A 144,179-nucleotide genomic window follows, 5' to 3' on the forward strand; every position below is an offset into this window, starting at 1 on the left:
TCATCTCAAATGCTCTTAAAATTTTTGCCATCACAGAAATCTGGCTTTCTTCCATTGTTGTCTCACTCTGCTCTCTCCTATGTGGCCTCACTTTCACCAATTCCGTCAAACCTGATGACCGCCCAAGTGGCAGGGTTGTCATCCACCTAACCCCCAAATGTAATGTCATGTAATTTCCCCTGAGCTCACCCTTTCATTCTCCTCCTTTGAAGTCCACTCTATCCTTCTCTTCTACCGCATCCATCTCTATGTCTCAGTCATATACCGACCCCATGGTGCCACTTTCCAATTTCTTGATAATTTTGCCCACCATCCTAGGTGACTTTAACATCCCCATCGACAACCACACAGACCCAGCACCCATCAAATTTCTTGCCCTTTCTTCCTTCTTTGGCCTCACACAATGGACTTCTTCTGTGCTCAGTCTAGGTCACTCCCTTGACCTTGTCTTATCCCATCAATGCGCTCTCTCTCACATCTACAACTCTCCATTCCCACTCTCTGACCACCATCTCTTCTCCAAAACTTTCCTCCTCTCTTGCACCACTCCCCATGCCCAAATCTACCCCATTTAGACGCAGTCTTGATGCTCTTATTCTATTTTCGCCTCTTCGCTTGAAACTCTTCTTCCCGCTATCCATCCTGGCCTGTCCCGACCAGGCGGCCTCCCTCTACAACCACTCCCCCACCTTTGCCGCTCTAAACGCGAACCTTGGCACTCCGAATGTACCCGGTTCCTTCAAAATTGCACACATACCGCCGAACGCCACTGTAGAAGAACTCTTTCCTTGGCAGACTTCCTTCAGTTCAAGTTCATCCTCTCACTCTACAGTTCCGCCCTCTCACTCACTAAACAGTCCTTTTTCAAGTCTCTCATCTCTTCATAGTCCTCCAATTCCCACCGCCTTTTTGCTACTTTCAACGCACTCCTTTTCCCCCTTCCCATCCTCCCTTACTGCCACTAACATTGTCCCCTTTTTCACTCCATAATCGAGACTATCAAGGCACAAAATCTCCTCCACCCATCACTTTTCTGCCACCCCCTACCACTCCACCCTCCTCTCCCTTTAGCTACCACCTCTCGTCGCCCTTCCTCCCCACTACAGGTGACAAAGTCCATTCTCTATTATCCTCTCTAACCTCAACCTGCCTCCCCCCCATCCCTATACCCATTGACCTCTTTCACTCCATTTCCCCAACTGCCTGCTCCCACATTGCTCATCTCTTCAATCTGTCCCTCTTCACTGGAATCTTCCCATCCTTGAGACGATCGCGTTTAACCAATTCTTAAGAAACTCAATCATGTCTCAACCTCTCTCAATATCTACTGCCTGATTTCTCTTCTTCTTTTGCTCCAAAATACTTGAGCAGCTTCTTTACAAACGTCTCAGCAGCTACCTCTCTAACAACTTCCTCCAATTTGGCTTACACTCCCTCCACAGAAACTGCTTTGACCAAAGTCACCAATGATCTTCTCTCTGAGAAAATGCAAAGACATCCAAGAGGAGATGGCGGAGATTGGCAAACTTAACATGGTCAAAACTGAACTTGCTGTCTTCCCTTCATCAAGAGTCTCCTCCCCTCCGAACCTCTCTATCACTGATGACAACACCACTATCTTCTCTTTTTCCCAACTCCGCTGCCTGGTTGTTATTCTGGACTCCACCCTCTCATTTGCCCCTCACATTCAATCTCTTGCCCAATCTGTCAAACCTTACACTGGCCCCCTTTTCCCTACAGAATTCTCTTCAAACTCCTCACCCTCATGTACAAGGCCCTCTCCAACTCCACTGCTCCCTACATCTCCATACATACTCCCTCCCGCCCCTCTCTGGTCGGCAAATGACCGTAGCCTTTCTTCCCCTCGGGTAGTCACATTTCACTCCCTTATCAAAAATTTCCACCTGTTTAGAAAAGCCTACCAGTCCTCCAGTTAACCATTTCACCATGTAGTAAACCTTTAAATGTTAAAAAGTAAATGTTATTAAGCACTGATTGACACGTTGTCCAAGCTTTTATATGTGTCATATTCAATGTTTTATTTCTTTAACCTATTAAATTCAATAAATTAATGGTAGCTGTGCATTAAAATATACAGAAATGTCATATTTAACTCTATAATTGTTAACTTCTTTCCACTTAGAGATTCAGGGGCTCATGTAACACTGGACACATTTGCACCCTGACTGCTAGTAGGGAAAGACGCATGCATGAAAAAGAGCATCTCAAGATGAGTCCAACTTTACTGTAGAGAAAGAGTATGAATAGCAGAGATTGTGTAGAAACAGTAATAGCAGTACATGGTAAAGTCACATTACCCTATTTGTATTTAATATAATGTCATAAAGACAAGAGAATACGGTATTGAAAGTGTTATTAATAAATGTGAAAGTCATATTTTTCATAGAAAATAGAATGAAGTACAACACAAGGAGAAATTGGAGAGTAGATCAGAGTTACTGCCTTGTTTTGGATTAACTTCAAACACTATGGCTCTCTTCTTAAAATTTCTACACACTCACACATAAATTGTTTATATACATTTGTTTATAACATTCGTTTGATCTTCCAGAACCATTGTGTTCATTCTGACCAAAATATAAATTTAAACAAAAAATAGCAAAGAAGACAAAATACAATGAATCCAATAATCCAGTTCACAGAGAAAATGTATATAATGAACATGTCCAGGTTGAACCTCCAGGCACGATTTTCATCTTCATAGTCAAGTCTGTGGCCCCCGTGCGGAAACTGCCTTCTTGCTACAGGATCAATGCGTCTTCTGAAACCTGTCACACAGTGAGATAAAGAATCACAAAAGGAGCATGAAAGGCATCATTACTAGAAAGCAAGTGTGTAACTACCATAGATACAGTAGGTGCAGCTGCTTTGGGTCCACAGCTGAGGGGGTCCCTCCTTCCCTGTCAAAGCCCCATGCATATATTTGTGTTTTTCACCAATGAGTAGTACATGAGGGCTCTTTTACCACAATGTGGTCACAAATGTCTAGTTACGCGCCTAACTAGAGAAATTACTAGAAAATATGGTCCATACCATAACAAGAGGACATATATTAATAACCGTACACCTAACAAGCATTAGCGCAGTTTCACATGATCACATTTAATGGATAAATTTCTACATGTTATATTTCAACTCAAAATAACATTTTAAACATTTAGCTTACTACTTGTCATTTGAATATGCCGATCCTTTTTATATTTATTGAGCATAACACTGAGGGTCTGACCAAAACCGATGACCTTTGCACTCCCTATACACACATACCAGTTGCACATTAGAAACATTTAAAAGCCATACAGCCATTCTCTGTCATAAAGTGTGAACTCTGGTGTGATAGTTACAGCTCACAGGGCTGTAAGAAAGCAAACCTTGACCGTGGTGATGAAATGTAATTTTACACATTGTATTATATTATTATTATATGACAGTACTATATAAGATAGGAGGTAATACATATTTTAATTTACTTAAATATAGGTAGTATTACCAGTGCTCAAGATGATGGTGGGGAATGTCCAGTCATCATAAAATAATATTTTTTTTTCTTTATTATTAATTAATTTTTTTCTTATTTTGACATGTCTATATTTTCCATCATCATTGCTCCTTGCATGATCACCATGGTCCATTGTACTTATATTTATTTATATTATGCCACACCGCTACTATCATTTAAATCTTATACTCTCTGAGATGGCATCAAACTTACACTTACTGCACCTGATACTCTTCCTTTTATTTGCAGTTACTTCTTTGGTCACAACAGCTGCACTCCATGTTGTCAATTTTCTGTGACTGTAAGCTGTGTTTTACAGTATTATTTTCTACCACTACACACATTGATTGCATGCTACAAGCAGAGGCGAACACAGGATTTAGAAGGGGGGGTTTCCGCCCCCCCTGGGAAAAAAATAAAAATAGAGCGAGTCTGAATTCTACAGCAGCCGCTGCGCTGTCAAGAAGCATCCGCGGCAGTGCTGTATTATACTACAATACAGCACTGCCGCGGACGCTTCTTTGACAGCGCCGTGGCTGCTGTGGAGTACCGTTGGTTCCCGGAGGGGAGGGGTTTCTGGGGAACCAGAAACCCCCCCTGCGTGCGCCACTGACAAGGTATTACTATTATTAATATATAAAGCACCAATGACTCCTGCAACTCTGTATGTAAATAGTAAATATGGTTCAGAGAACTAACACTCAAAACCATTTTACCAGTTACAAGGCAGAGAGATGTTTGTAAAAGCTCACATTCTAAAAAGAGACTGTGAAATATATGGTGTCCAAAACGGGGGTAGTTCGGGTTAACGATGCTGTAAACACAGACAGTATTTATAGCCACCTAAATAATCCAAATGTAAAGACAGTGACATGTTAAAAACAGTGACATGTTAAAAACAGTGACTTACGTTTACACAAACTCAGCCCAGTTCCGATGTGAGGAGACCCCGACAATTTAAAATAACGTCACTTTGAACTGCGACTTGAATATTTAAAGTGCCAACTGACCCAGCATAATGTAATGTAAGTACCCTAACCCTGGTACAGTAAAGTTCATACTTGCATTCCATGATCGTACACCGGGTCCGTTGCATTGCCGCTTTAAATATTCAAGTTGCGGTTCAAAGTGACGTCATTTTAAATTGTCTGGGTCTCCTCATATCGGAAATGGGCTTAGTCTGTGTAAACGTGACTTGGGGGTAAATGTATGAACATGCGGGTTCTTCAACACCCGCGTGTTCAGCGATTAAATTTCAAGCGGCGCTGCATTGTAAAGGGAAGTTTTCCTTTACAATGCAGCGCCGCTTGAAATTTAATCGCCGAACACGCGGGTGTTGAAGAACCCGCATGTTCATACATTTACCCCTTAGTGTTTTTAACATACCGCTGTCTTTACATTCCGATTAATTACGTAGCTGTAAACAAAGTCGGTGTTTACAGCACCGTTAAGGTGACTATCACCAAAAACGTAAGGTGGCACACAGATACAGATGTTGATTTAGTACTTTTTTGACCTATGTGGACTGTTACGATATACACTGGTAAGTGCATTTAGACATATGCATTAAAGATTACTTAAACATTTTACAGTTTATAGTGTATATATTATCGCACTTTTATTTTTCATTTATATTCTTCTAAATTCTGAAATTATTTTAAATAAAATTTAAATGTTTTGTCACAAATATTTGGATATAAATGAAATCCATTACAATTTTTCTATCGTAGCATCCTTGGTAAAATTGGTAGTTCCCATGATAGATACATTTTAAAGGATAATAATATAACCAACTATAGTCATCCAGAGCTACAGGCTTCCCCAGGGTCATACTTGGGGCTCACACTGTCCTTGCATTGTCTATGATTATGGACAAAGTTAGTAACTAAACAAATAAATTACAAGAAAAAGAAATTTAAAATAAAAATCAATATAAAACCATTTCCATGCTGCCACGTGAACTATGCTGCCCTGTGCTTAAGCTTAGCTTGTTTATATGTTAAAAACAAATCTGGGATTCACCGATACACAGTTTGGGGGTTTTCTGTATCTAGCAAACCCACCAACTGACACACAACACACATAAGAAGCAGGACATAGGCAGATATAAAAGGATTAATGGGAATATAAAACTCTGCCCAATATCAGGCAATTAAAGGGTGTGTGTGTCCAATGAGGTGAAAAATGTCTGGTCCTATTTGGGGAACACAGTTTTAGGCAGTGGTCGAAGTGGAAATTTAGAAGTGATGGTATGAAAAATGTAATGGTAATGTAAGTGAATGGAATTTGATAGTTTTAAAATGAAGACAGTATGAGAAGTGATGGTATGGCATACCACGGTATACACCACACTACGAACACCGGTTGTAGGTAATTTGGCTGGTAGGTAAGTATGCTTCTAAAAAGTTGGGACACTGCACTTTAGTTGTTGGAAATGTTAATATTGACTTAATAAGATCTTCACAACCAGTTTGTTCTAAAGTTCAACTTTGCTCCTAATAGAGTTTCCCCACTGGTTTTAGCATTAATAAGGCTGTTCTATAATGTATAGATCTTGGGTTTCTCATTTTTATAGTCTTACCTCCAAAAACTCTGAACAGCCTATTGCAGCTTGGTAGGGGCCACTTAGCACAATTTCCTCTCTGAAAACTTTGTTTTCTTCGAAGATATTCATTTGGAAAGAAAGCAACAGAAGATTTGTTGATATCTGTAATTAAACAGAGGGGGGAAAAAAAACAAAACACGGTAATGTATCCAAATAATACTGTTATATAATCTGCTTACAGACACGGTATACATTACATATTTGTATGACTTGACAAATAAGCACTACACAATATAATAGCATGTGTTCTATTTAAATCATGTGAAAGTTACTGTATTGTTTAAGTTAAACACACATGAAGTTCACAAAGACCAGTGTTAGATGCCAGCTTAAATATGAAATTAAACTTTTATACAATAATCTTGTACGGCACAATGCAATTTAGTACATTATTATGTTTAGCACACATCTTGTCCAATAATCTGTTGTATTGTAGGTAAAGTGGGAACACAGTATGTCTGGCACTTCTTATAACCGGCAGAGTGAGATTGCCGATTTGCCGGGTCCGCCCATTGTCGCCTTATTACCAGCAATCTCACTCTGGCCATTGTAAATGCCGCCACTCGCAATTTATATCTGCCGGCTATAAGAAGTGTCGGACATACTGTGTATGTAAAGTACGGTAAGTCTATATTTACTCAATGTCGCACTTATACTAATAGGCCTTTTTAGGTCGCTGTAACTATTGTCGGGATTACTGTCTCTGACAAAAACGTACCCCACCCAGTAGGGGTAATTATTTTGCATTACAGCTGAAAAAAACTCAGAAGAAACCAGAAATATTTGGCAAACGTTTGAATTAGGAGTTAAAATTATCAAGCAGTCAAAGAATCCACTACAAGCCTCTGGTTTTGCTGACTGCTCTAGACTGGGGGAACAGTACCCTGCAGCCAGGGTCTCTGTTAATGGTCATGTTTCGGACTCTTGACCTGGAGAGGGGCATATTGCTTGTGCCATTAGAGGGCATCCCAGGTTTATCAGCAGGCGATGATACCATAGATAAAATTGCCCTATATGCTGATGACATGTTTCTGTTCTAGGCTATTGTAGATCATTCATTCAATAATCTTCTTCGGTTTGTAAATTAAGTCAGACACTATTCACATCTCAAGATTAACTGGGGCAAGTCCAATATATTCCAACTTTGTTGGACAATTCCAGATAACTTGGCCTCTTGCCATTCCCTTCAATGGACTAAAAAAATTCAAATATCTTGGGTTCTGGATCAACACCGACTGCTCTAAGTACATTGCTTTTAACATAAATCCAGTAAAAGATAATCTTAAAAATAAGACGTGCACCTGGAAAAACTACTGCTTACTGTATCAGGGAGGGTCAACATCATTAAAATGCTCGTCCAACCGAAATTTGTTCATATGCATCAGCATGCACCAGTATATAGCCTCTCTGCTCTGGGTAGACATGAGTGCAAAGATTAAGATTTCTACCCTGTGCAGATCCTGGGCCACTCAGAGTCTTGTGCTCCCTAATTTTAAATTGTATTAGTCTCAGCTAACACATTTGGAGGAGTGGGTGGGAAACTTCCCTGATTGGACAGTGGTGAGATTTCTGAGCGAGCAGATGGAGTCCATCTTTTCTCCCTTGTAGTTTCTGCTTGCAGAATAAAAAAAACTATAAGAGCTCCTCCAATAATCAGCAGCTATTTGAAACAATGTGCACAAGCTCCTGGGCTGGACAAACATTGATCCAGATACTCCCTTTGGTCTAAATAGAGATTCCCAAAAAAATTAAATTCAAAGTTGTAGAATATGGTGCAAATTGAGCATTTCTTTGATTGGGCAAATTTATACTGCTGGTTACCTAAAATCGCTTGACCAACTGAAATCTGAATACCCAATGCTTTTATTTTTTGGGATACTTGCAGCTGCACCACTCTCTGGGGTCTCAATTTAGGAACAACCCGCCTAAGATTGGTGACGCCTTGCCCAAGACTTTCCTCCAGAAATTGGGTTCTCACAAACAGATCTCAGCCATTTATGCATTTCTTCATCCATTAGAGCAGTCAGATGACCATGCAGCTATGAGATGTAGGCAGGAGAATGATATGGGATGTTTCTCAGATGAGGAGTAGGACCATATGCTAGGCAAGACTAAAGATGCTAACTAGGTATGTCCATCTATATGTCCTGCATTGAGTGTACCTCACTCCACTCTGCTGAAACTCACCTGCCCTTTTGAAATAGCCAGAGTGCTCTAGGTGTGGTAACCCCATGGGTTCTTTCTACATGTGTTTTGGGTGTCCCCCTGAACTTAGTCTTGGGAAGTAATCTGCAAATCTGGGGTGGAGGTCCCCTGCTCGGTGCTAGAGTATACCGGTTTGGTTTGGTGCTAGAGGAGTTGCTGTCGATTTAAATATGTATTTAACCTAACTTCTCTGGTTAAAGTGGTTATAGGTAGATTATGGATATCAGATTGTCCCACACGCTTCTAGGACTGGGTGCTGTTGGTCAGTAATACTGCTTGTACGCTTCACATTCAAATATAAGGGAGCCCTTCAAAAATTTCATAAACTCTGGTCATATTGGTCCTATATTTTAGATTTGCAAAACATCATAAACATAATAGTGACAATTTGTTCCCACAAGTGTCCGGCCCTGCAATTACAGCAAAGCTTTTTACAAAGTACCCTACAGTTACATTATTTAGACACTTGATGGTGAGGGCATTGTGCTTTGGCTTAGTTTTGCTAGGTGGTCATCTGTGTTTGAAAGCTCTTAGTATATTATATCTGTTATGTCATGTTTATTATATACCTGGTACACTAGTAATAATTGTATTGTACTGTCTCACTGTTCCTGTCGCTGTGAAATTATGTAAAACCCTCTTCTTTTGTATGTTTTGTTTTAAAAAGATTTTTGTTGTAAGTTGTAATTGCAAATAGGAATCAACGGTGGTGATTTACTAACATGTTGCAAAACTGTATATAGGAATTTGCAGAAACCCATTGCTATCAGATGTGCTTTATTGTCTAACTTGCACTGGAGCATCTTTAGATGCCGATTCACACTAATGCACCCTCACAGCTCTCCCAATCTCCACTCTGAGACACATTTTTGCCTCTTGTTTTAGCTGTGCCCTCTTCCACTTAGAATGTTAATCTCTCTAATGAGCAGGAGGGTCCTCCATACCCTTTGTTTTCATGTCTGTATTTATTTTGTCTGCCTTGTATGTCCTGTTTCATGTATGTCCTGTTTCATGTATGTCCTGTTTCATGTATGTCCTGTTTCATGTATGTCCTGTTTCATGTATGTCCTGTTTCATGTATGTCCTGTTTTCCCTACTGTACGGTGCTGCGGAGCACTGTGGCACCTTAGAAATCTACGATAATAATAATAACAATAATAGTAATAAAAATAATAACTGGGGGCAACTAAAGTTAGTTGTGAACTGTCTGGGTTACTACACATTTCTAATTCTGTATGTGAGTTAGTACATCACCCCTTATGGGGCTTATTTAATAACATGCAGCAATGTGCTGAAACCCATAGTAACCAATTAAATCATACCTTGTCAGTGTAATACAAGCAAACATCTGATTGGTTGCACTGGGGATTAGCACTTGCGCACAGATGACCATGTTATTAAATAAGCCCCTCTATGTCCACAGGCTATGTGCATGGAGATTGGAGTGCAGGTCACATGCAACACTCTCCAGCTGTTGACAAAATTGTGCACCTTGCATGCAATGCCAAATTTAAAATCTATTCTGTTAACAGAACATGATGCCTACCCCTGCTATATGTAATAATTATGGTTACATTTTAGCAAGTACAATTCAACATGAATGTCATCAACTCAGATTACCTGACTGGAAATCTACTCTTTCAATGTTTGCTCTGCAAAGGGGACACAGAGTTCTTGTAGGATTGTCTCGTGCAAGTGTCCGTAGGCAAGGCTCACAAAATATGTGACGGCATGGATAACACATGTAGGGATTGAAATACACATCTAAGCATACAGCACATGTGTGGCTTTCCTTTTCTCTGATAAGCTCATCATCCTCTTCTGTGGTTATATTTGATTTATTGATCTGCAAAAAGAAAAAAAAAAAAAAAAAAAGTATACTGAAGTGATTTACTGCTTTCTGCACACAGTAATTTCACACGAGCATCTAATGACTCATAAACCCATACCAGCGTAGTGAGTCAATTTAACACCGAATTAACAGGCATTTCACAAAGTCATGTGAAAGCCAGTTATTATATCTTCCCAGTAGTGAAGGGAGTGAGTGGGAAGCAGGGGAAGAAAGGAGCCATGTATCACTGCGGCCAAATCTCAAACTGCCATTAGCAAGTGGAAAGAAGGCTTCCAAAGCTAGAGTAAGCAGATAATGAATAATTGGGCACAGACATCTGCATAGTAGAATGTCTACGGGAGTGCTAACATGATCATCTCTGCAAGCAGTATACAGTGATTGATGCTCCATGAGTCCTGGCACATTTGTTACACAGATAATGAGCTGAGTCTACTGTATTTCTAAAAGGGATCAATCATGAGTCTGCTCTGAAAGGCTCACTCCTCTATGCCCACTCCTTTCACTAAGACGAGTGTCAGTGCCAGTGTGAGATGAGATGATACAGCGCAGTTACAGGGATGGTGTGTCAAGTGAAATGATATGCAGCTCTTTTATAAAGTAAAGTATTGTATTCCATTCCCACTACATTACAGATACCTGGAGCTCCTCCCCAGAGTCATATTTAGGGGAAGGAGGGGGGGGGGGGGGTGTTAGGGGCTGGACACAGGGTATACATGGCCTCCCTTTCGTTTTCATATTCTTGACCCTACCAGAGGATTGTTATTTGTTTTTAATCTGATTGTTTTTAATCTGATTGTAGAAATAGCCTTTAATGTCTGTCTTATTAAAATCACTTTAACATTATTATTATTTGTTTTAGAAAAGCGACTTTTCACAGGGTAATAAATAGCCTAAATGAAGGCTATAAATTTAATTGGACTGTGCTGTAAAAATGGGCACACGGTAACAACAGGAATTCTAGTTCTCACAAATTCACAGTTACTACTTAAATCGACAAAAAAAGTTTTCATTTTTGAAGAGTCTGACAAAGGGTTATCAAACAGCTCCCTAAAGCTGGCCATACACAGTGCAGCAATCCAGGTGATGCAGCAAGCCCAGATCACAAGTATATGCAGTTGCCTTTACCGCTCTTTAATTCTTATGTGACCTCGCACACCTAATGATGGAGATCATCAGTCAAGGACTGGACTGGATTTTGATCTGTCAGTTTCAGGTCACATACGTTATAATGATCAGCAAGGACATTTTCATTCATATAAAAGATTTCCATGAAATTGATAAACAATTATGACTGAACAATGTATGGGAAGAACCCTGGTTTAATATCGTCTTAAATTAAATAAGTGCCAGCATACTCTGTGGTACTCAGGAATAAAAAGTTATAAGATTATAGAATAAAGAGGTACAGTAAATGCAGAAAAAACCCCATAGATTAGAGGCCCTGCTCACAGTAACTCTTCAAAGACAAAATGTTTTACTATAATAAATGTTGACACGTATGCATCAAGCAACATTGATGGAGTCAATGTTTTACACTACACATTACAAAATGCTGTCTATATTTCATATGCATTTGCTCTTGAAGAGTCAGGAAACATGTATCTCATGAGGTTTTATACGAATAAGTGTATGGATTAATTACATTTACCTGTGCCATAAAAAATGGCAGCAAAATAAACTACTAGCCCTAGGCCACAGAAATTCCTCAACACATGTTTGTAGGAAACATTACATCCATGCAAATCAATAAATCAAACATGTTGAGATTACCAAATCTTTGCCAAAGTTCCATTTCAGTGAGCCTGTATATGTATTTCTTGACTGGCCCTTAGTGGCTATGTTCCACACAAAATAAGCAATTACTGGTATTTGATTTGCAGATTTAGCATACACAGATATGTTTACACGGATGGGAACCTCTCACCTGGAGATTTTGTATAAAACTGGTCAACAGAGGCAAGGATTAAAACAAATTAACAGCCCTCATGTGGGCGTCGGAATTTTTTTGATGGGTATTGAATCGAAGGACAAAAAACCGGGAGAATGGGTCCACAACCAAGTTCAATACATGTGCTACCACATGCACACATACAGTGCTATTGTCACACAATAGTGTATACAAAATTGCTATTAAATTACATGGACAGTATCATTAATCCTCAAATAAACAAACATAAAAAGAGAAAAGGAAACGGGCTGTAAACTGTACTACAGGTGGTAATATACCTCTGATAAGCTATCCAGAATGCTTCCTACATCCACTCCAAGCTGTTGGCAGGAGTGTGGTCAGAGGGGCACGATGCTCCACGTTTGGTGGACTTGCCCACGCATAGTTCCCTTCTGGACCATGGTCTTTTCACTCATAAACTCCATCTCAGTAAAACAAGTGACTAAGGTCATTTCTTCTATCCCGCCCCCTACCTCTGATAAGAGCTCCTCTTCTAACAAAAACTTACCGACCATATACTAGCTAAATCCCTGGTAGCCAACCACTGGAAGAACCCTAATCCCCCTTCCATGCACGCTCTGCAAAACTATGTTTGGCATATCACAAGCATGAAAAGTATTATCTCCACAATACAACTCCAAAATATGACAAGATATGGGCTCCATGGTATCTTCCAGAGAGTCATAGCTGCCTATCCACTTCGGCTCAATGCCCTGTCCCAGGGACTTACACCATGGGCAGTCTCTGGATACTCCAGGCTGGGTACAGTGCACCTTGGGTAAGCGCCATGCTCCTGTTGAAGTTTGATTCCAATCGTAGAAGACGATTTACATAGACTTATTGCCTAATTTCCGGGAGTACCAATTTTTGCGCCACTTGTGTCTGCCCCCCTCTCTCCCCTTGTACCATCTATGACCTCACTTTCCCTTCCTGCATCTCCGCCTCTTTAAATCATAAAACAAAAATTTAAAATCTAAATCATAAAAATGAAAGGAAACACCCTGTGTATCAATATTTTATTGTTTACTTCTGTTGATTGTACTTTTCATGTTGTTTCATCTTTAAAGAGTTTAAAAAAAGGAGTAATAAATCAGGTCTGCAGTATCTACTATATAAAAGCCTAGTGGCGTGTGTCTGTGTGTGGAAAGAAAAAAAACAAGCTGCAGCGCCACCTGCTGGGCAGAGTTATACACTGACCCACTAAATTCTTAGTGTGTGTGGAAAAGAAAAAAACTCAGAAAGGGCTGCAATTTGGTATACTAAGATGTTTTCAATTTGTTAATTTAATTTGTTAATTGTTAAAAGTGTTTATAAAGATTTTAAAATATATATATATATATATATATATATATATATATATATATATATATATATATATATATATATATATATATATATATATATATATATTTCTTGAAGGAGAAGTGACAGTTGGGAGTGGATGGTGGTTGCCGGGGGTAAGAGTGGGGAGTGGTTGGTGGTTGCCGGGGGTGACAGAGCGAGAGGAGTGTGATACTCAGGACCGCTGAGAGAGATCCCTGTGTCTGGATAGACATCTGGATAGATGTGGCGATAAAGATGAAGGATGAGGTGATGGAGAAAAATGATGAGGTGGTGACATGTGGACAAAACCACGTTAAAAAAGGGCACTTGCGTCGGGAAGTAACGCTCTTCCCCTGAGGAGGCTTGGGCTATGGCCCAAATGCATGACAAGAACCTTTTTAACACCTTAAGTAGCTTGATTTGACTAGAATGCATGAGTATCATGCATGGGTTAACTTGTATCATATCTTTCTGTATATCATGTTGGGATATACTCCAGCCATGTTAGCTGTGGTTAATGAAATCCAGCACTACAAAACAAAAAGGACAGATACTGGGATTTATACCTAGTATGAGAATGAGACACTGATAATTATATTTGGAACCAGGTTCCTGGCACTAGTGACTAGCAATGCTACATATAGATGGATTCAACACTTGTCACAATAATTCCTCTTAAGCACCAGGCGCTGTTAATTACTGTGATTGGCCAATATTATACACTGCCAAAATCTGTGGGTGAGAAATTCTCACCTCTGTATATTTCCCATACCGTATCTTACAATAATGAGCTTTTTCGAAGGCTTGCAAAGGTTTAGCTACAGTTTTTAGTCACTTTGATTTCACCTGCTTCCAGGCAGGTTGTGATGAAACTCTATGTAGCTTTAAGATATCCTTTGTTCCCCACATTGACTCTATCTAAATCATGTTTCATACATTCAAAAAACATTTCCAGAATTCGCACATCTCACACAAGACACTGCAAAAACCTTAATACATGCACTCATCATCTCCCGCATTGACTATTACAATTTCCTCCTTACTGGTCTTCCCAAAAACAATCTATTTTGCACGCAGCGGCTAGATTGATTTTTCTTGCATATCGTTATTCCTCTGCTTAATCACTCTGTATGTCTCTACACTGGCTTTTACTAACCTACAAGGCCATCAACAAAGCTGCACCAACATACATCTTCTTTCTTGCCTCAAAATATCTCCCAACTCGGCAACTCCGTTCTGCACAAGATCTGCGTCTCTCATCCACCCTCATTACATACTCCCATTCCCGGTAACAGGACTTTTTTCGGGCTGCACCCAATCTATGGAATTCTCCCCCCCCGCACAATAAGTTTCTCCTCTGGTCTACAAACTTTCAAGCGTTCTCTGAAAACCCACCTCTTCAGAGAAGCTTATAATATTCCTCAACCACCTTCTTAACCTCACTACATTACCCTATTACCACCCGTTACACTATTTCACACAAGACAACTACCCCCTGACCAACATTGTTGTGTGACAAGATCATTTAGCTTATGAGTCACTTTTACCTTTCCAATCAGGCTGGACCGAAATGCAAAATGTAGACTTAACCTTATGTGCCAAACTCCCACTGTCCCATAGATTGTAAGCTTGCGAGCAGGGCCTTCTCACCTCTTTGTCTGTTTTACCCAGTTTGTTTATTAGCTTACTATGTTTATCCCCAATTGTAAAGCGCTACGGAATATGTTGGCGCTATATAAATAAATGATGATAAGATGTGCCTTAGCACCTATAACAATACATTTATATGTACACTACAGTTCTCAAAATTGCATGACTAGAGTACTGCATTGTGTATACTCAAAGCAGCCATTATATTCTTCACTCATTTTATTCCTCCACCCACAGTAACACGTTCTGTAAAAATAGAAATATGTATGCGATTTGATTTCAGTGCTTGAGATGTTGACACATCCCCTCTTCTTATGTAGTACTAAAGTGGGATTCCCTCGAACCACTACTGTTATTGCAAAATCACCTCCAGAGTTAGATATCTATAGAATACCGGAGAGCCTGAAACTTGCTGGAGTTGCCAGGAAACACTGAAACCACTATGGAGAGAAAGAGAACAGATAAGGTGTTACAAGGTTTGAGATACACTCTATCTCCGACATCCTGTTTGGCTGCTGGCCATCAACTAAAAGCAGACAAAGAAAATGCCAGCAGTAAATCCCAGAGCTATAACAAAGCAAAATAAAAATAATAGTCACATATTAGCTCTAAGATGTAGACCAAATTGGGACAAAGTTTTGAGACCCCTCCTCCAATCATTAGCCACTTGCTGCACAGATCACCAGCTTCTTTACAATTCCCACCAGCCACATTGTAGAGAACACAATCCACTTAGCATATATCTTCAGATGCATTACAATGATCCTTAGCTACATTTAATTAATACCCTTCAACCAGTGGCAAACCTACCATTGCTGCAGCAGGAGCGGTGCACCGGGGTCTGTGGAGATAATGGGGCCTGCTGCACAGGAAAGTAGACAGCTCGCTAGTTCTGCCTCTGCCTCCAACCACATTAAAAAAGCCACATAAAAAGACCTTGTACTGACCCACTGGGACCTCCATGTGATAAGCATGCCCATCAATGGGAACAATAAGGGGAAGATTCAATTGCTGCCGATGTGGGGTGCGGTAGTAATTTCTGCTCATTTTTCTGCGCACCTCAGTAGGGTTCTAGAAAAAATGAGCCATAACATTGGAGTGAAGTGTCTCTCCCTCTAAACTGTTTCTTCCTTAATTATAAACCATATGGCTATTATTTGTTCCAATAGAAGAAACCAAATGGTCAGTCTTACAAAAAAGGAATTAAAGTTAAAATAATAGATCTACTGCATGAGACCATAAATCACACAACTTTCTTTTACAATGGGATCAATATTTTACTTACTCTTCCCCAGAAGAAATACTGCATATGCAGTTGCAGCTATTAAAGAAATAAACTATTACTTAGAATGGAAGAAGCATCATTGCTGAAAAGTAGCTCATTAATGAGAGAAGTCAGTGCAGTCTTTAGGTGCAAAATCGAATTATCAGTCCAATGTACAACTTATGCTTAATCCTTGAAGTTAGTTTTTAGTTACTTAGCATTTCAACTAATTTCTCTGCCACTGTGCAAATTAAAAGGGAGTGTACATAACACTTTTTTTATAAAATGTATTTTTAAGGTTTGTTTGTCTAGATCGTATGCACTTAATGATATTCAGTTTTCATCTCCTGCTTATCCATGTTACCATATCAGTAACTGTTTTAAAATATAATAAGTAGTAGTAGGGGAAAATATTTGAAATAAAATAGTATAGATAATAGTATGTGATGATGATGGATGTGTATAAATACACACACACATATATATATATATATATATATATATATATATATATATATATATATATATATATATATATATATATATTTTAATTATAGGAATAAGTATATATGTTAATAAATAGTTTATATGTGTAAATGTATCAAATACAAACTTTTTTATGGATGATAAAATCGTAATTCCAGCAAACAATTAAATTCTAGGAGAGATGCAATTTAAAGGATCATTGATTATGCCATGAAAACCAGGGTGTACAATAGTTAGTTAGAAACAAAACTCAGAAACAAGTTAGAAACAAGTCACTGCTAAGTAAAAAAAACAAAAAAACTAAACAAAAAACCCCCCAAAACACACACACACACACACACAGTGGCAGGTTTGGACATACAATACTTTTAGTAAATCTGTATATTAATTGTACAATGTAGATTGTAGACTACTCATGTATAATCTTCTACTTCATTTCTATAATGCCACTATGTTATAGAGTGCGTTATAGAGAATACTGAATCATCAGTCCCTGCCCCATTGGACCTTACAGATTAAATGATATATCATACAAAGACAAAAACATTCGGGTCCATTTTGTCATAAGCCAATTAACCTACCAGTATGTTTTTACACTGAGGGAAAAAAACATACAAACTCCTGATAGTGCCCAAGTTGGAATCTAGCACATGGCCACAGTTATGTGAGAAGCAATGCTAACAACTCTATACCATAATTGATGTATGTATGGAATAGAGCTAAAAATAGAAAACTGTTGTTGTAAAAGTTCCCAATCTATTATAACATTTTACATGTGAAATCTCCACTGTAATCCTGTACTTGTACCTGGTTATACAAACAAGAAATGTTTAAAACATATCAACCCTGTATTGAATAGCACTTGGGCATCCCCTCCACCTTCTCTGTGGGGTTTGACGGTAATACGTGAAAGTTCATACATTAGTTTATGGTAGAGATGATCACTGACCCCGTTTTTTGGCTTTGGTTTTGGATTACCTTTGGGTTTTGGTTTTGCCAAAACCGCCCTTGCGTGTTTTGATTTTGTTTTGCTATTTTGTTTTACAAAATTCCATTTTTTGAGTTAAAATCACAATTTAGGTATTACTTTTGTACCTACATTATTATTATTAACCTCACTAACACTAATTTCCAGTCATTTCCATTCAATTTTTACCATCTCACAGGTCACAATATGCTTTTCATACACTTTCAGCCAAATACTGCAGCGAGCTAGCTGGATGTTAAGCAACAGAGCAACGACACAAATATACTGCAGTTTATATCACATCTAGAAAACATTTCCACACACCAGTGTCACAAACTCACAATAAAAAAGTAATACAAGATGGAATTGTCCTTGTGGCCTTCCACCCACCCATATGTTGGATCTTACAAAGGACATGCACACTTTAACAAACCAAGCACTTCAGCGACAAGGGCTGCCACTTTTGTGGCTGAAGTGCTTGGTTTGTTTGGGCCACCACTAAACTAGCTATCAATGCCCTAAAGGCAGGTTAGACCAACAGTGCTGTCAAATGAATTTTACACTGTCAAGATGTTGTCGTCATCATCTTCAGCATCATCCTCACCCTTATCAGTGTGTACATCATCATCATCACAGACTATTAATTCCTCTCTGCTGGAATCCGCCATTACAGAAGTGTCAGTACTTGGATGTATTTGCCGGTAAAGGCCTTCCTCATGGAAGATGTAGTTCATTTTAATGAACATCATCTTTTTCCACATTCTTAGGAAGGAACCTCCTACGTCGATCACTGACAAGGTTCCCGACTGTGCTGAAAACTCTGAGTACACACTGGAGGGTGGGCAGCTTCGGTATTGCAAAGCGAGTTTGTACATGGGTTCCCAAATTGCTTGTTTTTCCTCCCAGTATGGAAAGGGACTGACATTTCGATTTCCATGAACTCTTTAAAATAATCCTCCACCATCCTTTGCATGTTAATAGTACGATTGGATGGAGTTATGGCCGAGGTCACACTTTTATTTTGCTAAATTCTTTCAAACCAGACCAGGGGGTAAATGTATCATGATCCGGTTTTTTCAAGTCGCCTGAAATCGGCGAGTTTACAGCTAAAATTTAAAGCGGCGCTGGCTTGTAAAGGCAAACTTGTTGTAAAGTACTAGTGGTCTTCTTCTTGGGCTGCTTATGGGAGGAAGATTCACCCCCAGCAGCAGGACCAGCAGCAACAGGCCAAACGGTCACAAAATCTTCCCAGAAATACTGGTTAGGGGAGGAGCCATGTAGCCTAAGCGGCTTGGATGCAGGACTAACTCCGATCGCTAATGAGGATATTGATGAGAATGGTGTTGTCTATGTCAATTGCAGGGGCCGTGATCTAGATGAGAGCAGGGAGCTAGCCGATACTGGACTGCTTGTTGTTATTTTGTGGGAATAAGTTTCGGATTTTCCCAAAAGCTTCCCATGAACTCTCTTCAAATGGCGTAACATGGATGAGGTTCCTAAATGGTTTATGTCCCTACCTCGACTGACTGTGGATTTACAAACGCTACATATGGCTACACATCTGTTGTCAGGATTTGGGTAAAAATAATTCCAGACATAAGAGGTGGATTTTTTTTGTCTTCTACCGAGGCATGACAATGTGCTTCTTGCTATCACTGTCAACAACTGCTTCCACCGAATTACACAAACAACATCATCGTCATCGTCATCAACATCCTCATTAGCGCCGTAATCAGCTACAGAAATAAACCCCGCATCCTCTTGCAATTTCAAAATAGCATCCTCAATTTGGGTATCACCGGCTACACTTGGTCTGCTCATGCACACATCAGAACATATGCTGACAGGGGGCTTCTTTGTGAGTACTGTATCAAAATTTATTTAACATACATTTGCAAATGTGTGCAACTAAGACTTTTGCATTTTTATCTACAGTAGAAATAGCAGATCTGTTGCTGCCTATAGCAGTGTGCTGGGGGATCTCTGTGTTTGTTCCTTTTAGGATAACCCCACCCTTTTACGCACCTGCTATAGCCTATAAATTGATTGAGCAACTTCCATTTCTTTAACTGTATCAAAAAGGTCAAGACTCTCCTCAGGTATTTGTGTCACATCTGGATCAGAACCAATATTTTCTTGCAAGGCCTTGCTACTTTCTTACAGCTCTGCTTTTACACTTAGAAGTATTTGGGCACCACTATTGTAGTCACAATGACAAGGTCTTCCATCGTCATCACTGACCTTACAAGAAGAAGTACATTTGCAGAACTAGCACTCCTAAAGTAAGGTGAAGGCCTGCATCTTTCCTTGCCACTGCATGTGTAGAATGGCATGTTGGCATTTTTTTTTCTGCACTTTAAAGAAAACCTTTTACTCAAGGCCAAGTACAGAGGTAAAAAGGTGTTTTCTTACATTTTTGTTTCCTTGATTTACAAACACTATGCACTTTAAGAAAGGCTTTAGCAGATTATGTAGATGTAGAGGGATTATTATCATCATCATCATCATGACTGGTGCCAGCAGCTGCTTGGTGCTCCTGGTCTTCTGGGGACTGATGGGAATCCATAGCTCTGGCACAGTACAATTTGAGGGTAAAGAACAATAGTAGCCTATTAAATTTTTATAAAAAAAAATGCCACCTATCCGAATTGTGGACGAGCTCTGACATAGTACACTGTGAGTGGAGATTGTAAAGAACAATAACAGCCTATTAAACAAACCCCACTGACATCTCTCCTAATTGTGGGTGAGCTCTGGCACTGGCAATGTGACTTCACACTATCACTATACTAACCCTGCCTAACTACACTAGACCCTATTAAAGACGCTGCTATCCCTTCTCTGTTTCTCTGTGAAATGGCGATGGAGCTCCGTTTCGGGTGTTATTTAAAGAATCAAAATCTTGCGAGATCCGACAAGACAATTATGACGTTTTGCCTTGTTTCCATGCCCAAACGTGCGCGCCAGTTCCAAATCCCAGCAATTTCTGGAAGCCATTAACTGCTTGGGCATGCTGGTACTTGTAAAACCACTCTAATTGGCTACTTGCGTATAGACCAAATGAAGTTCATTGATACACTGCGATAATGAACAAGTTGGACAGATGAACTTAATTTCAGATAGATTAATTTCATTTCAAATACAGATGTGTTTGACACAAGTCTTTCTGCATAATTTTAATGGAAGCCTCACATCACCAGTCCATACAACTGTAGACTATGCTCTCTCTGCTCTCCAATGAATAGTCTGTAGCCTACTCATATTTTGACACTGCCCCTGTCCTCGATAATATAAACATGATCAGCACACTCGTTTCTTTTGGAGAGTCCTCCTGGTCTCCTGGGTGACCATGCCACCCGCCCGGGTCCCAATTCTTTCTTGGGAATGGGATAAAGCCATGATGAAGCTATTTTCAACATTGCGTGTCCAGGAGTGGGCAGGGATGATGCAAATCGTTTCATCACGCCCTCAGCACTTGCCCCTTAGACCTCTCCTCCTCTGATGGTCCAGAGGCTAGGCAATTATGGATCTGATTAGCAGCAGTCTTTTCTTTTCAAGCAGACTTAAAAAATGGCTGAGAACAGGGGTTGAAAATTGCTAACAAAAATGCTCAGACCCCTAATAAAACTCATCTTAAAAAAAGAAGACTTAGAACAAATGCTGAGTCAAGCAGTCAGACAACACTGCTTTCACATTGTAATGTACATTAACCATCAACAATGCATCCCCTACTCACAAAGTATGACATCAGACACATTCCAGAAGGCTGATAAAGGGAGCAGTCTAATCAATGTCTCATATTCCATTAAACTATTCAGTAAGAACCGTTTTTCTCTGCCAAGGAAAACAAAATGAATAATTAAAAGTGCTTTTAAGTGCCACAATCAATACCACTATTTTTAATGGAACTTAAGAAAATACTGTATAAAGAAATTACTTTTTCATCAGCAGTTGCAATGAAGATAAGTGTAAATTTGCTCAGGAAATTGCCAAACCTATGAAGCCAGGAGTGAATTAAATTAGATAGGTGGCATTAAATCATCATCACACGCCCCAGCAATTCCTCCATAGCTTCTATTTCTAAACACTGGCCACTGATAACATCAGGTATTTACCAGCAACTGCACTGTCATTTTCTGCAAAGGGCCCTTTTTCTTTAATGAACTCCAGCAGGCAGTCAGAGTTTATGAAGCAGCAGACAGCATTGGTTGTATATTATCTAGGAGAAAGCGCCTTGTATGCTCAGGAGATCAGCAAAGGAGAGTGAAATCTGAGAGGTCTTCTGAAAATTAACCTCAGCTTGCTGTCCCAAGAATTTATCCATAATTATTATAATTACACTTGCAATTTATTCCAAAAGGTTACAGAGATAGATAGGACATCGAAAGATATATATTTGAGAGCTATAAATAGAAGTATAGACAGATATGACATAGAAAGATAGATAGGTATCCGATCAATAGATAGATATCTATGAGAGAGCGCTAGATAGATAATTATATATTTATGAGATATATAAATATGAAAGCAGGATATAGACAACTATGAGCTAGATGAACAAACAGACAGACAAATAGACATCTACTAAATGTTTAATCATTAGCAAGATAGCTGAGGTGCTCGAAACTGCCACAAATTGTTTGGTGCAAAAATTGAAAAATCTGCAGGAATTTCTCAAATTTTAGTTCAATTCAAAAAAGTCAAACAGGTTTGACCATTTTTGAGCCTATTTGCACAGGGAAATTTGAACTTCAAACTGTAGTGCTTGCTGTTCGAACTAAAAAAAAAAAACAATTAACATTTTTTTATTACTTAAGATTATTATTTAAAGGAGTGTTTTCAAAAATTTTTTTAAAAATACTAATTTAAAGTGAATGGCGAATGCAAGTCTTAAACGCAATGGTCATCCTCGAATGGCAACCACAAAGTTAGAATTACAAATTCTAACTGGGGCCTGTTTAAGATTGTTTCCCAAACATGTACATATCCCAGTGAAAATTTATCGAATTTTGAACCAGTTCAAAATAGTTTGACATAGATGGATAAATAATTAGAAGAGATAGATGGATAAATAAATATATGAGATAATTACATATTCATTAACAATAAAGTTTATAATGAAATGTAATACACACGAGAGAATAGGGTCAGTGACAGTAATAATAATAATATTAAAAGTTGCATTTTCCATATAAAATGTAATTAAATACAAACACCCCCGCATCTGTTATTTAACACCTTCACAATTTTATGGGAATCTTTTTTTCTGCCCTAGCTCAAATGAAAATGACAAATATCTAATCCAAATAGATAGCCACAACTTGATATAATATAACCACTAATGAAGAATAAAGAATGAAGTACTGTCAGCTGGAGGGGAGAATGTGGACAATCAGAAAAACGCTAGATAGTGCTGCTTGTGTTATCAGCATGTATCTTTACACCAGGCTTCCAGTACCTGCCACCTACGAAGCATATCCAAGGATGCGTCCAAGTCTCCGACTAGGCTGTATCTCCAGGGGATGGGATAGATCAGACCTCCCAGTGGGTCAGTTCCGATTTGAGTAAAACTGTCCAGTCTATCAGGCCTTTTGTCACAACCCCAGGACAATTGGCAATGTATGCCGCTAACAGGTACTGCGCACATCTGAGTTTTGGTAACAGGGCCCTGTGTACCTTGACATGAGCAGATTTCTGGATTCAAATCTTGAAATGTTACATATGGAAAGATAGGACATGAAAAATGAGAAATATAACTAAGAAAGTACAAAGTACAGTTAGTTAGAAATATTCATAGAATTCATTTGTGATCTGTTTTGTCTGTTGAACCGATCCTAGTTCTAATACTTCTATATAGATACAACAATAAAATTAATAATAATAATACTACTATAAGGGCAGTCAATCTATCGGTGCTCATACCTTAAAGCTTCACTATCACTGGGTCAAACATATCTAATTATTGTTTTTGTTGTATTTTTTTTTTTAGTATTGTATTTTGTATTGTATTTTTTTTTATTGTATTTTTATTTTATTCTTTTCCACTCTTTACAGTTTTTCAATTTATTTCTATTTTGCCCTTTGTGACTTTAGTGCCCTTCTTTTCTCCTAGTCACATGTTTTTCTAACTGCTGGATATAAAATGTGTACATGATAAATTAATGCATAACAATAAAACATTTATATTAAAATGAGATGTTTCAGTGAACATAAAAATATTAAGAATGATTGCAGTTTTTGTAACGGATATATTTGTAATCAATAGAAAAAAAAAGCTTTATTCTTAAAAATGTTTTTGCTGGATTTTTCTAAACTAGAATACGATGTAGAGAATGAGATTTCAGATGTATTTTTTTTTTTTAGCTAAAGCATCTTGTAATATTTATGGAGTTTGAAGCATGAAGTCTGGTGCCCTCTGCTGTTACTAAATAAATATGCCACCTGGAATGATGTTGAGCTTTATACAACTGCTGTTACCATGAAATTACCAATAAATGAATAAATAAGTATAAAACTAGCCACCGATTTTCTGAAACTCCAGAGAACCTTAATTAATCAAGGTGAACAGGTTCCAATATTTGAGCTAGTGTGAACATGGTTGAGCATTAATGGTTACTTTGTATAATATTTTAAAGTTTTTCCATGTGAACGGCAAAATGTGAACTTGAGCACTATAATCTTTGTTATTTAAATGAAAAAAAAAAACAAAAAACAAAAAGGTTAAAAGTACCAGAAATGGTATTTATTGTAGGGCAAAAATCATACTACCAGCTAATAGAAGTCTTTACTTGTTAAGATAACAGGTTGCAAGAGAAGTTGCAAATAGTCTGTATAAGGTATTACTTGTCGAAGACTATAAATACTTTCACAACCAAACAGCATTTGTCGTAAAAGATAGATAAAAAAACCTTTACAAAGGCACTAAACCAAATCGTTACAGGAATCAGGAGCGGTCAAAAGGCGATCTGCACACCAAAAAGAGGACAAAAATTAACCACAAAATTTATAACCAGTGCTACGGGATCACTAAAACAACTTGACATAAATAACTTGGAGAGGATGAGCTATTGAAAATGAACAAAAGAACCACACTTAAAAAACAACTAAATATGAAATCTAATGGATATCTAAATGAGCAGTACAAAATATTTAAAATAAACTCACTTTAACGTATACATACGTTATATATTTATTACATGATCCTAAAAGAACCCCTTCATCAGATTATTACTATCCGTTATGTATAAATCACTGTCATAGTATGCAGCGCTGTACATTTAAGGGATCATGCCACAAACACATTACATATACTGACTGAAACAGAAGGTAAAGATAGCCCTAGCCAAATGAGCTTACAATCTAAGAGGTGTGGGGACGCATGATACATAAGGTTCGAAAAAACAATTGTAGCTGCTGGCGGGGAAAGTGCAAGTGGGTATTGTAAGCCGCCAATAAAAACGCAGCCACTGGCATTTCTGTGCAGTTACTGGTGGTGTGCTACAGTTTGAATTAGGAGAGACAGTAAAAGGTGGAGACATTAATGATGAACATTAGGAGTCATTGCAGAAATCTTAAAACAGTCACCTGCTGACAATCATAACTGCCTGTCACAGTTAATTTTAAATTAATTTTACTTAAACTTCTTTTTTCCGGTTCTAAAGAAGGCTGTCGGTTTTGTGTTGCATGGGAATTCTTGTGGAGTAGCTGTGTGTAGCCAGGTTTTTCTTAGGCGTCCTGCTCGCTGCTGGAGCAAGGAAGCAGTGTAGATCACCAAATGAGGAGGAGACATGACAACAACAACAACAACTGACAATCACTGGGCTTCCGGGGGAAGGAAGGGGTGATCTAACGTAGACACGTAACAGAAAGAAAACCAGCACAGAGATGCATATACACCTGTCAGGAGCTGTATCTTTTGAACCTACAAATAAACACTTATGTAGATGACCGTCTCCCAGCACAAGCTAGCCGCTTCTGGTTGGCAAATTCACTTCTGAAGCATATATTAGGATTTTGAGCGTAAATTATGCCTAACATGCATCCAACTCAGCATCAGGCCCACTGTGTACAGAAGCTGAACGGAGATAATATCCAGTATATCTTGTAAACAATCCTGTGCTTGGCGTGATGCCACTCAATGGCACCATCTTGTAATTTCCCACTGCCTTTCCAAATTTTTAACTATTTTATATTTGTGAGGATATCTGTGCATGCCCAGAAATTAACTGTTGGAGGATCAGTCAGGCAAACTAATAAGGGCTCTGATGTGGACGCATTTTGTGCCACGAACTTACATAGGAAAAGATGCATAGCAGATGCACCCCCAACACCAGGGACATGCTGGTGTTGGGGGTGCATCTGCTCCAATGGGCCGGTCCCGTAGTGGGCTACCTTGGGCTGGGTTTCCTTTAAAATGTTCCTGATAAGCTGCAGAGTAGAGTCTTGCATCTGGGGTAAAATTTGCCAGCCCTCCCTTGGAAAATACGCACAAAGAAAAAAAACGTATTTATGCAATGTGCAAATGTCCAGACATCTCTCAAGATGCACCCAGCTCTAAAACAGTATCATCTGCGACAGGTGAACAATGTGTATTTTTATGCCCCACAATAATGTACAGATATTGCTTTACTGTGTTTGTAGTAAATTATAATGTCACCCTGTTTGTACTAAACATAATAATTTCATGTAGTGTCATATACACAAGAAAGAATAGCATATGGACAGTTATTAATTAATGAGAAAAGCTAATTTTCAATATAAAATATAATTAAATACAAATTAAATTACATATAAACAAATGTTGTGTGCCCCTTTAAAAATAAAATTTAAATCGTGTTTCATGCAGTAATCCAAAAGGAAATGTTAATAAAGTAATGCAAATCAGCTAAAGGACTCAATGCGCAAGCAGCAGTAGCTAGAAAGTGCTAAAAGTCATCATCCTCATTTATTATTATTAAAATTTATTTAGAAAGTACCGCAAAGGTCAGCAGCACTGTACAATGATTGGATGTGGGGATGAGGTGGGTAGCAGCACCAGAGAAGTCTTGGATGTGGAGTGTGAAGAGAATCTGTGAGGAGGTGAAATGGTGGTCAATGTCAGAATGGAGAGGACAAAAGGGAATGTGGATTGAGATATGTTTGAAGATTTAGGGGGAAGAGGAATGGCTAAGGGCTTTTTAGGTGGGGGTGAACTGGATTCTGTAGGAAACAGGGAGCAGTTGTAATGACTTTCAGGGAAGGGAGGAGGAAACAGACCAGCGTCAGGAAAATAAGACGGGCAGCAGCATTGTTGACGAATTGCAGAGGGGAAAGAGAGTGAGGCCAGAGAGGGGAATGTTGTTATGGTCGAGACAAGAGATAACGAAAGAGTAGATGAGAGTTTTACTAGCATCTAAAGAGAGGAATGGACATCTTGGAGATGTTATGGTAGTATTGGTAGAGGCACTGAATGCCAAGAGTGAAAGAGAGAGAGGAATCGAGGATGACATCAGACAAGAGGAACAGAGGAGAGGGTAGTGTGGTCAACAGAGAGTAAGAGGGGGTAGTAATGAGTTCAGTTTTGGACATGTTGATTTTGAGAAAGCGCTGTGACATTCGAGAGGAGGAAGCGGATGGAAGAGGAGACGTCATGGGTGGTAAAGTACATTTGGGTATCATCGGCATATAGGAGGTATTGGAGGAACTGATAAGTTCACCAAGGGAGGAGGTATAAAGAGAAGAGAAGGTGGCCATAAACGAACCCTTGTGGGATATAGATGGATAGAGGGAGAGGAGTCAAGTGCAGAGAACGTGAATGAGCAGTTGGAAAGGCAGGAGGTAAACCAAGAGAGGACAGTATCACCGAGGTCAATGGAATAGAGGGTTTGGCTGTTAATCTTCGTACACAAAAGTTGTTAAACCAGTTCCAGATTAAAATCTACATATAAATTATATGAGCCAACTTCCTGTCGCACTGGATGCTCAACCCCATAGAAAGGTTTTAAAATCATTACACACAGGGCTGAGAGCCTTTTAACACACACCCACTGGAGCTGAACATGTGGCAAGCATAAATATGTTATTGAACTAGCAGTATCGAAAACTGGGGTAGGAGTAGTGGGGCGGCACAAAGTTAAACGCTAAGGTGCAACCAAGTAACTCATACTATGTCCGAGTGGTTCAAACACATTCATTTTTATAATGTCCATGGAGGATCTGACCCTATCGGCCAATAATCGGAACTCTGAGTTTACAGCCACTTGATTCAGTTGGCTGGAATTTAAAGAGACGACCAACTACTGCATAAGAGCATTATTCTCTCAGACACCACAGTTACAACTTTTACACCGAGATGGCACTAAGCAGAGTTATCTTGGAGTGCTTTCTTATTGCAAACTGTGTTTTTTTTTGGCACCTTAATTTACACCCAATTATCCCTCCTATTGCCCCTCTACCTCTTTCCCACCTCCCCCTTGTCTGTCCGCCACCCCCCGGTGTTGGTATATGTTTCTTCTGTACAAGAAAAAAAAAAGTATGTTGCTGAATTGCTTTGCTGGTTCTCTGGAACTGATATTGATGACTACTGTTAATTATTATGCAACTCACAAATAAATGAATGCGTATAAATATGTAATAGAAACTGGAAATTGAATGGAATGGAGTTTTGTGTGTCTGAGCAGCCTGGAAGGCCATTTATGTTAAAATATGGCTGAGATTATAGTTTGTTAAATGGAGCATCAATGGGATACATCTAGTTAGTAGTTGTATGTCTGTGTGCAGATTGCTATGATATGAAACTGAAGTAAGAGAGTTTGGTCAGTTTATGTTGGGGTATGGCTGAGATTACAGCATGTGTACTAATTATAATGTGAAACTGTAAGTCACCGAGTTCCTATAGCATTTGAATGGAATATGTAATTTGTGATTGTATATGTCACGATCTGCCTCTGGCTGCACTGCAGCTCCTGTCTGCTAAGAACTATGCTTCAACTTTGCCTTTATGTGAATCTGGCCTGCAGTACTTTCCTACCACCAGAGGTGCTGCTGTCTCACAACTGACCATTCCACCTCACTAGCAGCCGTTAACCTCCCTTCAATCAGCACCCACACTTGTTCACTGTCTTTATAAGACTGCCTCTCCCAGTAATCTGATAAAGTAAGAGGAAAGCATCAGCAGGCAAGACAACAATGAAATACCACAATCTCTCTGGAGTTCATGCTAGGAATCCTGACAGTATATGATGTGAATAAAAATTATAGGGATTTATCTTTGTGATTGTATCGTTGATAAGAAAATGGATGACAATGTGGCATGCGGTTTGTTAATAAACATGAGGCTATGGGCCGATCGGGGGGTTCAAAGGACATGGCAGCAAGATGGTGCCACCGCCAGGTGAACTGGTGTGGTATTGTTGCTCACCAGGGATTGGTGGTAAAGGAGATTATGAGAAGCCTTGGATGTGCAGCAGTTCAGGTCCGAGTAGGTTGTAGCACTACCTGGCGAAGCTCAGTGATCGGAAGGGCCCAGGAATGGAGGGTGGTCCAGGTGGCAACATTGAACGGTCTAACAGGAAAGCTGCATAAGAGACCAGTCACCAGGCCAAGCACAATGGGTGTTGGGAAGAAGGATAGCCTTCCACCCAGAGACTGAGATTTATGAGTATAGGGACTCAAGAGTCCAAGGCAACTAGGATGCTGATTCCTAGACCGCACTGGCAAGCGCTAGGAATAGCTATTCTATCTATGAATTATAATTATCATGGTGGTCAATATGCTCAAAGGTATGTGAGCTAGTGGTGGTCGAAGGGACAAGGGGATCCCAGGTGTTTTGAGATTTTGCATTGAAGAGCAGGAGCTTTGAGAAAGTGCATGTGTTCTGACTCCTGCCCTCCAGGTAATGGCACCTGCTCTTCAGCACATACAAGAGATAAGCTTTCCAAAATGTTACAATTACACATCTATCCACCTCTAAATAAGCACCAGAGAATATATAATTTACACTAGTAAGTATATAAAGAACCATGACCACGACCCCAAAATAAAACCCTTTTTAGATTTATCCAGAATGAAATATCAGTATGTATATTTTGTGCACCCCTTAGGATTAGAAACAATGCACATCTCAGGAATAATAGATTAATTCAAGAGTATTGAATACCTGAGTTTAAATTAGGAAGTAACCATCATGCCAAGGAAATAAGTAGAGCAGTAAAAGTCTGATTCAATGCAATTGCTAAAGAGAATCGAGTAATATGTATAATATCACAAAGTATATATCACGGGATCAAGTGAACAAACATTGGAGAGCAACCAGGTGAATAGGATACAGGGCTAAATAAATACCTCGCTTGATGCATTTCAACGCTCACAGTATTTTTCTCAGAAGCTTTTATATATCGGGGAGCCCACACATTATTTAAACATATATTCACCAATCAAAAGATTGCATAGATGTTATCCATTAGTAATCCAAATGTGATCCAAAATTAACAAAAACTCAACATCTGATAGCACCTAAACTAGTGTTTATAATTGTGTTTTTAGTCTATGCAGAGTCCCTGAGGTATTCGATCCTCTTCAATTACTACTATTTTGAGATAGAGAAATGGGGTGTCCAGACTCACAGAACCCTTATTCCTGGGACAGGCATTGTTCCTAATCCTAAGGGCTACACAAGACCCAATGCTTGCCCAGGATGGCACCATTGCGCAAGACCATGTGCAGTAAACGAGTTGTCTCAGATGAATGAAATCGTTCTACTTTGCTTCCAACAAGCAACAAGATCTGATGTACCAACAAAATGAGATCTATTTTTTAAGAAGTTAAACACTAGAATTGATGAAAATGACCTGTTGAGGATCGTTAGTTGACAAAACAATGCCAAACTAGAGAAGTGCGAGCAAAATTCTATTGGAAAGCCAATATACTGCTACCTTACTTGTATGCTATTACCATGAGCATGTAGGACACAAAGCTCAAAACATTATAGAAGGAGAAATCCGAGCAATGGAATTTTGCATCACTGGTACAAATAGATGCATTTCTGCTGTGATACACAGGTGTGTCAGATGCTGCAAGGTCAACATTAAGAGCAAAAGACGACTTATCTCATTGTAGCATGGAAGCTCTTTTCACATATGGAGGATTCTTTGGACCATGGATGGTCACTATATATTCGCTAAGAGGTGGGAAAACAAACAACAACAGGCGTGCTCTACTGTTCCCATGTATCATTTTGTTTTTTTAAGTCATCGAGTGCATAGACACTTAAGATTGATAAATGCTCTATGAAGTTTCTTCTCACACTACCTGCAAAACAACTGCATTCTTACTGCGGGACCAACTTTCTGGAAGCATCCAAAGAGTTAGTGATGAAGACAAGTGACACTTTTATGAAAAAGGAAACACATGAGTGTTCAACTCCCCTATCTCCTCACATATGGGTGAAGCCTAGTAACACATTATTGGAATTGCCCATCGCATTGTAGACTTTTTGCTATTAAATGCCTTAATTGATTCACCCACGAGGTGTTGACTACAGTCTTCTTTTGTGTGCGGCGGGAAAATGGCGGTGTGCCCTCTTTATATGGAAAGTGTAGTCACATGGGACATGCCACATTCCCTGGGGTTGTGCCAATTCCCCACACCCCCCCTTATGCATTGCCGCAATCATGGTGAATGGCACAGACCTCACAAAATTCCAGTCAGTTGGGAAAAAAAGGTCATGACTGTCTGAACAGTGGGACTGTCCCTTTAAATCAGGACAGTTTGTAAGCATGGAACTGTGTTATGGGTCCTTTTATCTCTGAGCTTTAGTGACAATTCGCTTTTGTACACCTACCCTGGTTAAAACAACAGCAATACTTAACAGGGTGCTTAGTTGATAAGGGTTCTCACTTTATTCTGTGTCCCAGGCAGAAAAACTAGACTGTAAACTCAACTGGGCACATTGACTGTGGCTATGTACAGCATTGTGAACAGCATTATTTAACATTATAAGCAATATATTCATAACTTAAAATACATTCAATGTTGTTACAATACCTATATAGTTATGAACTACAGCTTGTTCTGCATTTAATGGAGAATGCAAATGTTTCCATTGTCATTTTTACTTCACAAAATAGGTTTACGTCCATAAACAAAGTGATAAAGGAAAAATGTAGTATAAAGCACTTTGTTGATTTATTACATGCACAGTACACTAAAATATTAATTACATCATACATTTTTCTTTTTAAACACTAAAATAAAGCACTGATTGTAAGCAGTAATAAAACAGACAATGGAGAAGGTCATTTGTATTATCAGATGTTGTATGAATGATTTACCTGTTTCTGTCCATGCAACCACTTCTCTCTCTTCTTTTGTCTTCTTCTCAGGCTCTTCAATTTGTTTATTTCCCTCTTGTTTAACCGCTGGCTAATCGTAACTGATCTGGGGAGCACTGGCTGCATACTCTGAGTAGGAAGGTCCACTGGGGACATGATACATTCTTCTCTAGGTGTTGACGCTGCTGGAGTGATGGACAATGCAGTTAAATGTTGACTGTCGTTCTCTTCGAGTCCTGAAAGAGCAGGAGTTGTCCTGTTGTAAAATGGTTCACTGACTCTTGAACAGTTTTCTGCAGACACTGTAAAACTTGCTATTGATCTATGAATGTCAAATGCATGGCAATTGACATGGTTATTATTACTACTAACACTGTCTGAGTTAAAAAATGGAACTTCAGATTGTCTCTGTTTGACGTTAAGTGTCCCCTTTATGTTTTTATAGAATTCCGGCAGCAAATGCTCTTTGATGTCTAAGTCCAAACTATTTGATTTTCTGTGAAACATATTTCTACTATAGCTTTTCTTTTTCTCCTTTGATGCAGAATTATATTTCTTGACATTTAAGGTGAAGAGAGATTTGCTTCCACTCCGCTCACAGTTTTTGTCAAGTGCTGGCACTTCAAGACACAATGCGTCCACTAATGTTCCTCGGGCAGCGATAAGTCTGTCCATGGTTGAGAACGTTTGAGTCGAACTTTTGATGAGATGTTTTGCTATCCCATGTCTGGTTCCCTTGTCAAAATGTGTATGCAGTTTAGAAGTAGACAGAAATGGGCATTGTATTCTTACTACATCTACATCAATCTTGCTCTTGCACAGACGTATGACTGCAAGCCGGCCACAGGAACATTTTGTGCTGTCAACAAAGTTAAAGGCCCCGAGACGTGCTCTGCAATAGGGACAGTTCAGCTTACCAGTTGCCCAGTGCACCTGAGAGTAAGGAAGAGACAGGAAAACTCATTCTATACAATGACACAATACTACTACACTGATGTTTTGTTTGCCTACAAAAGAACCGCCTTTCCTGATTTGCTTTATGTGAGACATAAGCCTGTCAGCAAATAGCACACTTTTCAGCTTTGAATGACAAATACTTAGCAACATAGATGTCCCTAGAAAAACCATCACAATGTTAGTACCGGCTGTGTCCTGCAGCAGCATATGGGTAAACTATTTATAGCCCATACAATGTAACATGCAGAATACGTGATCAAGGACAAGATTATTTAATGGATGATGTCATTGCACTCTGAAAAATCTCTAGCTGTGAGTTAGGATATTATTCAGCTCCAAGGATTATATTCAGAGCTTGGAACATAAATCTGGATACATATGCAGCGATATCTGCATTTAAATTAGGCAATTGGATTAATAATGTTGGTTGTAACCAATAATAAGACATTCAAAAGTGACCAGCTCAATATCATGTGTGTATCTGGTAAATATGATCAGACAAGAACTATTGTGCTTGTGTGCGAGATCATCATTCGACCAAACTAACAAGCCACTTTCAGTCAGTGATCTGGTCATCAGCTCAACTAGCTGGATCTTGTCCAGTTTGTGTCTCATGCGGCTGGCCAAATTGGACAATAATTCTCCTGCATTTTCAGTGCAACAGGCAAAAAGTGCGTGTAGCAGCCTAAGCAATTTTAAACTTTCTGTGTCTCTGTCATAGGCAATGAATGATGCTCAGATACTGACCTCACCACATATCAACACCATCATCATTGTTTATTTGTAAATTCCGCAACGCTGGAAAGTCAGCATACAAAAATGTAATGGATACTAACAAACATAACAAAATGACAAAACATGGAAGTGCAAATACAAGTACAAGTTCCATATGTACAAGTTAAACAGAAAAACATAACCGGTACTTTTGAGGCTACATACAGACAGGTGGCATAGGGTGGCACATCCGCATGTGACACAGAGTACTAATACTGTCCTAGAAGCCAACAGTGACTTCAAAGCGACAAGTTCCACAAATAAGTCAAGCTGTGGCTCTAGAATGTTATATTGTCCGCAAACACTGGGAAAACACTACAGTATGAAAACAGTCTGGGATTTAAATCTAGAACAGCGAGCCTCTTGGATGAGAAAGGGTGGGTGGACTATACACTACCTTCTCGATCTCTCTTTTTATCCAGTCTGGGCTTGCTTCAGCTTCCAAGTGCCATATATTACAGGACCCTTGATCTGTGGATAAGTCAAAACCATCCTGCAAAACACAAGAGAAAAAGAAAAAAAAAAAGTGAAATAAAGCAACATTGAAAAGTACAAGCTCCTATCAAAACCGCAACATATAATTAAGTGCTTTAAAGATAAGCATGCCAGGCTGTCTAATCCCGAAAGTCTTTATTTTTCTTATTTTCTCTTTGTATTCTTATTGAAGTTCTGACTTTAAACCTAATTAAGAGATGGATTTGCAGTTCTTGAGATATGAAACAAAAGGGAATTCGAATCTGTGAGAGGTGGGCATAGCCTTGCTAATCTAGAGTATGATGAAAGGGCTCACTTGTCTGATTAAGTGGGCTTTATACCAAAAAAAAAAAAAAGCCCATAATTAATGTAATTTAATTTGACAATTTATTGGCATTTAAAAAAGAAACTCTATTGCTCTATTACATCCAATTAAGTTTGTCATTCAAATATCATTATGAGAAACAGTTAACTTATGTAGGCTGGTATTCTAAGTCAGTCCAGATGAATAATTTGAATAAATATGAATAGCATGTTGCTTACATTGTAAGAAGAAAAAAAAACACTCTAGCAGAGTCCTTTTCATACTGTTCTGTATCTAGTCTCTTGCGGTTCTCAGATCAGTGGCAGACAGTACGAGTGAGGCAGCAGCGTAGGCAGGAATTACCCATTTAACAGCAGACAATGCAAAGAATGTACAAGGTTTTGTCAGGTCAGGCATAACTAAGGGAAGCCTGACCCGCAGAAACATAGCTTATTTAACTCAGCAATACCACCGTAAGGAAAAATGTGTCCTTTTTACTGTCACTATTGTATTGCATACACAATCGTAACAGCATACACTAGAACAGAGCCTGTAACAAGGTTATTTTGATTGACAGCATATACTTGAATTATATCGCTGAAGGGAATCACAAGTGATTAGTATAGCTGCCGCACAATGTTGGGAACTTGGATTTGATTCTGATCCTAACACCTATGGGTGCTATCTATGTGGGTGGATGTTCTGTGTGTTTTTGTATGCTCTGCTTTCCTTCCAAAGACATGCTAGTAGGTTAACTGGCATCTGAATAAATTAGCCATAGTGTGTGTCTTAGTGTGGGGAAATAAGATTGCAAGATCCGCTTGGGTAGAAACGGGTTAGGCTGAATATTTACAACACTGTAGAAATCATTGAAGGTTTATACATAATGCACAACTCCCAAGTGTTCCGATTTCATCAGGACTGTCCTATCATCCTAAAAATGGTGGCATGTTGTCCCAGTTCCCAGGAAGTTGGGAGGTATGTTCCAATGGTTGTTGGTGTCTAGCACACACCCCTGAGGTAAAGGCACACCCCACATGGCATTGCCACACTTCCAATGAAGAATGGCTACTCCCTCCTAGAGATCAGTGTAGGGAGGTATGATAATGGATGATGATAATAATAATCCCAGATTACTTTGTACCACTACCACTGTAACTAACACATTTGCTAATCTTCCAAGCAGCAATGCCTAAGTAATTTGATTTGAATTAGTGGTATCTTGGTAATGGAGAGGTTGGGACATCCTGCAGCAGTAAAAAGGCTCTGAAATATGGTTACCAAACATCCTCATTTCCCGGTACCAGTACCCATTTTGGGGGGTTCTGACCTGGTAAGAAGCTGTATGGCAAAGTCCCAGTGACTCCAACTAACCCATGATGTGTTATAATAAACTAGTGCTTGAATTTCTTATATGTAGCAGTTGTAACATATTTAAATATTATTATTGTCCTGCATGTATGTATGACAACAGTATAGTGCTATTTATAATTTTCTGTCATTTATATATAATGAATAACTTGGTACAGATAAAAGTGACTCATTTTCCTTTGTGTGTTTTAAAGGGTCATGGCTTAAAGAGTTTGTTCTAAAAAAAATTGTGATATGTTCAGACTAATATAATTTTTGTGTCCAGATTTCTCCTTTAAAATCTAGTAACCTTATTTTAAGGCCACCTACGAAACCAGAAACACCTCTTCCCAATCTTCACCTTTTGTAGCTCATTTGAATATCTAATTCCCAAACACAAAATCTCATTGTTGCAGAGTAGTTTAAGTTTACCATGACTTACACTTAAAAATAACACCCTAATCTGTTGAGGTTCTCCCGTCAGAAGGAATACTATTTGGCAATCTCCGCCACTTTCATGCACTAAGGCATAAGCTTATCTGTTCCAACGGACAAAATCATGAAGTAATAAGTGCATGATGCTATCATTACTTTTGCTTTCTACGGGCACATTCATATTGTTTCTCCATTATGGTGTCTTTTTTTTTTTTTTTTTTATACAGCATGCTGTAATTTCCATCTGCTAATGTCTGCTTTTTATTCACTCTTACTCAAACATCAAACATGCATCTGCTTTTTTGATGCCTTTATGCGTCATAAATTGATAGTTATATAATGCAGTTACTCACATCCGAGTGTCATTTCCTCAGACACTTTCCGCAAACCATTAATGAACATGCACAACATGGATCAATCTTCAAAGAATGAAAAGGCTAGTGACCCAACACTTCCATACCTGATGCATACCTCATGTATGTACCCACAGTGAATGTGAGAGGGGTGATAGAGAAACAAGTTATTTGGCTAATGAAGTGATTACAGAAATCTCTTTATTCAGCTAATCATGTCAGTATAGACTCTTGAAGTGTAGCGAGTCTTATAGAAATCAGATCATATTTGTACAAAGTTGAAGCATTACAATCACTGTACAATTTATATAAAAAACTTTTAGTAACAGGCTGGTGAGCCGAAGATGGTGGACGCGCTGTAAGGCAGCTCTCACTGCAATCTCTCTGATCATTTTAATCTGGGGGTCTCCAATTAGTATATGCTCCATACCCCATCCCCTGAGGTTCTGCGGACACAGAAACTGCCATTCCTGGTGAGAATTGGAGCCCAGTGAAGCTAATACAGCCGAGGCCTGTTCTTCCATCCACAGCCTCGTGGGCCTGAGCGAGCCCATTGTTCGTGGCCATTATCTTCAACCACGGATGCAAGCTGCCCGTCTGCCTTACCAGGTCTCGACTACACTTGTGAGGGTGGGTCTCGTCTCGGCTCCCCGGCGGGTCTGGTGCAGAACACCCATCTGACTGTCACAACCACTACCGACAGCGGTCAAGCCCTGGCTGCTCTGCCTGTCTCCTTTCGTAGCCTCTACTGCTTCTACTGTCTGGAACCTAGACATATTGGGTGTTGTGTGGCAAGGGACTCGATTCCCAATCCCTGCACGGCCTCTCTCTGTCTGATTTCACTGGCGGACCAGAAGATGGAACCACAACCCAGCCAACGGGAACTCAAAAATTAAAATTGGAAATAGCTGCCCTTAGTTCTAGGACGGACACTCTTCAATACAGAACTGAAGATTTGTGCCGCGCTCAAGTATCTTTTGAACTGGAACTAGCCTTGCTTTGATTCTGAAATGGAGTCCATCAAGGAAAAACAAGAAGTTCAAGAGAATAGATCACGTCGAAATAACCTGAGGAATCGTCATGTCCCAGAAACAGTGACAAATTCCTCTCTGCCCGATTTCTTTACTGGCCTTTTTAAACATCTCTTCCCGAACCTCGCTGACACTGCTTTCATGTAGGATCGTGCACACAAATCGATTCTCACAAAGCCTAATACTGATCAGAGACCACGGGATGTCATAATCTGTCTCCATTATTACCAAACTAATGAAAAGCTACTAAAATGCTTCTAAAGCACGATTGATTTTTTCACAATATACAGCTGCAGCTGTTTTAAGAATTGGCGTCTTCCACCTTCCAAAAGCGCAGAGACCTTCAACCTGTGACTAGGATCCTTCATCAACATACTATAGATACCGTTGGGGATACCCCGTCCAAATACAAGTATTCACAGGTAACTCTGTTTGTCTTGCCAAATCCCTGCATCAGGGTCAGGGCATTATTTCCAAGCTTGACAACCTGCCGGAACACACCACCCCATCTTCCCACGATAGCTCTACTAATCCTCCACTTCCCGAGTGGTCCTCAGTAAACCGCTCTTCAGCACGGGACTCTATCAATCCAGGATGAAACATCACTATCTGTGTTAATAAGAGAAACCCCTCATTTTTTTTTTCCACTCCTATCAGGTTCTCTATTTTTGAGTGACCTTTGTCTATTTGCACCCTTCTCTTTTTTACAGATGATTTGGACATGTTATAGATGTTAGGTTTCTTTTTCACACATGTCACCAGCATATTACGCTATTGACAAGTCTCTTTATTTATGTTTACTGTCAACTCAGCCACTTAGTCAACAACTAAGCCGATTCTCTCTCTGTGCTCTGGTGCACACAAAAACAGGCCTATGTGCAATAAGCTTCCCCAGGAGAATACTATTCTGTTTGTTACTTTTTCGCCTTTCTGGGGGAAAGAGAAATATTTATTTATTTATTTTTACTTATATTCTCACACTGCTCATAGTGCAGAATGGACTGAATCTCTGTACTGGGACAGACCTTTCATTGCTCGCTTGCTATTGTTTGTGTTGTACTTGCTCAATGGTTATACTGTGACACTGCTTTCATTATTAAATGTCGTAACTTTTCTAGGTCATATTTATCACCCTCTCCTTCCTTCCTAGGTTGCCAACGACCCATTATGTGCCACCTATAAGTTGAAAGGGAATCCCCACCTGTACTTAATGTTTCCTTTCCAAAGTTCTTTTGTCATGGGTTTCAAGATTCATGCTGCTGCAAAGTATGCCATGACAAATCTTGAAAGATTTGTATTGTGTTTCCATTGAAGAATATCCCTTCAAAATTCCACTTGAGGTTTCCCTCCTTTTATGTAAATTAATGTAATCTGTAAATGACATCTCACAGTTTCTCATTTGAGAGCTCACTTGGTCTAAGAGCCCTCTTATTATTATCCTTTATTTATAGGGCACCACAACTGGTCTGCAAACTCGTACAGAGGGCAAACAACAAAATAGTACATGGTATTACAGGACAAAACAGTAAATATGCAATATAAATCCGAACACAGCTAAAAATAGCCTAAATGGGCAATGGGGTGCAAGGGGTATAATTCAGCACAAACTGAAACCTGATGCTTATGGTCATGGGCACAACTAACAGGATCAGAGCCACTGATAGAGGTGCAACGACAATGGAGAATTTGAGTCAGGAGCAGATAACCCAAGGAGAAGGTAATGAAAAGAGGCCACGAGGGAAGAGGGCTCTGCTCATGAGAGCTTACAATCTAAAGAGAAAGGGTCAGACTAAGGTTGACACATTGGGTCAGTTGAAGGGGATCTAGAATTCAGAAAGGTGGAGATGAAGTAAAAATGGGCGAGATGAAGAAAGAAAGACGGTGATGTGTACTATGTAAGGGAATGGTTAAATGGTGGTATGGTAGACTTTAATGAACAGGTGTGTTGTCGAGGAGCATTTAAAGCTTTGCAGGCAAGGGGATAGTTTGACAGAACAAGGGAGATCGTTCCAGTGATGAGGGACATCGTGGGAGAAATCTTTGATATAGGAGATAGACGTGGTTACCAGTGGGGAAGAGAAGCATTGGTTGACTTGAGAAGGTGGGAGGGAGTATGTATGGAGGCGAGGGTTGAGACGTAGGGAGCAGAGGAGTTGAAAAGGGCTGAGGATGTATGAGGATGAGTAGTTCAAAGAGGATTCTGTAGCAGAAAGGGAGCCAGTGCAAGGATTGGCAAAGAGGGGAGGCAGAGTGATAGAGGAAGATAAGACTTGCTGCAGCATTCAGAACAGATTGAAGAGGAAGCGATATGGAAGCAGGGAAGGACAGTAATTAGAAGGTTCAGTAGTTAAGGTGGGAAATGATCAGCGAGTGGATAAGAGTTATGATGTGGAGCTGGAAGTGACAGGATTGGGCAAGAGATTGGATGTGATGGTTGATAAAGAGGGAGGAGTCAAGAATGATGCTCTGAGTTGGGGAACAGAGGAGATAGTGGTGTTGGTGTCAACAGTGATGGAAAGGTGGGGGAGGGGAAGAGACTCTTGAGGAAGGGAAGACAATGAGTTCAGATTTGGCCATGCAAAGTTTGAGTAAACATAGGGACATCCAGGAGGGAAGAGTGGAGAGGCAACTGGACACCCGAGAGAGGAGGGCAGGGGAGAGATCAGGATATGAAAGGTAGGAGTTGGGTGTCATCGGCATACAGGTGATACTGGAGTCCAAAAGAACTGACGAGTTCACTCGGGGATGGGGTGTACATAGAAAAGACTAGAGGGCCAAGGACAGAACCCTGAGGGACTCCAAAAGGTGGGATGAATATGGGGGAGGAAGAACCAGAGGTAGAAACAGAGAAAAAGCAGTTGAGAGGTAGGAGGTCCACCACAAGAGGACAGAAAGGCCAATGGTGTGAAAACTGTAGAGGTAGTGGCTGAGATGGTTGCAGACAAGCCACTAAAGTATTTTTAGAGGCAAAGGGGAGGAGAGATGGGGTCAAGTTTGGGTTTCTTGAAGATGGTTGAGACAAGTGCATGTTTGAAAGATGAGAGATACATTTAAGAATTGAGCATGATGGGAGCAGGCAGCGGAGGAGAGGGGCCAAAGGAGGTTAGAGGGGATGGGATCCAGGGGGCAGGTTGAGTGGGGAGAGGATAATAGAAGAGAATGATTTCCTTGAATCCAAGCCAGGAACTCTTACTGAATCTTTAGAGAGTTACTACTGGTGACAGATCCTTAATTATACCATTGTCCCTCATTAGAGGCCCAGAGCCATCTACCAAAGTCTTGTTCTTCTTCTGTCCAGTGATTGTGTACCAGTAGTTACATGCCTGTAATCCTTTACAGGTGACCTGCCCACTAGATTGTTTATGGTAGCCATTCCAGGTTCATACGGCTTAAGCAACAATTAAAACTGGTCAGGGAGGAAACTATGGCTAGATAGACCTCAAGGCAGCAGAAATAGCATGCCCTTTTGTGGTGATTTGTTGCCCCTAAATCCTTTGTAGAAGTCAGGAATTACCCTGGGGCTCCTGCTGACATTTAAGCAAGGTTCTGTAGATCTCCCAGTCATTGGGTGTAGGATGACCTCTTTACTGCCCTGAACTTCACACTGTTGGCATGTGGTGGTGGTCGGGGAGCTCGTCTCTTAAGGTTCTACTCTGGGTGGTGTAATTGAGCAGGTGAGGTGACCAGCGCAATGACTGCCACTGGTCTATTTGGGTTATCTCCGCTGTCAACAATGACTGCGCTTGGATGTAGGCCTATAAAAGCCACACAGCTGCAGGTCAGGAGATCAGGGTCATCTTTTTTTTATATACTGCTGGATCCCAGAGGTTAGCACTCTTTTACGGGATGAGATCTTGGGGGCCTCTTATTAAATAAACTGGCCCAGGGTGACATTACTGGACTCTCAGATCACCGATTCAGTTTTCTTATATCGGAGCACACAAAAGCCACATCCGCCCTGTATATATGTATTTTATTAATATCAGTCTGTTATTGATAATTTAAGTGTCCTCAAAGAAATGGACAATCTGATGTCTGAAACAAGGGATTTTAAAACCATTTCTTGTTGGCTCTTCACCCCCCACCTTAGGAATTTAGTTTGTCAACAAAGACAGAAAATTTCCTTGGAAAAGCTCTGTGACATTTGGGAGATCAATCTATCACTTCGATATATGTTTGGGCACCTCAGAAAATCTATCACCTCTGCTCTTTCTGCCTGGCTAAGTCCAACTCCTCTGCATACACAAACTACTCCCAGATCTGTCTCTGGGCCTGGCTACTTTCAAAAGATTATTGACACTTGTCTAGGTCAGACTCAGGTCAGTTAACAAAATACACTTTGGAAGGTTACATAAAATATTCACAGTGTTATACATCGATTTAACAGAAAAAAAAAAGTCAGTCATTAGATATACTACATTTCGTCACACTTCCCCCTAACCTAGGGCATGAAGAACTGTGACCTGTTACTCCTGCCCATTCACCACTTCTGCCCCTTGGCGTGAGAGGCCATCTGCGTTTCCAAGTTCTGCGGCCCTTTTGGTGCTGAATGGCGAAGTTATACTCCATCTTAACAGCTTTCCATTATCCCCAGAAACTCTATTCAGCCATCTTAGAGGATTATGGTCTGTGATAATGGTAAAATCCCGTCCATACAGGGAGGGCTGTAGCTTTTGTAGTGTCCATGCAATGGATAGGCACTCTCGTTCAATGGTAGCATATGCCACCTCCCGGGGGTGTAGTTTTCTACTTAGGAAAACTATAAGGTGCTCCTCCACCTGCACTGTCACCTGGCTAAGGACAGCTCCTAATCCATAGTTAGACACGTCGGTCTGTACTATAAATCTCTTTGAAATCTGGGGCAGGACAGATTTCAGAACTGTAATTGCATTCTCACAATCCTCTGTCCAATTAACCACCTGTGGTAATTTCATTTTTATTACATGACCTGGTTTTCATGGTAGGAGTTGGCCACGCCGTGATAGCCTCTACCTTGTCTGGCTCTGGGTGGAGGGTACCTCCCCCTACTCGGTGCCACATGTACTGCACTTCACGCATGCCAAGCTGGCACTTCTCTGGCTTGATAGTCAGGCCTGCCTCAATAATTCTGCTTTGCACACTATTAAGATGGATCAGGTGCTCCTCCCAGGTCTGCCTGAATACCGCAATGTCATCCAGGTAGACAACTGCATGTACCTCCTGGCTTTCTGGCAGGTCATTGACCAGGCGCTGGAAGGACGCAGGGGCATTTTTCATTCCAAAGGGCATGATGAAAAACTCAAATAGCCCAAATGGGGTGATAAATGCAGACCTCTCACGGGCCTCGGGTGACAATGGGTTCTGCCAGTACCTTCTAAGATCCATGATACTGATATAACGTGCCTGGGCAAGATGATCGAACAATTCATCTATCCTAGGCATAGGATAAGCATCAAACACTGTGGCGGTATTCAACCTTCTATAGTTTATATAGAACCGGTGCCCCCACATTTCTTGGGGATTAGTACCACCGGGGAAGCCCAAGAACTGCGACACTTTTGAATTACCCCAAGCTGCAGCATCTCATCTATCTCCCTTTTAATGGCTTGAAGCACTTCTAGGGAAGTACGATATGCTGGTTGTCTGAGGGGGGTCTGGTTGTCTGTGTCTACATGATGTGTGACTAAGTGTGTTTTTCCAAATTTCCCTGTGAAATGAGACCGATAAGGCCTTAGCCTGTCAGCTAGCTGTTCTAATTGATCGTCAGACAGCTCTACAAAGCATGGAGCATCTGCTAGGGACCCTCCCTCTCTAGCAACAGCTGCTAAATTCACCAAGGGGTCAGACTCCTGATCACTTTCAAGCAAGCTACACACAGCTAATACACAAGCTTCCCCATCATGATAAGCTTTAAGCATGTTGATGTGATATACCTTCTGCCTCTTTTGGCCCTCATCCTTTGCCACGACATAATTGACATCATTTCTGCGCTGTACTATGGTGTAGGGGCCCTCCCAGGCAGCCTGCAACTTGTTCTGTCACATAGGGATCAGAACCAGAACCTTTTGCCCCACCTCAAATATGCTTGCTCTCACATTGCAGTCATACCACAGCTTCTGTTTCGCCTGCGCAGCTTTCAGGTTGCTCTGTGTCATCCCCATGAAGGACTGGCAATTTCTCCCTGAACTGAAGTTTGCTGGCATGTGAACATGGACATTTCGGACAGTTTACACATTTCTGGTATACTAAGACCTACATGTTTCCTGTCACACCCTCGCTTACATATTTCATGTACAATGGAACCTATCTTCTCTGTCATATCCTGGTACCTGGTAACAAACAGGGGTACTCAGCAGATTTTAACACAGTAGCATGTGTGACATTCACACCATTACACATCATACTATTATTAGGGGCTTCCAAATTATCCCCAATTACATCTGGATGCTCGCATAAATCCACATAATTACAAGAGTTAACAATGACACCTATCTGCTTCTCACCCTCACATATCTATATCACATTACAGGATGTGAAATATTCGCAGAGTATCTCAGGTTCTTCACACAGAGTGACATTTTTCTCTCGGTACAAACCACCATTTCCCCAAAGAATTCTATCATCTTCACCTCTGAGCTTACTAGTGTTGCACACAGCAGGAGGCAGATCATTCAAATCACTGCCTGAGCGTGCAATCTCTACAGCGAGAGAGGGGGGTGGAAGGGGATTAGTTTCTAGTGAACTTCCCTCCACACTTTCCTGGATTAAGGCACAGCTCCTCTGTGCTGTTCTCCGGGTCACTACGGTTAATACATTTGATACATTTTCACACTTTGGGACACCTTCAGAATAAGGTACATGTAAATTGACCCGCTTACCTAAAACATTAGCAGACATGGTATCACATTTAGACACAATCTCACATATTTTGCCCTGATCAAAATTCACAACCTAGGGGGAAGTAAAGGGTTATTCTCTCCAACAAGAGCATTATCATCAAACACATTGACACATAAGCTCTTCCTCTGCATCACAGGTACCTGCAAATCTGCATGAGTATTCTCAGCAGCACATGAAATTTCATTACATATTTTTGCACTTATTCTATGCTGGTCAGCAGATTTCACCTAAAGAAGAACAGAGTGAGTTTGCACCAGTTGCCAGAAATGACATCACTTTCATTTATAGAAGCAGCGTGCATCCTTCCCAAATTAGTCCCCAACAATACCGTGGCAGGCAGATTATATAGTAACCCAACGACTCGTATTTCCCTGCCAGATCCCCAATCTAGATACACTCTGGCTAGGGGTACTGCAGAATGTAGGGCCCCCACTCCTCGCACAGCAATAGTCTTCCCAGGAATAATGTTCTCCGGGCTCTCTAGAGCTGGATGTACAAGAGTCAGGTCTGCGCCAGAGTCTAACAATCCAAGTGCGACTTGGTGTCCTACCTTAACCGCTTGCAAATTGTCTCTGGGGCGTTCTTGCAGTCCTCCTGCACACAGGACGGCCGACACTGGAGAAGGAGTGGTTTTCTTCTTTTTGGGGCAATTGACACTGATGTGTCCCTCTTAATCATATGTAAAACACCTGCGGCCATTTGCCAAAACAGGTTTTCCCCCCGCCCCCCCCTAAAAGGTGCAGCAATAGCTGGTTTAGTTGATGGGGAACTCAGGGGTGATCTTCCAGGTTGCCTCTCTTTCCAGGTAGTTTGCCCTGGTGCCCCCCAACTCTTCTACGTTACAGGAGCCCTGGTAACAGTGTACTTGTCAGGCAGGCTAGCAGCTGCTTGTGCTTAGGTCACGATCCACAACCCATTCTCTCACCTCAGATGGGCACAGTGTGAGGAACTGCTTCTGGAGAATAAGATTCTTTAGCTTATCATAGTCCAGTACCTGCAATCCCTCAGTTCATTGATGCATCATGGATGATAATTGCGCTAACAGTCCGGCATAGTTATCAGAGGGACTGCGCCTTGAGTCTCTGAGTTTCCGCCGATAAGCCTCAGGAGTTATGTTGAAATGAAGTAACAAAGCTTTCTTAAGTGTGATCGCTGTCCAGTTCCTGGGGAAGGTCTGTAAACGCTTCCAAAGCGTTCCCTCTCAGTCCAGGGGTTAAATAGCTGGCCCACTCACTGGAGTCCAGCTCAAACTGTCAACAAATCCTTTGAAATCCCCACAGGAACGAATCAAGGTTGCCGTCTTTTTCAAACACAGGGAATTGGTCGTGCCTTGGTTTTTCTTACCTGGACCTCGGACTGCAGATTGGCCATTGAGCCTGGCTAGCTCTAACTGGTATTCGCGTTCGGCTTGACGTTTGGCAGCCTCCCTGTCTGCAGCGGAGCGGCGTTCGGCAGCCAAAAGCTTGTCCTTTTCATCTGCTTATAGTCAGGGGACATCCTGGACCTCATACTTCCACCAAACAAAAGATAGTTTCTGTTCCCCTCCTTTCTTGTTTTCTATTTGCGCAGTATGTCTTTTAAAATTTTGTAAGCCTTGAGCGTAATCTCCGGTCAATTAGGATGCTGACTCTCTCTAGAATCACATACCACTATTTCACTTAAGTTCTAACGATAAAAAGAAAATTATTATCAATCCCACCAAGCTGCCAACCAGTTTGTCACGAATGCCCAACCTTTCTCAGATACAGCAATCTGAACAGCTGGCTGTGACTGGTGTTACCTTAGTCACTTCGCAATGAATACACCTTTTCTGCCACCACAAAGGATTTATTATGGTGTCCTTACATTCGCCAGAACCACTAATTAATGTTTCACACTAAAATCACATACATATGTAGCATGAGACTCCCTGGGCTTCGTAAGTTCACAAAGAATCACAGAGAGTACGCTAGATAAAATATGTTTAATCTGAAAAATGATTCCAAGGCTTATTTACAAAAAGGTAATAAACAGACATACATTAGGTTGCACAAATGAGTTTCACAAAATAAAATAGGAAATTATACCAGAATCCCTACTTACAAGTTCAGAAATTGGCGTGTGAGGAGTACACATTAAGAAGAATGGCACATTTCAGTCGTGGTAGACCCTCCTCAAAGAAATGGACAATCTGATGTCTGAAATAAGGGATTTTAAAACCATTTTGTGTTGGCTCTTCACCCCCACCTTATGGATTTAGTTTGTGACATTTGAGAGATCAATCTGTCTTTATTGACAGAGTTTTCCGAAGGAAATTACCTATCACTTAGATATATGTTTGGGCATCTCAGAGAAACGCTCACCTTTGCTCTTTCTGCCTGGCTAAGTTACTCCTCTGCATACACAAACTACTCCCAGATCTGTCTCTGGGCCTGGCTACTTTCAAAAGATTATTGAAACTTGTCTAGGTCAGACTCAGGTCAGTTAACAAAATACACTTTGGAAGGTTACATAAAATATTCACAGTGTTATACATAGATTCAACAGAAAAAAAACAGTCATTAGATATACTACATTTTGTCACAATTACTTATATTGAATATCAGCTTATATGTAAGCTTCTTTTAGATTAATTTTACTCTGGATCTCAAAGTATTAGTGATCTAATTATTATAATAAGTAAAACAGTGTTAAAATACTTTTTTTTTCAAATTGAAATGTAAACCCAAATCTGGGCTTCCAATTCCATTGTGCATGCAAAAATAAACTTCCACCTGCCTCAGCAATATTATTTAAATAATATTGCTGAAGCAATAAAGAAAAAACAAAAATAGTATTTTGCAGTGATTGAAGTGATAATAATAAATGGTGCCCAAAGTATTTTTTCAGTATAATGTTTCTTCAAGTTGCATTTTGAAGTTTTTTTTGCTAGTTTTAATTGTTATATAACATAGCCCAACAATATACTTGCAATTAAAGTGCAGGTTTTGACAAATGGTTAACCATCTGTTTCCAAACACAAGCTGCTGAAAGCAGATTTAAATATAAATTAAGCTGCCCCAAGGTGATACAGCAAAAGACATAAATTATAGTTAAAACATGAGTGGTTATTTAATTGTATCAGTGTAGTTGTAGTAGATTATGTCCTAACCCATCATGAAATCACACGTTTCAAGCTTGCTTTCAATTCTTTTAAATGCTCAGTGCTAATGCAAATGTCATTTAGTTAGTGTTTAATGACATGTGACAAGAACAACATTAATGTATTCAATTTCTGTAGGGCTTTTTAGCTCCAAGTTGTATTTGTTGGCGTGAAATCCTGTGGAAGGGTCACATTCTTCAAGTTCACAATAAGTGACAGGAAATCATGAAAAGTCAATATGTCACCAGTGGGAACTGAACTGTGAGGAACATGTCATACTTTCATTGCAAAAGAATAGTTAAAGAGCATACTGTTTCATTAGTGTTTTTTTATTTACTCCCATGTCTATTTCGCTCCTAAAAGAATGTTGGGCACCCTTGAGATTGCTACCACTATTCAAATTTAGCCCAAACACTAATGTTCGGCAAGTCAATGTTTGGCAAATTCACAAAGTGGATGGATCTATTATGCAGGATAATAGCATCCAATTAGTGAGCTGCAATACACTACCAACTGGGTGTCCATGGTCTTGTGCTTTTTGCAATGTCTAAACCAGGCCTGGCCAACTTGTTGCTCTCTAGGTGTTGTGAAACAACAAACTCCAGCAAGTCCTTCCAAGCTATCGACTGGCTATCTATTGGCTTGTAGTTCCACAACAGCTGGCGAGTCACAGGTTAGCCAGGCGTAGTCTAGACAATTCAAAGCTATCAAGAGTAACAAAGGTTTTGGGAAACATTTTGCTAGTCACAGTGGGGGATATGGGAAAGTTTCCAGAGGTGGATTTAATTATTATGAAATAATAATGAAGTCTTGTGTTGCCCTTCCAAACAAAGCGGATAAAGAGGGACACAAGACCTGCTACGATCTGCACTTTTTCTTGCTTTCAGTATTATAAAGCACAATTTACAAGCATGTCTTGCTAGTAGAACAAGTTAGGACTTTGAAATGGACTTTAAAAACATAGTTCTCATTCTTGCAGCCATGACTCAAACCAGGTAGGAAGTGTTCTCCTGGCATTCGCCAAACCCATATTTGCTAGTCAGACTGCCAGATGGGGAAGTATTATTTGTCAGTCCAGAGAACACATTTCCACTGCTCTAGAGTTCAATGGCAGTGTGTTTTACACCACTTCAGTTGACTTTTGGCACACACTTATTAGAAGGGGTGTCCATACACTTTGGACCATGTAGTGTGTGTATATACTAATATATATATATATATATATATATAGAGACACACATATTTATATTTTTTTCTGTATATAGAATTAAGCAACCTAGAGCAGGGGTGGCTAGACTTTTGGGTTCAGTGATTTACTACAGGGACCACAAATCTACCATGATATACAGAGTGATATTTCATCAAACGTGCATTTTACCATACATAAAAGGTGCTTTTCTACTTACTTTCTTATTGTGATGTTGAAGCATAACACTGCATATCTTGCAGTAACCTATGCAAAGATTGTTCATAATTACTTAGGCACAAGTGAAGGCAGTATGTTAAATGTTCATCTTTCAGGTGGCTTCAATGGTCTTTATCTGGGAGAAGGCTGCTTTGCAAAGGCAGGTTTAGACAAAAAAAAAATGCTGTTTGGAAAAGGGGTCTTCATATAATCCGCACACAACCAGAGTTAACTGTCTTGTTAGTAATGTGCATAGCATATGTCATGCTAAAAACACACAGTACATAACAGAATGAATTGTTGCAAAGTCTGGAACATTTTCATATTTTGGCAAGAGACCCATTGTTTTTACAAACCAAGGCTGGGGCCTCATCGGTAGCAATGTGTACCAATTCCGAAGAGGAAAGCTTCTTTACTTTGCAAAACTAACAAAGTTTAATCTTTCATAGGTATAATAGTTAAAAACCTCTTCCTTGTAGCTCATAATAGGGAATATCATTCTTACAAACAAAATTCATATAGAAGAAGTATCTACTACATAAGTGGATTCATCAAAATTAAATGAAAAATAACAGTTCACAATTTACACTTTCACTTTGTTCTGCAAGTCATCAATCATTGACTCCGCCATTCTTGTTATAAATTGCTGTGATAGAGCAATGTTTTTAATTGCTTTAATAATTTCACCTTTATTCTTTAATTTATCAAATAAAACACTTCCAGCAACAAGGAATGCTTGCTTCAACATTTTTCTGTCTTGGAAATGTTTTTTATGCTTTGCTAAAATATTAGCAATATAAAAGTATGCTTCAGTCACTGCTTGGCACTGAAATATAAGTTTAGCAATATAAGCTGTTGTGCTCCTGAGTTTTCAAGGATTTCACTGTAATCTTCCTTGTTTCCTTACTGGGAGGAAAGTCACAATCATTTTTTTTATGTAGGCTTGAAAAATGCCTCTCTAAATTCTGCTTTTTGGGCAGGGCAACACTAGCACGGCATAGCAAACAAATTAATTTGTCTGTAATATTGTAAAAATTAAATTGTGTTCCCATTCTTCGTGAATATGGTAAATTGTTGGTCTTTAAGATACGCTCATGTTCAGTAAGGGTACTTATCATAAAAAATATATATATTTATACACACACATATAATTATGTAAGGTATTTTCAGCTGTACCTGAAATTAAAATGGTGACTGACAAAGGGGCGGAATTGTGTCTTTAAGTAACACATGCTACCCGATTTATGGATTATTAGTGCAGCAAACACAAACCAAGAAGATAATGAGACAAATTTGTGAATGGGCATAGATTTGTGCTAGGTGGAAGCAGAGTTACAATGAGATGTACATTCTGAACTGTGAAAGCCGGTATTGAATGAGCACAATTATCCCTTCAGAAGGATGAAAAGGGTGACTTTATGTAGTTTAGTTTTGTCTGTTTGGATCCAATAAGGAAGGAATACAAGGGCAATGGAGATGCCTACACTTACATAGCTGGCTAGTATTAGTGTCAGGGACAGACTGGTGTGGAGTGGGAGTGTACCTTAAGAGGCACAACTCTAGTTCCCCAAACGTTTTACTGGGGTTATTGCCTGGTCCTCTCAAGCCTAAAACCACAATGGCATCTCCTCTTGGCAGGAAACGGGACTGGTGGACTCGGTCTAGGGAAGTTTTATAGGCGAAAGTAGCATAAAGGGTACGCTGAGTGGGTCACAGAGGTGGCAGCAATGAGTGTTCTATGTCATTATGTATACTAAGGAGAGAAGCACGAGCCCCATGCACCACAAATGCAGTGTGGGATCCCGCTGCCATAAAATGGCAGCCTATATGTAGATATGGTGCGATTGCACTCCAGGAAGATATTTTGTCGGTGAGTGTAAATAGAGTCTGCTAGTAGTATATGTGTTTTAGGTACTTACTTAGACCAATTATGGATTAAGCTTAGTGATGGTGGGTTCACCCCCAGCAGCGCTAGTCAGAACAGGGTGCATGTGATGCTGTCTTTTGGGGGAATTTAAAGATTATCTAGGAATCTGGTCCACAGGAATAGACAATGCTGGCCGGGAAGGCGGTCGGTGCATGTGGTACGGTACCAGGCCCCAGGATGTTATAGCTCCAAGTCAAGCTTGATTTTGAGTTAAGAGCAGTGATGAGTAACCACACTGGGGAAAGTTCGTAGATGATGGCAAATTTTGTTTTCCTAGCGGCTAAAACAGTGATCCAATAAAGAGCATAGGAAACCATGTCAGATCTTGCTTGACCTGAAGGGTGGCCAAGCCCTGTGGTGGCTTTGATCAGGATTGACCAAACAAGTGGCCGAATTATACCAGTAGATCTTGATCAACTGTTTCATCACCTCTGCCCTAGAACATTCAAAATTTGAGTATGTTGAAAGCTGGGCACCAAATTTCCAAGTTATTAGGTGTAAGAGGAGCAGACGATATGTCATTTTCATGTATGACAAATGTATAAAAGAAAAATGTCATCATGTTAAATACATGTAGACCATAATTCTGCTGGACAGTTCACAATGCAGACCATCCATTCACTGCCTAGTATTAATATAAAGCTCATGCTCATACTACACTTACAAACTTTCATTCTGGAAGCAAATACGCAAATCAAATTCCACATCTGGTATCTAGTATACTATACAAGCATATTATAATTTAATCAGCATTGACACTCTGAGGCAAGAAGTATATAAATTTGAGACCATTGCGGGTATGAGGAGGGTTGCTCCAGCTAATATGCATAACATCTTCAGGCCATGTGGGTGGGAAGGCAGAAGTGCCAAGGGCTGAGAGACCTTGGCGATTCCTGACTTGGTCCCAAAGTCTTGTTATCTAAGCAACGGATTCACATCTCTACAGTCGATGGCGACTTGAAGTATATACCTATGGCTGAGGTTCGGCTGGATTGGGGACACAGTAAAGATGAAGTGGTGCTTATAAATGGGCTCCCAGCAGATATTGTTTTGGGAAACAATTTGGGCTATGGATTACATTGCCAATGCCATGAACAGCAGCAAAAGTAAAGCTTTCCAATTAAGTCCCGGCCAGATTTCGAGACCATCATCATTTTTTTTATATAGAGCCAGCAAATTCCATAGCGCTTTACAATTGGGAAACAAACATTTATAAAACATACAGATAAAGAGGTAAGAGAACCCCGCTCGTAAGCTTACAATCTATGGGACAATGGGAGTTTCAAACACAAGGGCATGTGCTACATTATATTGCACACTGGACCAGCTAGAATGCAAAGGTAAAAGTACTGAGTGGGCTATGTGTGTACCAATGTTGGTCAGAGGGTTGTTGTCTTGTGTTAGATGTGTAGAGGGTGGTAATAGGGTAATCTAGGGAGATTAAGATGGTGGTTGAGGAATATCATAAGCTTGTCTGAAGAGGTGGGTTTCCAGAGAACGCTTGAAGGTTTGAATACTAGAGGAAAGTCTTACTGTGCGAGGGAGGGAATTCCACAAAGTGGGTGCAGCCCGAAAAAAGTCCTGTAACCGGGAATGGGAAGATGTGATGAGAGTGGAAGAGGGACGCAGATCTTGTGCAGAACGGAGGTGTTGAGTTGGGAGATATTTTGAGACAAGTGAGGAAATGTACGTTGGTGCAATTTTGTTGACGGCCTTGTATGTTAGTAGAACAATTTTACATTGTATTCGTTGAAATACAGGCAACCAATGTAGAGAGAGTGGTTCAGCAGAGGAAGAACGGTTTGCAAGGAAAATCAATCTAGCCACTGCGTGCAAAATAGATTGTAGGGGTTCAAGTCTGACTTTGGGAAGACCAGTAAGGAGGGAATTGCAATAGTCGATGCGAGAGATGATGAGTGCGTGAATTAAGGTTTTGCTGTGTCTTGTGTGAGATATGTGCGTATTCTGGAAATGTTCTTTAGATCTAGATTTAGATATAGAGTCGATGTGGGGAATAAATGATAGTTGTGAGTCAAGGATTACACTTAGGCAGTGAGCTTGCAGGGTGGGATTTATGGTCATGTTATCAACAGAAATAGAAATGTCAGGCAGGAAGCTTCTGTTTTTCGTTGGGAATATTATTGAGTTTTTGAAAGATTGCGTTTGAGTTGGCGAGAAGACATCCAAGATGAAATGGCAGAGAGACAGTCAGTAATATGAGACAACACAGATGGTGAAAAATCAGGAGAGGATAAATTTGTGTATCATCCGCATAGGGATGATACTGAAATCCAAAGGAGCTTATTAGTTTTCCAAGAAAAGTGGTGTAGATATAGAATAGCAGATGACCTCGGACTGAGCCTTGTGGTACTCCAACTGATAAAGGAAGCGGAGCAGAGGTGGATCCAGAGAAATTAACACTGAAAGAGCGATTAGATAGCTAGGATGAGAACCAGGATAGGACAGTGCCTTCAGGACATAAGGATTGTAGCATTTGTACGAGGAGAAAGTGGTCAAAAGTGTCAAATGCAGCAGAAAGATCCAGAAGAATTAGAAGAGAGTAATGATTTTTACTTTTTGCTGTGGTAAAATCATTGACAACCTTGGTCAGCGCAGTCTCTGTGGAGTGTTGATAGCGAAAGCCTGACTAAAGAGAATCTAGTTGGTTGTTTGCTGTAAGAAAGTGTGTGAGGCGAGTGTAGGCAATTCTCTCAAAAAGCTTGGAGGGGCATGGGAGCTGGGAGATGGGGCGGTAATTTGAGAGAGCGTTTGGGTCAGAATTTTTTTTATTTTATTTTTTAAATGGAAGTAATCACTGCATGCTTGAATAGTGATGGAAAACTACCAGTAGAAAGAGATAGATTACAAATTTTAGTTAGAGGGGGAATGAGCACAGGAGACAGGGACCTACTAATCTTTGAGGGAATGGGATCAAAGGACAGGAGGTAGAGTAGGAAGATGAGAAGAGAGTAGAAACTTCTTCATTTGTGGGATCAAATGAAGAGAGTGTCAGAGGGTGCTACAAAGGAATTGAGCCGATTGCTTGTCCAAGGAGATGATACCATTTCAAGTCTGATTTTATCTATTTTGTCCTTGAAATAGGAAGCAAGATCCTGGGCACTGATGGTAGTTGGAGGATTTTGGGTGGGAGGATTCAGAAGAGATTCAAATGTGTTAAAAAGGCGTTTGGGGTTAGAAGCCTGAGCATAGATGAGAGATTGGAAGTATGTTTGTTTTGCAGTGTCCAGAGCATTTCTATAGGAGTGGTAGATACCAGTATATGTGATGAAATCATTAAAGGTACAAGATTTACACCAGTGACGTTCTGCTTTATGAGAAAGTTTTTGTAAAGTTTGTGTTACTGTAGTGTGCCACGGTTGGCAACAAAGTCTACGTGGAGTATATAGGGTCGCTGGAGTCACTTGATCAAGGGCAGTTGCTAGGGTTTGGTGAAAATGGGTTACAGCCCGAACAGGGGAGGAGACACCATAAGTCTGGAATGTGTCACCCACCGCAGCCCCTGAATTGTTGTAGGTTAGCATGCCGGAGGCAGAAACAAATCTGATGCAAGGGAATCTGGTGGAGAGTATAAACATGCCCAAAGGACGGACCATTCTTTAGCCAGATTACCAACCCATTAGTAAAGGGCAATAGCCGCTGGTAGTGTGGGAAACTTACTTGTTGAGTTTGTATGTTCTCCCTGTGTTTGTGTGGGCTTCCTATGGGTGCTCCGGTTTCCTCCCACACTCCAAAAACATACTAGTAGGTTAATTGGCTGCTATCAAAACTGACGTGTGTGTGTGTGTGTGTGTTAGGGAATTTAGACTGTAAAACTCCAATGGGGCAGGGACGGATGTGAATTAGTTCTCTGTACAGCACTGCGGAATCAGTGACGCTATATAAATAAATGATGATTTGTTATACCGTATAACAGAGGGGAGGGCCGCCAAGCAGTTAGTAGTGCTCTGAGCATATAGGTCCCAGTCACTAGCAGTAGCTCACAACATACAGGTAGCTTTCCATCTATACGGGTATACGGAGATAACATTCAGTGGGAAGCTGTTAGAAGATTATATCCAGTGTTGTTGGATTATTATGGGATTCTTGAAAGGATTCAAATTATCAATGTTATTTTATATTATCTTTTCCATATTTGTCATATGATGAACCAATAGCGCTGGATATTGTCCCGCTTTCTATTTTCCAATATTTTGGGGTAAAGAAAACCTGGGACCGATTAATACGCAATTATTTCTGGCCAGGCCTGTCCCAGGACATGCTCAAATACCGCAAATCATGTTAAGTGTGTCAAAAACTTGGTGGAGCTCCTAGTAAAGCCCCGTTGGCGTCTGTGCCTATTATTGGGAAACCAGTCCAATGAGTAGCCATGGACATTGTAGGTCTCCTTCCAAAGCCTAACCACTCAGGGTAGGGATCCATTTTAACTGTAGTTGATTACATGACCAGATACCCAGAGGCAGTGGCTCTGACATCCACTGATGCAGAACATATAGCCAAGGTCCTAATAGACATTTTCAGCCAAGCGTGATTTCCACAGGTGTCTGTTAGTGATCAAGGAGAGCTGATGCAAACCATGTGGAAGACTTTTGGAGTAAAACCCATGCGTATAACTCTGTACCACCCCCAGACAAAACGGATTATGTGAGAGGTTCATAAATACCCTAAAAAAGTTATTGAAAGCGTTTGTCCACTTGGAGGGGGAGATTGGGAAAAAGCTTTACAGTAATTACTGTTTGTTTTTTGCAAAGTGACGCAGGATTCTACTATTTTTCCCCATTCAAAATGCTATAAGGTCACAGGGTTCGGGGGTCCCTAGATTTAGTCCGGGAGACCTGAGAATGTGCATTCCAGGAACCCAAAGAGCCGATTCTTGAGTATGTAGCAAAGTTGGAGGACTGGCTGAAGAGACTCATGAACCTCACCTATGTGGGCTGGCCCATTCAAAATACTACAGTAGCAGGAGTCAGTGGATAATTTCTTGGTTTTAGATGCCGCAGGGAACCTACCATGTCAACTGGTTAAAGCCTATGTCACCCAAGTAGGGGCCTTGGCCATAAGCTGTCCTATGGACGACCTCGAAACAGATAACATTACTGACTTGAGGGTCGAGACCCAGAAAACCTAGGGATGGAGCTTGTAGAACTAGGGGAGCAGTTGCAGGATTGACAGATGGCACAAATGAGGGAAGTGGGGGGAAAAAAAAAAAAAAGATGAAAGAAACCAACCAATTTTCAGCGCCTCATAAGACAATTGCTGCTAAATATATATCCCAAAAGGACAACAGTACACAAGTTGAAAAATATTGGAAAATAGAAAGCGGGACAATATTTAGCACTATTGGTTCCTCATATGACAAATATGAAGAAGATAATATTAAATAAAATAACATTGATAATTTGAGTCCTTTCAAGAATCACTTAATAATCCAACGACACTGGTTATAATCTTATAACAGCTTCCCACTGAATGTTATCTCCGTATACCCATATAGATGCAAAGCGATTCTGTTGCTCTTCAAACATCAAATTATTTCCCCCAAAGTAATAGACTTACAGTATAAATTATCTCATTACAAGTACCTGCTATGTGAAAATTGAGAGTCCAACCGATATCATTCCCAAACCAAGGGGATCGATTTCACCTTGCATCCAAGATGTCATGCAACAGAAAATATAGGCAGATTCTAGGGCAGTGTGTTCTCACGTTTTAATCAATACACAAGAATAACAAATAAAAAAAAGATCACGATACAAGGGAAATGCAGTTGCCCATACCAGATGGCAGAAGAAAAGTCGCATGTAGAGATAAGAGGATATATCTGGAATATTCACCAGCGATTCTCTCTTATGATGTTAACTTCCAGAATGGGCAGCCTGCTTTCCAATACTCCAACCACCAATGTGTTTGGACTATAATTAAGTATTATTCAAGGTAGTATAGCTGTATCATCAGAGGACCTATTTATACCTCTAATAACTATTCACGTGATCAAAACACTAAACCTATTAATATAAAATACATACATGCAAAAACGAAACAATATACAGTATTCTTCATATAGTATACACGGTTAGGTGTCTTTACGGAATATATAAATAAATAATATCCAAGATAAGCAACGCAGTTAAGAGTGCGTTCCATATACTCCCGATGCCATAACCAAGCCTTGTTCTGAAGAGACAATGTGCGCATGCGACCATTCCACACCTCGTTCTCAGACTTACACTGTTTTGAAATGCGTATGTGCAGGGAGGTATTATCTGAAATGAATCCATCTGGATTGCTATATTTTTCCAATATATGCACTATATATGGAGAAGATAAACAATTTTAACATCATAAAAAAATAATACATACACATACACATATATAATATAATATATATATATATATATATATATATACACATATACATACACATATACACTGTCACTCACCGGACTGTGAGTGCTACTTCTAAGGTAGCTAGGAACCGTGTCCGTCCATTATAATGGTTACTGCGCATGTGCAGTCCCTTTTAACCTTCAGTTCTGTTCCTTTAACTTAATTGGCTGATCAGGCAACACTCCCTATATTAAGCACCTGTGGTCAATACCACGTTGCCTGATCTTGGAGTCTCATTCCTCATGAGTCTCTGAAGGTGTTCCAGTGCCTGCTCGTGTGTTCAGCTGATGCTGATTCCTGTTTGCCGTTTGTGGTTTCCAGACCACTTCTACTCCTCGTGTTCCTAGTGTCTTCAGCAGCTGATTCCTATCTGCTGCCTCCGTATATCTACAGTTACAGATCTCTCCAACTCTCCTGTGTTACATCGCTACTGTTCCAGCTGATTCCTGTTAGCTACTTCAGCGTGTCTACAGAGTCCTGCTCGTCTCAGCGCTCCAGTCTGCATTCTACCTGCCGTCAGCTGACCCGCTGCCTACTGCTTCTACAGTGTGTCCATTTGTGTCAACTTGCCTGTTAGCATCGAGTCTACGCTCCTCGGCTTCCAGCTCTGCTACATCGCTTCAGCTCTCCCGTGGTCTCCTGCTGTTCAATTCGATATACTACTGCTTCCTGAGTATTTGTCGTCCTTGCTGGCCTACCTACAGTGCGCTGCACCTACCTGCCGCTTCCATTCTGCAAGGACATCTCATCTCGTCAGTTCCCTGCCGCTCAGGTATCCCTGCAGCTATCTCTAACAGCCTGCTCATCTGAACCACGGTATGCATACTTCTCATTGACTGTGCTGGTGTATTGCATATCCATCCTGGACTGAGTTGTTCTCCTCCGGAGTTTCCATCCTCTGAGACTATTGCTATTATTGACTGTGTTTCCTTTTGCTGGACTATTCTAGTGACTTTGTTTATCTGTGCAGTGCTGTTCATTCATTATTATTATTGTGTGCAGTTCAACGTGGGATCAAGTTCAGTGTACCCGTGTAGACTCTGCATAGCATTTATCTCCTCGTGTCCTTCCTCACATATATATTCAGTGGTACAACTTGCTAGAGGCAGACCACGGATTCCTGTTTCCCTGTGTCACCAGTTGCATATATCCTCTCACATAAGCAGTGGTACAACTTGCTACACGCAGACCACTGACTTCCCCGTTACCTTCACCTGGATTCCATTCCTTCACTACAGACAGCGGTACAACTTGCTATACGCAGACCGCTGACTACCCTCACGTGTCCTTGTCCATCCAGATCCTCGTGTTCAGTTACCTATTGTTTACCAGTGCTGCTAGTCATAGACTTTCTGAGCATTCTCTAACCATCTGCTGTTTCCAGTTCCATTATCACCCTGCCATCAGAGTATCATATACCAACTCAACTGCTCTGATAAGACCATCAGCGGGTGATACTGGGTAAAGACTCCTAGTGCCCGTGACACACACACAATACATAAAGACATAATCAAACTGCATTTACAAAAGGGAACGGTAAGTATAATGAATGAAATCTTCTCTCTTTCTCAATCCAGGTAGTAACTCAAAGATAAAGAGAAAGGAACATATCAGTGCTAAATAAAATATTATTCTAAAGAACATTTCAATTCAAAATCTTTATGGAGGCCATTAGGTAATAGACAATTCAATTTGAAGATCCAAGACATCTCTTTTCTAGATAAGAGATTGTCTAAATCTCCGACGGCATCTATAGCTAAAAAAAAAAACACACCACTTGCTCCCGTTATATAACAGATATTCACTATTGAGAGATCAGGATGATTCTTCTCCTTTTTGGAAACAGAGGCCACAGGAGAAAAAAAAACCCTATATGAACAATTGGACAAGGTACAGAAGAAATGGAAATTTCTAGATAAAAGGTTATAAGAGAGATGCTATATCACGAAAGAAGAGGGGGTAACAATGTTAAAAAGGTAAAAATTAGAATGAAAATGAAAAGAAAAAAAGAAATAGAAATGTGTTAAAGGGAATAATGGTAAAAACAGATTTAATCAATACTTTGAATATGAAGGACACCACTCTGACATTCCAAGAAAGTAATATTTTTAATTTGAGCTCTAGACCCTTGAAGGAGGATGAAATATCCTTACTCTCTAAGAGTCTAAAGAGAAATTACTACAAGATAAATTTGACATCCCTAGCCTTTTGCTTACCTTCAAGTGGTGAGACACTATGCAGACTCCCTTCTTAGGTCTAATATAGCGAGACCCCTCACTCACCTGGAATCTTTAGATGTATGTTCAATCACCTTTACAAAGGGGAATGATTTCCACTTTATATAATCTTCTCAGCTCCTCCAGACAACCCCACACCCTTATCCACGAACTCCGGTGGGAGGCTGATCTGGGTAGACCACCAGATAAGGATGCATGGGAGACAATTAGAGAGAGGGTCTCTAAGACTTCCATCTCATCACTTGTTAAGGAAAATGCCTAAAAAAATCTTTTACCGTTGGTACCTGGTTCCTACCAAGCTGAAGAAAATCTAAGGGTCCACTTCTAACTTATGTTATAGGGGCTGTGGGTAACAGAGATCCTTCATCCACATCTGGTGGTCTTGCCTCGAAATAGCCTCCTTCTGATATGATGTGGCGGCTTTGATTATCGACATTACTACCGTCCAAGCCCCAAAGTACCCATGGTCCTTTCTTCTTGGCTCCCCTATTAAGGCCCTAGACAAATACTCAGAGAAACTGTCTATTCAGATCCTCAACGCGGCCAGATACCTGGTCGTGAAACACTGGAAAATTCCAAAGCCTTCCAGACAGCAACTTCTCAGTAAAATCTGGTATTTGGCATCCATGGAGGAAATTTCAGTGTACCTTAATATGAAAACCCATAAATTATCCCAAATTTAGGGGAAATTTGATTGATCAGGTGGCAAATTGGTTCATCTACAATGGTTCCTCAGGTCCCAAAGTCAGAATATCTCCATCACCCTCCCCCCCACTCCACCTGTCCTTTTTCCCATCTTATCCTTGACTTACACAACACCACACTCCTTAGCATCTCTTTAAAGTTCTTCATTGATTTATTGTTGCAAAATTCTTCTACCTGTTTATGTTTTGAAACCGCCCCAAGTGGACTTGTTCTTTATACATTGGAGTCAAATTCACAATGTAACTTGGTTCTGCCCTCTTGGAATACTGCTGTATATGTGTTTATTGTTTAGAAAATAAAAAAATAAAGTAAAGTACTTAGCCATAATATGGACACTAAAAAAGTTGCAATCCTATTTGTATGGAAGGGAGAATTCTCATTTGTAACTGAACTTAATCCCCTAAAGTGGCTTAACTAGACCACCAGGAGACAATGGACTGCTGTTGAGATGGAGTTTTGGCTCTGCAAATGTATAATTTCTTAATTTCTCATAAAAATGGCAGCCAATACAGAAATTATGATGGCCTATCCCGTCCAAATAAGCCAGCTACTACAAGTACTATCCACCTGGCCTAGTCGCAGCCGACTGCCCAACAGAAAGACAATCAGACTTCTTTGCAGGATTTAAGAATGGGGAGGAATGTGAGGCCACGCGATGCGGTTGCGGGTCTTTTGTGATTAATCTCACAGCAACCCTCACTCATTCATATCTTTCCATTTGCCCATTACAAACATTTGCCTACTTGCTGCCTTATAGACTTTATTACCATTTGTTACTCTTGTGCGTTTGGTTAGCACATACTATTGTATGCCTTTCGTATTTATGTTAATAGTGAAGTTGTTAATAGAATCAGACAGGTTATTCTTATATTTCGCTAAGTGGGTTAAATGTAAGTTAGAGATAGGAGAGGAAGAGACGTCTGGGTTACATGGGCATTTATAATGTTATCGATCTTTGAAATATAGAAAAAAGCAAATCCATCTCGCTCTAAGGTTAAGACTTCCTCATCATTTGTACCTAAGAATTATTTATAATTATGTAGGAAATACAAAATGAGGGGATGCTCTCACAACCAAAGATAATATCAAGAGAAAAATGGTGAAAAGAATCACCTAAGAGAGATTGTTGACTGAGGCACTCCAGTCCCTTGAAAAATTATTTAAAAACAAATTTTATTGAAAATTATCTATAAAATTGAATATACCAGATAACATCAAAGTCGGCGAATATTAAAATAAAGAAGTGATGAAAAATAAAGATAAGTGATAGAAATGGTTAAAAATACCCTTCCGGGAAGCCGGTGGTCACAAAATTGTGACACTTATAATTAACTGGGAAAAATACCCATAATTATGGACATTGTATCAATAAGATTCAAAATAACACAGTTTATTGAATCACGTCACACACCCGGAAGTGTGAAGCCGGTCAGCGGAGTTAGCCGCGATCGTGTCACACTCTATCTAATGTTGTAGTTAATTTAGAATTTTGCAGTGCGCTTTATTTAGGGTTTTAACACCAGGGCAATACTGCCTGATAAACAGGAGGTGACTGGAGGTCCCTTAATATCGCTAGTCAGATCTTTACTATCAGTATGACTATAGGCAGAACTGACTCAATCCCTAATACAGCAGGTATGTGTTAGAAGGAAATCCTCTGTGGTTATGATAAAGTTAACCCCTCTCTTTCACACATTGCATGAGAGGGTGCTGTGTTAGAGTACCAATCCTGATTTTTTGGAACTATACATACACTAATTTAAGTTCCTTTATATGTCTATGTCAGACTATCACACCTGAGTGGTTTTGATAATTATAACCCCTTCAAGTGCATTCTTATACTACGGTTATTCAATTTAGAGTCGACACACTTGCTGGCTATATGTGACACACTATTTATCGATGAATATAGGGAATGTAATTAAATCTCAATAAACTGTTATTTTGAATCTCATTGATACAATGTCCATAATTATGGGTATTTTTCCCAGTTAATTATAAGTGTCACAATTTTGTGACCACCGGCTTCCCGGAAGGGTATTTTTAACCATTTCTATCACTTATCTTTATTTTTCATCACTTCTTTATTTTAATATTAACGACTTTGATGTTATCTGGTATATTCAATTTTATAGATAATTTTCAATAAAATTTTTGTTTTTAAATAATTTTCAAGGGACTGGAGTGCCTCAGTCAACAATCTCTCTTAGGTGATTCTTTTCACCATTTTTCTCTTGATACGATCTTTGAAATAGTCAGGATTTCACTGACGAAACTAGTCAGATTGCTTCACATTTGACAGTGGTGATTTAGCTGCAGGACCTATAAGAAAACTACAGTGTATAAATGATTTGGAAATACACAGAACTATTTGAAACTAGTGAATAGCTATTTAACTGTTTTATACTGTATCATTTTGGAGTCCTCAGAGTCAGCTGTGTAAAATCCATCAATTTATGTGAAGTGATTTATTTGATTTAATCATTTGGACATCTATACATGGTATATAAATTGTTCATTTGTTGGTACACATCCACCATATTTTCTGGTAGCTATTTTGAGTTATATAACATATGTTGGTGCACCTGTCTATACCAGTTGTTACAATAATGTTTTCTAAGGGATTGGCACTCCTAAGATAGGTTGCAACACATTTTTTATATTTTTAAACTTATTATCAAATATTATATATTACTTTTTTTCTTTCAAGTATAAGCGCATAAGAGTTATATGCTATCAAGCTTATAATGTTTAGCCAACAATGTCATTGTTCCACCAGTATCATGGATTAGATTCAAGGGCACCCTCTCCACAGGGAATCAACTGTTCTGTGGGGGAGGACACCTACAGAATAGGTCTCATCACCTGTCCACCTATCATAGCCTGACTACTGCCCCCAGTCCTTCCTCCTTTAGCCCAAACACTGTGGAAAAATTGAGGGGAATATAACCTGCGATTTGGAAGTGTGTGGCTGAACCCACTACAGTTCTCACAATAACCTTTTCCACTCAAATGAGAACTCTTTTTCTTAGATCCTAAGATATCTCCTTTGATCGAGGCATGGAATGTATTTCAAAATCTGTGTGGTGAAGACTAGACGTGGGTAGTGAAGATGCAGGTTTACGTTTTGTTTGTTTTTTAAAATAGAACAGGGCCACCCATACTCACACCCGATTGCCATCCCATTGACACTCCTGACTGTAGAATTATCAGTTCAGTTACGGGGATAATTAGAGGATCACATGCTTTTCCGACCAAAGAAATCTAATGTTGGATCATTTTGATATATAAATGATTAAATATATATTTTTGTGTTATTTGATTTAATTTAGTTCGCATTATCTATTTGTATGACTTGAATGAATATCTGAACACATTTAAGGTCACATTTAAGTAGAAATTCAGAAAATTCTATAGAGTTCACACACTTTCTAGCATCATTGTAGGTTACAACATAAAAACCTAATGGAGGTAGCAACTGTCCCAAATTTTAGTCAAAGTAAATCTTACATGTTAAGTTGATACAAAAAGAAAATGTAAGTTAGCATCCAGAAAAGTATGCATGAATGTAAAATATTTTAGTATCCATTTTACTGCTAGGTGTTAACCCTTGCTATTTTGGTTTCAATAGCCATGAAAAAACTCACCGTATCACAGAGCCGGAGTTTGGAGTAGACCTCAAAGCCCCCCTCTAGATACACTCTGCACCTCTCTGGGAGTAAGTCTAACGGTAGAGAGATATTCACCAGGGATCCCCGTAAGTGAATATGAACTTAGTGGACCGCGACCTGTGGCTAGAGAGCAGCTAATAGGGAATAGAGCAGGGTGAGACGGAACCGTGGCGTAGAGTAAGACTGGTGGACAAGAAATGCAGAGGTTCATGTGAATGGCAGTGAAACGAAGCGCTGTGGTCTTTAGAAAGCGAATAGCTGAGAACAGGACTGATTATGAGACATAAGATTCCTGCAACAATACCGCAGGTCTTGATCATGAAACAGGTAACACAGGATACCAACTGAGAGGTGGTGAACTGCAGAGAACTGATGCACTGAGATCCCTGGAAAGCGAATAGCTTGAGGATGGGACAGATGATGAGGCATGAGGTTCTTGCAATAATACCACAGGTCTTGATCGTGGAACAGGTAACACAGGATACTGATGTGCAGACAGGAGCCAGAGAGAACAGCGTCCTAACAGGTAAGGAGATCTGAAGATCGGGCAACTTAGTAGAGAAGCAGGTGCTTTAAATAGACAGAGCTGACAGACAATTAGCCAATCAAGAGAAGATTGTAGGAAGTTTAGAAAAGACCAGGTGTGCACATGCTCAGTTCAGACCAGCAAGTGAATGCAGGGAATGAAAACAGGTAAGAACAGTGACCAAAATGCAGGTTAGCTGGTGCAATGTGTGACACACTGGCAGGAGGTGCTATGTGCACTCCCTACCCAATCAGCAAAGCCTTATCTGAAATGAACTCTAATAAGCCTTAGAAATAGCTAAAAAATTTTCTTTTTTCTGGAAAGCACTTGAAATTTTAGGTAATACAATATATATAATATACCAAAATAAACTGAAGCATAATTTAAGTAGCTCTTGCTATGTCAAACATGCCATCTGTCCCATCCCTTTGATTACACAGACATGTTAAAACCACCCAGTATATCTTTCATCACTGTTAATAACATGATTGAGCTTTCTGACTAATATCAGCAATTTAATAATTTACTGAGGGGGATTTTTTCAAAATGTGATAAGGTAGAAAGAGGAAACACCTCATCACACTTGCCTTTGTAAACATGGTTAAAGGTAAAGACAAGACATAGGGCCTTATTTAGAGTCGGGCACAATTTATACTAAAATCGTAAGTATAAATTGCATCCCGCAATTTACATAGTATTTAGACTGGCACGGATCAGTGCGATTTAGAATACTGTGCAAACTGCACAAACACTCCTCTTTATCTGCCTCATGGACTGGAGTGCAAGTATATGATGCACAGTGCCCTGTAAAGCAGAAAAAAAATTATAATTAAAAAAAATAAATAAAGAAAATGCCCCCCCCCCCCCCCCCAAACAGCACAAGGGTTGGTTGTTAGGGAGAGGGTCCACACCTTTTTTTTTTTTAACTTTGTTTAATACATCAAGGTCTCTTGCACCAGCTGAATGCACCTGCAAAAGATATGTCTCATAGAGACCTATCTGCAGTTGTTTTCAACTCAAAATAGCATGTACATTGCCTTTACATTTCTAGGCTCGCCCACTGCCTCCCCCGTTCCACTTGTCGAAGCGCAGAGAGGTGCAACGGGGAGATCCATCTCAGTCGGAGTGCAAAGTGAGCCGGATCTTTGGCCAAAAGTGCTTTTTTGCGCTGAACAGAAGGACTTGCATCAGACTCTAAATCAGGCCTGTGAGGATACCACAGCTATAATTAGCTGGAATGGCAGTTACCCTCTGTGGGTAGGGCAGGTACCCTCTGGTCTACTCTCGCTCGGGTAGACCAGAATATATACAAAATAAGGCTTTGTTACGACAGCACAACACAAGACGTTCACAAGTTACAGGCAAATGGTAGCATGTATCTTTCAGCAGCCACTTGCAGTCACAACTCCAAAGTAATAATCTCAGTCTCTTTCAGAGTCTTATCCTCCCACAATATTACCACTACAGATTAGCAAAACAGTGACCTTGTCGCACAGCCTGAGATACTGGCTCACACATACCCTGTCCTGGTAGGGTTTCCTCCAGCGGCACCACAATGCCTGGCCCAAAATCCTTTTCGCTGATCTCCTGTACACCAGGATCCTCCAAGCTACAATAGCTCCCCTGGCATTCTGCTCTCCCTATATTCTTCGCTGTATACACAGGAAGTAGGGTCAAATGTCTCAAACCTCCCCCTTACAGCAGGGGCCTCTCAGTGTACACTTTAGCTGCTAGACATACTATCCCTGTTAGCCTGATTATACAATAGAACGGCTTGACTCAATTAGCCATTTTGGCTGGATACACTAAACATGGGGTTATTATCATTATTATCGTTTATTTGTTAGGCGCCACAAGGTTTCCACAGCGCCGTACACAGTACAAACAGTAGACTATACAGGGTAAAACAATACAGAACAATAAACACAAAGTACCAGAACTTCAGAAACTCCAGGCAGGCAAATGCTGTAAAGACGGAGCGGAAGAACAGGTGAGGAGACAGGAGGGGAGAGGGGCCCTGCTCATACGAGCTTACATCCTAAGGGAGGGTATACAAAATCAGGCACAAGAGGAGTGAAGCAAAGGGGAGAGAAAAGGAGCCAGGGGAGAATCAGAAGAGGTGGGAGGTTAAGTGGATGGTTGGTAGGCCTTAAGGAACAAGTGAGTTTTAAGTACCCACTTGAAGGAGCACAGATTGGGTGAGAGACGGATGGAGCGAGGGAGGTCATTCCAGTGAAGGGGGGCAGCTCGGGAGAAGTCTTGTATTCTAGAGTGGGAAGAGGTGATCAGAGTGGAGGAGAGGCGGCGATCGTTGGCCGAGCGCAGGGAGCGGGCGGGAGTGTGAATGGAGAGAAGGTTAGAGATATAAGGGGCAGTAGACTGGGAGAGAGTCTTGTAAGTGGTGGTGAGGAGTTTGAAAAGGATTCTGTAGGGGAAGGGGAGCCAGTGTAAGGCAAGACAGAGAGGGGAGGCAGAGGAGGAGCGGCGTGAGAGGAAGATGAGTCTTGCAGCCGCATTAAAGTATAAAGCGGAGGGGGGCGAGGTGGGAGCAGGGGAGGCCAGTAAGGAGGAGGTTGCAGTAGTCGAGGCGGGAAATGATGAGAGCATGGATGACAGTTTTGGTGGCATCTTGAGAGAGGAAGGGACGGATGCGGGCAATGTTACGGAGTTGGAAGCGACAGGCTTGGGTAAGGGATTGAATGTGGGGGGCAAAAGAGAGAGAGGAGTCAAGAGTGACTCCTAGGCAGCGGAGTTGGGTGACAGAGGAGATAGTGGAGTTGTTAACGATTATAGAGAGGTCATGATGGGAAGGGAGTCTGGGTGGGGGAAAGACAATGAGTTCAGTTTTGGAGATGTTAATTTTAAGAAAGCGCGAAGACATCCAGGATGAGATGGCTGAGAGGCAGTCAGTTACACGAGAGAGGATGGAGGAGGAAAGATCAGGAGAAGAGATGTAGAGTTGAATATCATCAGCATATAGGTGATACTGAAGACCAAACGAAGAGATGAGAGCTCCAAGGGAGGAGGTATAGAGCGAAAAGAGTAAAGGGCCAAGAACAGAGCCCTGAGGGACTCCAACAGGGAGAGGGGAGGGGGTGGAGGAAGAACCAGACGTGGATACAGAGAAGGAGCGGTTAGCAAGGTATGAGGTGAACCAGGCATGGACAGAGCCAGAGAGGCCAAGAGAGAGTAGAGTTTGCAGCAGGAGGGGGTGGTCCACGGTGTCGAAGGCCGCGGAGAGGTCGAGGAGGATGAGTATGGAGTAGTGACCCTGGGATTTGGCTGATAGGAGGTCATTAGTAACTTTAGCCAGGGCTGTTTCGGTGGAGTGGAGGGGGCGGTAGCCGGATTGGAGAGGGTCAAGGAGGGAGTTGTCAGAGAGGTGTTTGGTGAGGCGGCTGCAGACAATTCGCTCAAGTAATTTGGAGGCGTATGGGAGAAGAGAGATGGGGCGGTAGTTAGCAAGAGAGGTGGGGTCAAGATTGGGTTTCTTAAGGATAGGGGAGATAAGAGCGTGTTTGAATGAGGATGGGACAACGCCAGAGGAGAGTGATAGGTTGAAGAGGTGAGCGAGGTAGGAGCAGGCAGTGAGAGAGAGAGAGCGAAGAAGGTGGGAGGGGATGGGATCGAGAGGACAGGTAGAGGGTGGAGAGGAAAGAATAAGGGATCGAACTTCTTCACCTGAAGTGGGGATGAAGGAGGACCACAGGGTTACAATATTACAGCAGGGAAGGACACTGCACGCTTACATGAAACAATAAGATTTTTGACACATTGTATCAGCAGTGTTACGCCATCTGAATCTGTGACACAATAACATTTATATTGATACCTTTCCCGATGCTTTTTCACCCAATATATTACTGTGGAGACACATTGCATACCATTTAGAAGTTCTAACCTCATTACCTCTCAGATTACCTGTTGACCTAGCTAATTAACATGGGCTGCCAGCTAGTTAACTCAGACATTGTTCTGATTACAAACCAAATCGATTCCTGAATTATACAGAATTATGCTATGGAATCTTGTCTCTCTGTTCTTTGCATGTATACCAACATCGTTTAGAGAGTATAAGAAAAGGATATGTGTTAGAGGCGTAGAGATTCTGCATAATCTGTGATTGTGGAGTCAATCTATAACTACACACTACAAGTTCTTTGAAGGAGACTGTGGTTGGAAATCTTTTATGGAGAGGAGATCTGGTTTTTCATTCATTCATAACCAGAGAATATCTTCGTTTAAGAGGACTTTAAGAACTGTGATTTTGAGGATACTAAGAACTGTGGTTCTGACATTTTCACATATATTTACTTAACAGTTTCATTTATTAATTGTGTAACATCAGGTTCCGTGAAGATTAGGAAGGAGCGCTATACGTTGTCCTTATTACTGTAATTTTTATCTATGTCTCTTTAGCACTTCTTGGGTAAAAGTGCTTTAAGGATTAACAGCTGCATCTTCTTATTGGAGCGCCGAGGAAAGATGTGCCTTTCTTTGCATTTTTATATACCCCGTTGTAGAGTGTAATGTATACTTTTAGACATATTAAGATTTTTAAAAATGCACACTTTGGAGATATGCATTTACATAGCTCCCAATGGTCCCGATTTTGGAGGAACATCCCGATTTGAGGACCACAAAAGGGGTGGGGTTTAACAGGAAAGTGGTTGTATTTATCCAAAATTTCCCATTTGTGGGTGGAGTTTAGTGGAATATGTACAGGGCTAAGTTTGTCCCACTTTCAGTATTCTAAATGTTGGGAGGTACAGGTGTATGGTTGACAGCAGGGTTTCATTTATAACCAAATATAAAAACACAGCTTATTATAGACTGCCCAAAAATCCACAAAACAAAAACTACATAAATTCACAAGACGCTAATATATACACCGATCGCCAACAACAAGTGAAGTGGATAACAATGATTATCATTACAATGCCACCTGTCAAGGGGTGGGACATATTAGGCAGCAAGTGAACAGTCAGTTCTTGAAGTTGATGTGATGGAAGCAGGAAAAATGGGCAAGTGTAAGGATTTGACCTAGTTTAGCCCTGCTGTTTTGTTCGGGTCAATTTGACCTGAACCGAAATTCAATTGGTGTCAGTTCGTTATTTATGTAACTATTACTTAAATATATTAGGTCTTTTATTTTTTATGGCAAATAGTTTTTATGATCCAAAAAATAGTTTTTCATTTTTATAAGTTAAAAGTAGTTAGTACTAGTGTACCGTTCGGGTAAATATGACCAGACATGAATGTTATACCAGTGAGTGACCATACATGTTTTAAAAGTCATTATTTCAAAATTCCAAAAATTATGAACATATTGTCAGTTCATTGTTTTACATTTGAACTATGTCAGTATTTCATGTATTCACACAACTATACAAGTCTGAACAAGTCCACACGATGAGCTGGATATTTACGCTCAACTGCAAATCTGTTCTAGTTTTTCCCTTTTGGCTATAAATACACAGTTTGGAGTGACTCCTATTCAGTTTGATATTGATCTGTGTACAATCAATATTCACTATGGCTAATCAAAAACCATTGACAGAGACCGACAATGAGAATGAGTGTAGATCAAGCTGCTGCTACAACTCCATGGGGGGTATTCAATGGTTTCTTTTAACGCGCTAAAACAAAAAAAAACGAGCGCTCTAAAAATATTACCGTTAATACGGTAATTACTCGCTAAATTTCATCTCGCAGCTCCCTGAGCTGCGAGATGAAATTCAGCGAGTAAACTACCGTATTAACGGTATTTACGCGCATATTACCGTATTAACGCTAATATTTTTAGAGCGCTCGTTTTTTTTTGTTTTAGCGCGTTAAAAGAAACAATTGAATACCCCCCTATATGTTCTTTCCAAGGATGGTCATATAAAATGGGAACTCGACCTTCCTCGACATCCTGCTGGTAGGCTTTCTAAAGCCAATATTAACAAGAATACTCCTGATGTAACAAAAAAAACAATAGCACAAATAAATGATATGGAAAGTGCATTCAATGTTATATTTAGTGTCATCGAAAATAATATAATAAAATGCACAAATATTGAAAGACAACGTGTTTACGGTGAAAAGTCAGTGTTACATTTCAAGTTTACGTTGGACTAATATTATTGGCTGTAGTACAGTGGTTCCCAAACTTTTGAAGTTCACGGCACCCTTAGAGAGTCTCCATAATTTTTTCCTCCAAAATTATTACAGAGCAGTCCTATTTTATAAGTAGCTGGGTCAAAAAAACGTAATAAGTATTTAGGTCAGGACAGAAATAGTTATTTAGTTGTATGCAAAAATACACATAAATCCAAGGGAAAATAATATTTATATATTTTTTTTCAATTATATTTCTGTCAAAGAATAATTTACAGCTAACACACTCTGTGCCCCCCTGCATCGCATCCACACACTCTGTGCCCCCCTGCATCGCATCCACACACTCTGTGCCCCCCTGCCCCCACGCTCTGCTCTCTCTGCATCCCGCCATGGCCAGGAAGAGAAAAAAAACAAAACAAAAAACAACTTACCAATCCGGCGGCGCCCGGGACTCAGCATCCTCTCTCCTGCCGCTTGTCACTGAATGTGGTGCGTGATGATGTCACGCCCGACATTCAGTGAGATGTGAAAGGGGAGGAGGATGCTGGGTCCCAAGCGCCGCCGGATTGGTAAGTTTTCTTTGTTTTGTTCTTTTTTTCTCTTCCTTTCCACGGCACCCCTGTGACAGCGCCGCGGCACCCCTGGGAGTTTGGGAAACTAGGCTGTAGTATATAAATCTTATGGTGAATCATTGGAAAGCTTGTGGAATAATGAAACTGGTCGCAATACTTTCTGAGAGACCATGTTACTGACACCTTCCTTAAAATTTGGCGAGTATTTCATTTTAATAACAAATCTAGCCTTCATAATAAAAAGGCACAGACAAACTTGCTGCTGTAAGAAAAATTTGGGGAAATTTGATTAAGCTCTTCCAAAATCATATAACCCATTTCAAACTTTGACCATAGATGAACAATTAGTTGGATTTTGAGGGCGCTGCCCTATTAAACAATACATTCCTTCCAAGCCAGCGAAATATGGTATGAACTAAGAGGACACAACGTTACCTGCCTTTGCACCTAGTAAAATCTAGCACAACTTCTGCTCAAATGAAACATAACTCTATTTGGTACTATAATAAAAAATAAACTGGAACTACCTTGGTAAATCACAAATAAGCAGGTGCATAGTTTATATTTTTATTTCACTGAAAACACAATGGTAGTGAATTATGTTCTGGGGAAAAAAAATAAAAATAAATGAATATCATTCTGTTGATCACCTTACACAATGACAAAGGAGTTAGTAATAGGCCAGACAAGGAGCCAAACATAAGTTTGGACTATAACGTGACAAAAGATGCAGTGGATACCCTAGATCAACTTGTGAACATGTACACTTGCAAAGCAAAAAACGAACCGATGGCCAATGATAATATTATCATTAATGTAACTTCATACAATGCTTTTGTCCCGTGGACTTCCATAAACCACAACTGGACCGAAAAGAAACTTACCAAGAGGAGAATATTTTTAGAAGAGCTTGGAAAAGCACTCATCAAGCCCCATATTTCCTTCCTCAAGAGAATATATGCCAGTTGTACCCAAAACTGTGGACTTGTGTGACTTCTCTGCTGCTGATCTACCGCATGAGACGTCACCAGTTCCCCTACCCCGGACATACACACTATATATAATTTATATATAGATATAGATATAGATATAGATATATTACAATATAAATGTATATAAGGGTTAATTATAAAGGAAAGGATAAACTTCAAAAGATGGAGCAATGTATCGTGCTCTTCAACAATTAGTAATGTGCAGGAAAACTACAGTAAATTGTACATCTAATAATCCTATAATTATTAGCAGGAAGTTATCAGCCTTATCAAACATGATCCCAATATCAAGCAGTTGCAAGTATGCATTTATTTACCATATATTTACTTTGGACAACCCTTCTTAACGCTGCAATCCAAAGAACAACTCCTTCTGGCTTACTAGAAGTAGATACATGATGTTAATCTTTTTTCCTTACTTTGTTCTTCAAGCTATTGTTAGTGACTTACACTCTGCTAGGTGTCATGTGATTACCATGTTAACCACAGTCACGTGACATATGATGTAGTGAGCAAAGAGGCTTTGGAATGTCCCTCATCAAAGCAAGTTCATTCACAGCACAATCCCCTCTTCTTGCTCTTATATCATGTACATGAAGGGGTTGAGTAGGGGAGTAAAATTTTACTATTAGGTGGTAATGTAGATTTAAATTCATATCCTTTAGTTGATAATAGGATGAGCTGCAAATATTTTCATGTATTTTTCTACTGCCATACTGTTTAAAAGAACAATCATTTTATAATATTATTACATCCTCAACTGCACTGCAAACAATGAAGTTTGCACAATTGTCACACTCCAGAGTTCCCTGGGTGCCCGGAAACAGTGTCAGTGTGGACCTTGCCTAACAGTAGTTATGACTGCCTGCCAAGTTGTATTGTAGCAAGCAGAGTAGGGAGGGATTTGTGAGAGCCCAGATCGCTATCTTCAAACTTGACTGACACATTTCAGCTGCAATAGTGGTCAGAAATATATGCTTATTGTCTACCGGAAGGGAGTAGAAATTTTAGTAACAATAACTTTTACATCATCGCATTATGGACTGTGGGATATGATGGTTAAATGTGTCTAGAGTCTCTCTTAAGGTTTCAGTTTTCAAGGTTTTTTTATTTGCAGAGATATCACTTAATGCATGTAATATCTTCTTCTACAGGGAAACCTTTAATTAACAGAAAATGAAGCAGTGGGCCAATGTACAACTACTGCAGAACAAATAATGATATTAAAAAAAGCTGTAAAATATTCTACAGCTGGATGCAAAAAACTAGGCAAACAACTGAATAACAATAAAGGAATAAAAAGTAGTTCTATGCACGTACTCATAATGCTGAAATAAGTGGCCACTTAGCTAGCGGGAAACAGACATTGGTCCAAGATGTATATAGATTGTAAGCTTGCGAGCAGGGTTCTCTTACCTCTCTGTCTGTATGTATTACCCAGTATTGTCTTATTAATGTTTGTTCCCAATTGTAAAGCGCTACGGAATCTGCTGGCGCTATATAAATAAATGTTGATGATGATGTAAAAAGAAAACATGTCTTGTAGACAGGGTAGTTGAAAAATCAAGTTGTGCACTGAAGGTTTAAAGACATGGTCAGGGGACAGTGTTAGCAAGGAAGAATGTTCTGCTGGATCGTTTCCGTATGTGAAATGTCTCTGAGCCAGAAGTGAGGAGGGCAGTAAAGGAGGATGGTAGGCATAGGACCATGGCAGATAAGAAAGATAATTGACTGATGATTTGAGAGACGTTTCCAAGGGTGCAGCATTGTGGAGGAAATGAAAAAGCAGAATATGAACCAGACATCTAGCATAAACCTTTTTAAAAATAACAGTTAAAGTAGTTAGTTTCTGGGACTCACCTTAAATTGTGTACATTCTAGATCATTGATGAGACAGTCTGAGTTTGCTATGCACTTTCTACATTTCCAGCAACGCAAGAGAGCCGGTGTGCCCTTATGGCTCATTTCAAGTGACACTACTTTTTATGACCTGCGAAACCAAGAATGAAAAAGGTACAAGATAAAGTTATTAGCATCACTGATTTACTGACTTTGTATATTGACATTTGTTTTTAAACCCTTCGCTGCTGAGGTTTACTTTCACCACTGTGAACAATTATAATGCTTTTAGGGCAGGTCACATTCCAACATCAGTTAGTATTTTTTTCTGCATCACCCACACAAATTATACCTTGCATAAGACGTTTGCAAAAATACCATTGGTTTCTTTGTAACCCTACACTTGTTTTATTGTAATTCCCACCCTACATTCCCCCCTGTTTTATGCTGCATTATACATTTTGAATTGTGTTGTTGCCGTTTCAATTTCATGACAATGCGAAGAATACTGTTGTTATACCCAATACTTGTATATTTTGTTATTACTTGCCTTAATTCCTCATTCAATATAAAAATGAAACAAACAAAAATACAACTTCTACAATGGATTTTTTAAAATGCTTGAAGTTACAAGGGGCCACTTGGGATACACCTATATTTACATTATGGGGCACAGCCAACTTTTGAGGGGGTGCCCTCAGTGTTATTGGGCAAGTCCCTGCGCTTCAGTGGTGCCCAGGGGGTAAACGATCAATCTGCGCATTCTGCAAGTTTTGCCTGTAAAGACAATGCCGTTTTAAATCCGCCCTGCAAAGTCGCCGAATATCAGCAACTTGCAGAATGTGCAGATTGGTACATTTACCCCCAGGACTTAGTGCCCTTCCCCCAAACTTTTTTCCAGTTAAGAAATGGAACTGCTTCTTCCCCTCAGTGGAGCCCCAGGAACTGCATGCTGAAACAGTTTTTCTTGGGCCCTGCAGTGTAGCTGTGAATTGTATAAGAAAAATAAAAGTATACAATCTAACCTGTAATCCTTCATAATCCAATCCGGTGACTCCTGTAAGGCCTCTAAGAACTGCTGGAGGCATTGTTAGGTTCCTTACCTGGCGGTGCAATAATCACAGGGGAGTGGCCTTGAAAATGCATCTAGAGGTTTGTTTTGTTTTATAGAAGACAGAGAAAACGTCTCCTGTTTGGCACCATTAGAGACATTGCAGGACCACAAAATATGAAAAATCAAGGAGCACAGGCAAGTAAATGTTTCTTTTATCTCAAATAATTTTACCCAAAATGCCATTTTTACTTTTGGGTGGAGTTTTTCTTTGGAACAAAGTTATAAACATCTGAACGTACTATGTAAACTCTAGCTGGGGATACAGTATGTCATTAATAAATGCTGAGAATCCTGATTCAAACAGCTTTTGCAATACTACCAAAATATGGCATTGATCACAAAATTACATTGTTAAGGCCATCATAATGCATTTATTTAAAGAATTAGATAAGCTACACCTAATAAAGTACAGTAGTTTTGATGTGTGTAAATCTACTCACCAGATGTTACCAAAATCAGCTATTTTTCTGATCACATGTTAGGTAATAATGTGATGCCAGGTGCGTTCAATCATCATTAAAGTTTTCTATATATCTTGACCACAATCATTTGATAATATTGTGAAAATTTGTCTATTTTCAAAACTGAGACCACTTTAAATTAATTAAAAATACGATATTTTGACCTGAAGAACAAGACACATTTGAAAATTATTATTTATCAAAGACTCGGCTGCCAAGAGGATTTTCAGGCCTAGAAACAGCAACCTTTGGGGCCCATTCCGTAACCACCAAAGGGGGCACACGAGGTTGGCGACTCCTCCTAATATCCAGGGAGGCCCAGAACCTGGTATTTTGTACATGTCCCGTCCCCGGCTCTCTTGATTACGGAGCTAAATATTATAAATTAAGTAACTGAAGTGTTTATGTATTAGCCCCAACCACCTCTGATGGGAGCTATTGCACTTTTCCCCAACACTTTCTGTGAAGTAATTTTTCCTCAAATTTACTCTGAACCTACTTCTTTCCAGTATCAGTGCATGTCCTCGTATTCTAATACTTCTCTACCTTTGAAGAAAGCTTCTCCCAAATGCCTCTGGCACATAACATTTCAGAATTGTGTGGAATTATTTTCAGAATGTGTGGAACTACTGCACCCTGCAACACTGGGTATGTGTTAATACTGGACTTAAGTAAGAATTGTGCAGGTGAAGGAAAGGAGGGACTTTAAAAGTATTAACATCTGCTGAAGTTATGTGCTAGAGGCATTTGGGAGAAGCGGTATCTGTAACCATTATATGTGCTGGAGGAGTTTGGCGTTTCCTATACCTGTACACGATTGTAACTGTTAAGCTTATGTGCAGGAGGAGAAGGAGTGTGAATAAAATTTACATTTATTTTTCTATGAGTTGGTCTGGAGATCCAATATTTATTTTGCACTCAACCACCACAAGTGTCCATTCTGCAAATTTTGTGTTAAACACATGAGTATTCAGGATACCCTCTGATCGTGGATGCCACACCCCCGTCATAACCACAGCAGAAGAGGAGGGTAACACTACACATCATTGCACCCCAAGTAAGTGTTCACGCACAAGACCGACCAGCAACAGTTTACACACAGAGAACACCTCAATTTGCCCAGCTCCTCCCATTAAAGGAAATGTTACATTGACATATTAATTGGCTAATTATGTGCTTCCTGTATAAATAGTGTTTTTACATGACATCACAGAATGGTATTGTAACTGCATGGCAGCAGCCCTGCAATTTTACAAATCAGCCTTTATGATTTCCTTCATGGATATACGCAGGAATTAAGTCAAGTAACTTACATACATTTATTTGCTGTCATTGGCAAACAGTGAGGACAAGGTAGAGGAAACATTAGATGATTTTATTTCTTTTAAGTAGAAAAGACCCCCACTTTCTTCCAGCTCGCTGCTAGCATACATTTTTAGAACATGATTTTGCTACAGCACACTACATTTGAACATCATTTAGTTCAAACATTAAGTACAACCTAATTTAATATTATAGCAGGCTTAAAAAAAATATTAGCATTATATTTAATAAACTGGACTGCACTGACATGCTTATAGATATATTCATTACAAAACTTGCTTAAACTTTAAGTGCTGGCAATTTCTGTTTGATTAATCAAATGACAAACACAAAGATAGGGGCTCTCAGTATGAGAGAAGCTGGAGTTCAATAACACACTGTAACTTTTGAATTCCTATAAATTGCTAATTCCTTGACAGCTAGTTGGGAACAATTCAGCACATCAAGAAGATATGATTTACATTTGTTAAACAAATTAGGAAATGAGGGTAACAATATAACAATACCTTCTCATTGGCAGAGCTGTCTTCAGCTAACTCGGCAGAAGCCTCCAGCCTGACCACACACACAGGGTATTATGACAGCTGCCGCTGTACACAGTAATAACACACAACGTCACAGACACAGACACAACGTCACAGACACATGTGCACGCTGCACTACGTACGTCCTCATTGGAGAAACAAGGCAGCTCTTGGAACAGGGTCACGTGGTGTGAGATCATCCAATCACATAATGGTAAACGTTGCTATGGCTGCCATGCTTGCTGTCTTATGTGTATCACTCTTACATATCAGCTCCCTCTTACGAAACTTTATATGACACACACATGTTTAAATGGGTATAGCAGCTAAGCCTACTTATAATAGACCAACATTCCAAACAACCTCTAAAAAACTGAATTTACTAAACATTAGTGTCAAGGTTTTAGCACTCCAGCTGTTTGTGAAACTACAAGTCCCAGCATACTCTGCCAGCTATCAGCTAGTTATCTACTGGCAAAGCATTCTGGGGCTTGTAGTTTCACAACACCTGGAGTGCCACAGGTTAGCCATCACTGCCCTATGCTGAACTTATTTTGGGCTGGTTACAAAACAAAGGTTGGTTTTCTTTCTGTGCAGCACCCATACTAATCATACTTTTTTTTTCTTTCATAAGACTTTGTATTATCTAACAATATAATTGAGTTCTCGACACTGCAAAGAAATTCTACCCAAAATGGGCAAAACTGTTTTTCTATTAAAAGTGCATGAAAATGAATTGTAAGTGTCTTTTTGTCTTGCTAAACGCCACCAAGAAACACATTGTGGTTGCCGGTCTGTTAACAATCTACCTTCTTACTAAAACAGCAAAACCAGTATTGAATACACACGCTTTCCCAATAAAAATACTTGAAAATAATAAATAATTTTTTTATTTATTTTGCTAGTTTGCACTATGTTGCATGTAATGAATAACCTGTAGTAATTATATGGGTAGGCCAATACTTTCATAACCCAGGATTGGATTGCACAGTAGTTTTCAGAAGGTGGTACAACAGTGGGAAAATATAATGTTTTTCATACATCCACCAAATAAAAGTTTTGAAAATGTTTACATAAGGGGGACTGCCATAACTTGATAAAAACCTGAAGGTCTTCTGAAAAGAATGGTAGTACATATTTCTTTTTTTTTTCTTTTCTTTTGTATGAATATTTGAATGTTGATGGGGCTGGCCGGACTCTGTAATGTCATCGCAGTCAATGACATTACTCGTCTCAACACTTTTGCCCAACTTACTCAGTGGTCTGCTACTGATTGATCAGTGACTATTTCTTCGGACCCACGAACCCCGTGCCTTGCTGAAGATGTGTGGTGACCCCCTTCAGCAGTAATGGAGTATATTTGCAGGGCAAGTTCTACTCACTCTTAGTAGTGAAGAGGTTTAAATAAACTCCAGAACAGATTGATGATTAGATTAGATTCTGTAAATTACCTTTTTAAACTTAATATTTTTATTTAGTCACATTAACAAAAAACAATGGAATTTAAAATACAAAACATACTTAAGAAAAGCATAAGTACTAATTAATCCTATATTGTGAAATAACTGTTTTTGTTCACTATATTAAGACATTCATCTGTACCTTTGTCTCATGTCTGCCCCATTGTCTTGTCTTTCCCTTTTTGTTTTCTTAATGTTCTATCTCTGTACCTTGTGTGGGGGTCTACACATACAACTCTTTGATGTTCCCCTCCAGGAACTCCCAGGAGGTGGGGTATGGACAGTGGGGGTGGGGATTGGTGAGTAGTGTAATTTTTTCCCCCGCCTCTGTGACATAATGATGCGTACATTTCATTTTACAGCAAGTGACGGAGACAAAATGACACAATTCCCTGAGAATAATGTCATGGCGGCTTTAATCCTGTCCACTTCACTAGGAAGTGGGCAGATGCGGAAGGATGCTCTACTCTCCCAGGAGTCCGGGAAACCTACCCGGAATTTGGGTGTCCCCAAGACATTCCGGGAGAGTTAGCAAGTATGGTCTAACACATATCTCTCAACTGTCCAGATTTAGGGGGCTACTGTCCCACCTCCCACATAGTTGGGAGGTATGTCCCCACTCACCCAGATGTGTGGTTGCTGCCATAACTACCACTAGTGCCCGCTGCAATTCAGGGGTGTTTTTAGGGAAGGGGCGAAGGGCTGGACTTTTGAAACGCTATGCACCCCTCCAGTGCTGCTCGACAACACCGAAACATGCATTACCATGCCTCCCAAATACCATTGTTAGGAAGTCTTATAGAGTGACCTGCAGAGGGAGCCTAATACATATATCATGAGCTTGCACACACCTGACTTTTCTTTATCATTCTCTTACAGAGTGGACTCCAGTGGATCTTCATCTATTATCAAACTACAAATTCTAGCATGCCTGGTCTGGAAGTGCTTGCTAGGACTTGTAGTTTTCTGCAGCTGGAGAACCACCGGTTTTCTACTGTTGGTAAGCTGATTTTTGAGCTTCTTTATACGTTTCATGTCAGTGTCAGAAAAGCAGATCAGATATTGTGAATGTATTATTATTATCGTCATTGATATTTATTTTTAAGATGCCACAGTGCTTGGAAGCACCTGACAATGGGGAAAATAAGGCATGCATAAAGCAGGGACATCACAGGTGGACAAAATAATTGAAATATGACATGACAAGAAAGGATATGAGGAAAGTGATTTATGCTTGTTGCAGACGCTCAAGGTTTCTGGCCTAATGCTCCCTCTGCATATTCACACATATTTCAAAATAAAGTACTGTTGACCAGACTAAATTTTTGTCCCAGGAAGCACAATACTGTAATATTGACAATGGCCTTACTGTACAAGAACAGAGACACAAATCACTCTTTAGTAATGCAACTTATTAGGCAGTCAATGCGGAAAAAGACCATTGTGAGAGAGATCCGTTTGAAACCACAGTTGGCCTATCAAGTGCAATAAACATTTTTGGGACATGAAATAGAAAGAAAAAAAGATACTGAGTATGCAGTTACAAATAACACTACCTGAGTTGAATTAAAATGTTTTTCTTCAGGTATAAATGGAACATAATAATGTTGCTCCTGCACAAAGACGTGTTAATCAACAACTAAAACATGACAAGTCAATCATCAATACTGAAAAAGGTGACAGTGTTGTAGTACGGGACAGACTAGGTGTGGCCAGTCCCCCGTGCTACCTCTGCAACAGGATGCAGGACAGTTTTCATTTATTTTAGCGCATGTGAGACATCTGATTCCTCATGATAAATATAGAAATCAACCTGGACTGGTTGAAGTGTCAGATCTCTGGATTATTCCCTGTCAGCATGAGTGCGGAAAACTGCATATAAGGGGCAAAAAGACCCAACTAAAATGTATAATATTTACCATTGTCAAGTGTGTTTAATAGCTATTTCTCATGAAATAAACATCGCTACTACGAATGATCCTGTTCTGCTCCTGTGACTTACAGATAAGAGCTGACACTCTGATTCATCCTCTGGTAGTCCTGTGCTTAGCCCAGCCTGCTAAGTCAGTGATCAACCCACTGCCCTGATCCAAAGTCAACGGAGGATCCAGCCAGATCAACCAGCAAAAAGCTGCTGCTGCCATTATACACACCACATAGACGCAAGTGGGTCTTAGTGACCAAGCATGGTTAGAGCAGCAACTATTCTCCTGCAACTGGTACACAGTTGACAGTTGGTGAGAGTCTGGTTTGGCCAAGCGAGACCAGTAGGAATGGTCAGAAACATCAGGTTACTGATGGTTAGGGCAGCCAAGAGTTATTTTGGTCCCGGCATAGCAACTTTTAAAATACTGATCGGTTTAGCTTTTAATATTACTTATATTAGTCATAAGATTAGGTGGAAATTGCGACTGTGTTTGTTACATATGTCATTTCTGTGGGGCTTTTTGTCTTTACAAAAGTGTGCTTCTCCAATAAGTGCAACTGAAACCCTCAATTCTAAGTATAGGATAAGACTCTATGTCTGACAGCTCTGACCTGTTCCAAAAGTTCTTTTGTGGAGCTGAAATAGCCGGACACCCCTTTGAAAACCAAGGAACATCCCTAAAATTTCACACTTTCTACTCTGTTATCTAATTTCAACAATGTCTCTCCACGAATTGAAATCTCGTTTTTACATTTCTCCAAAAAACTAGCCACACCAGTGCATCTCCGCAAACCCTTATTCTCTGATCGAAATCTAGGTGCAGCAAATTAAGGTACCTGACTTCACAAAAGAGGCTTTTATACCATTTATATACGCATACTATATTTGGTAGATTGTTTTTATATTATACACTTGCAGCTGCTTACCCTGCTGTTTGTAATCATTCCTCAAGTAGACTGCTCAGTAAGTTAAAAAACAACAACTAAATTCATTGTTTAAAGGTACTGTTGTTATCTAAATACTAAGAAAAAGTCAGACAACCTAACCATCCTTTTTCATTCTCTTTTAATGTCACTGTTTTTAATGTGGATTTATCCTAGAATTGGATTGCTGTTCTGCTAGGCCTGAATGACCCATGAATATTGACAGAATGAGGTGGAGCCACTCGGAGATTGGACTGGTAAGTTGCTGGACTGCGGGGGTCTCTGTGCCACAAGGTGGCGGACAGTAATTGAGATGTGCACTCTGTGTGCAACATCAGGCTGGCAGGTGGTGATTTTCTGTACAACAGAGGCCTGGCAGATGGTGATTTTCTGTATAACAGGGGATTGGCAGGTGGTGATTTCCTGTACAACAGTGGGCTGGCAGGTGGGAATTTCCTGTATAACAGGGGGCTGGCAGGTGGTGATTTCCTGTACAACAGGAACCTGGCAGGTGGCGATTTCCTGTACAACAGGGGCCTGGCAGATGGGGATTTCCTGTATAACAGGGGGTTGGCAGGTGGTGATTTCCTGTACAACAGTGGGCTGGCAGGTGGGGATTTCCTGTATAACGGGGGTTGGCAAGTGGTGATTTCCTGTACAACAGGGGACAGGCAGGTGGTGATTTTCCTTACAATAGAGGGCTGGCAAATGGTGATTTCCCTAACAATAGGGGGCTGGCAGATGGTGATTTCCTGTATAACAGGGGGCTGGCAGGTGGTGATTTCCTGTATAACCGGGGGCTGGCAGTGGTGATTTCTTGTACAACAGGGACCTGGTAGGTGGTGATTTCCTGTACAACAGGGACCTGGTAGGTGGTGATTTCCTGTACAACAGGTGCCTGGCAAGTGGGGATTTCCTGTATAACAGGGGGTTGGCAGGTGGTGATTTCCTGTACAACAGGGGGCTGGCAGATGGTGATTTCCCTTACAATAGAGCCTGGCAGATTGTGATTTCCTGTATAACTGGGGGCTGGCAGATGATGATTTCCTGTACAACAGGGGCTTGGCAGGTGGTGATTTCCTGTACAACAGAGGGCTAGCAAAATGTATATGGCAGTTGGGGGTATGTCTATTCAATATGTGGTTTGTAATATGGGGGATATTATTCTACAATATGGGACTGCAATGTGGATGTCACGGGCACTAGGAGTCTTTACCCAGTATCACCCGCTGATGGTCTTATCAGAGCAGTAGAGTTGGTATATGATACTCTGATGGCAGGGTGATAATGGAACTGGAAACAGCAGATGGTTAGAGAATGCTCAGAAAGTCTATGACTAGCAGCACTGGTAAACAATAGGTAACTGAACACGAGGATCTGGATGGACAAGGACACGTGAGGGTAGTCAGTGGTCTGCGCACGGCAAGTTGTACCACTGCTATAGTGAGAAGAATGTCCAGGAGTAATAAGGAGGTGGAAGTCAGCGGTCTGCGTATAGCAAGTTGTACCGCTGTCTGTAGTGAAGGAATGGAATCCAGGTGAAGGTAACGGGGAAGTCAGTGGTCTGCGTGTAGCAAGTTGTACCACTGCTTATGTGAGAGGATATATGCAACTGGTGACACAGGGAAACAGGAATCAGTGGTTTGCCTCTAGCAAGTTGTACCACTGAACATATATGTGAGGAAGGACACGAGGAGATAAATGCAATGCAGAGTCTACACGGGTACACTGAACTTGATCCCACGTTGAACTGCACACAATAATAATAATGAATGAACAGCACTGCACAGATAAACAAAGTCACTAGAATAGTCCAGCAAAAGGAAACACAGTCAATAATAGCAATAGTCTCAGAGGATGGAAACTCCGGAGGAGAACAACTCAGTCCAGATGGATATGCAATACACCAGCACAGTCAATGAGAAGTATGCATACCGTGGTTCAGATGAGCAGGCTGTTAGAGATAGCTGCAGGGATACCTGAGCGGCAGGGAACTGACGAGATGAGAAGTCCTTGCAGAATGGAAGCGGCAGGTAGGTGCAGCGCACTGTAGGTAGGCCAGCAAGGACGACAAATACTCAGGAAGCAGTAGTATATCGAATTGAACAGCAGGAGACCACGGGAGAGTTGAAGCGATGTAGCAGAGCTGGAAGCCGAGGAGCGTAGACTCGATGCTAACAGGCAAGTTGACACAAATGGACACACTGTAGAAGCAGTAGGCAGCGGGTCAGCTGACGGCAGGTAGAATGCAGACTGGAGCGCTGAGACGAGCAGGACTCTGTAGACACGCTGAAGTAGCTAACAGGAATCAGCTGGGACAGTAGCAATGTAACACAAGTGAGTTTGAAGTAATCTGTAACTGTAGATATACGGAGACAGCGGATAGGAATCAGCTGCTGGAGTCACGATGAAACTCAAGAGAGTTTGCAGTAATCTGTAACTGTAGATACACGGAGGCAGCGGATAGGAATCAGCTGCTGGAGTCACGATGAAACACAGGAGAGTTTGCAGTAATCTGTAACTGTAGATATACGGAGGCAGGGGATAGGAATCAGCTGCTGGAGTCACGATGAAACACAGGAGAGTTTGCAGTAATCTGTAACTGTAGATACACGGAGGCAGCGGATAGGAATCAGCTGCTGGAGTCACGATGAAACACAGGAGAGTTTGTAGTAATCTGTAACTGTAGATATACGGAGGCAGCGGATAGGAATCAGCTGCTGGAGTCACGATGAAACACAGGAGAGTTTGTAGTAATCTGTAACTGTAGATATACGGAGGCAGCGGATAGGAATCAGCTGCTGGAGTCACGATGAAACACAGGAGAGTTGGAGAGATCTGTAACTTGTTAGACACACGGAGGCAGCGGATAGAAATCAGCTGCTGGAGTCACGATGAAACACAGGAGAGTTTGCAGTAATCTGTAACTGTAGATACACGGAGGCAGCGGATAGGAATCAGCTGCTGAAGTCACTAGGAACACGAGGAATAGAAGTGGTCTGGAAACCACAAACGGCAAACAGGAATCAGCATAAGCTGAACACACGAGCAGGCACTGGAACACCTTCAGAGACTCATGAGGAATGAGACTCCAAGATCAGGCAACGTGGTATTGACCACAGGTGCTTAATATAGGGAGTGTTGCCTGATCAGCCAATTAAGTTAAAGGAACAGAACTGAAGGTTAAAAGGGACTGCACATGCGCAGTACCTCATTATACTGGACGGACACGGTTCCTAGCTACCTTAGAAGTAGCACTCACAGTCCGGTGAGTGACAGTGGATTAATATTACTCTACAATATGTTTTTTGTTGTGTGCGGGGGATATTACTCTTCAAAATGAGAGTCTGTGCAAAAAGTAGCTGGCAGTTGGGTGTTGATTATTATTACATTGGCAAATCTTTCTGAAATTATGTTGGAGAAAATAAAAATGCTAAAAAATAAACTTGTGTGCAAATTGGGCATAATTTAAGATGTTCATAATGTCTAACAACAGATAGAAAATACTTACTCCTTCTTTTCCACCATGTTCACATCATATTATTCTACTGGCTCCTCCTTCAGGATGACCACTAGCTCCTCCTGTACCCAGATGCAATAGCTTAATGTGTACATTGTGCCTACTACCACAAACTCTAAGACTTACCCCGAAACGGATTAGCCAACCATCTGTTTTCCTCCACAGGGGTAAAGTTGAATGTTTAGTAAACTGATTTCCAAGAATTACGATGAGATAACATGTTGTGAGTTGTAAATTATGTCACTTTAAAGACGACAGTAATATTTCTGGTGTTAAATGGATCAATTAAGGAGGCGCAGCCTCTAAAATTTAAGAGCCTTACTAAAACACGTTGTTGACCCGCTCCTCCTTAAATGATCCCTTTACCACCAGAAATAATACTGTTGTCTTTAAAAGTGACGTTATTTACAACTGATGGCATGTTATCTCATTGAAATCCTTGGAAATCAGTTTACTAAACATGCAGTTTTACAACTGTGGAGGAATACAGAAGGTCGGCTAATCCGTTTTGGGGTGAGTGGTATCGGGTTTTTGGTACTCAGTGTAATGATTACCACCGACCTGAATGATCACTGGCTCCAACTGTACTAAGATCCCCTACCCGGATGACCAGTGGCTCCTCCTGTACCGAGATCCCCTACCTGGATGACCACTGACTCCTCCAGTACCCAGATCCCCTGCCTGGATGACCATTGGCTCCTCCTGTACCCAGATCCCCTACCTGGATGTCCACTGGCTCCTCTTGTACCCAGGTCCCCTGCCTGGATGACAATTGGCTCTTCCTGTACCCAGATCCCCTACCTGGATGTCCACTGGCTCCTCCTGTACCCAGGTCCCCTACCTGGACGACCACTGGCTGCAGCCTGTTCTCTGGCTAATCAATCTGTGTAACATAATATATGAACATTTTATTTTGTCTTGTCATATATGGTATATTTTGCAAAATGACATTACATCTTGTGTGTGGGACAATAATGCAGCAACACCCTTTAAACGCTAAAGAGAGACACATTAAGAGGCATTTGTGTATTAAACCCTATAATATTGCTATATAATATCTGAACTAAAGGAGGTTCACATTTTGTTCAAACTGAGAAGATCCATCTACCATAACGAGGTGAATACATTCAAATGGGTACTTACACTAACAATTCATTTCTATAACAGGTTTAGTGTAGGTACCCATCTAAATGCATTTCCCTTGTTGCGGTAGATCAAGGGTGGGGAACCTTTTTTCTGCCAAGGGGCATTTGGATATTTATAACATTATTTGGGGGCCATACAAAATTGACAACTTAAAAATTAGCCTGCTATATTTGGTCAAACATTTAATTAACTCACCCCTAATGCAATAGCTGGAATTGCTTTTCTTTGGTGAGGTGTGTGATGTTAGCTGGTATTGATGATTTTGCTACTCGCAACTGCTTTTCCAGGTTTGCGTCGGTCAGTCTGGAGGGCAGTCGGCTCTTTGTGATTTGGTCTCTCAATTTATTGAGTTTAGCATGTTTTGAGCTGTAATGACGCTCCAGATTGACTTTTTTTCAGTACTGTTTCATGCATCGCCACTAACTAGGCATACCGGTTTGCCTTTGGCTTCAACAAAAATATAATAATTACTCCATTTCTCTTGGAAAGATCAACATTCTGCATCAACTTTTCTTTCTTTGTAGTCGACATTTGTAGGATGTGACACCATTAAGTTTTAATAACTATTCAGCAAAGATTGTTGATCGGGGACGTGTGGATAAAAGTTGGATTGGACTTATCGTCTGTGTTGACAAAGACACTGAATAAATGTGTGCTCTGGAATATGGCAAGCTCTGCAACAGTCAAGCACCCCACTTTCAGGCTGTGCCCTTTACGCTGTTTTTTCTCCCCTTTGTCTCCCCTCTTTCATGCTTTTTTTCTGCCCTTTGTCTCCCCCATTCCTGCTGTGCCCATTATGCTCTTTATTTTCTCCTCTCTTTTATGCTATTTTTTCTCCCCTTTGTCTTTCCCTCTTTCATGCTGTGCGCTTTATGCTCTTTTTTTCTCACCTTTGTCTCTCCCTCTTTCATGCTCTTTTTTCTCTCCTTCACTTATCTTTCGATTGCCTTTTTCTTATTCTCTTCTGTTTTCTTTTCTTCAAGCTCTCTTCTCCTCTATGTTCTTTGCGGGCTGCGGCTTCTCACTGCAACTATCTGGCGTGACATCATCACGCCCGACATTCTGTGCACCGGGAGGGGTGGAATGAGGTCAGTCAGATCAGTTTATTTTTTCTGTTTTTAAGTTTTTATTTATTTTGGGGCAGAGAAGCGGGGGGATGGCAGAGAGCCACACCAATTCATTTTGTGGGCCTTATACAGCCCGCTGGCCGGACATTCCCCACCCCTGCAGTAGATGGACATTCACAATTTGATGAAAATGTGCACTAAGAAACTTCTTTATTTAAGATATACAGTAATGTTTCAGAAGCAAATGCACAAATGTATATTATTGTGATTAGTATCTCTTTAGTCACAGTAGTGATGCACCTTTCCATAAAGTTGACAAATTTAGGTGTAATTAATCAATCTCCATTTTCTCTCTACATCCTTCATGTGTATTGGACATTAACATATATAAGTATATATATATATATATATATATATATATATATATATATATATATATATAAAAGCATATATTTATTTGTTTGTCCTTATCTACAGAAAAGGAGGAACAAGATAAAGTTATTTTCAAATAAGAAAGACAAACCAACATTTTCATTCCTTACCATCAACCAGCGACAGGAGAGTAAACACAAGACATCATAATACAAATAGCAAAAAGATCATATACATTTAGGTTAATTTCTCTCTAACCCTGCACAATGGTACTTACCACAGATTAATATTCATCCTTAGGTGGTCTTAATGTCCTTGCTTTCGCCCTAGTTGTTTTTTTTACAATCCTTTCTCAAGTGTCCCTTCTTAAGACAGTTAAAACACTTCAAAGACTTCTGTTTCTTTTGTCCCTTATAGTGGGTTTTATAAGTCTGAGGTTGTGAATGTAATCTTTCTAAAGCCTGGATACTCACCATCATTAGCCTATCACTCTGCGCCTTTTCCCTTTTACATATGTTTTTATTATGTTCCACGGCAGACTCTCTAATTGCATCTACAGTGAGCCCTCTCCAATTAAGCAAAGAGGTTTGTACCCTGGTCTTTAGATCCTCCCTGAGACCATCCATTAGTACTGTAACAGCTGCTTCCCTGTGTTGCACATTTTCCTTTATATCTGGTATCCCTGTGTACTTAGTCATTGCTGACAGAGCTCTAGCAAAATAGTCAGCTGCAATTTCACTACCTTTTTGTTTGAAAGTGAAAATTTTGTTCCAGTTCACTAACACGCGAAAATATATGGCCAACTGTGAGATTATATGTTTAATATTTTCCTGATTTTCATCCTCCTCCAACATACAATCCTTAATGAACTTTTGTATATCAGTATCGAGAGGAAGACAGGCCCTCAATACCACTCACCAATCTTTATTAGTAGGCTCATGTGCATTACCTAAATGTCTAATAAATTTCTGACATTTGGCCAAATCTTTTCTAGGATCAGGGAAATCAGACATAATTGAAAACAGCTCAGACTTAGTCCTTGGACAATGCACTACTACATATTTTATGGGAACTACACCATCTTTGTCCGCCTTCCCATTGTGAACTGCTATTGTGCGGACAGGATGTAAACCAATCAAATCACCACATTCTGGACTACTTGCTGGAACAACTGTTGCAGTGCAATGAATGTTCCCCCTTTTATTAATTTCTATATTATTCTCACCAATTTCAGCCGCTGCCCCTGCTGGTGGGACCGTTTCTTTTCCTTGTCCGTGTGATGCCTCTTGCATGTTTGTAGCATGGGCAAGAGGTGAAATGACAGTACGTTAATTTTCTTCTTCTGAAATATTACCTTTAACATGACTTAATACATCATAAATATTACAAGTTACATTTTTAAAATTTTTGGTACTTGCGCTCAGTTCTCCACGCTTTGCAACGTTTACTTTCGTTGTGTGCGCGCTTTGCACCACGTCTACTTCCACTGTGCACGTGCTGCCTTTCCACGTGTTCCCTTCTCGTTGCCACAAGTCATCATGTTCAATTCTTGTTTTTGTTGATTTAATCAACAGTATTTTATCACTAACAATACATAGGGCCTCTGAATTAAAACTACCATCTGTGGGAAAAGGTCTCACACACTCCTGGGTCATCTTGACCCATTTGTCACAGTACGCCGTTGCTTACTCACCATATTTCTTATGCATAATAAACCTCGCTGAACCAATCGGCCCTTCCTTAGGCAGCACATCATTGGCTATCTCTAGCGTATCCTTAGCACCCATGTTGAACCTGAAATCTAAATGCGGGCCACAGGCATATCAGCTCCACGATACCCTATCTCTCCAGCAAATTCTTCCAACACTCTGCAACACACAACTGGCCTTGGACGATTTCAACAGGCTATGTCCACTTAGCTCAACCCGACTATGTATCACTGAACAATAAATTGTCAGCGTACTCAATCGAGGAACAACCTAACACAACAACTGGGATCAGAAAAGTACCAAGTTCGCAATACCCTGTCTTTCCAGTATGGGTACTTTACAACTGTTAGCACTCGACATTGATCAGAATATCAGCAGATGCAGCGTATTTCCCCCCACACCTCCCAAGTCACAATCACAGTTGCACAATCAACCATGCGGTCTGATCGCACCGCTTACAGATACTACCTATCGGTAAGCTTTGCGATTACTATAGTGGCGCTATATAAATAAATGATGATGATGATGATGATGATGAATACAACGAAAACCTGTTTTTTTCGCTTCGAGTATACCTGCCATGTATACTCTGTGGCGTCTATTCACCCCCTGTTCTCTTTTAGAACAGAACGCCACACACAAAGGTTTCTTTACTCACTGTTATCCTTTCAAACAGAACCTTTGTCTCTCAGGTCATCTCTTTTTACCCCGTTTCGTCAAACAGCACCTGGATCCTCTCTGTCTCTTTTCAACAGTAAATAAACTCTTCTCTTTATAATCATACAATTCACATACACATTTGTTTTCTGCACAGAAAATAAATTTCCCAAACAATAGTAATATCCTTTCAGAGACTTTACCAAGTGATTATACTATGCATACTATCAAAATGACTGTTTAAACACGTGGCAACAACACCGGAAGCACACATACGCAATGCAGGAAATACACATATGCTATGCAATGCAAGACATTTTAATTGCAAAACGACAGTAAAAGAAATAATTCTCTTTCTTGTTCCTAGATTCAAGTGAGCGCTCCTTATATTATGCAAAAACGAACACTTGGTTTTCACAACACAGAATGGTAAACAGGTTTTGAACACATTGCATTCTTACCTGTATATGACGCGTCACTCCACCCTTTGTTGAGGAACCAAAATCCGTAGGCTTTGCGTATCGTCTGGTAGTTTAACCTCCAGCTGCGAGCCCACAAATTATTAAAGTAATTACATTGTTTTCCAATAAGCATTGTCTATGCGATTTTTGTGGTTCCAAAGCACAAGCAATTTATTTAGCAAAAGCATAACAGTTCAATAAATTAGTACAGTACAGCCGATACATACGCTTGGTCCAGCATACAGTCAATAATCCTGAAGTCTGTGGTCAATGTGACTGCCTGCTGGTCCCAGAGCCCATGTTATATACAGTGAAAACAATACAGATGATTTGGCATGTTTCCATAGGTTCAGGCTTCAGGAGGGTCCAGTGTAATGCAGTCCATAGGTCAGTTCAAACGACACCCTCCAAGGGTGGGGGTCAACTTTCCAAGGGTGGGGGTCAGCTCTCCAGAGGATTAATACTAATTTTCCCGCTAAGAACTATTTTAAACTGGTCTTTTTGCATTACACAGACAATATCATTCTAACCATTTATTCCCTATCATCCATAACTAGCATACGGAATGTACGATCCTTTCGGCGAATGAACTGGATGTCTGCGAATAAATAGGGGCTTAGAATGATACCAGACATGACATGTTTCCCGTGACCTGAACCTAAGATCTCACTAATATGTACATATAACCTTATAATATTTAAGTATAAATCAAAAAACATCAGCTCATAAACAACTGTGGATTGGAACTATTATAAATATGAACTATATACAAGTGAATGTGTAAGTGCAAGTGTATGCGTGGGTTATTTATTGTGCGATTGCGCCATGACACAGTAAAGCAATATTAATCAATATACTATCTTTCATCCAATTATTCAACTTTGACTATATATATATATATATATATATATATATATCTATATATATATATATATATATATATCTATCTATATATATATATATATATATATATATATATATTAAGGATTAGTAGCAGTCCTTGAAGTACCCATCCTCCTATACCCTTGAACCAATCGTCCAGGTGCAGCCATGAAAACTATCCTTCTAGATAAGGGATCTCCAGCATGTTCTCCTTTAAAAATGTATATTTCATGTCTTATTTTTTGTAAGTGTTCATCAATTATTTTCTCTGTATCATCTGTGTCATTAATAAAAAATGTGCAACCTTGGGCTCCAAATTGAGTATATAGAGTCAGGCAGTACCCTCCAGACTAAGCTGTTAGATAGTCCAATATTAACCTATTGTCTTGTGTAAATGTATTAATTTGTTGGGCCACAATACTCATAAATACATTTCTGTATTGGGTGTAAACCCCTACAGTCATGGGTTGCTCTTTTCTTTATTCGGTTAAGTTAAACTTTCATATTGAAATTTTTCTCATTATGTATAATGATCTCTACATTGCTATTGGTGTGAGTCTGGTTCTTCCAGACCTAGCTTTCCTTTCTAGACTGGTACACATCTACAGCCTACAGCAAAAGAAAATAACATGCAATCAATATTCCTTCTGCTAATATCATTGAACACCACTCTCTGGTGTCTCTTGGACCTTTAAGTAACTTGTAAAATACATTTTACTTAGACTCCCATTGTCTGAAGATCTTGCAGTGGGATGCGTGTATCCAGGTGTCTTATTTCCCTGTACTTCCACTGCCATGGGAGTCGTCAATAAGACCTGGAAAGGACTCTCGTATCTGGGTTCAAGACTCTTCCTGATGTGCTTTCTCACGACCACCCAGTCCCCTAGTTGCAGTTTGTGGGTTATATTATCAAACCTAGGTTCTGGAATGGAAGAGAACACTTGACCATGTATCTCAGTTAGTTGGAGTGTGGTACAGTCAAACTTGGGGTCAGGAGTCACCATGTAATTAGACTCCCCTTGGGGTACTGGGGCTATGGTGGCTTCTCATTCGGCCTGCTCTACCAGTCTATTTCCCTTAGCTTCAGGGGTAGTGTCTCTGTGTGTGCCTTCACCTTCATCACTGACAGTTTGGAGGGCAGCTGGAATGCAGTGACCAGTGCCCTGGTATGTTCAGCATGTTGACTGGTTTGCTTGCTGAACCCATAAAGTCCCTACTTTCTATATAGGGCCATAATCATAATCGCATTTCCAAACGCAGACCTTGAATCAGTGTAAATGTTTACTCTTTATCCTTTTGCATATATGCATGCAAGTGGCAGGGCCTTTAGTTCAGCTTCTTGTGCTGACATGTGACTCGGTAGAGTCTGTTGAATCACCATTTCTCTGTGTGTGGTTACAGCACACCCTGTATTTATTATTATTAATATTTATTTATAAGGCGCCACAAGGCATCCGCAGCGCCGTACAGAGACAAACAAAATCACAATACAATGGGAGACAGCACAGTACAGTAAACACAGTAACTCAGTACGCTCAATGCACAGATAGAGAGGGCGGGGAAGGGGGAGGGAGGATCCGCAAATGACGGGGCCCAAGAAGGAGGGCGCGGAAGACAGGGAGACCCCCAGGGGAGAGGAGGGAGCGAGAGTGGACGTGGGGTGGAGGACCCTCGAGGAGGAGGGCTAAGTAGCTGGAAAGCAGAGTTAGAAGTGGTGGAAACAGGAGGAGAGATGGCCCTGCTCAGAGGAGCGTACAATCTAAGGGGAGGGGTGGACAGACAGAGAGACGCAGGGGAGAGAGGGAGAGTAGGGGGACAGAGGTAGAAGATAAGGTAGGAAGTTAAGTGGGAGACAGAAAGGCTTTAAGAAAAAGGTGGGTTTTTAGGGCCCGTTTGAAGCTGGACAGATTAGGGGAAGTTCTGATGGAGGGAGGGAGCTTGTTCCAGTGGAGGGGGGCAGCGCGGGCGAAGTTTTGGATACGCGCGTGGGAGGAGGTTATAAGGGGGGAAGAGAGGCGACGGTCAGAGGCAGAACGGAGAGGGCGGGATGGAGCATGAATAGAGAGGAGGGTGGAGATGTAGGGCGCAGTGGAGTTGGCGAGGGCCTTGTAGGTGAGTTTGAGGAGCTTAAAGAGGATTCTGAAGGGGAATGGGAGCCAGTGAAGGGCTAAGTAGAGGGGGGAGACAAAAGAGGAGCGGCGAGAGAGGAAAATAAGCCTAGCTGCAGCGTTAAGGACGGATCGAAGGGGGAGGCCAGTGAGGAGGAGGTTGCAGTAGTCCTGTATGAGGAAGACCATCTATGTAATAGCATGAACCATCTACAAAAAGAGTGATGTGTATCTTTAATGTCAGATAAAACTAGAGATTCTTGTCTCATTAGTTCTACACAATCATATTCAGAAAAATTTGTGTATATTTTTTTCTTCTTTTTCAAACTGGGATTCTCCCGCTAGAGGAACCCATTTTTCAAACTGGGATTCCCCCACTAGGGGAACCCTGACGTGTCTTCCCATCTTATGAAGCATGCAAAAATAATACTACTTCATATTTAGTAAGTCAAAGGTTTTGTTTGTGCTAGGTTTAAAATTTCTGTACTAGCATGCGGTACCATTAAGGTAACTGGGTGTCCTAGCACAATATATATACTCTTTTCAAGCGCTACAGCAGCTGCTGCTACTGATTTTAACACAATTAGATGCTGCTCATGTGATTGGGTTTAATTGTGTAGAGTAGTATGCAAGTGGCCATTGTTTGTGACCATGTATCTGTGTCAGTACCCATTGTGCATGTGCACTGACTTCATGAAAAAATAATGTGAAAGGCTTGTCATAATCTGGCAAAGCCAGTGCTGACGCTGAAGTTACTTCAGCTTAAAATTGGTTAAACATTTGGTTCTGCTCAGAAGAGAGTGTAAATGGCTTACTATCATCCAGAAGTGCTAATGCAGGAGCACGGATAATAGTTCATAAAGTATTAAGTCTTTTCCATTTATGTACAAACATTGAATTCCAATCTTTCCCATACCCATGATACAAAGAAGTACTTGCAGTATATGATGATTATAGTCCAGTAAATAAGGGCAGTGAATGTCTTTACAACACTGATTGACTGAAAACTATTATGAGGAAAAGAATAAAAACCTTTTGTTATCTACTATAATTTGACATTACATTGCATTACTTTCTTTTAAACCATCTAATATAAAATTTGATTAAAAAAACAAAAACAAAACAAAACACCATTTCATATTCAACTATGTTAATCCATTTCTCCTTCTCTCTTCAAAAACATACTTTCTGACCTTCTACGACATACAGAATAACCACCTAGTTCATGTATTTGCTACACGAATAGCCCATAAAGTATAATATCTCTTTCCAAAACACAGTAGTCATTACTCAGCAGAGTCTATGTTATTTAAATCCTTCATTAGTTTCAACTTATGTTTGTTGTGGCTGTGGACCAAAGTATATTGCAAACTTCTATTCAACTCTGGGAGTTGGATAAACTCAATCTGGATTGCCTAAAGGGTTTTCCTCTGTAGCTGGAGACCTTCTGTGAAGAGAAAAAAACTTTGCATAGAGATTAATATTTATTCATTAGGGATTACAGTAACTGTCATTAATTCATATTTCCCAATCAGTGTGTGTTTCTGTATGTATCATGCTTGTCAGTATCAGTACACCATTTTCAGGTAACCAGTGAACATTTTTGTGCAGCAAACAGCTGCTAATAAGACACTTGTTTATGTGTTTCTCTGTGTAGCTTAACTGTGAGACAAGGCGTTCCATGTTATGAAAATTTGATTTCCACAAAAGGCAGTCCCTAATCTCAGAAACTGGGAAGTGCGAGTTTTCAAAGCCACTTCTTTCTCATCATTACCTAGTACAGCCCCCTTGAATGACTGATGTGTCTTTCTGGATTTCAAACATTCAATCAACCAGTTCTCAAAAGGTTTCAGGCATTCAGCCATTTTGAAAGCAACACTGCTCTTCTCATAAATCAGAGTACTCTCGTTAGATACCTCGCATTGTGTCTGCAAATCACTCAACATTTGCAGACACAATGCGAGGTATCTAACAAGAGTACTCTGATTTATGAGAGGAGCAGTGTTGCTTTCAAAATGGCTGAATGCCTGAAACCTTTTTAGATCCCATAACCAATCACTAAATATTCACTCATATTTCCAGATTCTGTGATTTCCGTGTCGAAAGTACAAATAGGTTCACTTAAACAAGTCTCGCTCAAAGACGGCATTTTATCTCGTAGCATTTATTTATGGGCATAACAAACCCCTCTGATTTCTGAAAACATTCATCAGCACCATTTTCACACAAATTAAAACCGCTTGTAATAATTGCATGTAAAAGCTCACTACCACCTTTCTCTTTTAAGTTAAAGTGAATTGTTCCTCAAATTCACAGACAACATTTTTTGTTCAGCTACAAAAACAGCTCATTGGACCCCAGCCAGCTGGAGGCCAGTGTTTTCTCCTGACATTATCTGTACATTATTTACAGTTTTGTCTATCCAGAGTTTCGTGCAGTGACGGACCAAAGATTTTAAAACTTCTTTTGCATCTCTTCAAAAGCTTACAATTAAGCAATGCAGGCATTACATTTACAAATATACAAATTTTCCGACCTTGAAACATGTCTCTTGTAAAATGTTAAAGACAGACAAACACGGATCTTCCTCACACGCAGTAAGACAGAGACAAAACTCACATACAGAGGAAGAAAAATGAATTGATATCTTCCAGCCTACTGCTGTGGAACTACAAGTCCCAGCATTAAGCTAATTACAAGTCAGCTTCAATATATTATTACCACTCACCACTTCGGACACATTTTAGTTACTTTTGACAAACAGCGTGAACTTATCAATTTTACAAACATTGTCTGATAACAAAAAACAGTGTCCATCTAGAAGATTTCTTTCGCACTAGACGGATAGAGGAGAGAGATTTGCAGTTTCCCCGCTGCCCATAGCCCCCCTTCTTATCTCAACACATTGAAATCTTTTACACAGAATAAGAGTGGGGCACATTTTACTCTTTCAGCTGCGCAGCATCAAACATACATTTATAGGACACAACCTACTTGATTTATTATATCATTCAGCTTCTGAGGCAATTAGCATATCCACTCAACACATATCAATTCATTCTTTGGCTGTCCCCGCTTTCTTGAAAAATTACTTGCAGACCTTCTACTCCCCTCTTTTATTAAAATCTTTGCACATCATGTCTATGGGGGAGTTGCTGTCATCTATCTGTTTACTGTCTATATTCCCCATATTGACAGTATTCTGTTGAGTCCAGACAGAGACTCTGATCTAGTTTCTGTGGGTTGTTCTAACAGTAGATGTCCCATTCTGTTGAGTCCAGCCAGGGACTCAAATTTAGTTTCTGTGAACTCCTTGAGGTGGATGTCCGGTTCTGTGGACTTCTTACAGTGGATGTCCGGTTCTGTGGACTCCTTATACTGGATGTCCGGTTCTGTGGACTCCTTATACTGGATGTCCGGTTCTGTGGACTCCTTATACTGGATGTCCGTTCTGTGGACTCCTTATACTGGATGTCTGTTTCTGTGGACTCCTTACACTGGATGTCCATGCAGAATAGTCTTTTTGACAGTATCTGGGACAAAGATCTGCGAAATTCATCTAAACTTCTTTGATAAATTTCTGGGGATGGTGTTGGTGTCACACATGCACTCAAAATTCACTCATCTTTCAGAAATCTAATTACTAATACAATTACAGTAAACAAATTGAGTTAGTAAATACTGTATAAATCTGAGACTTAAAGATCTGCGTGCCTGATACCTTAGATGGACATGAGGAAGCTCTAAACAGAGGAGCCTGACAAGTAGAAAACTATACTCACACGGGTTATAGTCAGAGTCCCGTGTCCAGGGCAACCTCCAATGTTGTCTTTCCTTGGTTCAGGTCAGCAGTCTCGGTGCGGACCTCCAATGCTGTTGGATCTAAACAGTCTGTTCACCTGTAAGCGTCAGTTTACCAGTTTATGAGCTCATCAGCCAGAGAGAATAAAAGACACTGCAAGTTCTGTGTGTGCAATTAGCTCCACTTTATTGTTTACAAATTCACATATTTATAGCACTCTGGTTACACAAAATCACGTACTTCAGCAAACTACGCCCCTGTCTTATTTTCGTCTTAACCACTCATTGTGCATGGTTCCATTACACAGACCTTGCTACATTCTCACAGGAATTCTCCCAAGGGGACTGTGGTTATCTCCTGTCTGTCATATTCAAGGTCATGAATGCAGCTCCTCTTAAACAACAAGATAATAATGAATAACTTCTACAAACTAGCTGCATCTAAGCTGTTTTTAAGCTGTACAAGAACAAAATGGGTGACAGGTAACAAGATGACGTCAGCTCAGCAAAATCACATTTCTCAAATCTATCATTCGGTTCCACTTGAGATACTGATATCGAATCATAAATATTTTTTTATTCAGTGCATATTTTCAACTTGCACAAGATCGTCAAAGTTTGATGTTATACGATTTTCCACAATATCAGACGTAGTGACTTTGCCAATACACAATTTATGTTAAGAAGGTGCATCATAACTATTTCTATTAATGGAACATTAATAACCTAATGCACTGCAGTCATGTCAATGAGTGATAATATCGGAGATATTCATTGCTATTACTGTGTTTCCCCAAAAATAACACCTACCCTGAACCAGTAAAAAAACAGTATTTTTTTACTACTGAGTATATGTAATTCTATATTTTATTTTTATTTTTACTTTTCTAAACAAGTATTGTAAAAACTCAGTCTGTACATCAAGAGCCTCTGACGCGGTAAAGAGGCAAGTGTGATCCTCTCTTTCCCCAAGACGGGTAAGCGATGTCCGGTCGCATTCATTTATATTGTCGGCTGTATTTCACAAGAGCCACTGTTGTGGTAAAAAGACTTTTATTTTCTAAACGGATAAGCGCAGTTTAATTTGGATTATCGGCGGCGGCTGCAGTCGAGTTTCTGGATATTTTCAGACTTTCTACTTTTGAGGAGTATTTATTGGCCGCTGACTATCTTTACATCCTTGTCCTATAAATTGGCTATATTGAATGAGTTATTTATACTATAATAAATTACAAACTTTTTGTTTGATATGATATCAAGGATGCGATTTTTGAGCTGATGACTATTGCAACATTATATATACAGTCAAATCCATAAATATTGGGACATCGACACAATTCTCATATTTTGGGCTCTATACACCACCACAATGGATTTGAAATGAAACAAACAGGATGTGCTTTAACTGCAGAGTTTCAGTTTTAATTTGAGGAAATTTACATCCAAATCAGGTGAACAGTGTAGGAATTACACCGGTTTCTATATGTGCCTCCCACTTTTTAAGGGACCAAAAGTAATGGGACAAACTAAACAATCCTACATCAAACTTTCACTTTTTAATACTTTGTTGCAAATCCTTTGCAGTCAATTACAGCCTGAAGTCTGGAATGCATAGACATCACCAGACGCTGGGTTTCATCTCTGGTGATGCTCTGCCAGGCCTCTACTGCAAATGTCTTCAGTTCCTGCTTTTTCTTGGGGCATTTTCCCTTCAGTTTTGGCTTCATCATGCTCAATCGGATTCAGGTCAGGTGACTTGGCCATTGCATAACATTCCACTTGTTAGCCTTAAAAAACTCTTTGGTTGCTTTTGCAGTATGCTTCGGGTCATTGTCCATCTGCACTGTGAAGCGCCGTCCAATGAGTTCTGAAGCATTTGACTGGATATGAGCAGATAATATTGCCCGAAACACTTCAGAATTCATCCTGCTGCTTTTGTCAGCAGTCACATCATCAATGAATACAAGGGAACCAGTTCCATTGGCAGCCAAACATGCCCATGCCATGACACTACCACCACCATGCTTTACTGATGAGGTGGTATGTTTTGGATCATGAGCAGTTCCTTTCCTTCTCCATACTCTTCTATTCCCATCACTCTGGTACAAGTTGATCTTTGTCTCATCTGTCCATAGGATGTTGTTCCAGAACTGTAATGGTTTTTTAGATGTTGTTTGCCAAACTCTAATCTGGTCTTCCTGTTTTTGTGGCTCACAAATGGTTTACATCTTGTGGTTAACCCTCTTCTCTTGATTGTTGACTTTGACACATATACACCTACCTCCTGGAGAGTGTTCCTGACTTAGCCAACTGTTGTGAAGGGGTTTTTCTTCACCAGGGAAAAAATTCTTCTGTCATCCACCACAGTTGTTTTCCATGGTCTTCTGGGTCTTTTGGTGATGCTGAGCTCTCCGGTGCGTTCTTTCTTTTTAAGAATGTTCCAAAGAGTTGTTTTGGCCACACCTAATGTTTTTGCGATCTCTCTGATGGGTTTGTTTTGATTTTTCAGCTTAATGATGGCTTGCTTCACTGATAGTAACAGCTCTTTGGATCTCATATTAAGAATCGACAGCAACAGATTCCAAATGCAAATGCCATACCTAGAATTAACTCCAGACCTTTTACCTGCTTAATTGATGATGAAATAACGAGGGAATAGCCCACACATGTCCATGAAATAGGTTTTGAGTCGAATGTCCCATTACTTTTGGTCCCTTAAAAAGTGTGAGGCACATATAGAAACTGGTGTAATTCCTACACCATTCACCTGATTTGGATGTAAATACCCTCAAATTAAAGCTGAAAGTCTGCAGTTAAAGCACATCTTGTTCATTTCATTTCAAATCCATTGTGGTGGTGTATAGAGCCCAAAATATGAGAATTGTATCGATATCCCAATATTTATGGACTTGACTGTATTCCATATGTGGCTTAGGAACTTGTTGTTTTATTGGGATTTATATATAAGTTATGTGTAATTGTTCCATATAGCAATTTAGTTTTGTCATTTAACTATTATTAGTTACATTTAGGTGTCATTTGCACATTCTTCCTTTTTTTCTTGTTGTTATCTAAAGAGGAGGCTTAAAACTACCTCTATTGAATTGCTGCAATTGACATCTTTAGTAATTATTTTTTTATTTCTATTTTTTAATTTCCGATAACTTTTGGCGCCAGAGATTCTGTAGTTTTCGCTAGAATCGATCAAGTTTCATTCAGCACAGCAATTGAAAATGAAAAGACATCAGCTGTGGTTGCTCCCTGGAAAGATGACATCATTAAGTTTGCAGTTGCTCATTTCGAGAAAGTCCAACCGAGAGATGATTACCATGAGCTATTGGAACTCACCATAATTTTCTTGGGAGGCATTCCTCCAAGTGCAGGACATTTCATATTTCCTGGAGCTATCCTTCCGGTTCGCCTGATGGCTTGGGCCATTTATTCCATCAAGATGTGGCTGTTACAAAACCAGTACATTCCACAGCAGCCAGGGTTCAGCGAGTCATGGAAGACTCGCGGGATATCGTACTGTGCCAAAGTTTGGCATCATCTGCAGGAAGTTTGTCTGTTCATTACTGCCATTTATGTGAGATACTGGTTCCAGAGTTCATCACCAACTGTAGCTCCAAGGATTGACTCTGCCTTTTCCAACCTTGATCTGAACAAAGAAGTTGCAATGGTAGCCAAAAAGGCATTTAACAACCATCAATGGTATCTTTAAGAAATACTGGTCAGTTTCAGTTTCTTTGATGATCAAGTGTCAACAGAAAAAAAAAACCTTATGGCTGCAGCTATCAAACACTCAGATGGATCTGACAACCCTCTGAAACGTATTCTACCAGTTCTTCAGCCAGCAACAAAGGGCTTATATAACTTTGTCACAAGATCAACGCTGAGTTTGTTCAAAATTCTTGGTCTGTCTTAGGAATTCTTGGAGTATGATTCGGTGGAATGGCAAAACCTTGAATCATACTAAATCAGTCAGAAGATTGCAGACTCTGTGAGGGTAGTAAATGATCTTTCTGAGAGAGGTGTGGCGCTAATCCAAGAATTCAATGCTTTAATAACATGAAACGAGGAACAGAAACAGGTCCTTTTGCAAGTCGTGGAGGAGCAACGCAGTAAGTTCTGTATGCCAACAAAAACTGTTGTCATCAAGAGATCATTATCAAAGTGACTAACGTAAACTTGACGATTGTTTAAAATATTTGATGAAAAAAGCCATTAATATTTAAAACATTATGAAACAAATTACCGTTCTGCATTATCACAATGTAATCGTCATATTATAAACTTTGGTGGAGTTGTGCAAGTTCTAAATATAATATGATTTCAAAATAAAAATTACTGTCATGTTTTTTCATATAATGGCACATTTTGGTGGGTTGGTGGTTGTCATTTTCTTGTAGTTAAGAGGCTTATTTGTCACACCTCTCCTGCATTGGGACAGGCGAGGTCCCGGGAAGTATACAGGGATGACTATACAGAGTTAATTCCGTTCACAGACAAACTCCTAGCCTACACAGAGATGGTCTAATGAGGTAATTAGATCAAACAGAGGAGACTTGTGTACGTAAAATCTGAGTTGGACAATTGTGTTTGTGGATGATGCTAAAAGAGCTGGTCAGTTAGTAGAGAGCCAGACTGTGTTTAGCTAGCATTAGGGTCACCATGAGGTGTGACATTGTTTACTGGTGTCATCCTGATGAAGTATTGCTCTTAGTTGTGATGTCAACAATAAAGCAACATTTAATTTGATGTAAGAAGCTGTGACTGAAGCCTGCGGTGTGTCGGTGTCAGAAGTGTTATAAGTGGTGTCATCTGGGATCTGTAAAGGACAGCCAACACACAGCTGTCCACCCAACCTCCAGATGAAAAGGGTGGTGATTGGAAAGTATTGAATGCCACTATCATACCAAACTGTTTAGAAAACTGTCAGTTGCAGTGGAGAGAGATTGCTAGTTTGCTGACAAAGAAAATGTTTTTCTGTGGAGAGAAATATATGAGCAATATTACTTGAACTGTGCAGCCTCTGTTGTTTTTACAAAAGAAAGCAAATGTTTTAAAAATTGCTGAGCATTCTAGTGCCACACGTTGGTTATTCACTGAGTTGAGCGTGGTCCACAGAAGTCTGCTGTTTACCTGTGTGGGAGGCAAAAGCACCTGTTTTGTTTGCTAATTGTCTGTAGAGTTGTATGTAAAAGGCGGCAATAGAGATCAAGAGTAATTGCTGCCAGCATAAATTTTCTTTACTCCAGCCAAGATGAACAAAAGAAAGAATAAAGTATGTCAGAGAGAAAGTGTACAAACAGGTGGGACTGAAATTGATTCCCAGCAGGGTGAACTGGAAAATGGCATGGTAGTTTGCAGAATAGAAGTTGAATAGAAGTTGAAAAATCTCATGCTCTCCGTGCAAGCCTGGTGTTACCTGGCCAGGAAAGTGTTTGAATGGTTGGAGCAAGCTTTCATAGAAGATTATGTGGGCATGGCAGAATATGATTGCATGGAGAGGACTTTAAGAAAAGAAATCTCCTAGCTTGAGAAAGAATTGTGGGACGCAAAGCAGAAGTGTGTGGAAAAGATAAAAGTCTAAGAAGCTGTTTCTGAGTCCCTGAAAAGTGAATTGCGATAGATGTTTGGAGTAAAAAGCGGAGTGAAAGCTCTTTAAGAGATAGCAGCAGAGAATGAGGAAAGACCGTGGAAGCTTTTAAACAACAAATAGAGTAGAAATACCAAGAGATTGCTGCACTGAAACAAGAGCTTGTTATGGCTCAGCCCCAGGACACTCCCAGCACTGTTCAGCCAGGCATGCCTTGTGGTGCCGCAATTGGTCAAGGTCCAGCTGTGAAGTTGTGGAACCGAAGGGGTTTGAAGTGTAGACAGCTGGGACACATTGAAGCCAAGTGTACTAAATCGCATAAACATGATCGGAAAGGAGTCCACTGTGAGCGGGTCTGACTGGACATGCCAGCATCTGAGACACTGGTCGGAAGCCCATATCTTAAAGGACCGGCATGTGTACTTGCAGCATGTGGATCTCAGTCGTGGGAACTTGCTGTGTCGGAATGCTATCCAGGAGGACATGGCAACACTTCCACAAAAGTGTCACCATTTAGGCAAGCCTGGACAGAGGACTAATTATCCAGAACTGTTACTTGTGCCGAACTTTGCAAGTGATTAAAGAGGTGATGAGTATTTACAACATGCATTTAAGTTGGCTAATGTTGGCAGGTGGTGTGCCAACATATATTGTTAAAGAAAATGTTATGTTTCGTATTGCTGATGTGAAGGGGAGGAGAGTAGAACAGTTGGTGGTTCCAAGAGTTCATGTACTGCTAGTGTTGAAGGCTGCACACACACACAGTTGAGTGGCGGACACTTAGGGGATGGGAGAACAATGGTTAATGTTCTGCACAGGTTTTACTGGCCTGAAGTCTGCCAAGCCGTGAAAAAGGTCTGTACGGGTTATGCATTGTGCCAGAAAACCATTGTCATAGGTCAGCCGCAAGTAGAAAGGGCTCATAAGCGTTCTTTTAAAAACAGAAGGGGCTATGAGTGGAGAGAGATAAAGGGGGAGGGGGGGGGGGGGCAGGCTGTTTTGGAACAGTGTTCTCCGTTTGAAAGAAGATAAGGTCCCTGTTAGTGTGCTGAGGGACATGGTCGAGACAAGATAATACATACTGATTAAACAAATTACAAACAGATAACTTGTAATGCAGATCAAGTTTTTACAGGTCAGTGAGTGAGATTGATGAATTGATGGCAATGTCCAATGTGAAGTAGGCCTGGGCTCGAGAATAGAGGGCTAGCGAAGCAGACCTAGAGATACAGAGGGTGATGGAATAGTAGAAGGAGAACACAAGAAAAGAGGACCCTGCTCGTGTAAGCTTACATCCTAAAGGGATAGGGTGTGGGAGATCGTTCCTGAATGTTGCTGCCCACCTTAGTTTCCTCTCCTGCCGCAAATATATAATATTATGAGATACATATATTAAATATATGCACTGACTACTTTGTTCCGCTTTTGATTCTAAACTGTGTTTGTGTTTTGGTTTTGTAACTGGTTTTGCCAAAATTTCGTGAAAGGTTTTGGATCTAGATTTAATTAAAAATTGTGAAAAATATGTAAAATAATGTCATTTTCAGCTGTTTTTGCTCCTACACTACTATTTATAGCATTAACGTTCTTTTCCAGTCTATTTTTTTAATGATCTCTTCACAACTGTCCCAAATATGTTTTTAATGATTCCTTTACAACTGTCACCAATTCTGCCCAAAGTCTGAAGCATGGGCAGGCTGGGCTGGGGGCATGGGGACATCTACCCCCCAGGCCACTCCCAAAGTGGGCTATCTTGGACTGGGTCACTGGGCCACCTGCATTTTTTCCTTTAAAATGTTCCTAATAGGCTGCTGAGTTGAGTCTTGCTCCTCGGGCTAAACTTTGCCAGCCATCCCCTGCTCTGCAGCGACCTTCTGTAATGAAAGATTTTGTAATTTTGCCATTGTTGCATTTGCTTTCTCCCATTCAATTCCCAAAATAATGAATCAAGTTTATACAATTTTCTATCTCCATCACTTAGCGTAAAACACCAGCTATCATCTCTCCATCTCTGCATGTATTCTTTGCCAGGGCCAAAGTCAGTCCTCTTAATTTCCTAGAATGTGGACCTTCAATTGTATTTTAAAGACATGTTTTGGGCAACCAAATCTGCATCAACTTGAGTATTATACATACTTACATGTGTGGGAAGGGCATTTACTGGCTATCTGAACTGTCAGTTTTACATATTTCTTACACTTCACTAATAGAACATATAAATATTATTTATATACATTCAATATTTATATACATGGGTTTTGGGGACCACCTCTGCTCTAAGTCTCGGGCAGTCCCCTTTACCCTGGGGTTGTATGAAGTTTCCCCTGGGAAACTCATTCTTCAGTCCTCTCCAAAATATATATACAAGCTTCCTGGTTTGATTTAGAAGGGCAGCATTATGGCACAGTGCATTTAAGTTAAACGAGGTATTATAGCTCTGCTCTTGGCTACCAATAAATGCTCTGCCCATCGAGAAGTGCATAGTCTACTAGTCTTTGAAGTTTTTGGTATGAGTGCAGGCTACCTTCATCTGTTTACTTTTATAAATGTCTAACTCTATTTATTCATACCACTGTCCATCCAATGACCTCTGCCTGGATGCTGTAGCTTCACTGTCTATGATGCATGTCCTATAACATTCAAAATGTAATGTGTGTGTGCAGTGTTTGACATTTTGTAATATGGGTGCAGGCCACCTTCGTCTATCAGCATCAACATTAATTTATATACAGCAAATTATGTAGCGCTTTATAATTGAGTATCTACTTTTCTAAATATCTACTGCTGCCTCTTTCTATTTAATGACATCTGTTTGTTACTGCCTCTTCACTCTCCATGATGCATGTGTCACGAATACTCACCTCTCCCCGTTCCCCCGCCGCTCCGTCGGACCCGGAAGCCGCACTTCCGGGTTTGGCGGTCACGTGATCGCTACCTAGGGCGGTCACGTGATTACTACCCCAGGGCGGGGAATTCAAATGGGACACACTATAAAAACATAGCTCTGACACTTGGTGAGTGTCAGAGCAACTTACCTGTTCCTGGCTCCTTATTCTTGTGTCCTCCTCATTCCTGCTTCCTGTGTGCTTGATCTTCTGTGTACCGAACCTGCTTGCTGACCTCCCAGATTACCTGTGCCCCTGACCCGGATTGCCTCACGCTCCTTTCTCTATACGTTACCTGCCTTCCTGTGTACCGAGCCGGCCAGCTGATCACCCTCCTGTTCTGGTGACCCGTGTACCGATCCGGTTTGTTTAACTCCGAGACTGCTTCCTGATTCTGTCTTCATTGCCTGTGTACCGACCCGGCCTGTCCGACTACTCTCATCTTGCTCCTACTCCGCTGTACTACATCTTGGGGCAAACCTAAGGACCGCGACCTGCGACTCCTGGCAGCAAAGCCCAGCCCGCCTTGCGGCGGTTCTTGGTGAATACCGGGGAGATCGTTAGACTCCGCACCTCAGGTGAGCCAGCGTAAATCAAGATTAGTAGTGAATCCAGTAAATCCGTTACAGCATGCTGTCTAATGTTCCAAATTTAGTGTGTGTGTGCATAGCGTTTTAACATTTTTATCTTTTGCACCTTACTCTAATTTCTTGTTGTTGTTTAATTTGTCTAATGGGCTTGCTTCAGTTGCTGGCATGTCAGATGACATTTTTGTTGTAGCTGCTGCAATTTTCTACATTCGAAAAATGTCGAAAAAAACTCTCACACGCAAACACACAGTTTTAAATATAGATATCAAAAAATTGACAATTATTGAAAAATAGAAAAGATTAGAATACATAGCATTTTTTTTGGGGTGTGCAGTGCGTTGACCCTCACACACAAACACCCAGTTTTTTTAAAAAAAATAATTCAGATGTCACTACCCCACACAGTAGAAAAACTTAAAATTTTAAAAGAAGTAAATATATTTGTTTTTTGGATTCTCCTGCGAATAATCATACAGGAAAAGTACAGTTTTCCTCCACTAAATATACTACTTAGTTCAGAATGATATCTAACTCAGTCTAGATACTAGTACAATTATATATGCATTAATAAAAACCAGTAGTCACTAGTCCGTCTAAACTCTATGAAAGATTGAAATTAAAAGCAGTTGATCAGCAAACTATTCTAGCTGACTGATCTCTATAGAACTGCTTTACAATAATCACACAATTCTATTGCTTTCTATGTCCCTTTTCACCCTGAACACTATTTTCAGAGCAGAGCAACGCAGCTAAGCTCATCCCTTTATGCTGTCTGTTTTAAAATATCACTTAAGAAAACGAGAGAGGGATATAAATAGATCGCGAGTTTTTCATGGAAATTTTACCAGAAATGACATTTTGCCTCGTTTTGAGATTCGAAATTGGCACGCGAAACAGAGTCATGACTCAGTAAAGGTCGGATCCCCAATGTCAGATCTTGTCGGATTTCTCCAAGTCCGAACCACTCATCTCTAAAATATATATATAGCTGGCATTCCATTTGTAAATAAAATGCAGATGTTAGATTAACTAAATTTAATAATATAGCTTTCCACTCTAAAAATTTAACATTTATCTTTACAGACTTGACAAACAAATTTATTGCATAACGCTCTACGTCCGCATCATGATAATTTCTACAAAATTAGCCCTATAAAAATAAGAAATGCTGATAAATTTCACAGATGTGTCAGATATACAAAATAGAATAGTGTAGGTACAATAAGTGGTATTTAATGAGAAATGCAAAACTCTCATTACACATGTTGGACACACTGGGTGTCATTTAGGAGCAGAGCAAAAAAAGGAGCCAATTTGCACCTTGCAAAACCATATTGCAAATTTAAAATGTGTGGACAGATTTAGAGTAGGGAGGGGGCATGTTCCAGCTCATCTCTAAATTGCAGTGTAAAAATAAAGCTGTCCAGTATTTGTGTGCTCAATGCAAAATCAGCCAGTATTTTCCTTGCATGGAAAAATAAATAACTGTATTTATACCCCTTGCATTTCAACATAGTTTGTTCAGAAGCAAACTTGCACCTTTTTTTTCTTTGCTATATAAGCCCAAAATTAATATAATGAAATGTCAGTTTCACTAGAGAGAGACATACATAAGAGAGAATAGTGAAAGATGAAATGTGAGTGTCTTGGAGATCCCAGAGGGGAAATAAAGTGCGACTGCAGAGGGGGTAGAGGACTGTGAATCGCGTCCTTTTGGTCCCATGACGCAATGATATAATTATATAATTTTGCTAATTTGCTTCAAATCCCGTCATGTAGACCCCCATACTGTCCATTTCACTAGGAGGTGGGCAGGAAGTGGGAGAATGGCCTGCTCTCCTAGGAGACCTACCCAGAATTCTGGAGTATGCAGATATTCCGGAAGAGTTCTCAAGTATGGAATGGACTACTGTCAGCTGGCCTTCTCTGTTCCACTTCTCCAAGCGTAAGGGCCGCAGGTTCAGCATATGTTCAACTAAATATGGCCCCATTTTCATGTGCATGCATCGTCCATATAAACATATTTCTATACAAAAGGACTTGCATCCATCTCTAAATAAGACCGAAATTTGTAAATTGTGAAGATTGTAGTCTACAAATAGATATAGGATAACAACTGATTATTCTTTCTGCTGTGTGGTGTGGTTGGGGTTAGGACTAGGAACATTTAAAGATGCAATGCCACTGTGAGAATACTGGGTATATCTGGCCCAATTCTACCCACTTCACACTAGCAGGCCACCCAGGGGTGCCTTGCTATGCCAGGGAAGCCCATCCAGTATCTTCTAGGGTTCTTATAGTCACATGCAGTTAGAACAGTACATCAGTACATTTATTGTAATAAAAACACCACTAGAATACTAATTACAAACTGTAAATAAATGGCAGGCAGGTTCACCACATTATCTGTCCCTTACCCCACTAGCTTTAGGAGCTTCAGTCACCTGGATGTCCTGACTTGCAGAATCCAAGACCCATAGGGTTATTCTGAGCTGCAGTTGTACTAGCAGAAACCTAGACCTCAACGCTGGAGTTCTTCCTGGGATCCAAGACAGTGATGATCACCGGGTCTGCTGGTAGAGAACAGAAGCCTTCACCAGTCTGCCCTGTACTTTCCGGGAATCAATCCTCAGAATAAACACCCCCTCCTACCCTGGAGTGGCTCCTTATATCCAGGGTCAAATTTCCACAGTGTTTTCCCCTCCCTGGGTGTCTCCTTCTTAAACATTGGTGGATGCTGGACCAGGGAGTTGGAGTGGAAGTGGAGATGATCTTGCCTTCCACAGTGAATCCCCTGCTGTGTCCCTGCCACAATGTCTGGGCCAGTCCTGTTGAAGTCAACGGATAATAATTGGCCTTCCCCACCTCCAGATCTAAAATAGCACCCCCTCCTGGAATTAACCCCTTTCAAGCTTTTTTTTAAGCCAAAACTAGCTCACAGCGGATCAGGATTTCCTGTAGAGAAAAAGGGGGGGGGGGGGATGAATGCAGCTACAGCTCACCTGTATCCGGGATCCCACCTGAGCCCTACCTGAGCCCTACCCATAACCCGCCTGGTTTCAATTTAAAAACAATGTGTAACAGCATCACTGCAATATCAACAATATAAAACAAACAATATACATTTTTACATTGAGTAACATATAGTGAAATTTTTTTCTATATAGGCATAGCTACAATATCAAGTAGTTTGACACTGTATTTGCACTCTGGTGATCTGGGAACATTAACAGAGCTATAAAAAGTACATGTTATGCTCCACATTTTGTGAGAAACAAGGGGCAGGCTAGTTAAGGTGATATCAAACTCATTTCATCACAGCCACATAGACTTTTTTTGTTAAACAGCAGGGGGTAAATGTATTAAACAGTGCATTTTGAAAATCGCCGATATTCGGCGAGTTTGACAGCTAATTTTAAAAGTTGCTTTTTAAGACATTGTCGTTTTAAAACTCGCTGTCAAACTCGTCGAATATAGGCGACTTGCAAAAGGCGCTGTTTAGTACATTTACCCCCAATCCTTGTATCTTTGTAGCATGAAGCCAAAAGTGTTTTTCCCATGATGTCTTTCTATAATTTTGTTTTCCAACAGCAAAATCTCTCTGTGGGACAAATTAGTATGAATACTACTGCAGAAAAGTGCATCTAGAAGCATTTGTTATCTAAAGCTCATTCATGAGGATATTGTAAACTGATTCTGATTCAGAGCATGTAAGTAGTGCCAGAAGAAGGAGCATACTGAAAAGAGGAGCATTATAAGGCATTTTTGCTCACTACATTATATGTCATGTGACTGTGGTTGCCATGTTAATCCCATTACACTTGGCAAGCTGTAAATTATTAGCAGCTTGGAGAAAAATGCTAAGCAAAATAGAACAAAACAATGTGTATTTTAAAACTTTGCTAATCTCGAATGGCTGTCTATAATTATTTATCCATGTACAGAAGACATCTTGTGATAATGACCTATTTGCTGTGTAGGGGAATGGTGCTAATTTGCTGTGCAGTAGAATGGAGGTCATTTGCTGTGTTGAGGAATAGCAGTCATTTGCTGTGTAAGAGAATGGCGGTAATTTGCTGCACAGGAAAACGAGGGTTATATGCTGTGTAAGAGAACACTGGTCATTTGCTGTATAGAAGAATGAAATTGATTAGTAGGGGAATAATGGCATTTTGGGGTCACTTGCTGAGTAAGGGAATGGCTGTCTGTTTCTTTGCAAAATAATGTGGCAATTATTAGGTATGATATGCCATATTATGCTGCCCTGTACATCTATGTATCCATTAAAAACACAAAAAATAAGCAGACAAGTAAGTATTCAATAAGATTGAGATTTGGTTCGTGACTCAGACCAATTCTTTTCCGAGGGTTTTGGATTCGACTGAATCCTTAACCAATTGGTTAGATACATTCCTACTATTTAACCATTAATAGTAGGGGACAGATTTGTCTGCCCATCTGTCAGAGAAAAAATGTAAATACTTTTTTACGATGTGATGTTTTTCCATTACAGAATGTTTTCCTGCAGTGAAATATAGAGACAACCAACAAGTTCTGAGATTTCTGTGAAATAAGTATCCTTCTTGGTTCTCTTTTTGTAGCGTTGTAAAAAAAAAAAATAGGTCACCAGGTGCAGAAGCCTGTTTGTGGGCGTCTGTGCACAGAAGCTATGGAACATTTGAGCAGAATAGTGCCCTTAATCTCTCTTACTAAATATCCTGTTATCTTCCCAAACATCTGTTCATACGATTTTAGACCGAATTTAAGCTCAAGTTAAGGCAAAGCTTCTGCCAGCACCATTCCCTATAAACATTGAGCTTCTAGTGTCTAACTCCTTTGAAAATACTATTCTGTACAGATCACAGTCCAGCACTCTTTCTTACCTTTTCTCTGGAAATGAGATTATGATCATTGTAATGTGTTCTGGCAAACTAGCAGGACAGATCTATGACTCTAATTTTAAATCAGTCTGGGGCTAAGTTGAAATAAAACATTGTTATAGGAAAGGAAACCTATGTGATATTGATAGGCTGAGCTTACACAAAAATAGTTTTCAAATGGAAATGAAAGTTAAAGAAGATTGTTACCCATTTTCAATTCATATACTCTAATGGATAATAAGATGATTTGCAAATCTTTTTTTCTCATTTTGTTTCTGCTGCCTTGCTGCTGAAAACGTTTAGGGGGAAATCTACTATTGTGTGGTTAAGTGTGCGGCTTTAATACCACCATGTGTCGCGTGAGGTTTTCAGCCCCAAACCGCAAGGTTTATTTTTCATGCTTGTTGTAGGCTGAAATCTTAAACTTCATGCAATATGCAGCGTTTTTAAGACCACTAAATCGTATATAGGAGTACTCTGTATCAGATAGGTCCTCTAGGGAGTAATCGGGCCCCCATACCGAGATGACTGGCCCGATGCTGTATAGCACAGGGCTCCTGCTGGTATCCCTGGCCGTTGGATACTAGGGTAATATAAATAAACTTATAATGCCCCCATTCATATGCCCCTTTTCATATGTGTTAAATTATTAGTGCCAATCTCCTATTATTAAATAAAATAATGCCCCCTCTTTTATTATTAAGTAAAATAGTGCCCCCTCCTTTATTAATACGTAAAATAGTACTTCTTTTTTAAAAAAAAAAAAAAAAAAGAGGGACCCTAATAAATAAATACTGACATCTTCATGCTGTTTTGGTCTGACATAATCCAATGGCAAAAGAAAACAGCACCCGCTTTTAGCTGGATGAGGGTCTGGCTGCCTAGGTAGTTAATAGCCAGTCAGCCAATCAGGAACAGTCTCTTATCTTGACAGGATGAAGGGAGGGGGGTTTTGTTTCAATTTATTTTTTACCCTCTGACAGGCAAGTTAGCTATAAAGTATGAGTTATCTTGCCTGTCTGTACTATGTCTAAAACAAATGCCATTTTTCTGGCAGTTTTATATGCAATTTTGCAAACCACATTTTCTTAAATCGCATGATTTGTAAACCTGCCATTTGAAAAGATCGGGATGAAGGTTTCAAACCGTACAAATTTAAAAACATGGTATTTTATATGCAGTTTGGCCGTTAGTAAATCTTAAGTCTTTCCTACTGCACATAAAATCGGCCAAAAAAGTGCAATTTTGGAAAATCGAACTTTAGTAAATTTCCCCCTTAAACGTAATTCTGCAACACTTAATTTCCTTGAACAAAGAAAATAAAACTCCTGGCTTTGTGCCAAGTTTTAGGCTTTGTACACTCCCAATTAATCTTATTTCTGTAACAATTTCACCAACGATTGAAATTCCTGATTTACCTAATTTACCTTCAGATCTGTGTTCATTATTTCTCATAACCATCTGCTGAAAAGATTGTGATTCTGTACACACTCTACAGATATCTGCCTATGCTGTTGGTTGTGAGTACATACACACTTCCACATCTGCTTGACATTATTCCCTCGTTGATGGTGATTCTTAGGAAGTTTAGAAAGCCAAATCAACAGATGCAAAATGTTTTGGTACAATAAAACATGAGCGTGGGAGCATGCTCACTCTTGGCATATCTGCACAAAAATGAATCGCGTGATCTGCACGATAATTGCATAGACGTGTATCCAGCTTTATTGTAGTAAATAGAGACAGGGATAAATACTTTGTCCAATTTTAAGGTTATGACAATGCCTATTGCTCGGTTCCACTGACTGACCAAATAAATGAATTTAGAGCAGATTCGCTGATTTGTAAAATATTCAGCAAAAGCAATGAATCAGAATACATGCATTCATCACAAGGTATCAGATTTTAACAACTCTTTCTTGCCTATGCACCATTTTGCACTTTATAACCTAAAGAAAGGAATACGTTGAGCTGCTACTTTTGTTAAAGCAAGACTGGCTCCTTCTTCTACTCACACTCACTTTTATAGAGATGTAGTCAAGTTGTCATTGGTTAACTAGCCAGCTGCCTGTCACTCTGCCATGTTAATTTCTGTCTCATACATAAACTATTTGAGGTTCCTATGATTTCTTAGCTACAATAGTTTTTCTACATAATAGTCATCCTAAATATTTAGTAATAGAAATGTACAGCAATGCTGTGTTTGATGAAAAGCATTATTGCCTTTTATTGCCACTCAAACAGCATTTTTGGCATATCCCACGTTTTTTGTCATTTTGAGTTAAAAATGTTATGAAGATAAATTTAAAGCTGTCAAGTGAGACGTCAATTACTTAATCAATGGGATCAGCAGAACATACATATTAGATAGAAGCAAATAATGTTATAATTGAGAATCACAAAAAAATTAAAAATACACATAAACGCAACATAAGAAATAGAGGAAATAAATTACTCAGTTAGTGCTTTTGCTTTTATCTTCTTTTATTTTTATTTTTTTTGTAGAAAGAGCAGCATGAATCTACACAAAACCACACATTGATAATAACAACATAATAATAGAAAAAAATGCAAATCAAAATCTTTGCTTAATCATTTTGGTGAAAAGGGTAGAATACGTTGACTTGAAAGTATTTTGCATTTAAGTTGAAATAATGGATTACTCACGTCATAACTTACTTAGCCCTAGTCGAGAATTTTTTCATGAAAGAAGACAAGCACAAATAGATTGTTTCCTGCTATATAGCCAAGATAGTCTGACATAACTGTTATATTTGATTGAATATCGTTTACAATTTGCAGTGAGAAATTATATTGTATGCCAGACAGATTTTTATTTTTATTTTTTTGTGTACGGCTGAAGAATGCCTACAGGACCATTTCCTCCTAGTTAAGAATTAATGAACCAAATCTTGATTGATTTGTAAGCCTTTTGGACAGGCATGTATCATTGGTAATGTCTGGTAGTTTGCCTAAAAGCTTCCTTTTATTTAATAATCAGGCCATGTTTACATCATTGGAAAGTTTTTTTGGTATCTTTTGCAAAGCAAATTACATTATAAAGTATGACTATTCAATTAACCTGTCTGTTCCTTCTAAATCATCTTCATAAAAATACACAGGATACATATCATTTCAATTCTTTATTTCAGTAGACTTTTTTCTCTTGAACAACCTGGGATGCCTAGTGTACTGCATTTTCTAAGCTACATTTTAAAAAGAAAATGAGACGCATTAAACATTTCACTTAGTTTTATTGAATTAGAACTCTTTATAATATAATACATAATTCCTTCCCAATTAAATTTATCTTCTAGTATATGACATCAATAATAAAATGTTTACCAATTACTGGAAATGAGGAACTGTTTATAAATATAGCAGTTAAGTTTGAAGACATTCAATCCAATTTTTAAACTTTATCATTTAAGTATATAATTTGTAAGGTTTGTCCACATCCAGATAAATAGACATGAAAATGCGTATTAATGCGTTATGTTTGTCATCCTTAGTCTATCAATTCCATGACTTTCCAGCTGTTCTTTTGCAAACTGGGTATTTTGACTTGCACTCGGAAAATACAAGTTTACATCACCTACAAAAAGGTGGAAAAATCCAACTTTCCTGCACTAGTGAAGAGACCATGAGTATAGAGACTACAGAGGAGTGAGACACTCTGTGTTTTGGGTTTATTTGCCAAACCATCCTTGTGTTTTGGTGTTAGTTTTGGTTTGGCAAAATCAGGCTGGTGTTTTATCTTTCTTCTTAGATTTCAACCAAAAAATACAATTTTAAACCATAAACCATTTAATTTTTAACAAACTACAAGGGAGGGAGCGCAAAAAACCATATGAGATCACATATAAACGTGTGTATAGAAAAATGAGTCATTCTGAAGAGCTCAGAGATTTCAAGCGTTTTACTGTGATAGGATGTCACCTTTGCAATAAGATGGTTCATGAAATTTCATCCCTGCGGAATATTCCATGGCCAACTGTAAGTGATACTATTAGAAAGTGGAAGCATTTAGGAACAACAGCAACTCAGCCACAAAGCAGAAGACCACGTAAAATCACCGAGTGGGGTCAATGAATGGTGCGTAAAAGTCGCCAATGCTCTGCTGATTTCATAGCTGAAGAGTTCCGAACTTCCACTAGCATTAATGTAAGCACAAAAACTGTGCGTAGGGAGCTTAATGCAATGGGTTTCCATGGCTGAGCAGCTGCATGCAAGACTCACATCACCAAGATCAATGCCAAGCGTCAGATGGAGTGGTGTATAGCACACCGACACTGGACTCTGGAGCAGTGGAAATGTGTTCTGTGGAGAGTCTGGGTTTGGCGGATGCTGGAAGAACGTTACCTGCCTCACTGCAAGGAATATAAATACATGGTTTGATGAGTTCAGTGTGGAAGAATTTGACTGGCCCGGACAGAGCCCTGACCGCAACCCCATCAAACACCTTTGGGATGAACCAGAATAGAGATTGCGAGCCAGGCCTTCTCGTCCAACATCAGTGCCTGACCTAATACATGCTCTACAGAATGAATGGGCACAAATTCCCACAGAAACACTCCAACATCTTGTGGAAAGCCTTCCAAGAAGAGTGGAAGTTGTTATCACTACAAAAGATGGACCAACTCCATATTAAAGTATATGTACTTGAGTACAATGTCATTACAGTCCCTGCTGGTGTAATGGTCAAGCGTCCGAATACCTTTGACCATATAGTGTGTGTGGGCGTATATGTGTGTGTATATATATATATAATTGGTGGTGGGGGCAGCAAAATTGGGGTGGGGTAGTGGCGGTAACCGGTGTATTAGCTAGGGCAGCTGGAACCCTGAATCAGGCCCTGGTCTTGAAGGGCTAGGGAATATGGTGCCTGTATGAGAAGCGAGTGGTCAGCCATGTCAAATGTGGCAGCTGAGGTCCAGGAGAATTAGAAGTGGCTAGTGGCCTATTAGTATAGTCCAGAGTATACTAGATTGCGATCACAAGTGAATTAACCAATATCCTTTTGATAAAGTAATAATTTGTGTTGTCTTGACTACACACTCTCTCTCTTTCTCACATGCACACATGTAAGCATATAATAATCACATTAAATATATTGTTCAATATAATTTTTAGTTTATTAAAGTTAATTACCAGAAATTTGTTGTTTTTTGTCTACTTTCTTCCAAAGAACCCTAAATTTCAGCATCATATGAATATATTGTTTTGCTTTACTTTCAGATCAGATGAGAGAAGCTCCGAGTCAATTTGAGGCTCAACTCAGATATGCAAAACTCAAATGAGATGTGGCAGGATAAACTGGTTCCTAACCACTCATCTTATGTTGATCTTATGTTACTGTACAGATATATTTAGTATAGACACAGATGGGGATATTGCATAATATATAAAGAAATTATATTTTGTGCCAGAATACGGAATTATTATTATTTAGCATATTAACGATAATTCTATACCTTTAGTGTCAAACCTCTAGTAAATCATTTTTACTTGTTCCATTGGGTACATTCACATCCAATTTCATCACAGCAAATTCTTATTATCATTTATTTAGTTACAGAGTGCTGTACATCATGACATACGTTACATACATATACAAGGAACAGAAGGTCAAGAGTCCTTTGCCCAATGGAGCTATCAATCTAAGAAGTATGAGGAACAATTGACACATAACGCAGTGTAATAACAATTGTAGCTGTTGATGGGGAAAGTGTGTTTGGTTACTGTAAGTCACCAATATTAAAGCAGCCATTAGCGACATGTGACATCATAATGGATAACCCCAATGACATTCTTGATATTGCCAATGATAATGTAAATCGATGGATTCACAATGGGAGACAACCAGCTACCATCTTCAATTACATCACCACGAAAACATCAACTACACTGCAACATTTGCATAATCATTGATATAATAAGAGATTGCTTGACCAATGACATCACTACTTAACCATTGATATTACAATGGAGAACATCACCGTTGGTATGAAAATAAATGACATCACTAACACCATTATATTGATGACCTTCTTTTGACATCCTGTTACATCACAATGGATTAATTTAGACACAAAATAGATGAAACCACCTGTCACAATATTGAACAAATTACATGACAATTAGGATAGCACAGTGGATGATTTTATCAAACTTAATGTATGGGATAACATCAGCAGTGAACTCAAAATAATGGATAACATTGCTGCTGATTTTAGGATAGATATCCCTGATTATATCATAATGGATGACATAAATGGTGAACACACAATGGATAACATCACCAATTACATGTCATCGGATGTCATTGCAATTGATGCCATCAATATTGATAGTACTATGAATTGCATTACCTATAAAATCTCAAACTATAGCTTTAAGGTGTATGGCATGACGATGTAAGACATCACAGGTCAGGGCATTATTAATAGTATAGTATTTCAGTTTATGAATGACATGACAATCACTGATGACACATCTGTCTTTATATTTTGTTGTGTAATCCCTACTTAATGACATTACATATTATACAGGATTTGTGATTGATTTGTGCCATGAGCTGGAAATATACCCTCTGATAAATTTTCTCTTCATCTTCACTTATGTCTTGTGTACATTTGGTACAATTACATGGTATTTAGTTTAGCCCTATAGTGATTTACAAACTATTTAGTTCAATAGATGTGTTTAGAGCTTTTCCCCCATTGTACAAATTGCCCTTGTGTTCACATTCCCATTATATGTCATTTAGTACTTTTTTGTTAATCACTTTTTTTAGTTAAATATATAGTTGACATGCACACAGTAGATCTAAGTCTACGGTTTCATCTGTATCACTATGATCTATACACCTTTTTTATTTTCAAAACATAGATTTGGGTAAATGAAGGATGAGTGGGACAGAGATGTAAAGGGATGGTGGGGCAATGGAAAGAAGGGCTGGGTCAAAATCATTAGAACACATGACCTATAATATATCCTATGAAGTAAAGTTTGCTACCTCTAGCTTATGGTATAAAAGTCAGGAACCCCTCCAACGAGTACAACACCACCTGGTGTCTACTCTGACAGTCAGGTGTTCACTGGAGCCCCTAGTGGTGGGGACAGACTTGGCTGCAGACTACAGAGGGTCGTGTGATGTGTACCAGCTGCGGGGAACCCAGAAGCAGAGGGTAATGGCAGACAGCAAATCTAAAGAACAGGCCGAGGTCAGGGGTCACTTGCTAGGAAGAATCATCAGGAAACACGCCAGGGGTCGAGGTCACGAGCAAATCAGCAGAAACGGAGATATAAGCCAAAAGGTCAAGGGCACAGGCAAAATACAAATCCAGGAAACAGGCAGGGGTCATATACCGCAGGCAACAATCCAAAGGCTTAACACCAGGAGTACAGGAGTACAGCAGCAGGCAGCAACACAGGAATCTGGAAGCTATAACCGGCAGGGAGTCTAAGCCCTCCCTGCCTTATATACAGGATACAACCAATGAGAGCCTAGCTCTATAATTGCACTCAGACTGTGCCACTAATATTAATTAGGTTAATTAATTAGCCCACAGGCTATTCGCAAATCGCGCACGCGCCCGGCTGCTCCACAGTGCCGGGATGCGGCGCTAAACCATTCAGCATCCCACCGTTGCTACGGCAAAGGTAGGGCTGGCCCTGGAAGTGACGTCCCAGTCGCCATAGCGACGGCCGGCACGGAGGTAGGAGAGTCGCGGCGACAGGGCACCGCCGCAGCTCGTAACAATAAACCAATCTTTATTAATAGATATCAACAGAGCTGGAAAAAATATTTGTTATTCTTTCCATTTTATATGAATAATCAGGTTTAGGGTGACAGCTCCAAGCGCAACAGAGCTTGAATCCCTGGAGGACGATGCCAGCTTTCAAGTAGCTGCACTCATTATGTGACGTATAACTTTGTTTAAATGCTTCCCAACTCCAGCAATGGGACAAGAGAGAAGAAAAAACTCAGCACACTGTAAAAATAGGCACTCCTGTAATGGAGAATACAAATTTATTAATCCATTACCAGAAGGGCTTCCACTTGGTGCACTGCCACAAAATGTGAGTGAACAAGCCCTCGGAGCATTGACATTGACTAAGTTAAAAGGAAGTTGGAGAAAAGACATGTATCCTTATGGGAACCAGGTACTAGCTAAAGTATAACTTATACATATTTTCCTCAATACATACACATATAGAACTCTTCAATAGTTTTCGACAAACTATGGCCAAATCTTAGAGATCTAGTGAAACTCCCATACCCACACCACCACATACTAAGAATTATGGTGAAGGAAAACCTTTTCGAGATATGATAGACCATTGGAATTAGGCTCTATGAAGTGGAATAGAACAGACCAGACATAGTCATTCCAACATAGGGCTTTAGAATGATAAAATGTCTTATTTGAAGGTATTTATAAAGGTATTTACAAGTAAAGGACAGTCTGGATTGCAAATCAGGCAGGCCCAAGTAATGCAAAGTCTTCCAAGAATCTAGTTGTCAGGCGCCATCGCCGCACTGTCACTATATGCCAGCTGCCTGCCTCTTCTGTGTATTCACGTCCCATTGCCTAGCCACAGAATGCTTCCTCTCATTGTTGGCTGATGCACTGCACACGCATGCGCAGATTGAGGGAGGCTTGGCTAGACAACAGGACGCTCTGTGTCTTATCTGTTGGGGGTCAGTGGTGTTCTGACCGCTGAATTTCTGTCCAATCGGGGATAACCTACCTGTATAAATAAAGGGTGCCAGAGTATTGGATCACCTCCTACTCAAGCATTTTCCTTGTTACTTCTGTATCCTGCTTCCTTATATTGGCTCCTAACCTGGCTTGTTTCCTAGACTTCCCTTTGGATCACGATGTGGCACCTCATCGCTCGCTCTGGTTTGACCTCTGGCTTGTCCTGACCATTCTCATTTACTGGCTGGTTCTGACCAGGATCATTTGACAACTCCTGTTCTTCCCTGCCGCTGCACTGGTGATTATCTCGGAGAACTGCGGCCTGTGTACTGTGTACTGTGAAGCAAAGCCCACACTTCCTTGCGGCGGTCTCTGGTGAATACCGGGGTTGCGTTAGATGCTGCGCCTCTCTGTTCAGTTATGGTGATACTAGCTAGTTGCTAATCTAGCATTGCAGTTGTGACACTAGTCTTTAGCCAAATGGAGTCAAACCCGGTGGAGTTTTCGGATTTTTCAACAAGAGATCGAATGGGCAGGGGAGACCTGTGATAGGTTGTTTTTTTTAACGTTGTGGGACTCATAGTCTTAGGGAGGCAAAGATACGTAAATATATACGTAATTGAAAGCCTAAGAATTTATTTCACACACAGTTAGTATTTTAAATCCAAAACACTCAATTTAATAAGTTTAAATTGTTTTAATTTTAGTTTTAATAAGTGTTATACCTTGCTTGCTATGTCATTCAGTCACCACAGCAAGGAACACGTCTAAAATTATGCCCTCACCACACTTTTATCTAATTTCGATAGTCACACACCACAAAAGGAATTCTGCAAAATTAGACATTTACAGACTTGCCCTCCATTGACTTAATGGCTTGACTTTAACATAAAAAACATAAAAGGAAAGAAATATATTGATTAAAAAGAGAGCATTTTTTTCAGATAATCAATATCTGCCCCTCATAACATCTATTTTATGACTTCATCCTATTTCTCATAATTGAACTATATATTATTTTGCACTGCCTCAGATAACTCTCCATTAATTTATATTTCCTGTTTTATATGTTAATGATAATTTTTTCCTATTATGTGCTGTATTAAGGCTCTTTGACTAATCTAGTCCTATATTTTGGCATATAAATCAGAACAGCTTCTCTATAAATTATAACAAGTTATATAAATTGAGTTATTACAGTGATAAATAGACACAATTTTGTAAAAGTTGCAATTATGAACACACATTTTAGGGCACAAGTGCATTCATGTTCTTAAAGGACAACCATTGCTTATTCATATTATTTGGAAAGGGGCACAAAGGTTTGTTACATTTTGAGATTCTACAAATTTTATACAAATCCGAATGTAGAAAATGGTGAGAGGATTCATGAATAAGAATTAAGAGATTACATGCTCTCAGGTTTCAATCACTCCTCCTACCCTAAGTGCCAGTTACCATTTTAGTGCACTCTACTGATAGGAAAGGCCTAGCTGCCTAAATCAATACAAATATTTTGAATTTAATGAAATCTTAGTTGACACATGCATGCAGGGCCGCCGAGAGGGGGGGGAGCGGGTACTAATTTCCTGGGCCTGGGCATGCCAGGGGGCCCGGCCCGGGCCCTCGCGCCAACGTTTTTTTTTTAAAAAATGTTCTTCTCAAAACTAATTTAATTATTTTTTTGCGGAAGGAGGGGGCAGGGGGGGGGCTCGGTCATTGGTGGGGGGAGCAGGGTAGTTAAAAAACAAACAAACATAATCACGTGATCGCGGCGCTGGCGTCCCTCCTCTCTGCTCCATTCAGACTGAATGCCGGGCGTGACGTCATCATGTCACGCCCGGCATTCAGTCTGAATGGAGCGGAGTGGACCAAGAAATAAGCAAGAAGAAAAGGAAAAGGTAAGTAAAGGGAGGAAAACTGGGGTGGGCATGGCACAGAGGGGTTAAAAAACGGGGGGGGGGGGGGGTGCATGGCACAGAAGGGTTAAAAAACGAGGGAGTGGGCATGGCACAGAGGGGTTAAAAAAATGGGGGGAGAAATGGCACAGAGGGGTTAAAAAATGAGGGGGTGGGCATGGCACAGAGGAGTTAAAAAACGGGGGGGGGGAAATGGCACAGAGGGGTTAAAAACAAGGGAGGGCATGGCACAGAGGGGTTAAAAAATGAAGGGGCATAGCACAGAGGGGTTAAAAAATGCGGGGGAGCATGTCACAGTGGGGTTAAAAAACGGGGGCAGCATGGCACAGTGGGGTTTAAAAACAGGGGCAGCATGGCACAGTGGGGTTAAAAAAATGGGGGGGAGGCAGCATGGCACAGTGGGGTTAAAAAGGGGGGGAGTCATGGCACTGTGGGATTGAAAAAGGGGGGGGAGCAGCATAGTATAGTGTGATGAAGGGGAGCCAGGGGAAGGGGGCAAAAGCAGCATGGAGGGCACAGTGTGATCATAAGGCATGGCGATGATGAAGGAGCACATTATTGTAATGTTGGAGCTGGAGGAAGGCCTAATTATTAATCGTGGGTGGTATTGTGGGTGGTATTGATTTAACGCCAGGGTTGTTTGTAATTATCTAAATGTAGCCATTTTTTTCCAAATAGGGCCCCCAGTATTCCATTATCCAGACAAGCCGCAACTAAAGAAACCTGCAGCCACAGGTGGTGAAAGTGAGAAGAAAAGGTAGGAGAGAGCAGGACAGTATGTGAAATGTTGTGATTTTAGTAGGGACAATGCCAATTTTTGGTGAGTGTTCTGCCCAATGTAAGGGGCAGGCCAAGTCTGAACTCTTTGTGTACACACTGCATTCTTTGTATACTACACTGTGGTGCTACATGTCCTGAAAGTCAGGAGTGCTTGGACATATGTGATGCTCCAGTGAATTCAGAGCCTAGTGATTTTGATGTGTTAGCCACGCTCCAATGGTGCATTTGCCACGCCCCCAAATGCATGTCTAAACCTCCAGTTTTTTTTAGCAAACTCGACTATAAGGGGGGCCCCATGAATTTGTTGTAATGGGGCCCTGAATTCCTCTTGGCAGCCCTGCATGCATGCTCAGTTCAAAAGTGGTATGAGACATTGCTGGCATGGAAACAATTGTAATAGGTGCTCTATTGTAGACAAAAAAATATTCAATACATGACATTTTTAGGAAAGAAAAGATTAAGCATCCTTAAACTAAGGGAACACTGAACACAGGAGATGGCATTTAGTGTTGGGTAGAGCTGAAGGCCCAATCCACCCACTGTGAAATTTGCACTGACCCAATTGCCGGGAATAAAGTTCTAAAAATTTCCCTAAACTTATCCAGCTGGCAGACAGACACAAAGCCTGTCACAAAGTATCGGACTTCCCAGTACACAGGTGGCACTGTAGGAACATTATTATAACACTATTATTCTTAACCGGTGCAGCGACATTAAAAAAATCCAGACTTACCTTTTTAATGACAAGAGAACTATCCGACTGTCTTCTGAAAGATCCCGATGGCCACATGTCTGGGGCAAGACAGGACAGTAGCAAATTTCCAATTGCCAACTATCTTCTTTCCGATGCAGAAGGCAACAATTTGCATTCTGGGGGGGTATTCAATTGTCAGTGAGATTTTTTTTTTTGACCGCGTTGTCATTTTAACGCTGTTTTTTTATCATTTTCAAGCGAGTTAACTTTACCCGCAATTCAATTCCATTTTTAACACTACGTTTTTTTTCATGAAACGGTCCTCTAGCGCTCTAGTAGAAGGTCTATTGAAAGTATAGTGTGTGCGTGAGGCAGCCGTGTTAAAAGCTATTTAATTGTTTTTTTACGCGGCGGGAAAAACAGGAAAATATGCTGTTTTATCTCGCACCTCCTTGGGGTGGGTTAAAAATAAAAAACCTCTGTAAAGTATTTAAAATCTTATAAAAATGTGGAAAAAGCTTAAACTTATGTTTATCACTAATGCCTAACTTGTGTAAGTTGATTTTCTTGTGAAAAAATAATGAAATAAAACAAAATAAATTAAAATCACTAATTAATTATATTTATGTATGTTTTTGGTACAAATATGAATGTAGTAATGTGTTTTAACATGGTATAGATGATTGTATGGTAAAAAATAGTGCAATTAAAAAATATGCTAAAGAAAGTACTGTAATGTAGATATTATCAATGTGTAATGCAATCTATTGTATGGAAATGTATGCAAAACCTTTTTTTTGTGTTATACATGACAACGTTAAAACTCCCCTTCACTCCCCAAAAATCTCGCAAACACAATTTTTAACACACGAATTGCACAAGTTTTCCCGCTGCGCTAACTCAAAATGGTCACTATTGCCGTCAAAAACCCGCGGGAGATTTTTTTTGTTTATGCGGCGGGGAAAAAATAAACTGGCTAACAATTGAATACACCCCTAGGGGTAAGTATGGATCTGACACAAAGCAAACAAAAGTACATTTTTTTGTCTTCTCAGATGTGAAGCATACATTATCTCTAACAGGAAAGATATGGCAGTCAAAGTTTATACTCAGTTAAGATGCAAAACAAAGCAGTAGGGTCAAAAGGAACCATTAAGTTACATTTAAGCTTTGTGTTAGTGCAGAAAGTATTCGTTTAACTGATTTGGCTCATATTAATTTCTGATTTGATTCACCTGCTATGCAAAAAGTGTGTTACTTAGTTATCAGTAAAGATGCTCAAACTATTCGAGTCAGTTCAAACTTCTTATCAGTGCGGTTTGACACCCTCAAACTTTAGGTAGAACCAATATTAAAAACAGAAAAAATTGTTTTTGGTTCCACCGTCATGATGTGCTCTTTATAACTACTGTTCTGTTAACTGGAATTTGAAGTTCAAATTGCAAGTTCACATTTAAAGCACAATAAAATTTTGGCTCTGCTGCCGGTTGAGCTTTTGTGAGATTTTATCACAATAGACTTAACAGACCTGTAGTGGAATTTCAGGCTGGCACTGAACAATATATAAGGATCATTAAACTCATAAGTAAAAATGTTCAGATATAAATCATGAAGGTAAACTACATTGTTCAATGTTGCTCTAACTTTCTACTACCAGTGTATTAAAAAGCAAAGTGTTACCTTCCCACTCCATTAAAAAAAACAGAAGCTGCTCCCAGTACTTTAGGACAGTGTCCTAATGGAATTTGATACAGACGAAAAAGCTGAGAATACAGTAGTTTGTTTTTCTGCTACAATAACTGGCTCTGACCCTGATTGTGATTCAACCAATCCACACAATGCATTTCAGCAAAGCAAACTGCCAAGCCATCAGTTACTCTGGGCTAGATTTACTAAAGCTGCGGGTTTGAAAAAGTGGGGATGTTGCCTATAGCAACCAATCAGATTCTAGCTGTCATTTTGTACAAAGTACTAAATAGATGAAAGCTAGAATCTGATTGGTTGCTATAGGCAACATCCCCACTTTTTCAAACCCGCAGCTTAGTAAATCTAGCCCTCTGTGTCTATTCTGCTAGAGAAGCATCTTCCACTTAACGGGGCATCCTGCTGCAGAGAAGTGAAAGAGAACATAGTGGACATATTTAGCTAAGTACAAACACTCCAGCTACTTCATTTCAATTATTCAGCTTACTAATACACTAATTTGACATATAGTAATGCCAAAAGTGGCTTTACTTGCACTATACATTACATGCTTTTTTCACAAAACTAATTTAACAAACTCCTCAACTTTATATTACAAATACATTATTAGCGAGTAAATAACAGCATGGCACTGCTGTTCTTCAATAAGTTATTGCTAAGCTAATCAGCAAATTCATTTTCCACTCACTTTGCAGCTATCAAAATTAGAGTTTATTTTATTACCCTGTAATGAGAGAATTGGGGGTAATTATTTATTACTGCAGCACATTTTATGTCTGGTCTATATATAGAATATTTTGGCAGCAACATTATCAATATAGATATGTGTTAAGATGAACGTTGTGGTGTGATAATAATAGTAACAATATTACAATATAAAAGTATATATAAAGTTATAGTGCATAATATAACTTAGATACAGAAAATTAATGCTGTTTAAAATATGCTGTACCATCTTCAGTGTGTAAAATATTAACATCTTGGCTATAACCTGGTACAATACTTTCACTTAAAATGACACAACTCCCAGTGTTCATTTCACAGATAATTGTTTATCACGGTAAATGCAAGAAACAGAGAGATATCTCTTAGGTAGAGGCTAAAAACATTTATTGAATAAAAACATAGATGTTCCTACCGCGGAGTAAATAGCGATCAGCATATCATATGTGAGCCATTCCAGCGGGTACACAGATATTGGTTAGCAGGGAGTCAGTAACGTCCGGGTGTTGGCTGCAAAATTTCAAGATAGCAAGCTTGTAGGCTGAATAGTCACTGAAGTCTCCGTCTAAACAAGTCCCCGTCTCGGCCGGCAAACACAGAAGAAACACAGAAGAAGGGAGGAGCGGAAGCCTATGTCTATTTTGAAGTGCCAATTTTAAAGAATCTACGGTGTAAGTAGATTGAATTGTGGGGTATCCCACACCATACATCTACCATCTATCTTGAATATATTTGTTATATATGGTGACATATCCATTGACTGTAGTGATTATATAGTCACAACCATCAGAACTGAAAAAGTTTATATATTGTTAAAATTTGAAAACCCCCTCCGCCCTGATCACTGACTTTCTTGCCAAAGCCAAGCTACCTAAATTATCCCACCAAGCCCTTTCACTTCTCAATGAAGAGATCTCGACAGACGAGATCCATCAAGCCATCAAGGGACAAAAAAGTGGTAAATCCCCAGGCCCTGACGGCTTCACGGCCGCATACTACAAGAAATTTTCTGATTTGTTGGCCCCTCATCTCAAATCCCTTTATAACAACACTCTCCAAGGTGACCCTCTCCCATCAGAGATGCTGGAGGCCAAAATTGTAGTTATCCTTAAAGACGGTAAAGACCCGCTCCACTGTGCTAGCTACAGGCCAATCTCTCTCCTCAATCTCGATTTGAAAATTTATGCCAAAATCCTAGCAAACCGTCTGAATGCCTTCCTCCCTTCTCTGATCCAGTATGACCAAGTAGGGTTTATCCCGGGACGCCAGGCGAGGGACAATACCAGACGTGCCATTGACATCATCCATATTACAAATTCCAGGAGATCCCCAACTATTATGCTCTCTCTGGATGCTGAAAAAGCATTTGACAGGATCTCTTGGGACTTTATGAAAGCGGCTCTTGAGTCGTTCGGCTTCGCTGGCGACTTCCTCACTGGCGTCCTAGCATTATACACCACCCCTACTGCTAAAGTCCTGGTTAATGGCACTCCCTCAGAATCATTCTCCATTCGAAATGGAACACGACAGGGTTGCCCCCTTTCCCCTCTGATATTTGCTCTGATAATTGAACCTCTGGCTTCCCAAGTTAGGTCTAATCCTAGCATACAGGGGGTCAAGGTGGGTAATACGAACTCCAAGATCTCACTCTTTGCAGACGATATCCTCCTATCACTTACCCAACCGGGGATCTCCTTGCCCAACCTATATGCCATCCTTCAGAACTACAGCGATGTTTCGGGCTATAAGATAAACTACACCAAGTCAGAGGCCATGCTGCTTCACGTTTCTCCTCGGGATACCGAGCTCCTCCGGGCTAACTTTAATTTCAAATGGCAGAACAGGAAGATCAAATACCTGGGGGTTTTCCTCACTTCTCGCTATGACCTCCTCTTTCGTGAGAATTTCCTACCCCTTTTCTCCAAGACGCAATCAGACCTGACCTCCTGGAACCGCCTTATTATTTCGTGGCTGGGCAGGATCATAGCTGTCAAAATGAACATACTCCCCAAATGGCTGTACCTCTTCCAAACCCTTCCGGTAGCTGTCCCTGCCTCTTTCCTTGCCAACATCCAGAAGGCCCTCACCCGCTTTATTTGGAACCATAGACCTCCTAGAGTCTCATCCAATATCTTAAAACGACCAATCCCTGGAGGAGGAAGAGGAAGAGGCCTTCCCGACATCAAATTATACTACTTGGCATCCCACCTTTCACAAATCGTTGCCTCCTACGCTCCCTCTGGCTCCACTGCATGGCTTGATATAGAATCGGCCCATCTAACCCTGCCCGATCTCTCCTCTCTCTGGGGCGTATCTCCCGCCCGTCGCCCCCCTGCTGTTAGAGCACTGCCTTCTATCAAATTTGATGCTATGCTCTGGGACTCCAACTCCTTCAAACTAAAACTTTCAACTGCAATATCTCCTTTAACCCCCATCTGGCATAACCCGGTGTTCCCTCCTGGATCTGCCTCTACAACCCACCGTAACTGGTCTCGTGCAGGGCTTAAATTTCCAGTAGATTTTTCCAAACAGGGCCGCTGGCTTTCGCTAGCGGATCTCCAACCCCAATCCCCGTCCCAAATCCTCAGCCCCTTTGAATTCTTCCAAATTAATAATTTCTTGCGATCCCTGCCACCAACCTATGTTCTTAGGGACCTTACTCCATTTGAATCTCTTTGTAGAAAACATCCCTTGGACAAGGGCATGATTTCTCAAATATATATCATTCTTCTCACTTCTGCCCTTCCCTCTCCAAACCCTCATGAAGACGAGTGGGAAAAGGACCTTGGTCCTCCCCCGGATGAAGAGGCTTGGGAGGACATGAGACTGGGGATAGCTAAATGCTCCATATCAACTAAACTCAAGGAAACCTCTTACAAAATTTATTACCGTTGGTATTACACTCCCACAAGACTCCATAGAATGTTTCCCTCTTCCTCGCCCTGCTGTTGGCGGGACTGTGGCCAAAGGGGTACGATGTTTCATATTTGGTGGTCTTGCCCGATTATCACCACCTTCTGGGACTCAGTCCATAGTTTCCTAAATACCCTTTTTGAAGCTCCTATCCCGAAAGATCCCTGGATATTTCTTTTATGTTACACTCCCCAAGACCTGGACAAATTCTCCAAGAAATTAACTGCCCACATCCTGACAGCAGCCAAATCACTCATAGCCCTTAATTGGAAAAAGACCTCACCTCCATCCCTTTTGGCTCTCAAGAAGCAGATTTGGCACGTGGCCGCTATGGAGGAGATTACGTACTACCTCCACGATAGAGGCCACGTCTTCAGTCAAGTCTGGGCTCCATGGCTAGCCGTGGAACACACCTTCCCCCCTCAACGCTCCACGTCCTCCGACCTGACCCATGTGCGATGACCCTAACTCTTCCCGACACATATCTCCCCCTCTGCTATAGGCTCAACACACCCTAGTTATCCTCTAAATACTTACAGTGCTTATCTCTGTGGTCCTACCCCCCTCACCCCTCCCCCACAATCCCTTTTGTTCCTACACCCATTTTATATTACTCTTTAAAAATGTAAAAACCGGTCATTTTTGTCTAAAGGTTTCCTAATATGCGATACACCACAATAACTGTTGTGATTTTACTGTGCATGCTACACAGTGTTATCGTTTTGCTGTCTGTATTTTCTTGATTGACCACTGAAAATAAAAAATTATAAAAAAAAATAAAAAAATTTGGGCATATATATTGTTGTACCATACAGTATTACACTATTATAACTTTTTCCTTTACATGGTTGGATTACCATCAGGAAAACTCCTATGATCGTTTGAAAGAAATTGAACACCATATCATCAACCATTATAAGTATTTCTTCTGTTTATCATATTTAAGAGTTGAGTTTGGGAAACCACAGCGCAGAAAAGTGACTTACCTATATTTTTTCTAAAAATATCTGGGAGTTAATATCCAGTAGAAATGGACAAATGGTTATGAGATACTAGTTTACGTTCAAAATGTCCTTCATTATGGTACAAATTTACATAAATACACATTTTCATGCATTTTGGGAAAAAATAACACACATCCACACACCAATGCATGAAACACGTATTGTTGTGAGGATGCGGAGCTCCGCTCTTGGAAATGTCACACCCTCATGTTTGCAGGTGAATGACTCTCCAATATTCGACTCTGTGATTGGTTCTCAGTGCACATACGGGCGTACAGACATCACTTACGGATTCCTTCAATATTGTATGTAAGATGTATGCCTCACCTGTCAAATCTTCTCACTGTCCAAGTAATTAGGGGTGTGTTCGTCCCCTTGCTAATCATACATCAGCATTTGCGAATGAATGCACCAGAATTAAATTACATTAAAACACACCTACAAGGCCTATATAAGGACTGGTGAGATACTCTTTGTAACAATATTGCCCTAGTTTGTTACCTATACCCTGTACCTCTGTATTCCTGTGTGTATCACATGACTCATCCACAGGGCAAGACATTCAAACCTGCTCTTTTTAAACCTGGTGCTGACACCTGTTCAGTGTCAGTGCAAATTGTTTGCTAGCCTAATTCCATGAACTCCTGTGTATTCTCCGATCCTTGTGTATTCCTGAACTCTTCTGTTGGATTCCTTGTGGGTGAACCTGCTTTATCAACCAAGTACTGGTAGCACTATCTTAGGGACTGTCTTGTTTGCAAGTATCTCTATGCATCATTTGACAAGACTTTGTTTATTATGCCAAGTGTGCAGATTCTCATCATTGTGATATACTGAACTGCCATCTCACCTATACTACTGTACAATGACTTCTTTGATACCTTACGGGCTGTTCCGCTGACGCTGCTATTCCTACATACTGTTCAGACTGTTACCTTGCATATATATTGTAGTGCTAAGCTCTACTAATTATCGGACCCCTGTGGTATCCTGAACATTGTTACTCACCATCTCTACTGTGTACAGAACTTTGCTAGTTTCTATCCTTGTCTTGTCTTGTCACAGCTTATCACCATCCATGCTGCATACAGACCACTACCAAGTACAAAACCATTGCCACGCTCTGCTATGGTTAATTAACATATTCTGCTGTGCATAAAAACCTGCTGTCATCTCCATTACTGTGTCTTGTCACGGCATCCACTACCTGCTGTGTATTCATCAGTGCTGCTCGCTGGTGTGGCTAAGTTTAATCCGTGCTGGTACAGAACTCTGTTGCCTATGGTCATCTCACTGTGTTCTGTTGTGGCGATCTACCAACTCTCGTTAAACAGAACCCTGCTAGTATTCAGTCGTAGACTCCTTCTGTGCTAAGAGGGTGCAATACATATTCTCTGTGTTTCATTGATACTTGCATCTATGTTCATTATATATATTCCATGTGATTTGCAGCACTGCTGTTCCTTGTAAATAACTAACCTTTTCTTCCTTGTGATTTGGTTGCATTTGTGCTCCATTACTGCCCTGTGTAATGCGTAACCTTGTAATGTTATATATGACAATCTGCTTATGTCTAACATCTCATTACAATTGTGCTTTGTTGTTTATCATGTGTTGATATGTACTTTTGTTCATGTTCATTGAAGTACTTATTAAGCAGACCCATTGTCTTGTGTTCTTATTCTCTAAGCATTGTATGATCCTGACTCAGCTAAGTCATGTGCACAGGCCATCGTGGGAACCGCCCACTGGGCCTGATATTATTCCAGTCCATAACACTCTGCAGCCAAGCCATTTTGTGACATCAGGAGTTCAGATTTTTGTGAGATTTTAGACATTTGTGAGATTGTTTTCCTCTTCAATATTATTGGTGAGTACACAGGTCTATGTCACACCACAAGTTGGACACTAACCTCACAACTATTAATTTCACTCACTGACAGTCGCAACATCTTTTCACGTTTCACTCACCTGATTTCCCACTATGTCACTTCCAACCTTTCTACCCAAATGTTCTAAGTTTACTCTCCTTCCCCATTATTCCAATAATTAGCCTAGCCATCGGACCTATTTATTCACAACAGACCCTCTGCCCCATCATGCACAATTTTACCCTGTTTTTAGTCCCCACTCTCACCTGCTGCCCCACTACCCTCTTTAACCCAAACCCATCTTTCTATCCCCAAACCATCTAGCCCCCCAGCCCCCTATAGCAAGCCACTCTCTGCTGAACCAATGACCACTGCTTCTTCTACAAAGCCTTTCACATCATGGGTAACCAGAAGCCAGGTGCAAAAGCAAACCACACAGCTGCGGGGCAAGCGGACAGGAAAAAAAATGCCAAATATATATATATATATATATATATATATATATATATATAAAATTTGTGGTATTTATTTGTTATTCATTCTAATACACTTAAAAGTAGATGGATATCACATGATGTCTAAAGCAGGATTTAACCATTGTAGTTTGAGTGTACACTCAAGAGTTGAAACCTACTTGTGTAAAGGTACAAGTGGCTTCATCAGGCTCATTATAGATCTGTTTGCGGGAAAAATAAATCTTTTCAAAAATAAATTAAAATAAAGAAAAATCTATGTTGCAATATAGGATAGATATACATCGAAAATAAAAACAACAGAATGAACTGAAGCATGTGGATTAAAATTTCTAAAGAGCGCACAGGGAAAAAAAATATATTGAATTAATGTTACATAGTATAATAATAAAAGCATTAATGATAAAACAGTTTAAATTGTTTTGTTTTTTACATGAAATACATTTATTAGAATGATGTTAATTTCTACTGAACATAGAAATAAATATTACAGTTGCTTGTGATTAAAAACTTATCTTTCAGCGTGCACACAAGACTGTTATCATTACTGAACAGGACTAGCCCCAGAGCTGGTGTAAGAGAGACGACAGAAAGACTAGTTACTTCCACGGTAGAACATGATATGGCCATGGTTGCGTGTGTTCGAGTTTGATGCACTCCTATTTTGCAGCAAATATGGCAACATTACCCTTCCCCACCCAGTTCACTCCCCAAAGTCATATGCTGTCGTAATTGCCCCTGAAGCTCGCTTTCACATTTCACATTGCTTGCGTACACAACTGCATCTCTCTTTTTTTCAGCCGTATCTCTCTGTTCTTGGCATGTGCAGAGTACTTTTGGTCGAAATCAGCAGATAAGTGTCCTAATGATTCACGTCCGACATTTTTGTGTATTACCCCAAGGATACCACAGTAGTCCCACATCCTTCTATCAGACATTAGCAGAAGAGCTGAGTGTGTTCTTGCACCAAGAATGCCGCTTGCAATTTGTGGATTAACTATTACTTCATACAGAGACTATGGAGGAACATTTAACTCTCCTACATGAATTATTAGTCTTCCTTGTATGTGCAGAACTCAAATTGAGTCCTTATAAGCCAAATCTGCCTAGATTATATAGGGTAAGGATTATTAATGGGACAAACGGTATAATGGCCACCTGAGCTGAAATAATGGTCATGTCACTTAGGCCTGGTACCCTGCAAAACTTGTGTAAATAAGTGGGGGCTGAAATTCGTAGAGGATTTTGCTTTAATAGCAAAAAAAAACCTTTTTGAACTACTCAGAGTTGAAGAAGCTCAGGCTTCTAACACCAAACGCATTTTTAACACATTTAATTCTCTTCTAAACCCTCCCACCCCAAATCCTCCGACTACCTGTAGTGCCCAAGATCTTGCTTCCTATTTCCAGTACAAGATTGATAAGATACGACTTGAAATGGTATCATCTCCCTTGACTAGCAATTAGATCAATTCCTTCCCAGCACCATCTGAAACCCTCTCTTCATTTGATCCCACAAATGAAGAGAAAGTTTCTACTCTCTTCTTATCTTCCTACTCTACCTCCTGTCCTCTTAATTCCATACCCTCACAAATTGGTAGGCCCATGTCTCCTGTGCTCATTCCACCTCTAACTAAAATCTTTAATCTTTCACTCTCTACTGGTATCTTTTCACCACTATTAAAGCACATAGTAAATACTCCTATTTTGAAAAAACGAAATTCCGATCCAAACTCTCTCTCAAAATACCATCCCATCACTCAGCTCCCATGCCACTCCAAACTTCTCGAGAGAATTGCCTACACTTGCCTAACAGGCTTTCTTTCTGCAAACAACCTATTTGATCATCTTCAGGCAGGATTCGCTCTCAACACTTCACAGAGATTGCACTGACCAAGGTTGTCAGTGATTTGATCCAAGCTAAAACTAAAGGCCATTACTCTCTCTGCTGCATTTGACATTGTTGACCACTCTCTCCTCATACAAATGCTACAATCCCTAGGTCTTTAAGACACTGTCCTATCCTGGTTCTCATCCTACCTATCTAATCGCTCTTTCAGTGTTAATTTCCCTGGAACAGCCTCCACTCCGCTTTTTTTTTATCAGTTTGGGTACCACAAGGCTCAGTCCTAGTTCCTGTGCTATTCTCTATCTATAACACTTCTCTTGGAAAACTAATAAGCTCCTTTGGATTTCAGTATCATCTCTATGCAGATGATACACATATTTATCTATCCTCTCCTGATCTTTCACAATCTTTGTTAGGTTTGTGTGAGGTTTAAATACCCTATGCAATATAAAATTCATTTGACCACCGATACCCGGGAGCGCGGCTCCGACAACAGACAGGACAGTGCTGAAGCGAGGAGAGGTGAGTTTTCATAACATCCTGATACAACAGTTAGGATCTGTGATTAGACCACTATGGTATTTCTCCAGGCTTATTTCTCGATTTGAAAGAGGTTTTGAACAATGTGCAATACTTTATACCACCAAACTGATGGAGCACATTGTCGGCTTTAGACACTTTACTGTACTCGCTCTCCATTGACATGCTTTCTTGGGACTTTCAACAGAAATTTGGGAGATGGATAATGGAACTGAGTGGATGTAACCTCACAGAAAACCAATGGTCAAGTAAGTTTTGTCTCAGCTGCTAAACACACCAGGAACAGAACACGAGTGTTAACAAGTGCAGACAGACAACACATGTATTCATGCAGTCCTTTTTGTTGTCGTGACTCTGTTTTTGATAGGACATATGTGACAGAGTATGTAGCCTTGGATGAGGCTATAGGGCTTCAGAGCCTTGTTAGACTGCATGGTCATCTCTCCGCACAAAGGGCTGGATTGAAGGCAGTAAAGGGAACATTACTTCTTTAAGCTCTATAACTGTCTACATATAATAGCAATTCATATGTTCTTACTTTACTCTTAGATTCTTGGCAGTGATGCGGTATCTGACAATATTTGTAGGATATCGACTTTGTGACTTCATGAGCGATATTTGCAGACTATGGGTATTTGAGTTTTGTTTCATGGATAATATTTGCTTTTTTAAATTGAATATACCTTTCCATACGCTTCGCAGGAAGTGTGTTTTTCTACAAGTGTTCCCCTTGGAGGTTTTCCTCATTGTGCATCAGTAACAGTCGGTAGGGAGAGGACAGAGAGAGGGATCCCTATGATCGTCAAGATTATAGGGGTCCCTCTCTCTTTCTTTTTTTTGAACTTTATTATTTACCACCAAAACAGGGATAGATAGTGGTACATAACTTGTAGTGCCATATTTCTGACAACAGGGTGATTGTAAAGGATGTGCTATGCATATCTTCCCTGTGATGAGGTCACCATGGAGTGCCTGGTTAATAGGCTGACACTATATGAGAATCATTAGGTAGAAGAGCCTTGCTCAGCTCACAGCAGAAGCTTTCAATCGAGCAATTTACATATTTAATGTACCATATTGTGGACTAGATAAACAAAATAAGCACATTATTTTTAAGCATATATTTTTATAAAAAGGAAATCTAATATATTTTTACAGACAAGCCTTATTTTATATAGATTCTGAAATATTAAAAAAATATGTATTTTTCATTGTCTTTATGCAAAAACTCCCTGTTAAGTTCTACCTCACGTGGCAGCACTTATGCAGTTATTTATTTGTACAGATTGCCTAAAGACAGCTTGTATTGCTCAAATTGGGCTATCTTTCATCTGTGACCCACATCTCTAGAAATTCCTCACCCATTAAAGTCCTTTTGTTCAGAGTGCTAGTGGCCATGTACTTCTCAATAAATTCATCTGAAATGTTATTGCTTGAGGTATTTGTGAACCACCTTTTCTTAAGTAATGTAAATAAATAGAGGGAAAATTGTGCTTTTATAATTAAATTTAACACCTTTTTAGAGATGCATCCTAACTAGAGATGGGCGGGCTCGGTTTCTTGAAAACCGACTCCACTCGAACTGCGGGGATCCCAGCTCGGTACTTTTGCACCCATTCGGATTCCAAAACGAGGCAAAACATCATTGTGACGTCGTCGGATCTCGGATCTTGCGAGTTTTGGAATCAATAAATACCGCCCTTCACCGGGATCTAGCGCCATTTGAGAGAGGGATACAGAAGGATAGAGTGACAAAGTAGAGAACTCCATTGCTCAATTTCTTCTTGTTGAAATAGAAATATACAAGTCCTTGCAGGCTTTTTGTTAATATTTGCTGCACTAAGTGTAGGGTGTTCTATACACCTAAAGACAAGAACTCCATTGCTATTTTTGTCATTGCTGAAATACAATATACAAGTCCTTGCAGGCTTATTTTCTTAATTTGCACTAATAAGTGTAGGGTCTAATATACAGTTATACACTCAAATAGAAGAGCTACGTTGGTAATTTTGTCATTGCTGAAATACTAATCTACAAGTCCTTGCAGGCTTTTTCCTTAATTTGCACTAATAAGTGTAAAAATTGAATAGAAAACACTGGAATTTAGTGTTAGTAAGGTTAATAATAATGTAGGTACAAAATAATACAGAAATTATGTGATTTTTAGCCCACAAAAATGGAATTTTGTAAAAAATAGCTAAACAAAACCAAAACCAAAACACGCAAGGGCAGTTTTGGCAAAACCAAAACCTGAAGGTAATCCAGATCCAAAACCAAAACCCGGGGTTCAGAGAGCATCTCTAATCCTAGACATATTGATTTTTCTAAATGTAATGTTGGACATTGCCTTTTAAGATCCCACCTATATTCACTTCCTTCTGTATAGAAGTTTAAATTTGGTTCTTATAGTTGCCAGAGGTCATCTTCAGATGACGTTGAGGTCAAGCTTCTAAAATTGGCCCACGCTGTAGTCCCCATTGACAATTATGGGGACTGCGGTTTAATGCAATAATTAGCCTAATGCAGGAGAATCTAAGATATCTTGAATTTTGTTATATAGAAATGATACTTAAACGGAGAAGCCTTTTCTGCATAGTTTATGGCTTAATAAATAAGGAGAATAGAAAAAGAAATGGTGTAACTATGTGCACAAAACTATTGTACATTACTGCACTCTATTAACACCCAAAGACAGAATATGTTACCATACATCAATAATTTACATGAACGCAAATAATATAAACCCAGAAAACAATTCTTATCATGCGAGTGAAATCTATTCAAGCACATTTTGGGAGCACTCCTTGCATTTATTAATTCTGTTATAGACAAAAGTGACTATACCGTATAACAGGGTCAACACTGCAAGTTTTGACTTGCCTGAAAATAGCAGGCGTCCTCCATGGTTTTCCCAGTCCTTGAGCATCACTGTATGGATTATTAGGTGGTCATTTGGTATTTAATCTGCTCCTATGTGTACAAGTCCATTAGGTCCACGTCCAACCCAGGTCCAGTGTGTCGATGTACACCGGATCCAGTGGTCCTAGGTTTATACAAAAGCAAGAAAAGAGCAGATCTGCTCAGGGTCAGGCCTGAGCCCATTCCTAAAATAATATTCATGTTATGATTTAGGTGAAGGGGTGCTCTTCCAACAGGTTATTACTAAAGACACAAAAGACTGGAATTGTAAATATAATTCCATTTCTAGTCTTTTGTGACTTTATGTTCATCCTATAGGCAGAATGATCTATAAACTTCATAAAATGCTATATACACCGCCTCCTTACTCCTTTTGGCTGAATAACTCATATTCATGAAGGAGCATGCAGTGTCACCTTATTATGATTTCTTATTAAAGATTAGCACAGGCTGTGCCACTCTGTATAGGAATGTAGTACTGGCATGACATGGTGGGTGAATCTTAAATGGTTAGGACCTCATTGGGTAGTGCAATAAGTCTCAACTATAGATAGTCACTGACCCCCGTGTTTTGGTTTTGGATTCGGTTTTGGATCTGGATTACTGTCGTGTTTTGGTTTTGGTTTTGCAAAACCGCCATAGCGTGTTTTGGTTTTGGTTTTGTTTGGTTTTGTTTTGCTATTTTGTTGGAAAATCAATGTTTTTGGGCCTAAAATAACCCAATTTAGTGCTTCAACTGTTTTAGAGATAAGTAATCTAATTATAGAGGTAATAAATCATCCAAAAGACACTTTAATTCTTCGTTGGTAGGCCTTCATTTATTATACACACAAAACAGATTGTCTTCCTCTCCATCTATGTATATTGGCAATGCAGCCATCGTCTTTGGATGTATATTACACCCTACACTTATAGTTAAATATGTAAAGAAATGGAAAAAGGCAGTTTGCTTTCTGTCTCTATAGACCCCCCTCCACTTGTTTACAAAACCAAAAAATTCAGCCGTTATAGACTGTACAATATTAATTGAAATGGACAAAGCCAGTTTGGTTTCTGGCTCTATAGGCACCCCTTCACTTGTCGAAAATACAAATAAATTCAGCCGTTATAGACTGTACAATATTAATTTAAATGGAGAAAGCCAGTTTGGTTTCTGTCTCTCTAGGCTCCCCTCCACTTGTATAAAATACAAAAAAATTCAGCCGTTATAGACTGTACAATATTAAGAGAAATGGACAAAGGCAGTTTGGGGTCACTCTGTCTATGACACCCTACCCTTAAGGAGAAATTGCCAAACAGCAGCCTTTCAAGACTGTACGTGATATGGAAATGCCACAAGTCTCTTTCCTCTTTGGGGGTAGATTGCACCCTACACTTACATAGAAAGTTTTAAAAATATGTTATCGTCATCATCTTCAGCTTCATCCTCACCCTCATCAGTGTGTACATCATCATCACAGACTATCAATTCATCGCCGCTTGAATCCGCCATTAGAGAACAGTCAGTGCTTGGATGTCTTGGATGGTGAAGGCCTTCCTCGTGGAAGATGTAGTTCATTTTTATAAATTTCATTTTCTACACATTTTGGGGAACTAACCTTCTACGGCGACCACTGACTAAGTTCCGTGCTGTGCTGAACACTCGTTCAGAGTACACACTGGAGGGTGGGCAGCTTAGGTATTGCAAAGCAAGTTTGTACATGGGTTTCCAAATGGCCTGCTTTTCTTCCCAGTAAGGAAAGGGACTGTCTGACATTTCCATATCAACTACCTCTTGAAAGTAATCCTCCACCATCCTTTGCATGTTTATACTCGTATTGGATGGAGTAATGGGCAAAGTGACACATTTTTTTGAAAAATCCTTCAAACCAGCCCAGATGTTAAATTGTTCTGGTCTGCTCCCTGAGTCTTCCCTGCTTCTTTTTGGGAAATTTAATTTTTTACGAGCAGCAGCAGCTTGAGAAAGTGAAGGAGGACACGTTGTCAAGCCAAGGCCCAGTTCAGCGGCCAACTTGCTGAGCAATAGCTCCTTGCTAAAGTTCACATCTCGCTCATTTACAAGTAAAGACTCAATGCAGGTTTTAAACCTTGGATCAAGCACAGTGGCCAAAATAGTACTGATCCGTGTTCAAGATCTTAATAACTCGAGGATCATTGTGAAGCGAATTAAGTACTTGATCGACAAGGCCAACATACTTTGCTGAATTGCTTGCTTTCAGCTCCTCCTTCATTTTCTCAAGCTGCTTTTCCAATAGTCTAATTAAAGGAATGACTTGGCTCAAACTAGCAGAGTCTGCACTCACCTCACACGTCACAACTTCAAATGGTTTCAGCACCTTGCACAAGACTGGAAGGATTCCCCACTGTGCAAGAGTGAAATACATCCCCCCTCCTTTCCCAATGTCATGGCTTGTGCAATATGCTTGGATGGCTTTGCGCTGTTCCTCCATCCTCTGAAGCATATACAGGGTGGAATTACACCTAGTTACCACCTCTTGCTTAAGTTGGTGGCAGGGCAAGTTAAACTGCTCTTGGAGCTGCTGTAATCTCCTACATGCTGTGGCTGAATGCCTGAAATGGCCCGAAATTTTACGGGCCACCGAAAGCATCTCCTGCACCTCACGGTTATTTCGCAGGAAGCTCTGCACCACCAAGTTGATGGTGTGAGCAAAACAGGGAATATGTTGGAAATCACCCAGCTGTAATGCTCGCACTATATTGTTGGCGTTATCAGAAATGACATATCCTGGGGAGAGTCCGAGTGGTATAAGCCATGCATCAATCACATCTCTCAGTTTGCATAACAAATTGTCAGCCGTATACCTGTTAGTGAATCCGGTGATACAAAGAGTGGCCTGCCTGTGACAAATGTTACGTAGTGGTGTACATGCTGCTGCTGTTCCTGCTGTTGAAGGTGAATAACCAACCCAGTGGGCTGTCACAGTCATATAGTCTTTGGTTTGGCCACTATCACTTTTCTGTAACGAGGACACAAAACCTCAATTAACTGTAAAAAACCAGCTGCGTTTATTGTGGAGATTGGACGCAGATCTAACACTAACATGGCAGCCATGGCGTCTGTGATTCACTTGGCGACTGGGTGACTGCTGTCATATTTGCTTCCCCTCGCAAATGATTGTTTCACAGTTAATTGCTGAAATGTAGGACTGCTCATTTTCTTGACCTGCCTCTGGGATGACGATTCACCAACAGCAGCAACAGTGGGACTAACGCTTTCTTCAGAGGAATCAATAATAGTGTAGGAGTCATCCAGATTTAAGTGGGATGCCGGGCTAACTCCGAGCGCTACTGAGGATATTGATGAGGATGGTGTGGTGGGTGTATTTTGTAGCCATCGGGATGTCGGTGAGCGGAGGGTCTTAGCTGATGATGGAGTGCTTGTATTTTTTTGGGAAGAACTTTCAGCTTTTCCCAACACTTTGCCATGAACTCTCGTTAAATGGCGTAACATAGACGAGGTTCCAAGATGGTTAAGGTCCCTCCCTCGACTGACTGTGGCTTGACATACACTACAAATGGCTATACAATTGTTGTCTGGATTTGGGTAGAAATAATTCCACACATAAGAAGTGGATTTTTTTTTTTATGCCCAGGCATGACAATGGCCTTTTTCTTGTCACGTGCCAGAACTGCTTACACAAACAACCTCATCCTCATCAACATCCTCATTAGCGCCCTCATCGCCTACACAAATCTCCCCCTCATCCTCTTCTAATTCCAAAGTGGCATCCTCAATTTGGGTATCACCAGCTACACTCGGGCTATTAAGGCACACATCAGTAGAATGCTCACGATTAGACATCCCACTGTTGGATGGACTCTCCACAGGGATTGTTGTCATTTGTGAATCAGAGCAAACATTCTCCTCTAATGCCTTACTGTTATCTTGCAGCTCGGCTTTGACGCGTAACAGTAGTTGTGCACCAATTGTAGGCTGGGTAACTTTTTGGGATCTGCCACTAATAGCCAAAGGTGAAGGCCTCATTCTCTCTTTGCCACTGCGTGTGTAGAATGGCATGTTTGCAATTTTTTTTTTATCGGCACTTAACTTTTGCTCAGTAACACTTCTTTTTCGCTTCAACACAGTAATTTTTTTTTGGGGTTTTTGGTTTTTGCACTAATTTGGAAACACTCTAATGTTTGACATCGCCTTGGCCAGATGACGTACTGGGAACACTAACATCAGGAATGGTGACAGAACCTGGTTGCTCATTCTGATCATATGTGGACTGCTTTGAATCCATTCTGAGCGCAAAGCACTTGTAGTGATAAAAAATTAGTTGGTAGATACTGCTGACAGATATGACTTTTGATAGCCAGAAATATTTATGCACAATTATGGGGGACACCCCAAAAGCACTGGGGAGTGCCAAATATTAAAAAAAAATAATAAACCTATATCCTCCTCTGTTCTCTATCGATTTTTGTTAGAGCAATTGCAAGAAGAATATTGGATTCTCTGTCCCTGCTCTAATCAGCCTGTAACTACACCCTGCTCTCTCCCTCTGTCAAATGGCGATGGATTGCTGTGGAGGCGTGTATTTATAATCTTGAAGTATCGCGAGAACCGAGCCCCGAGATCCGACGACGTCACAATGACGTTCGGCCTCGATTTGGATTTGGAGTGGGTGGGAGAGTACCGAGCTACTCAGCTCGGTACTCGGATAGGCAAAGTTCGGGTGGGTTCGGCTCTCGGGGAACTGGACCCGCCCATCTCTAGTCTCAACAAAATGTGCTCCCACTATAGGTGTATGTGTTATGCAGCTGGACCTGTAAGAGATTTATTTTGCCAGCATGGAAATGGTTAGGAAGCTTTGTTTGGATTAGTTAGGATTGTGCCCATACGTCTCATTAGTAGGAGGCCTTAACATCCTACTGGTGTGAAGTGACCAAATGCAGACAGATAATGCTTTCCCAATTACCAATCTTAGTATATGTTTTTTTTTTTTAGTGGAACTTAATTAGTAAGCCTACAATGGAGTGCTAAAATAATCTAGAAGAGATCTGTCTTGTGACAACTGGCAAGGGCACCCAAAGCAAAATGAGACCGCTAATGAGTACTGTTCACTGAGCCTGAATTGAAAATTTAGTGTTGGGTTTAAAAATGTCATGTGGTATGTGATTAAAGCTCTATGATGAATGGTAAACATTGTTTTATGTTTTGGGTGATCAAAATGTTCAAAACAGAGAGGTGGCACATCCTTTGAGTTCATGCAGCAGATAAGTTATGACTTGCTCCGGTACTAATAGATGCTATCTACATACAATCAAAATTCATATGAGAGGATGGAGGCAGAGCTGATGGGTTCTATGTTTGACAAAGTGACAGTTCATTAACAGCAATTTATTTTCATAAACTGACTTGGCTGACATAATCTAAGTGCACTCCCAGACATTAAAATGTGATGTTGCCTCTCTGAAGTTTAGGTTGAAGAAAAAGAAGTTTCAGCTGCCCAAAAATAACTGAGTACCACTGCAATGCTCAGGACAGGCATTTTGGGAGAGCATTTTCTAGATTCAGTACTATAAGACCTCTGTCCCTCTGTCTCCTCCCAGACATCTGCACTAGCTATGTTTTCAGTATGTACGGCTTTATGTTCATGGAAACTACTTCTAATGAAAACTGGATAGATAAAAAGTGGTAAAATAAAAGTAACCTATTAATTAATGGTACAGAACTGGCAGCCCAAGTCATTTCATAGTGTAATAATATTCTGTTCTGGCATTTTCCACATTTATTTTTCAATTGTAATAAGGCTCGATTAATCGGTGTCAAAAACAAATTTAACGTCAATTATTTATTTCAGCCCAGGTTGTTGCAACTAGAAAATAAATAGGAAATATCATCAAACTTTGAAATAAAGAACATTTTGTTTTATTTTCTTCTGCAGAAATCTGCATCATTTCTCCATAATTTCTAATCTACATCTACATTTTATGGGGATAATATTTTGGTTCTGCAAAATATAATGATGTAGCCAACACTACTGTTTTGGGAACATTCATGCAAAACTTTAACACAGTGTTAACAATATGATGACATGCGAGGGTAACAGGTACCCTTTAGATTCTAAAATATCTGTCTTATAATAATTTTGTTTTACCAAGAAAACAAATTTGAGTATGAACCATTCATTTCAGGTATTTTATGATTAATATAAAATGAAGCTCGGAGAAAAACAAATAGCAAATGTTAGGAAATAGTATTAAATAACACAAAAGAAATAAATGACATGCATTAGTGCTCAGTTTAAGTTTTGAAAGCAGGTCTTGACTCATGGGAGTGATGCAGCAATATATCTTCCTTGTATCCAGCTGGCTAGCACATTCTTGTTTCTATCAGATGCTTGATTGTTGTATTAATCATACTGCGTAGACATCAGTGAATGTGTTTAATAACATTTCATAAAATCCTTGCCATTTAGAGAACTTGAGTTTTAATCAAGTTTTGAGATATTTTAC

The 144,179-nt window shown here is 40.1% G+C and overlaps 1 protein-coding gene and 1 long non-coding RNA gene across 4 annotated transcripts; one reads left to right on the forward strand and one right to left on the reverse strand.

Moving 5' to 3' along the window:
• Nucleotides 1-2,529: 2,529 nt before the first annotated feature.
• RNF180 (ring finger protein 180) lies at nucleotides 2,530-77,728 on the reverse strand. 2 transcript variants are annotated; one of them, XM_075182939.1, is made up of 7 exons: nucleotides 77,596-77,728; nucleotides 74,213-74,342; nucleotides 34,258-34,353; nucleotides 32,130-33,062; nucleotides 9,951-10,176; nucleotides 6,102-6,227; nucleotides 2,530-2,789 (listed from the first exon to the last, which is right to left on the reverse strand). In XM_075182939.1, the coding sequence occupies exons 2-7, from the start codon at nucleotides 74,315-74,317 to the stop codon at nucleotides 2,584-2,586; spliced, it is 1,692 nt and encodes a 563-aa protein (XP_075039040.1). In that variant the 5' UTR covers nucleotides 74,318-74,342; nucleotides 77,596-77,728; the 3' UTR covers nucleotides 2,530-2,583. The 2 variants fall into 2 exon arrangements, with proteins under 2 accessions (XP_075039040.1, XP_075039048.1); XM_075182947.1 differs by lacking the exon at nucleotides 9,951-10,176 and having other exon boundaries at nucleotides 2,681-2,789.
• Nucleotides 77,729-78,126: 398 nt separating this feature from the next.
• On the forward strand, nucleotides 78,127-116,999 carry LOC142109390 (uncharacterized). Of its 2 annotated transcripts, none has more exons than XR_012680362.1 (3): nucleotides 78,127-78,189; nucleotides 79,953-80,073; nucleotides 116,839-116,999. It is a non-coding gene; the product is annotated as an uncharacterized LOC142109390 (long non-coding RNA). The 2 variants fall into 2 exon arrangements; XR_012680363.1 differs by lacking the exon at nucleotides 116,839-116,999 and adding an exon at nucleotides 105,227-105,255.
• The last annotated feature ends 27,180 nt before the right edge of the window (nucleotides 117,000-144,179 follow it).

Source organism: Mixophyes fleayi, chromosome 1 (assembly GCF_038048845.1).
Source record: "Mixophyes fleayi isolate aMixFle1 chromosome 1, aMixFle1.hap1, whole genome shotgun sequence".
Classification (NCBI taxonomy): domain Eukaryota; kingdom Metazoa; phylum Chordata; class Amphibia; order Anura; family Limnodynastidae; genus Mixophyes; species Mixophyes fleayi.

Excerpts from the sequence above, each read along its gene's own strand:
- RNF180 (XM_075182939.1), bottom strand. The coding sequence starts at position 74,317 with ATGAGCCATAAGGGCACACCGGCTCTCTTGCGTTGCTGGAAATGTAGA. Across the intron at positions 34,354-74,212 it reads TAGAATGTACACAATTTAAG|GATGGTTTTGACTTATCCAC; the intron begins GTGAGTCCCAGA and ends TGTGTTTTGCAG. Across the intron at positions 2,790-6,101 it reads GCTGTTCAGAGTTTTTGGAG|GTTTCAGAAGACGCATTGAT; the intron begins GTAAGACTATAA and ends ACTGTGTGACAG.